This window comes from Populus alba, chromosome 3 (assembly GCF_005239225.2).
Source record: "Populus alba chromosome 3, ASM523922v2, whole genome shotgun sequence".
NCBI classification, from domain to species: domain Eukaryota; kingdom Viridiplantae; phylum Streptophyta; class Magnoliopsida; order Malpighiales; family Salicaceae; genus Populus; species Populus alba.
In genome coordinates this window covers 22,283,836-22,425,288 of record NC_133286.1, presented here as the reverse complement: position 1 = coordinate 22,425,288, position 141,453 = coordinate 22,283,836, and the positions used below count along the sequence as shown (strand labels likewise).

General features: G+C 34.1%; 16 protein-coding genes and 1 non-coding gene across 25 annotated transcripts; 12 read left to right on the top strand and 5 right to left on the bottom strand.

The window, feature by feature from the left end:
• Nucleotides 1–1,162: 1,162 nt before the first annotated feature.
• LOC118028755 (G-type lectin S-receptor-like serine/threonine-protein kinase LECRK3) lies at nucleotides 1,163–6,227 on the top strand. Its single transcript, XM_073408386.1, has 2 exons — nucleotides 1,163–1,235; nucleotides 3,680–6,227. The coding sequence occupies exons 1-2, from the start codon at nucleotides 1,163–1,165 to the stop codon at nucleotides 6,007–6,009; spliced, it is 2,403 nt and encodes an 800-aa protein (XP_073264487.1). The 3' UTR covers nucleotides 6,010–6,227.
• Nucleotides 6,228–9,089: 2,862 nt separating this feature from the next.
• Nucleotides 9,090–12,022, top strand: LOC118028527 (G-type lectin S-receptor-like serine/threonine-protein kinase LECRK3). Its single transcript, XM_035032133.2, has one exon. The coding sequence runs from the start codon at nucleotides 9,190–9,192 to the stop codon at nucleotides 11,617–11,619; it is 2,430 nt and encodes an 809-aa protein (XP_034888024.1). The 5' UTR covers nucleotides 9,090–9,189; the 3' UTR covers nucleotides 11,620–12,022.
• Nucleotides 12,023–15,199: 3,177 nt separating this feature from the next.
• LOC118028517 (G-type lectin S-receptor-like serine/threonine-protein kinase LECRK1) lies at nucleotides 15,200–17,838 on the top strand. Its single transcript, XM_035032122.2, has one exon. It carries the CDS (start codon nucleotides 15,266–15,268, stop codon nucleotides 17,657–17,659), a length of 2,394 nt encoding a protein of 797 aa, XP_034888013.1. The 5' UTR covers nucleotides 15,200–15,265; the 3' UTR covers nucleotides 17,660–17,838.
• A 7,467-nt stretch (nucleotides 17,839–25,305) lies between these two features.
• LOC118028501 (uncharacterized) lies at nucleotides 25,306–27,540 on the top strand. Its single transcript, XM_035032100.2, has 2 exons — nucleotides 25,306–25,662; nucleotides 26,876–27,540. Exon 2 carries the CDS (start codon nucleotides 26,924–26,926, stop codon nucleotides 27,335–27,337), a length of 414 nt encoding a protein of 137 aa, XP_034887991.1. The 5' UTR covers nucleotides 25,306–25,662; nucleotides 26,876–26,923; the 3' UTR covers nucleotides 27,338–27,540.
• Nucleotides 27,541–36,637: 9,097 nt separating this feature from the next.
• LOC118028434 (beta-glucosidase 12) lies at nucleotides 36,638–41,248 on the top strand. The gene is made up of 13 exons (XM_035032003.2): nucleotides 36,638–36,856; nucleotides 37,187–37,256; nucleotides 37,910–37,968; nucleotides 38,243–38,318; nucleotides 38,459–38,536; nucleotides 38,629–38,716; nucleotides 38,801–39,053; nucleotides 39,510–39,625; nucleotides 39,721–39,938; nucleotides 40,051–40,082; nucleotides 40,436–40,538; nucleotides 40,645–40,753; nucleotides 40,870–41,248. Exons 1-13 carry the CDS (start codon nucleotides 36,713–36,715, stop codon nucleotides 41,036–41,038), a joined length of 1,515 nt encoding a protein of 504 aa, XP_034887894.1. The 5' UTR covers nucleotides 36,638–36,712; the 3' UTR covers nucleotides 41,039–41,248.
• A 3,437-nt stretch (nucleotides 41,249–44,685) lies between these two features.
• On the top strand, nucleotides 44,686–53,866 carry LOC118028492 (beta-glucosidase 12). Of its 2 annotated transcripts, XM_073408034.1 has the most exons (13): nucleotides 44,686–44,882; nucleotides 44,994–45,063; nucleotides 46,155–46,213; nucleotides 46,358–46,433; nucleotides 49,996–50,073; nucleotides 50,170–50,257; nucleotides 51,266–51,521; nucleotides 51,648–51,763; nucleotides 52,134–52,351; nucleotides 52,457–52,488; nucleotides 53,066–53,168; nucleotides 53,273–53,381; nucleotides 53,549–53,866. In XM_073408034.1, exons 1-13 carry the CDS (start codon nucleotides 44,721–44,723, stop codon nucleotides 53,715–53,717), a joined length of 1,536 nt encoding a protein of 511 aa, XP_073264135.1. In that variant the 5' UTR covers nucleotides 44,686–44,720; the 3' UTR covers nucleotides 53,718–53,866. The 2 variants fall into 2 exon arrangements, with proteins under 2 accessions (XP_073264135.1, XP_073264134.1); XM_073408033.1 differs by lacking the exons at nucleotides 44,686–44,882; nucleotides 44,994–45,063; nucleotides 46,155–46,213; nucleotides 46,358–46,433 and adding exons at nucleotides 49,173–49,228; nucleotides 49,373–49,448.
• Nucleotides 53,867–54,978: 1,112 nt separating this feature from the next.
• Nucleotides 54,979–60,690, top strand: LOC118028469 (DNA topoisomerase 6 subunit B). Of its 3 annotated transcripts, none has more exons than XM_035032066.2 (19): nucleotides 54,995–55,279; nucleotides 55,370–55,422; nucleotides 55,513–55,626; nucleotides 55,713–55,818; nucleotides 55,927–56,064; nucleotides 56,219–56,270; nucleotides 56,395–56,459; nucleotides 56,888–56,994; nucleotides 57,260–57,362; nucleotides 57,500–57,585; nucleotides 57,707–57,903; nucleotides 57,992–58,107; nucleotides 58,250–58,335; nucleotides 58,504–58,576; nucleotides 59,151–59,242; nucleotides 59,357–59,495; nucleotides 59,581–59,675; nucleotides 59,785–59,959; nucleotides 60,393–60,690. In XM_035032066.2, exons 1-19 carry the CDS (start codon nucleotides 55,217–55,219, stop codon nucleotides 60,537–60,539), a joined length of 2,007 nt encoding a protein of 668 aa, XP_034887957.1. In that variant the 5' UTR covers nucleotides 54,995–55,216; the 3' UTR covers nucleotides 60,540–60,690. The 3 variants fall into 3 exon arrangements, 2 of the variants coding, with proteins under 2 accessions (XP_034887957.1, XP_034887948.1); XM_035032057.2 differs by having other exon boundaries at nucleotides 54,998–55,279; nucleotides 55,529–55,626; XR_004684028.2 differs by lacking the exon at nucleotides 60,393–60,690 and having other exon boundaries at nucleotides 54,979–55,279; nucleotides 55,529–55,626; nucleotides 59,573–59,675; nucleotides 59,785–59,923.
• A 1,075-nt stretch (nucleotides 60,691–61,765) lies between these two features.
• LOC118028443 (dehydrogenase FPY6) lies at nucleotides 61,766–66,527 on the top strand. 2 transcript variants are annotated; one of them, XM_035032023.2, is made up of 12 exons: nucleotides 61,766–61,957; nucleotides 62,030–62,170; nucleotides 62,704–62,752; nucleotides 63,009–63,026; nucleotides 63,888–64,003; nucleotides 64,090–64,203; nucleotides 64,461–64,511; nucleotides 65,032–65,120; nucleotides 65,216–65,276; nucleotides 65,355–65,432; nucleotides 65,619–65,729; nucleotides 66,133–66,527. In XM_035032023.2, exons 1-12 carry the CDS (start codon nucleotides 61,832–61,834, stop codon nucleotides 66,256–66,258), a joined length of 1,080 nt encoding a protein of 359 aa, XP_034887914.1. In that variant the 5' UTR covers nucleotides 61,766–61,831; the 3' UTR covers nucleotides 66,259–66,527. The 2 variants fall into 2 exon arrangements, with proteins under 2 accessions (XP_034887914.1, XP_034887905.1); XM_035032014.2 differs by having other exon boundaries at nucleotides 61,770–61,957; nucleotides 66,130–66,527.
• Nucleotides 66,528–75,517: 8,990 nt separating this feature from the next.
• On the top strand, nucleotides 75,518–79,301 carry LOC118028375 (multiple C2 domain and transmembrane region protein 5). 3 transcript variants are annotated; one of them, XM_035031945.2, is made up of 2 exons: nucleotides 75,518–75,766; nucleotides 76,370–79,301. In XM_035031945.2, exon 2 carries the CDS (start codon nucleotides 76,805–76,807, stop codon nucleotides 79,121–79,123), a length of 2,319 nt encoding a protein of 772 aa, XP_034887836.1. In that variant the 5' UTR covers nucleotides 75,518–75,766; nucleotides 76,370–76,804; the 3' UTR covers nucleotides 79,124–79,301. The 3 variants fall into 3 exon arrangements, with proteins under 3 accessions (XP_034887836.1, XP_034887853.1, XP_034887845.1); XM_035031962.2 differs by lacking the exon at nucleotides 75,518–75,766 and adding an exon at nucleotides 75,898–76,264; XM_035031954.2 differs by lacking the exon at nucleotides 75,518–75,766 and adding an exon at nucleotides 75,898–76,267.
• Nucleotides 79,302–84,815: 5,514 nt separating this feature from the next.
• LOC118028397 (uncharacterized) lies at nucleotides 84,816–95,209 on the top strand. Its single transcript, XM_073408024.1, has 8 exons — nucleotides 84,816–86,620; nucleotides 87,485–87,706; nucleotides 87,803–88,005; nucleotides 88,093–88,540; nucleotides 88,628–88,987; nucleotides 89,077–89,255; nucleotides 89,363–92,323; nucleotides 92,517–95,209. Exons 1-8 carry the CDS (start codon nucleotides 86,545–86,547, stop codon nucleotides 95,088–95,090), a joined length of 7,023 nt encoding a protein of 2,340 aa, XP_073264125.1. The 5' UTR covers nucleotides 84,816–86,544; the 3' UTR covers nucleotides 95,091–95,209.
• Nucleotides 95,210–97,082: 1,873 nt separating this feature from the next.
• Nucleotides 97,083–100,293, top strand: LOC118028410 (ETHYLENE INSENSITIVE 3-like 3 protein). Of its 2 annotated transcripts, none has more exons than XM_035031982.2 (3): nucleotides 97,083–97,390; nucleotides 98,000–99,781; nucleotides 99,871–100,293. In XM_035031982.2, the coding sequence occupies exons 1-2, from the start codon at nucleotides 97,356–97,358 to the stop codon at nucleotides 99,753–99,755; spliced, it is 1,791 nt and encodes a 596-aa protein (XP_034887873.1). In that variant the 5' UTR covers nucleotides 97,083–97,355; the 3' UTR covers nucleotides 99,756–99,781; nucleotides 99,871–100,293. The 2 variants fall into 2 exon arrangements, with proteins under 2 accessions (XP_034887873.1, XP_034887865.1); XM_035031974.2 differs by having other exon boundaries at nucleotides 99,865–100,293.
• Nucleotides 100,294–108,708: 8,415 nt separating this feature from the next.
• On the bottom strand, nucleotides 108,709–110,555 carry LOC118028425 (UDP-glycosyltransferase 92A1). Its single transcript, XM_035031992.2, has one exon. It carries the CDS (start codon nucleotides 110,493–110,495, stop codon nucleotides 108,963–108,965), a length of 1,533 nt encoding a protein of 510 aa, XP_034887883.1. The 5' UTR covers nucleotides 110,496–110,555; the 3' UTR covers nucleotides 108,709–108,962.
• A 3,133-nt stretch (nucleotides 110,556–113,688) lies between these two features.
• Nucleotides 113,689–113,760, top strand: TRNAE-UUC (transfer RNA glutamic acid (anticodon UUC)). The gene has a single exon. It is a non-coding gene; the product is annotated as a tRNA-Glu (tRNA).
• A 381-nt stretch (nucleotides 113,761–114,141) lies between these two features.
• Nucleotides 114,142–116,958, bottom strand: LOC118028455 (IRK-interacting protein). 2 transcript variants are annotated; one of them, XM_035032043.2, is made up of 3 exons: nucleotides 116,475–116,958; nucleotides 114,492–115,995; nucleotides 114,142–114,296 (listed from the first exon to the last, which is right to left on the bottom strand). In XM_035032043.2, exons 1-3 carry the CDS (start codon nucleotides 116,697–116,699, stop codon nucleotides 114,289–114,291), a joined length of 1,737 nt encoding a protein of 578 aa, XP_034887934.1. In that variant the 5' UTR covers nucleotides 116,700–116,958; the 3' UTR covers nucleotides 114,142–114,288. The 2 variants fall into 2 exon arrangements, with proteins under 2 accessions (XP_034887934.1, XP_034887927.1); XM_035032036.2 differs by lacking the exon at nucleotides 114,142–114,296 and having other exon boundaries at nucleotides 114,348–115,995; nucleotides 116,475–116,947.
• Nucleotides 116,959–122,897: 5,939 nt separating this feature from the next.
• On the bottom strand, nucleotides 122,898–123,457 carry LOC118028616 (histone H3.2). The gene has a single exon (XM_035032289.2). The coding sequence runs from the start codon at nucleotides 123,360–123,362 to the stop codon at nucleotides 122,952–122,954; it is 411 nt and encodes a 136-aa protein (XP_034888180.1). The 5' UTR covers nucleotides 123,363–123,457; the 3' UTR covers nucleotides 122,898–122,951.
• A 2,868-nt stretch (nucleotides 123,458–126,325) lies between these two features.
• LOC140955449 (putative UPF0481 protein At3g02645) lies at nucleotides 126,326–128,272 on the bottom strand. The gene is made up of 2 exons (XM_073408385.1): nucleotides 127,346–128,272; nucleotides 126,326–127,198 (listed from the first exon to the last, which is right to left on the bottom strand). The coding sequence occupies exons 1-2, from the start codon at nucleotides 128,270–128,272 to the stop codon at nucleotides 126,326–126,328; spliced, it is 1,800 nt and encodes a 599-aa protein (XP_073264486.1).
• A 3,754-nt stretch (nucleotides 128,273–132,026) lies between these two features.
• Nucleotides 132,027–133,111, bottom strand: LOC118028770 (UPF0481 protein At3g47200-like). Its single transcript, XM_035032482.2, has 2 exons — nucleotides 133,064–133,111; nucleotides 132,027–132,971 (listed from the first exon to the last, which is right to left on the bottom strand). Exons 1-2 carry the CDS (start codon nucleotides 133,109–133,111, stop codon nucleotides 132,027–132,029), a joined length of 993 nt encoding a protein of 330 aa, XP_034888373.1.
• Between the last annotated feature and the right edge of the window lie 8,342 nt (nucleotides 133,112–141,453).

The following is a 141,453-nucleotide window of genomic DNA, read 5'->3' as shown; positions in this document are numbered from 1 at the left end:
CCAGCCCGGCCCATCCCAAAAAAATAACAAAAAAATATAAAATATATAAAATAAAAATGTGTATGCATGAATAAAAATAATGTAAATTTATTGGTTTATTCACTGACGCTAGAGTCAGGAATAAAAATACTTGTTTAAATTTATATTATTTTTATTCGTTGTATTTTATTTTATTTAGATAGAAAAATAAAAAATATGTGCATGTGTAAAAATAAATTTATTTTTATTTATTTATTCACTGGCGCTAGAGTAGGGAATAAAATTTATTTTATAGCTACGTAATATTTACCAACACCAAAGTTGGAGATATTCGTAGTTGAATATTCAGTAACGCCAAAGTCAAAAATATTATAAGCAAATTATCATAGCATAAACTAATAAACATTTAACAATTAATAACAAAGATCAGCAATGCAGCCTGCCTTAGGTAGGACGTTTAAGGGGTGATAATATCTTTCATTTTACGTAACCAGTCTCGGATCATAGAATCTCTGTTGACCAGTTAGGGTTCCTAGTGACCGTAATACTAGGTGGCGACTCCTTAAACAAGACACTTTCTCATTAAAGAACTGGATGCCAGAAATCCGTTCTTTAAAAAATGATTAATTTTTAAGGTCACCGTAATGTCGAGTGCGACAAGAATAAATCTCATCTAATCATTTAGTGGCCAGGAGTTGTAATCATTCTTAATACAACCTATTGATTTAATTTTCTGACCTTAAATGATTTTTAAAATATAAAAAATGAGACAAGAAAAGTGTCACAACCCGATTTCCGGATCCATGACCGGCACATAGGCAAAGTTCCCTTTCAACGTTCCATACATATACGAACCCAAACTTACATACAATCTTATCCTTTAAATAACTCAATTAGAGTTCAACGCAGCACTAATAACAAAACTAACTTCATAATATAATTTAATTGTCTTAATACAAGAGTTAATATAATTTCATAATTTTGAAGCACTAACTAGACATAAAGGAAAAGGTACAAATTACATCAAAAAGCAGGTTCGGAAGATTCAACAAAAGTAACCTGCTATCAAGCTATAAGCCTAAAAAGAATAATAATGAGAAGGTGAGTTCAATAACTCAGTGAGTAGATAATATTCAATATACACACACAAGGTAATACAACAAAGCCATAACAAGAAGATCATATGGTAAAGCTCGTCAGAAAATCAAAATGCAATGAGGATGAGGCTCCATACTGTGGGATGATCATTCGCACAGGTTGGTGACTCTCCCGACCAACTAGAGTTCAGATACAATGTGCACAAAGACTAACACTACCCTGTTAGCATAGGTATTCTAACTGACATACCATAGCTTCATAATCATAATCAAACAAACATATTCATATCTCGAAGCTTAACTCATGACATCAATCAAATGAGGAGCTATCAATTCAGAAATCAATTTCAAAAATATATACCAGTTCATATCAAGAATTCAGATTCAATAATTGATCATGCTTTATTATAAAATAATAATCAACATATATATATTATCAAGAAGCATGATCTAGTTCATATTAACAAATCAAATATTTATAATATTTCTCATGCATATGAAAAATTATCCACTCACCTTACTCGAAAGCAAACAGAAGTCAAAAGCAAACACTGAAGAAAATCCTACTGACGTCCCGCCAGTAGAATATTAGGATTATCTGAATACAAAGGAGACATATTCAAGAACGACTTGAAAGAACACTTAACCTATTTAATACACTTAATTAAGAGTGTATTCCATAACCCTATATGTTTTTGAACTAACTAGTTAATTTTCTTAAAAACCCAAAAATTAACGGTTTTCCCGAAATCTAATCTATAATAAAACAAATAATAAGACTTGATAATAATTCACTAAATAACTCTCATTTATTCATCAAACCAATTTGAAAAGGCTAATATTACAGCTAGGGACCAATCTGGAATTTATCATAATTTTAGGGCCAAATTGTAATTTTCATCTAATTGGAGGACCAAACTAAACATATCATAAATTCATAAATATAGTGGAGTTATGTCCATAATTCATCCTCATTTCTGTCTAGAACCTCTAATTATGCTCTAGGGATCATTCTGGAATTTTTCCAAATTTTTTAAGGTCAAATTGTAATTTTTGTCAAGTGGAGGACCAAACTAAAATTTGTCATAAATCAATGAATATACTGAAATTCAGACCATAATTAATCCTAAATTATTTCCAGAATATCTCATTATGCTCGAAGGACCATTTTGGAAATTTACCAAATTTTTAGGGTCAAATGGTAATTTTTGTCAAATTGGAGGTGTTAAAATTTCATAACTATACAGTAATTCTGCACATAATTCATATTTTATTCTGTTCAGAATCTCGAAATATGCTCCAGGGATCAATTTGTAATTTTCCAAAGTTTGGGGACTTAACTGTAATTTTTGCAAATTGAGGGACCAAATTGAATTTTCATCATCTTCAACCTCAAATCCAGAATTTTCACAGATTACCTACTATTATCCCCTGATTTCTAATACAAATTCACCATTCAAACAAAACCATAACTCAAAATCATTATTTTTATCTAGTCTCTAAAATTCAACTTAACAATCCATTACCCACAATAATCAACCATATAACATTCAAATTAATCCATCAATAAACCCTAAACACAATTCTCAAAACCCTAACATTAATCAAAACCGAAATTTAAAGCTAAAGGAAACATACTATACATATTAAAACATAAATCTTACTCTTTTAACTTATTTTCTTCAATTCCTTTCTATTTCCCTTATCTTACCTTCTTTTCTCTTTTTCTTTTCTTTTTCTTCTCTCTTCACGCCTGTCGACTCTCTCAAGACTTGCAGGTCTCTTCTTTTCTTTTCTTTTTTCTATTTATATTTATCAACTATTGTTCAATTACCACAATACCTCCATTTAATTATACTTACTCTTTAAGCTTTCAAGGGCTTTATTGCTTTTTCCTACTCTTAAATTCAAAACATTACAAAAAGCACAAGCAACAGTTGTAGAGAAGAAGAATCTTCATGGCTAATTGATGATTGTGATGAACTTGAAGAATACATTATACCTTGTTTCTTTTTAAAAAAAAAAACACACAGAGGAATCGAACTACGAATTAAATACTAGTTATAACGGTAAATTTTTTATATAACTTGTTGGGATTTTAGAGATTTTTAATTAAAAAAAAAAAGTTGTAACATAATCTTAGATCCAAGCAGTTAAAACTATGTAATTGGAGTGGTCAAGAGAAAAGGAAGCTTCTTATTAATTTCATTAGTAATATTTATTATACAATAATATAAATTATATCTTAAATTATCATCAATATCTTAAAAATTTTTATTAAACTAGTTATTTGATATAAAACCAAAATTTTATTAGTTAAATTATTATTTTAAATTTTTGCTAATTTCCTTTAGCTTTTAAATTGAATTTATTCTTTCATATCTGTTACTATAAAATAAGTTATTTTTCTCGAGTCCTTTTGCTTCTCCGAGATTTATTAGAATTTCGTGAAAAGAACCACCATATATAACTTTTTAGGAACCAGTTATTTAACGATATTAAGTACGAAAACACTTCATTTTTGCATTTCTTTCTCCAAGTTCTCGTTGAATTTTCTCAGAAAGACCAGGGTTTTAGAGATGTTCAATGAAGAAAATTTGTAGCACATGCAATCCTAAACATATCTTTGGGCTCATCTCTCACTGCTGCAACTGATAACCTTCCTTGGACTTCACCATCCGGGGAATTTGCTTTTGGATTCCAACAAGTCGGTGATGCTGGCTGCCTACTTGCCATATGGTTCAACAAAATACCCGAAAGAACCATAGTCTGGTCAGCTAATAGAAATCATCTAGTTCAGGGGGGATCAAGAGTACAACTTACGGAAGATGGTGAGTTGGTTCTAAATGATCAATCTGGCAGACAAGTATGGATCCGTCCACAATCGGGCGGAAGTGGAACCGCCTATGCAGCCATGCTTGACACGGGAAACTTCGTGGTAGCAAGCCAAGCTGGTGCCAATTTGTGGCAGAGTTTTGATGAACAAACAGACACACTGTTGCCCACACAAAATCTGAATTTAGGTGCTCAACTAATTGCTCCCTACCTGGAAAAGAATTATTCAGATGGAAGATTCACGTTCATTCTACAAACTGACGGGAATCTCATCTTGTACACAACACGCTATCCAACAACTACAGTGAATTATGCTTATTGGTCTACCCAGGATTCTATTGGAAGCGGTTATAGGGTGGTCTTTAACCAGTCTGGCTATATGTACCTCGCAGCCCAAAATGGCACCATGCTTAATTCGGTGTTCTCTAATTCAGTATCAATGCAAGATTTCTACTTGAGGGCTACCATAGACTATGATGGAGTTCTTAGGCAATATGCTTATCCAAAGACTGCTTCCAGTAGCAGAAGATGGCCTCTGGCCTGGACGACTTTGCCAAACTTCATACCCTCAAATATCTGCGTGGTAATTAGGGGACCAGTAGGCAGTGGAGCTTGCGGCTTCAACAGCTATTGCATGTTAGGAGATGACCAAAGACCAAGATGCAAGTGTCCTCCTGGTTACACTTTCTTCGATCCAAATGATGAGAGGAAGGGATGCAAGAAAAACTTTATTTCACAGGATTGTAACCATCCATCGCAAGAAATAGATAACTTTATGATCAGGGATATGCTTAACACAAACTTTCCATATACTGATTATGATGATTTTCTTTCAGTGGACGAGGATTGGTGCAGACAAGCTTGCTTGAGTGACTGCTATTGTGCTGTTGCCACTTATAACAGTGGACACTGTTGGAAGAAGACAGGCCCTCTCTCGAATGGGGTAACAGATCCAAGTATTGGTGATAAAGCCCTGCTGAAAGTAAGGAAAGGCAACTGGGGGACTGCAGGTTCAAGTGCAAAGAAGAGTGATCGATCAACTTTGATCACAACAGGATCGGTGCTCTTAGGTAGCTCCATCTTTCTAATTGTTCTCTCTCTGCTAGGAATCTACGTGTTCTTTACTCGATGGAACCAACAAAAACAAAAGGTGGTACCGCAACTCCATGTCATGCCAGAAATGAATCTGCAGAATTTTACATACAAAGAGCTGGAAACAGCTACAGGAGGATTCAAGGAAGAACTCGGTAGGGGTGCTTTTGGAATTGTTTACAGGGGGGCACTAGCCAACGAAGACAAACCGCTCATCGCAGTAAAGAAATTAGAAAAGATGGCCGGGGAGGGCGACACAGAATTCAATACAGAAGTGAAAGTTATTGGCAGAACAAATCACAAGAATCTGGTTCAACTTGTTGGATTCTGTAACGAAGGGCAACATCGCCTTCTGGTCTACGAGTGCATGAGCAGTGGCTCCTTGTCAAACTACATATTTGGATATTCAAGGCCTAGTTGGCACCGAAGAATGCAAATCGCTTTCGGTGTAGCCAGAGGGCTCCTTTACCTCCATGAAGAATGCAGCTCCCAGATAATCCATTGTGATATCAAGCCTCAAAATATCCTCCTAGACGAATCTCTTAACGCCAGGATTTCAGATTTCGGACTAGCCAAGCTGTTGAAGACGGACCAAACCAAAACTACGACAGCAATCAGGGGGACGAAAGGGTATGTAGCTCTTGAATGGTTCAAGAACCTGCCTGTCACAACCAAAGTAGATACCTACAGCTTTGGCATTCTCTTGCTGGAGCTAGTTTGCTGCAGAAAGAACTTTGAGATTAATGCAATTCAAGAACATCAGATAGTTCTTGCAGACTGGGCATGTGATTGCCTGAAAGAAGGAAAGTTGAACCTTTTAGTAGAAGAAGATGAAGAGGCAATGGAAGACATGAAAAGGGTAGAGAGGTTTGTGATGGTTGCAATTCGGTGCATTCAGGAGGAACCATCTTTAAGACCTGGAATGAAGAAAGTTGTGCAGATTGTAGAAGGAGGTGTTCAAGTCTCTGTTCCTCCTGATCCTTCATCATTTATCAGCACAATCTAAATCCTTTTTGTACACATATATATATCCAGAAACTAAGGCCAATGAATGTTACCTATCTACCCTGCATTGAATAATCTGTAGTTCCTATATTATTTCAGGCATCATGTGTTAGACCTTGCACAATAAGACTTAAACGCATGCTTTCAATTATTATTTTTTCTTTTCATGTTCACGAGTAATAAACAAAATAAAAGATTTAAAATGAATATAAAAGCAAACCGAATATAATTAGATATTTTTTTCTTGATTTACTTTTAGGATGTTATATTATAAAATTCAGGATGTTAAATATAATTTCTCAGCAAAAAAATGAAAATCAATTTTTATTTTAATTATTTTTTCAGATATTTTTAATTAAGAAAAAACTTGTAGCACAATTCTAAATCCTAGAAGTGAAAACATTATATCTTGTGATATCATCTAATATTGAAATGATATAAATAAAAATTTAAAATCTTAAATAATAATTTTTGTTTTTAAATTGAACAATAAATCACTTTTTATGAATTATTTCTTTGTCCGAGATTTAGTAGAATTTTTTCAAAAAAAAAACTGGAATATATATATATATATATATATATTATTTTATTTTGAAAACCTTTCAAATATATATATATATTTTGAAAGGTTTTTTTTCCTCTCCAAGATTTAGTGGAATTTTCTATAAAACAAAATCTAAAATGTATAAATTGTTAGGATTTTAGAGATTTTCAATAAAGAAAACTTTTATAATTGAAGTGGTCAAAAGAAGGAAGCTTCTGATTAATTTCAATGAAGTGGTCATACTATTCTTCTTTTGATGCCACAATCAGACAAAACAAAACCACTAGCACCGACTGATCCTGTGTTGAAATTGCTCTTTGATGCTGCTTTTTTAGGACGAAGTATGGTTCAAGTTAAGCTGCATTATTGGGTGAGGAAATTAAGATAAGATAGGATAAAACAAGGTGAAATCGTACTTATTAATCAATAATATGTTTTTTAAAATTAATCCCTAAATGGATATGATAATTATTGCACGTCACTCGCGTGGTGTTTGTTTACTTGGTTCGTTAGGAGTCACCACCTAATATTTAATTAAAGGCTACTAGAAAACCTGAATGTACTGGTCTTCTCAAATATTCACAGGTAAGGGACTGGAAGTCCAAAGTCCTAACAGTTTATATATAAAACAGAGAGAGGAAGAGGGTTGGAAATGCAATTTCATAGTTAGTTTTTTTCTTTTTTCTTTTTCAAGAAGGAACCATCTTGTTTGTCACAAGCCGTGCACAGAAGAGGAAAAACCGATAACATGTTGGGTATATCAAAAGGGCTAATACAAAAGAAATGGTTTCATGTTGTAGTGAAATGGTTTTTTATTTTATTATGTGATAAAAAATATAAAAACCAATCTCTAGTCAACTCAACACAAAATAATGATAAAGTTTAATAAAAATTCAATATCAAAGAATATAATTGAAAAAAAAACAATAAAAAATTAAAGGGACAAAACAACCAAGAGCGTGAGCTTGAAATAGACAAAACAAAACCACTAGTACCGCTAATAACATGTCTTTTTTGCATGGGTCTATCACACAGTCCTTTCTTCACGTTAACATATATTGGAAGAGTTGACCATTGAAAATTACAATCACCAAATCTTTCATCATTTATCAGCACAATCTAAATCCTATTTGTACACGTATATATCTCCAGAAACTAAGGCCAATGAATGTAACCTATCTACCATGTATTGAATAGTCTGTAGTTCCTCTCATTTCAGGGCAATAAGGCTTAAAACGCATGCTTTCAATTATTATTTTTTCTTTTCATGTTCACGAGTAATAAGTAAAATAAAAGATTTAAAATGAATATAAAGGCAAACCTTATATAATTATTAGATATTTTTTCTTGATTTTCTTTTAGGATGTTATATATTAACGCATGTATAAAATTCAAGATGTTAAATACAATTTCTCAGCAAGAAAGTGAAAATCAATCTTTAAAGGTTTATTTTAAATATTATTGTTTTTAGATATTTTCAATAAAAAAAAACTTGTAGTGCAATCCTAAATCCTAAAAGTGAAAACATTATATCATGTGATATCATCTAATATTTTTTAATAATAATATAAATAAAAATTTAAAATCTTAACTAATAATTATTATTTTTAAATTGAATAATAAGTCACTTTTTACTAGTTATTTCTTTTTCCGTACTTTAATAGAATTTTCTAAAAAAAAAACTAGAATATATATATATATATATATATATATATATATATATATAATTTCTTGGAACAAGCCACCTTTTGAAAGGGTTTTCCTCTCCAAGATTTAGTGGAATTTTCTCCAAACAAAATCTAGATATATATATATATATATATATATATATATATATATATATATATATAATTTCTTGGAACAAGCCACCTTTTGAAAGGGTTTTCCTCTCCAAGATTTAGTGGAATTTTATATATATATAATTTCTTGGAACAAGCCACCTTTTTGAAAGGGTTTTCCTCTCCAAGATTTAGTGGAATTTTCTCCAAACAAAATCTAGAATATATATATATATATATATATATATATATATATATATATATATATATATATATAAATTGTTAGGATTTTAGAGATTTTCAAAAAAAAAAACTTTTATAATTGAAGTGGTCAAAAGAAGGAAGCTTCTGATTAATTTCATAGACATTATCTATTGGTGTAAGGCGTACAGCTAATAAAACGTCTTTTTCGCATGGGTCTATCACAAAGTCCTTTCTTCGCGTTAATATATATTGGAATAGTGGACCATTGAAAATTACAACCACCTAATGTTTGACTCTTTAATGCTGCGATAAGCTTTTTCTGAAGAAGTGAACAGGAAGCTGCTATGTTTTTTCCTCCAGCGAAATGATAATTTATTTCATTTTTTTATATATAGCTTACCGAACGGGATTTAGCGATATAACTTGAGCTAATTCATAAAAAATATTATTTAATTATTTTTAAAAAAATTAAAATAATATTATTTTAATTTTTTCAAATTAAACAAGGTTTTTATATTGTTTAATTGTCAATTGTCATAAAGAAAGTCACGATTGCCATCTTCATTTGATACGTGGATAGTTGGAGACTCGTATTTTCTTCCAACGGCAATACCCAGCATAAATAAAGAAGAGGACCTGTGCCTTAAATCATGCCATGTCTTCAAATATAGTATCTTCACATCTCATGGATTTTCAACTACCATATTGTTTTTTCTTCCTTCTTCTTCTGCTGCTGCCATTTTCTAGCAATGGTCAGGCTCACAGCAACATATCTTTGGGCTCATCTCTCACTGCTGCAACTGATAACCTTTCTTGGACTTCACCATCTGGGGAATTTGCTTTTGGATTCCAACAAGTCGGTGATGCTGGCTACCTACTTGCCATATGGTTCAACAAAATACCCGAAAGAACCATAGTCTGGTCAGCTAATAGAAATCATCTAGTTCCGGGGGGATCAAGAGTACAACTTACGGAAGATGGTGAGTTGGTTCTAAATGATCAATCAGGCGGACAAATATGGAGTAGTAGTCCACAATCGGGTGGAAGTGGAGCCGCCTATGCAGCCATGCTTGACACAGGAAACTTCGTGGTAGCAAGCCAAGCTGGTGCCAATATGTGGCAGAGTTTTGATGAACCAACAGATACACTGTTGCCCACACAAAATCTGAATTTAGGTGCTCAACTAATTGCTCCCTACCTGGAAAAGAATTATTCAGAAGGAAGATACAAGTTCATTCTACAAGCTGACGGGAATCTCCTCCTGTACACCACACACTATCCATTAAATACCTCAAATTCTCCTTATTGGATGCCCGGAAATTCTACAGGTAGCGGTTATCAGGTGATCTTTAACCAGTCTGGCTATATGTACCTTGTAGCTAGAGATGGTACTGTACTTTATCCTGTATTCTCTAATTCAGTATCAATCCAAGATCTCTACTTGAGGGCAACCCTGGACTATGATGGAGTTCTTAGGCAATATGTTTATCCAAAGACTGCTTCCAGTAGCAGAAGCAGGGCTACGGCCTGGACGACTTTGTCAAACTCCATACCATCAAATATCTGCTCGCAAATTACGGAAAAAGTAGGCAGTGGAGCTTGCGGTTTCAACAGCTATTGCAGATTAGGAGATGACCAAAGACCAAGTTGCCACTGTCCTCCTGGTTACACTTTCTTTGATCCAAATGATGAGAGGAAGGGATGCAAGAAAAACTTTATTTCACAGGATTGTGACCATCCATCGCAAGAAATAGATAGCTTTGAGATCGAGGAAATGCCTAACACAAAGTGGCCATTTAATGATTATGAAATGTTTGCTTCAGTGGGCGAGGATTGGTGCAGACAGGCTTGCTTAAGTGACTGTTATTGTGATGTTACCATTTACAACACTGCTGGACAATGTTGGATGAAGAGAGCCCCTCTCTCGAATGGGGTTACAGCTTCAAGTGTTTCTGGAAAAGCCCTGATAAAAGTAAGGAAAGGCATCTCCACTGCAGGTTCAAGTGCAAAGAAGTGTGATAGATCGAATTTGATCACAACAGGCTCGGTGCTTTTAGGTAGCTCCATCTTTCTAATTGTTCTCTCACTGCTAGGGTTCTATGTGTTCTTTTCTCGATGGAACCGACAGCGAAAAAATACGATACCGCAACAGCGTCTCATGCCAGACATGAACATGCAGAATTTCACTTACAGTGAGCTCGAAAGAGCTACAGGAGGATTCAAGGAAGAACTCGGTAGAGGTGCCTTTGGAACTGTTTACAAAGGAGTACTAGCGGAGGAAGACAAACCACTCATTGCAGTGAAGAAGTTAGATAAGATGGCCGGAGAGGGCGACAAAGAATTCAATACAGAAGTGAAAGTTATTGGAAGAACAAATCACAAGAATTTGGTTCAGCTTGTTGGATTCTGTAACGAAGGGGAACATCGCCTTCTGGTCTACGAGTACATGAGCAATGGCTCTTTGGCCAATTTTCTCTTTGGAGATTCAAGGCCTAACTGGTACCGAAGAATGCAAATTGCTTTCGATATAGCCAGAGGGCTCCTTTACCTCCACGAAGAATGCAGCTGCCAGATAATCCATTGTGATATCAAGCCTCAAAATATCCTCCTCGACAAATCTTTTAGGGCAAGGATTTCTGATTTCGGACTAGCCAAGCTGTTGAAGACAGACCAAACTAAAACAACTACAGCAATCAGGGGTACCAAAGGGTATGTAGCTCTTGAATGGTTCAAGAACCTGCCTGTCACCACCAAAGTAGATACCTACAGCTTTGGCATTCTTTTGCTGGAGCTAGTATGCTGTAGAAAGAACTTTGAGATTAATGCTCTGCAAGAGCATCAGGTAGTTCTTGCAGACTGGGCATGTGATTGCCTTAAAGAAGGAAAGTTAGACCTTTTAGTAGAAGAAGATGAAGAGGCAACAGAAGACATGAAAACGGTGGAGAGGTTTGTGATGGTTGCAATTTGGTGCATTCAGGAAGATCCATCTTTAAGACCTGGAATGAAGAAAGTTGTGCAGATGCTAGAAGGAGCTGTTCAAGTCTCTATTCCTCCTGATCTTTCATCATTTATCAGCACAATCTAAATCCTTTTTGTACACACACACACACATATATATATATATATATATATATATATATATATATATATATCCAGAAACTAAGGCCAATGAATGTAACCTATCTACCATGTATTGAATAATCTGTAGTTCCTCTCATTTCAGACATGTCTAGATCATCTTCTGGGTTGTACTCTAAATTTCAAGTCAAATGATGATTTCTTCAACTTGTCCGATTGAGTAGCAGATTGATTGCAAGAACTGAGTGTTTATCAGCTTGGAAAGAAAAACATCTTGTGTTAGTACATGCTCAACAAGGCTTCAAATACTTGCATCCTTTTTCTGTTCCTTTTCCATGCTCAAGAGTAACGAGTAGAATCAAAGAATTATTATTCAAAATATGTCCTTAATAAATAATTAGTGACCGGCCAGTTCTTCAATCTTAAACGGTCTAGCTCTTACAGACTTGGCCCGTGTAAATAGCATGTTTGTCTCCCAAGTTATTTATCATAATGTAGTCCTAATTAAGATCGTATATCGTAGTTATTAAACGCAGCTTAATCTAATTAATTGAGTTAAAACACGACCACCTTGGCTTGATTTTCATAAAAAACTTTATTTATTGTTACTAGATTAACTCAGCCTGATCAATTCACAACCTTAATTTTGTTCTGTTTTTTAAAATATCGTCTTAACTTTTTATTAAAAAAAAATAAAAATAATATTATTTTAAATTAATTTTAAAAAATCTAAATTAACATATTTAATCTGTGGGTCGTGTGCGAGTTCGGGCTTAGTATTTTTTATGCGAACGGTTTGTTTAACATCTCGAGAAATTTAGTAATTACAGACAAAAGTTGACCTGTCCATTATAATAATGAAAGGAAGAAAAGGTTCATTTTGGCGTCAAAGACAATTTTAGACCAATATAAACGACTAGTCGTTGCATTTGTTGTCTTGTTTATGTATGACACGTAGTCGATGACAATGTGACTTTCAAATTGGATTGATTCGTGGGTTAATTGTACCATGCACATTAAAGTTTCATGCAATTATTTCTTCTTGTTTTCCATATTAAAGAGTAACAAGTAAAATCATATATTTATTAGCATTAAGCAAAAGGATTTTATAATTCATTATTCCATATAGTTTAATTTTAAATAATAATAAAAAAATTGAAGGTTTAGTTTAAATGATAGATGAGTTTGTTCCTTAAGATACTATTTAGAATTGAATCTTTAAAAAAACGATTTCTTTTTATGAATTTACAAATTCAGATATAAATGCTCTAATTCAAATCAATATATAGGAGGAATCATTCCAACAATGATCACTTTTAATTCACTTCACAAATTACTCAACAAGATGTTAACTAAATTATTAGCTCACACTATGATACAAATTAGATCAATTTTTTATATATAAAAAAATATATATAGATGTATCTAACTTTTTTTTTTGACAAAAATAATTTAAATTATATGTCAATTGACCTGATATAACTTAGCTAACTTGAGATTAATGATTGTTAAAAACATCTTTTAATTAAAAAAATCTCAAGATAATATTTTTTAAGAAATATATTAGATCGGCTCAGGTCAACCTGAATTAACTTGTCAAATCAACATTCTTGTTATCCATTTTTGGGACGCCATACTAAAAAATTAAAAAAAAAAACATTGAAAAAATAAAATATATATCAATAAGAAGAGCATGAAAAATATCTAGAAAATTTTCAAAGACTAGTTGAGGAAGATCAAAATACCCAAAGTTGAAAAATTAATAGTTCAATTTTGAATGATAAATGACTTATTAACAAGAAAAAATCAATTTGAGAAGAAACAATTAAAATTGAATGTTTAATAACGCAATTGGTATTTTTTTTAGGGTTTAATTCAATTTATTGAAGGTTTAATTGTGAGGAATGTTGGTTTTTTGAATTCAATTTGAGCTTTAATTGGAAAGAATTGAAGTGTTGGGGTTGAATTGCAATTTTAACAAGATAATTTGATCAAATTAATGGCTTAATTGCATAAATATTAAAGTTTGATATGCAATTAGAAACTTGATTGAAGAAACTCAAAATCAAAAACCAAGTCGTAAAAGACGTGGAACTTCAAGGACTTAAATCGACAAAATCAAGGGTCAAATTAAAAAAAAAATAAAAGTTTAATTGAGGGTTAATTTGCATAAATCAACAATCAATGACCTAATTAGAAAAGATGCTAAATTTTAGGGTTGATTATGGAGTTTGACAGGGATAGAATTATATGAAATTAAAAGTTAAGAGACAATTAAAAGAAGTTTAAGTCAAATATATCAAAATCTAAGACCATGTCACAAATATTCAAACAAATTAACTCAAACATGATGTTTTTGCCAAGCTTAGAGATATGCTAGGAGTTATCAAAAATAAGTTTAATAAAGGATGTTGAAAATAAACTTAATTTTTGGGTTTTTTTTATTTTAAATAAAGGAACTAATCAACTAATTGAAACATAGGAACTAATCTACCGGTTGAGAACTGTTCGACTAATTAAATCGGAAAAAACACTTTTTCTTATTATTTTTTGTTTAGTTTAATTTTTTATTTATCTAGGATTTTATATTTATAAATAGACTTATAATTACAAGTATAAGGTAAGTGCAGGAAAGAAAAACACTTAATAAAACATACTTTCCTCTAAAAATTTCTTCTTGTTAAATAGCCTTGCAATTTAGTATTTATCCATATAAGCTACCACACTAATTTTCTTCCAGCAGGGGGCTCCTTCCATGTAGAATGCATCTCGCATTACTATCCAAAGGGTATGTAGTTCTTGAATAGTTCAAGAACTTGGCTGTTACAACCAAGCTTACCTGCAGCTTTGGCATTCTCTTCCTAGAGCTAGTTTGTTGCAGAAAGAACTTTGAGATTAATGCAATGCAAGAACACCAGATAGTTCTTGCAGACTGGGCATGTGATTGCTTTAAAGAAGGAAAGTTGAGACTTTTAGTAGAAGAAAATGAAGAGGCAATGGAAGACATGAAAAGGGTAGAGAGGTTTGTGATGGTTTCAATTCAATTTGGTGCATTCAGGATGATCCATCTTTAAGACCTGGAATGAAGAAAGTTGTGCAGATGCTATAAGGAGCTGTTCAAATCTCTGTTCCTCCTGATCCTTCATCATTTATCAGCACAATCTAAATCCTTTTTGGACACACACACACACACACATGTATCCAGAAACTAAGATCAATGAATGTAACCTATCTACCTTGTATTTTATAATCTGTAGTTGCTATCTAACACATGATGCCTGAAATGATAGCAACTACAGATTATAAAATACAAGGTAGATAGGTAACATTCATTGGCCTTAGTTTCAGGATATATATATGGTCAAAGGAAGTAAGCTTCAGATTGATTTCATTGAAGTGGTCAAAAGAAGGCGTACAGCTAATAACATGTCTTTTTTCTATGGGTCGATCACACATTAATATTGGACAATTTGACAATTGAAAATTACAATCACCTAATGTTTGACTTATTAATGCTGCAATAAGCACTTTCTGAGGAAATAAAAAAGGAAGCTGCTATGTTTGTTCTTCCAACCGCAATACTCTCATAAATAAAGAAGAGGACCTGAGCCCTGAGTCCTGCATTGTCTTGAAGAAAAGTATCTTCACATCTCATGGATTTTCAACTACCATATTGTTTTTGCTTCCTTCTTCTTCCGCTGCTGCCGTTCTCCACCTATGGTCAGACTTACAGAAACATATCTTTGGGGTCATCTCTCACTGCTGGAAGTGATAACCTTTCTTGGACTTCACCATCTGGGGATTTTTCTTTTGGTTTCCAGCAAGTTGGTGATGCTGGCTACATACTTTCCATATGGTTCAACAAAATACCTGAGAGAACCATAGTCTGGTCAGCTAATAGAAATGATCCAGTTCTGGGGGGATCAAGAGTACAACTTACTGCAGATGGTGAGTTGGTTCTAAATGATCAATCAGGCGGACAAATATGGAGTCCAGTTTTTGGTGGAAGTGGAGCCGCCTATGCAGCCATGCTTGACACAGGAAACTTCGTGGTAGCAAGCCAAGCTGGTGCCAATTTGTGGCAGAGTTTTGATGAACCAACAGACACGCTGTTACCCACACAAAATCTGAATTCAGGTGCTCAACTAATTGCTCCCTACCTGGAAAAGAATTATTCAGATGGAAGATTCAAGTTCATTCTACAAGCTGATGGGAATCTCATCTTGTACACCACACACTATCCATTAACTACCTCAAATTTTGCTTATTGGTCAACCCCAAGTTCTATAGGTAGCGGTTATCAGGTGGTCTTTAACCAGTCTGGCTATATGTACCTTGTAGCAACAAATGGTACTGTACTTAATCCTGTATTCTCTAATTCAGTATCAATCCAAGATCTCTACTTGAGGGCAACCCTGGACTATGATGGAGTTCTTAGGCAATATGTTTATCCAAAGACTGCCTCCAGTAGCAGAAGCAGGGCTACGGCCTGGACGACTTTGTCAAACTCCATACCATCAAATATCTGCTCGCAAATTACGGAACAAGTAGGCAGTGGAGCTTGCGGTTTCAACAGCTATTGCAGATTAGGAGATGACCAAAGACCAAGTTGCCACTGTCCTCCTGGTTACACTTTCTTTGATCCAAATGATGAGAGGAAGGGATGCAAGAAAAACTTTATTTCACAGGATTGTGACCATCCATCGCAAGAAATAGATAGCTTTGAGATCGAGGAAATGCCTAACACAAACTGGCCATTTAATGATTATGAAATGTTTGCTTCAGTGGGCGAGGATTGGTGCAGACAGGCTTGCTTAAGTGACTGTTATTGTGATGTTACCATTTATAACACTGCTGGACAATGTTGGATGAAGAGAGCCCCTCTCTCGAATGGGGTAACAGGTCCAAGTGTTGCTGGAAAAGCCCTGATAAAAGTAAGGAAAGGCAACTCCACTGCAGGTTCAAGTGCAAAGAAGTGTGATAGATCGAATTTGATCACAACAGGCTCGGTGCTTTTAGGTAGCTCCATCTTTCTAATTGTTCTCTCACTGCTAGGGTTCTATGTGTTCTTTTCTCGATGGAACCGACAGCGAAAAAATACGATACCGCAACAGCGTCTCATGCCAGACATGAACATGCAGAATTTCACTTACAGTGAGCTCGAAAGAGCTACAGGAGGATTCAAGGAAGAACTCGGTAGAGGTGCCTTTGGAACTGTTTACAAAGGAGTACTAGCGGAGGAAGACAAACCACTCATTGCAGTGAAGAAGTTAGATAAGATGGCCGGAGAGGGCGACAAAGAATTCAATACAGAAGTGAAAGTTAATGGAAGAACAAATCACAAGAATTTGGTTCAGCTTGTTGGATTCTGTAACGAAGGGGAACATCGCCTTCTGGTCTACGAGTACATGAGCAATGGCTCTTTGGCCAATTTTCTCTTTGGAGATTCAAGGCCTAACTGGTACCGAAGAATGCAAATTGCTTTCGATATAGCCAGAGGGCTCCTTTACCTCCACGAAGAATGCAGCTGCCAGATAATCCATTGTGATATCAAGCCTCAAAATATCCTCCTCGACAAATCTTTTAGGGCAAGGATTTCTGATTTCGGACTAGCCAAGCTGTTGAAGACAGACCAAACTAAAACAACTACAGCAATCAGGGGTACCAAAGGGTATGTAGCTCTTGAATGGTTCAAGAACCTGCCTGTCACCACCAAAGTAGATACCTACAGCTTTGGCATTCTTTTGCTGGAGCTAGTATGCTGTAGAAAGAACTTTGAGATTAATGCTCTGCAAGAGCATCAGGTAGTTCTTGCAGACTGGGCATGTGATTGCCTTAAAGAAGGAAAGTTAGGCCTTTTAGTAGAAGAAGATGAAGAGGCAACAGAAGACATGAAAACGGTGGAGAGGTTTGTGATGGTTGCAATTTGGTGCATTCAGGATGATCCATCTTTAAGACCTGGAATGAAGAAAGTTGTGCAGATGCTAGAAGGAGCTGTTCAAGTCTCTATTCCTCCTGATCTTTCATCATTTATCAGCACAATCTAAATCCTTTTTGTACACGTATATATATCCAGAAACTAAGGCCAATGAATGTAACCTATCTACCATGTATTGAATAATCTGTAGTTCATATCATTTCAGACATGTCTAGATCATCTTCTGGGTTGTACTCTAAATTTCAAGTCAAATGATGATTTCTTCAACTTGTCCAATTGAGTAGCAGATTGATTGTAAGGACTGAGTCTCTATCAGCTTGGAAAGAAAAACATCATGTGTTACAACATGCTCAACAAGGCATGGACTAATTATTTAAAATATGTGCTTAATAACTAATTACTAACCAGTAATTCAATCTTAAACGGTGTAACTCTCATAGACTTGGCTGTTGAAGACAGAACAAACTAAAACAACTATAGCAATCAGGGGAACCAAAGGGTATGGAGTACCTAAATGGTTAGTTTGTTGCAGAAAGAACTTTGAGCTTGATGCAAGGGAAGAAGGTCAAATAGCTCTTGCAGACTAGGCAACAACGAAAAAAATAGAATTGCAAATGCTCCAACATAAAAAAATAAGAGTAGATACATTTAATCAAAACAAAATTAAAATATAAACTCTGGAAAAAATAATATTCCAGTAAATCATATGTACAAGTAATAGTTATTAAACTCTAACTAGAAGTTGACCGTGACAAAGGGTGAGATTTTAGGTTCAAAAATAAAGAAGCTGCAAAATAGAATAAAGAAATGCAATCCCATTATTAATAATAGATAGATAGATAGATAGATGCTTCGTTAAAATATGATATATTTAATTATCCTGAAAAGTTTATTTCTTCAGACTTCCATTGATTCATCCATTAAGTATCCTCTGCTCATGAAATCACAACACTGGGAATTCAACGATTAAAGCTGATATAAATTATTCAGGCCTGCAGAGTATATATAATTCCATTTTAGTTGAAAAAATCAGAAAGAAACAAAGCCTTTGCCGGCTTCCAAACTCATTTCGGTCAACTACAACACTCAACATAAGTAGAGAAAGGGTTGTGAGCTTGCTTTGAGCACTGAAATTTCCTGAACAACATAATCTTCACACCATGGGATTTTCACCACCATATTGTTTCTTCTTCTTTCTTCTTCTGCTTCTGCCATCGCTTCCTAATGTTCGACAGCTTTTCCGAACTCGGATCTATCTATGTTGATGTGTTTTCTATAGTTTTATCTATTAATTTTTTTTAATGTATTAAATGAATATAGAAAGCGTGTTTTCAAGATAGTCTGGAAAAGAGAAAAAAACTGTTTTTAATTGGCTTATGAGATGGTTAAAAAATATCTTTTATTATCGGAAAAACACAATATCATGCCAAAATCCATGTACCGTTTCAAAATCCTTCTCAATTAAATCAATATGACAAAATGTCAATATAGTCAAACATAGATTTGCTTACGAGTTGGGCCTGTAACTTTGAATCTTTCAAATTTTATCCCAATCCAAAAACTCAGTAAAATTTCCTCAAGAAAATAGGTACAAAACTAACTTGCAGTTCTATCAGAATTTAGAATACAAGACTCGGTTTAAGTAACATTAATTTTTGCATTTGAAATTGTATTTGAAAAGTGATTCATGGTTTTTTTTAGTATTTAGTTATTTATTTTGATGTGATGATTATTAAAAATAAAATAAATTATTTTAACATATTTTTAAAAAACATCTTACACTAATATCAAACATACAATTAGTATTCACAACGGTAAATGCAATTCTCCATTTACTTACCAAACCATGAAAGATTAGATACAGTAATTTAAAGAGATTCATGGATTAGATACTACACTATTTATAAATATATATGAAATATAAAAAAAAAAAATGTACTGCTTCGTAAACCTATAGTAACTTTCACTCAATGTTCTGAGGTACAAAAGGTAAAAAAATATAGTTGTTGTTTTTTTCAAGTCATGATCAAGTAGGCTTTAAGAAATTTAACACGATTTGTTGGTGACGAATTATTTTAGACAAAATACCTGGGGAAAAGGGAAAGATCGAAAGAGAAATATGGACTGAAAAATGTTCCAACAAAGGAATTTAGCCAAAATATATTATTATACTCTTAACACTCTGCAGCATGAATCTCAAAATGTTATAGTAATATCTTAGGATGTTTATCATTTGCAAGAATATTTATTGTGCTGTGGTTCGTCATATTTATCATTTGCAAGAAAATTATTGCCATCACACCGCTATTGTCTACAGTTAAAGTATTTTTTAAAAAAAAAGTTTGAGAAACCCCATGAGTATTTTATGAATTTAAATGAACGAGTAAAATTTAATTATTCAAAACTCTTATAAAAAATATATATTCTAATTTAAATTCAAAACTTGTAATGAAAATCTCAAGTTTTTTATCATCATGTTACGTTTATTAAAAGCAGTAAATGCATTATGCATGCACAGCTATCAAAACAGTAAAACATCTGCACGCTTTATATGTTCTATGACGATACTGTGGCATTACATCGATATTAATCTTGTAATCATGCCCGTGATTTTATTGGTGAAATATTTAGGTGATTTGACAGAACTCGAAAGAGTAGCAGAGCTATGAGTTGCCGGGAAAGAAGCAAGAAAATGTGTGGTCACTTTTAGAATGGAGAGATCATGTTTCATCAATGTTGGGCTCCAAGGATAGGGCCTAGGGGTCCATATATTAGTGGTTTTCCCTGACCATTTAATAGCATGTGCATTATTTAGTTTTAGTAGTGAGGTCCACAGGCATAAAATGTTACCAAAATTTATCATAGAACTGGGTTTTTTTTTTCCCCTTGGTAGTGAAAAAAGAGAGCCGTTTTTTATGAAAAATAAATTATGGGGATTTTTTTTTAATGGAAAATGTGAATTCATTTTTTTTTATTTAAGAACAAGATAAAAGAAAAGACTCCACCCTTTTTTATGGTATTTCTACTTATTAGCATTTTTTAGAAATAAGAATTGGCAAGATATTAAAAAAAGAATTAGTTATGGAAAAACACCAAATTCAGGATGTTGCTATTCAAAATAATGATATTTAAAAAACAGTAGAAATGAGTTGCACATTAAAAGAGATAAGAGAGAAAAGAGAAATATTAAAAAAAAATGAAGAAAAAGAAAAAGACAAAGGAGGAATATCAAAGTTTTGATATTCAAGTTATAAATGATGATTTTTTTTTATGTTGTTAGATTTATTTTATGAAAAATGTTTTTTATTATATCAATAGTGTAATAATTGGCCTATTTATTTTATAGACTTTTAATCACGAACTTTCTTGATTTTCTTCAAACAAGTATTGTAACTTTCTCTTTGTAACCAATCAAGTACCCAGCATTTATTATTTTCGTTGGAGTATTTCAATTCTTTGATGCTTCTTGTTGGAGTATTCAACTCTCTGTTTTTCGTTCAATCATCTACCAAATTCGATATGAATTAATTGCTTTCAACATATATTGTATATAATTGATTGAAAAAAGTAAATAGTTGATTTAGTCTGTTAATTTTATAATCCGGTCGAACCATACCTAACCTATTTAAAATCCACCCTTAACCCATTATTTTTCTTTTTTGAATCTTTTTATAAAAAACAGAATGTTATGATTATCTTAACAAAATTAATTAAAAAAATCAACATTCTCAACCAATAATCCAAACCTTATCCCGAGTCAATCCACCAATACCCGGACTAGCTAAAACGAAAGTCAAAAGGTTGGGTTCTTAATGTCTTGAAATTATTATGAAATAGAATTATGCATGCACCCTTATACATTGTGAACAAGCTGTCAAGATTAAGACTTTCTTTATCAATCTTTCGACAAATTTGGCTGTCATCCTTTACTTAAAATGTCAAGCTAGGTGCAGACTTTTGTCTGCCAATCACGTCTCAAATTTGTGGCTATTGCTAGATACTATAGGTTTAGACACCTCTCATGTTTGACAAATTAATATTGCCTTTGTGATCGATCAATGAGTTTAATTCTTAATTAAATTTCATATGGGTTTGGACGCCTCTTGATTAATTCATTAATTATTCAAGATTAAGAGAGAATTTACTTGTTGTTTACAATTCCTTGCTTTATTAATTTCATATGGGTTGAGAATTTAATAATAAATCCACAAATCTTCACACGCACTGTTTTTAATCGGGTACCAGAAAAAAAGCTAAATAAATTAGTTGTGTTATATGATCTGTGGGCACAAAATAAAATAAAATAAAAAACCTTTCTATAAAGCGTACATCCTCTTCTCCTATTATGAACTGGTATTGAACCCAGAAATCTTTCTTAAGCTGTTGATTTGTTAAGCTATCCTCTAGCTAGATACAACTTCATAATTATTAATTTTTTTCCTCGCATATATTAAAGAGTAAGGAGAAATCAAAGGGGAGGGGCAAAAGGTGCCTGATTGGGGTAGACTTGTAACTAGAGGATAAATTTATAGTTTTGTAGATATGGCTGTTCCAGCAAGACCACCTCTGTCCCTTTCTCTAGTATGGAAATCTTGAATTTATCCATTTTTTTATTTCTTGTTATATTAGTGAAATTTCATGTTCAGCCAACCAATATCTCTCTGGCCAATCTAATATTTTAAAACACAAAAATTAACTTATAAAATATATATATATAAAAAAAAGAAATTAAATCACAAAATATCTTTTATTTATTATATAACAATAAATTTATTTTTCATTCCTCTCATCCTAATATTATGAGCTTGCATGACTGGATTAAGTTCTTCTCGAGTTGGACATTCACATCCAAATTAGGACACCAACACATCATACCATGACACATTTTTTGGTTCAGCAAAAAATTCAATAAACTTTGGATTGCATAAACTAGAATAGCTTGCCCTATCATAAAATTTTAAAAAAAAAACATATAAGATATGATTTATATTATTTTTTAACATACCCAGCCCCAAGTGAATTTATATCAATTAAAATGAGGTGGTGAGATTCAAACTCGTGATTATTTAATCAACAAGGCTCTAATATTATGTTAAATATTTCTCAAAATTAATAAAACAATTCAAAATTCAAAATACTTATTACATTAAATAAAATCCAATCTTTGAAATAAAAATCTAAACTTGAATGAAAACAGCATAATAGTAGAGCATTTAAAGTATCGAATTATAAAAATAAAAAAAGTCTCACGAAAATAGTAAGGCATACCAACAAATAAAGTAGCAGGAACTCTCAATCAAAGATCAACCTATTAACCAAAGCTAAGAATTTGAAATAATATTAAAATAGAGAGATGAGTTCAACCAACTTAGTGAAAGAATAACAATTAATATATGTCTTAGAAATTAATAGTTTACAAGTCGTACATATCTTGATATAGATTTACTTATTAAACATATTAACATAAGGGAGTAGAATACATGTCAGAGATCAGATAACAACTGAAAGTGATATGTGGGAGGATCAGTTACTAAAGGCTAATGTCTCTCTCACTAGCTAGGTATATAGAATACGCGCGCGTGCTCGAGTATATATATATATATATATATATATATATATATATATATATATATATATATATATATATATATATAGACACACACACAAGAAATAACCACTTGTACTCATCATCTCATCAACATAAATATATTATTTATATTACATGCATATTAAAGATTATCTCACTCATCCCGGGAAATAAAAGCAAAATACAGACGAATATAGAACTGGAGATTACTGAAGATCATTTAAAGAAATATCAGCAAAATCTATAATGAATACGGAAAACACTAAAAAACAATTTAAAGCAAGACAACATAAAAAAGATTAAAACTCTAAATTTAGAGACTAAAATGTAATTATAAAGATAAATTAATTCACTTGATCGATCTCGAATATAACTCAAAATGATCAAATATAATAATTCAATTAAACCCTACTGTTGGGTTAATCAATCGACCAAAATGACCAATTCGATCAATCACTATAACAAGCCAGCTAATTAGCTGATTTAGACCAACTAACCGACTAACAACAACCAGTCAATCGGTCGGCTAGTTTAGCTAACGGATCAACCAATTAATTAGAATTTCCAGAATCCCAATTAGCCAGTCTTAAAATCTGCAATTCCCCAAACAATTAATCTATTCCTTTAGAACCTATAATTCCATTTCCTAATCAGCTCGTTTTAAGTTAAAATTATCATCCCAAACATCAATAAAAACTCTTAAATTGTTTCATCATCAAATAAAAATAAAAAATCTAAAAACTTTTTAAATCCTTTCATAATCAATTTCCTAATAAAAAATAACAAAAAAGAAAGATAATTACTTGTTTCTTCAACTTTACTTAACCAAAACTTAAATTTAGAACTAATTTCCTTGGTATTTTAGGAAAAAGTTAAGGTTGAAAGAAAAAAAAATATGAGAAAAATCTTTTTTAACAACCTTCTCTTTAAATATCTTTGTTAGCTGGGTTGAATTTTGAGCTTGGATTTGATGAGTCAAGAATATGAATTTTATAGTGAGATATTAAAATATAATTTATATTTTTTTCTAACTATAAATAAATACTATATTTGAGACAAACCGTGATAGATAATATGGAGTGATCAATAATAGTTTAAAACATGGCTTACTAAATATTGCTCATAGAATTCTAAGTTATTTGAAGTTGCTTGAATGTAGAGATCGGGGATAGGAATCCTTTTAGTTGCTTAATCTATCAAAAAGCCTTGACAATTATGACAAATTATGACTTCATCTTTAAGCAAATGACAAAAAAGAGTTTAATATTTAAAAAAGGGCATGTTTTCCCTTTTCATTGTCACAATTATCAGTAAACAAATGCTATTTAAAAAAAGTTAGGAGAATTTTCTCAGATACAGATGAAATGTTTAAAACTTTATTAGATTTATTTTTATTGATGGATACACACACACAAATTCTTGGGAGGATGTCATATTTTTTCTCTTTTAAATTTGTTTTGATACTACTAATGTGTTTATACAATAAATTGATTATATACCATCCAAAAAACATTATGTTTTGAGAGATTTCACAGTATTAATGTCGAGATCAAATCTTAAAATATTTTTATGAAGTTAACTCTCGAACAACAAAGGTTATTTTCATTATCATTTAAACCAACCTCTCCAAGATTTCTTTTTTTTATTTTAGTATGACAAATCAGAGAAAATTAAAAGAATCTGGTGGGGGTGTTTTGGATTTTAAGGGAACAAACACATGAAAAGAGATATATAGCATAGAGAAGCATAGTTTTAAAATTCAATTTAAAGATTAATTTAGGATAAAATTCGTGTTATGGGTGATCTCTAAATCTTTCAAACATTAAAAAAAAAAAAGGATATACAGCATAGATAAGCATAGTTTAACCGGATGAACTCATGACACAGAATCTACCCCAAGATTTTAACCGGATGAACTAATATGTTTTTCTAATTTTTTAATCTGAACTAATCTAAGATGGATCGACCTGCCCGCCTGTTCACGTTTTGAAACAAGGGAGACAAGAGCTCCATGTTTTTGAAGTTTGAATAAAACATCAGACAGAAGAAGTTTGAAGTTAATAAAAAGTATGTCCACTAACTAACATAGTAAACACTGGACCCGCATTTACCACAATACCCTTCGAATTCATTTTTCCTTACACTCACCTCCCTACTCACACAGAGAGATTACATCACAGCAAAGCATACAGAGAGTCACACACATAGACTAACCAATCAACGTATATCTATCAACTCTTCTCTCTGTCTCTTCCTCCATCTCTTGGTGTTTCATTTCGGTCATGTTTTGTAGTTGTACTTGGTACTTTTCTTTTTTCAGATTTTGGAATCTCAATGTTTCTTGATCTGGGCATCAAGTGTTTCTTCTTTAGATCATAGTTTAGTGTTGAAAATCTTTGCTTTTGTCACTATAACAGAAAGACCTATCTGGGTTTTGGTCTTTTTGAGTGCCTTTTGCTTTCTTTAACAGATTCAAAGTAATGGGTTTCTTGTTGAAGTTGCAAATAAGGTTTGCTCAATATCAGGTTGGTTTCATTTAGCCGTTCTGTTTTTGAGATATTTTTGATGTTTTGCTGTGTATTTGTATTGGTTTTTTAGTTTTTGGTGTTTGTGGCTTTTGAGGAGCTACTTGGGATTGTTTTTGATGATTAATTTAGCTCTACTATGTCTATATATTGTGAAAGTTGAGATTTTTATGCTTTTCATGGATCTTGCTTTGAACTGGTTTAAGGAGATTTTGTGCGGTTTTTTAAAGTATTGTGAGTCTGGACTCTTTGATTCATCAGTTTTAAGGATATCAAATTAGTGACCCTTAATTTTGAGTTATCGGTATATAGATGTGCCTTTTCTTCTTGATTTCACTTTCACTGCTATTTATGCTATTATGTTTCTAGCTATTGGAAGCTATGTGATATCTGTTTCAATCCTTTTGCCTAAAATACCTCAGGTTCTGTTTGCTTTGATGAGGATATAGAAATGGATGTTCCCTCATTCTGCATTTAGCTGCAGTGGAAATATATGAAAAAAGAGCAAGTCACATGACTTATTGTTAATGGGCATGGAAAACTATGCTTTTATTCCCTTGATTCTGATAAAGTGATGATCTTTTAGAAGTTGAGTATTTTAACTTTCAAGCACACATTTGATAGGAAAAACCTTTGAGATTGTGTTGGTCCTTTGTATTGTATTTGCAACCAAATAGGGGGTAAAGACTATGTTCTTAAACATGAAATGAGTCTTCAGCTTCGTATCTGTAGTTCTGTTCTTGTTTGGGGTTATCGAGCTGAGAAAATGGCATTTGGCCTCTTTGTGTAATCCATTATGCGTGTATAATATAGGTCATTAAAGGGAAGGGAGCTATCGCACTAAGCTATGAATATAAGATAAGTGAAACCGTGTAAGCATTTGGAATCCTATAAATGATGTAATGCATTTATTATTTAAGTATTTGGAAGGTAGTGTGAAGTCATCTTTGAAACATGTCTGGATTCAGACACAAGGTTTTATGTTAATGTCAGCAGTGGAGTTGGGCTGGTTAGTCTTGAAATTATTCACTTTATGAAGCACCACTGATCATAGAATAGAAATCTCTATAAGCTTTGTAATGCATGTTTCTGGTTGGCTGGCATGATACATGAACTCCGCCCAGATGGTTCACTGTTGTGAAACCACAGGTGTGCTTCTTGACATTGAAATTTCTTTATTGAAAGCTTACCTCTTGTTTCTTTGATTTGACAGAAATATTCTTCATCTGCATGAGTTTTTCTTTCGCGGAGTTATAGAATTATGGGTAGAGGCAGAGGAAAAGGAAAGAAGTTGACTGTTAGCAATCATGATGATACTGGAAGTGGCGAGGAAGAGAAAATTCCAGCACAGAAGAGAAGGGGAAGGCCACAAAAACCGCTGAAAGATGACATCGATGAGGAGGAAGTTGAAAAAATTGAAGATGAAGATGTAGAGAAAGGAAAAACTGACATCACAAGCAAAGATTCAAAAAGTCCAACAGCAGCAGAAAATGGAAAGAAGAGGAAGCGATATTCACAGGCAAAGGAGAAACCAGATTCAGTAAAGGAAGAAAATGGTGTTGGAACCAGATCAAGTACTGATGACTCAACCAAGTCTAATGGTTTTCGTCATAATGGAAGTAGGCGGAAAAGCAAGCCTCGTCGGGCTGCTGAAGCAGGTGTGGAATGTAAGTGAAGCCATTGTTGGCTTTTGCAGTGGGTCTCTTCTTTTGATGACTTTCCAGTAAATTATATAGGAATTGAGGCCTAGTAAAATCTCTAGTTTCATTTTGAATTTTTTGGTTTATTATTTTGGTTATCCTTTTGCCGATTTCTTTTCACTTTAATTGGGAGTTTTGTACTGCATGTAATTTTTATAATGCTATTATGTTTCATACCGTCTCTGGGTTCCTCTATCATATGATTTGCATAACATGCTTGGCCCGTTGAAATGTCCTCTTCATTCCTTCCAGATGTCTGTTGTGATTATTTCCTATAATTTTTTCTTCATCATTGCACTTAAAATCTCACAGCTCCTTGTCAAACTCCTTTGAACGGTTGAAACGACAACGTAGTCTGCCTGTTCGTAGAAAATTTATGCCATCTATTCTTAGTTCCTTGCAGTTATGCATGTGATGTGGAAAAACTTTTCAAATTTTCTTTCTTCCTGTCATGGCATTTTGATCCAGCTGGTAGTTGGGGGACTACAATTACCGGGGTAGTGTATTGGGTTGTGGCAAACACCTGAGTTTTACATCTGCCTTCTGCTGTGGACTTGAATGGTAGACTCACGTGCTTTGCGTATGTATTTCTCAATTCTTTCTCTGCCTTGAAAATGCTTGATCAATAGCAGTGCAGTTGTGTTCGCTTACCAGGTCTGGAGCTTCTGAATTACATTTCATAAATTCATTTACCTTGCCTCAGCAAAAGAGATGATGTAGATACGAGTGATGGTCTTTGTCTTGTACGTTTAGAATTTGCTCAAGTTTGTCCTTGGTTGAAGATTCTTATGATCTTGCATTACTTTATTCAAGAGTGTTAGTTAAAGACAAAAGGTTAGAAATTGTGCGTGATAAGCTTATTGACAGTGAAGCTGAGAGGTTTGAATTGATCACTTGAAAACCCTAACATCAGTTTTGAACCTCTTATCAAGTGCCTTTAGTAAGAACACAAGCATCTTGAAGAGTTAACAGCATGATTGAGCAAGCACAAACAATTTTGCTTCATGTTCAGTGAATTCTGGCCTTTTATGGCACAATGCATTGAATGATGTTGGACTTCTGCGGAAGTTTTCGAGTGACGTCCAGAAGATGAAGCCAGAGAAGAACATAGAGGAGAGATCTTCACTAAGAATCTCCTTGATTCGATGCCCTTCTCCTTGAAAAACATACTGCTTTGTGTACGTGGTCAATTGCACTTCAAACTGTAATTAAGAAATGATGTGTTTTTGCGGCAAACTGTGTTTAAATAAACACACGCCGACTCTTGTAGGGTTCATGTCGGGACATTTCTTCTTGTGGTGGAGTGATTCATTACTTTATCTCTTGTTTGTTGAACCAACAAGGTTGTCTGTAGTCGTAATACAATTTGTCCCTCCCTGTCTTTGAGGATTTCATGTTTCATTATAGTCCCTGAAAATGTTAGATCTTCGATATCGTTTTTCCCTTTTCTTCTAGCTTGTACGCATGCAATCTGCAAGAACACCATGCATTATATTCTTTAGGTGGGTGGGCTGCCCTCCCAAGACTTTTTATGCTGGGCAGCTGCCATGATTGCCCACTCCTTTCTTCTTCTTTTTTTACATCAATTAAAACAACTAAGGTACAAAATCACATCAACAGGAGCTATTTGTTCACTGACATTACTGAAAAGCATAGCTGTTGCACTGTCATGAGACGGAATTGGAAAAGCATCTAGTTTATTCTGTTATCATGTCAATATCCTGGGTTAATAGGTCAATTATTTTTATTACTTGATAAAATTTGGATTTATTAAAAATCTTATTGGGTTATTTACTAATCATTATTTTTTTCTGTTTTAACTCAAAATCTAATTCAAATCGGATTAAATTATAATTTTTAAACAATACAAAAATCCCGACAGATATTTTTGAATTGGTGGTTTTAGCCATAGAAATAGCATTAGATGAGAGTTTGCACTGCCATGGAGTAAAAGAGGGGCACAGCAAGCTTGACAGTATGTGCCAAGAAGAGCTAGGTTGTGATGATTATTTTTGAAGTTATTTCAACTCCTTTTGGTCTCAAGTTATTTCTACTGTATAGGTGTACTCCAAAAGTATTGAGAACTTGTCTTTTGCATGAGTCCAGATCTTGCATATTGCTTCACTTTTCCGAGCAGTAGATTTTATTTATTTACAAATACTCTTAAAATGATGGGGAAATATTGTTCTTTCACGCATTGTAGACACACTCATGTATAAATAGATATTTTACATTGCATTATTAAACAAATACTAAGTAAAATTAATGAATGATTTTATAATATATCTTAACATATTTTTTCTAAATTAAAAATTTTTAAATTTAAAATATGTACAATTCATTACTATTTTATGTGTATTTTTTTTTTACTAATAGAAAATAAGAATGGAGAATTTTAAATATGGACGTTTGATAATTAAAGTTATAATATCATATTTTTTATACTACATTTCAAATAAACTTGTTATTAATCTTTTAGCCCATGTCAGTCCATTGATTAGCTTAAGGCCTTACCTCTATTTTACCGAGTTCTTGGTAAAAGTTTGGGCTTGAACCTATATTCGCTTTAACCTGAGGCTGAGAAAAAAACGTTTGAAATTAACATTTACAAAAAAAAAAAAAAAAAAAAAAAAAAAAAAAAAAAAACCGATGCTTTGGACGACATGATGCTTGGTCATTTTTAGACAAAAGACACGACAGCACACTCTAATCCAAAGAAAGAAATGTACGACATCCACTGGCTGACATGCGCAAAGATGTACCTACTGCTTTTTTTAATGATATTTGTGTTTGTTAAGTTACCAAATTGTTCCTAACTGAAAACCGGTAATAATAAAAAAAAACATATAGAAAAGATGAAAATGCCATTGTGACAATAATAATTTTTTTTTTTAACTAATACCAATAATATTTTGTCCTACATTTCTAAAATACAAAAATATTTTTTTTTTAATATATAAGATTATAATCTTATATATAAAATATATTCTTGATATTAAATAAAAAAAAACAGTTCATTTTATTTTTTATATTGACATTAAAACTGTTAAGTTCTTAACATAATAAGATAAGGATTTCTTTAACAAGAAAAGCTTTTCTTAAACCCTAGATAAACCAACGGTTACAAAACATAATATTTTATTAGTTTATACCAAACAAATAAATAATACAACTTACCTCAAGTAAGGCATAGTAAGAGTGTCCATGTCTTCCCTTCAGATAATTAACCCCTTTATTTAGATTTTAAGACCAATTAGGGTTATTTATAGTGATCAAAATATTAGGTAACTATTCTCAAATTTATTTTTTTACTTATATAGAACAAGAATTCATTATCTTTTTCACCTAGATTATTTTCAACAATCTAGATTTAGGAAGATGATTGTTACAATACCGTACATGTGTTGACATAATAATAATTTTACTGGGAATTTATAGATAAAGCTTTTTTTGTTTGTTCTTCTGAGTATTGTATTTGACTTTTTTTTTTTTGGTATATTTTTATGCTTTAATTTAATATATACATATTTTGGTATGTTAGATATGGACTCATATCTTATGTACCATCTGTTTTAATTTTTAAAAAGCACAGACAAACTTACAGATTAATGAAGGAATTAGTGATTTGCCCATTGACAATGTTAAAGCTATCTTTAGAGTGGTGAAAGATGGTGTGAGGGCTGATGGGAACTATGGTTGTGGTTGTTTCTGGTAATTCAGTAGCTAATGGCTATGGACGTGAGACTGTGATTTGGTATGTGTCTTGGTGGTGTGAGAGGCTGGAGTGGGTAGAAGAGAAGCTTGGCTTGATTTATGAAAAATGGTGACTGAGCTTCAGGCGGTTGTCAATGGGTGGATGAGAAAAACTATTTAACTGGGATGTTGAGAGAGGACAGGTCTACGGTGGAGAGGAGGTAAATGGCTGTCGTGGGTTGATGAAAGTGTTGTGATTTGGTGGAGCCGCACTGGCCTATGGTGCTGTGCTATGACTGGTAAGCGTGTTTGCTATTAGTTAGAGATAATGACAAGACGGTGATGCTTTTAGTCAACGATGGGAAGAGGGACGAACAATGATGGTTTCTCATTGCCGGACAGTGGTGAGGTTAATTTGGGTGGTGCTGAGGGAGAGGGATGACCGTGTAGGCTGGTTCATGATTCTATATATATATATATATACACACACACAATCAGTGGCCAAAAGATTTTCTCCCCGCGTGTTCTTTTTTTAATCTTTTCGGGTTTTTTTTTTTTTTTAGTGAAATAGGATTTGCATTTATAATAGAAGAGTTGTACAATTAGAGTTCAAAGAAATAAACTTATCCTTGCCTTTAAAATTTGAAATCAAAATTTAAAAGGATTAGCTAAATAAGAGAGTTGGTTTTATGAAAAAGAAACAAGAATTATGGTCCCTAATCTTTCATATGTTGATAAATCAAACCCTTAATCAAACATCAATCCCTGCTTTTTTCTATTTTTAATTTTAATCCCTCTAAAAATTAAATCAAGAACAAACAGGTCAAAATCTGGTATGGGTTGTTGAAACTCTTGACTTGTAAATATGGCCTTTTGACTTATAAATATGCATTGTTCACATTTATATGCAGGTTTTTGATGGCTTCTTCCTCTGTGCCATGCTTCAAAATTTATATTTATATTATCTTTAAAATAAATTCCATCCTTTAAAAAAAAAAAAAAATCTCAGTCTCAATTTTTTTAACACCCATCTGAGTTGTATTTGGACTAACTAAATTAGTTGGATCATATCAAGACAACTCTTACACGATTTAATTTAAACAAAAGCTAGAAAAAAAGCTGGGTCAAGAGTTCTTTCTTGACAATTTCATTATTTTTTCTCTCAATTTTATTTTTATAATCTTTTACTAATCAACTGAGTTGTTTTTTAACAAACCAAGTCAACTAGGTCACTTCGAGACATTTTCCATATGATTTAATTTTAAACCTAGTCTAAATAAAAAGTCAGGTTGAAAGATTTTTTTTTTTTATCAATTTCACTATTTTTATCTCAACTTCGTTCTCATATTTTTTTTACTGGTTAACCGAGTTATCTTTAAATTAGTTAAGTCAACTATGTCATATTAAAATAACTCCCACACAATTTGATTTTAAGCTCTAGGTCAACTAGGTCACTTCGAGACATTTTTCATATGATTTAATTTTAAACCTAGTCTAAATAAAAAGTCAGGTTGAAAGATTTTTTTTTTTTTTATCAATTTCACTATTTTTATCTCAACTTCGTTCTCATATTTTTTTTTACTGGTTAACCGAGTTATCTTTAAATTAGTTAAGTCAACTAGGTCATATTAAAATAACTCCCACACAATTTGATTTTAAGCTCTAGCTAAGTAAGAAGTTAGATTGAAAAGTTTTAAAATTGATCTATTATGTTAAATTAATTTAATAACAATGCTAAATAATTTTCTATAACCTGAATATTTTTTTTATGTTCAAGTTTTTTTATTAGATGTGTAGCATAACTAGTAAGATTACTAAAACAACGTGGCTAAAATATTATTAGTATTAAATTAATAAATTAGTTCTCTAATATTAGAAACTATTAATTAGATTAGTCCCTTTTTTTTATCAACAAATGTCCTTTGTTCCCTCGAATACTTAAGAATTTATTTTCCAAAAAAATAAATAGTATTTTTTCTCCTTGCTTAATTAACACTTGCATATACATGTGAAGCGCAATACACGATTTTATGTCCATGATAAGAAACACGCCAATACATGAACCCTAAAAAACAATTAGCACCAATACAAGCCATAATTGTCAAAACGAACCCATCTTTATTTGCGGAAATAATACTAGATCTTGAATTATTATTTAAAAAAAAAAAAAAACGAAGAAAAAGAGGTCTTGCCACTAGTGCGGCAGTCCATAAATTAACGAGACTCTTGTAAAACACATTACAACAATCTAAAACATACCAACCTCTAATATTTGCTTTATAACGCAGTGCTCAACTAAAAATGTATTAAGAACTAAAACTGTATTAGGAATTCTTGGGTAGAATGGAATTGCACCGTTAATTTACAAAACTAGCTAGGAATATAAGTTTTTTTCATTAAAAAGATTATTACTTTTCTTTTTTAATTTGTTATATATATTGCTTGATTTTATTTTATTTGACTAAAAAATACATGGACAGTGTTAAGATGAATCTCTAATTTGATTTGACTAAAAAATAAATTAGAGGAAATAATGGAATTTCAACCAATAAAATAAAATTAATGCAGTAATTAAATAGTATGAAAATCTTATATATATTGGACTCTAATGTTAGTGTGTAATAAGCACACGAATATCACACAATTAGCTTACCAAACCTAGTCCACCCTTAGCTTACCAAAATGAAGTCTGTAAAGGCTTTCAATTATTTCTCTTGCTGAATTGACCTAGCACATTCAATTCATTAATGGTCTAGTCAATGTATATAAATGTTGAACTAGCATGATGGTCAGAAAAAAACAAGAAAGAGATAATTAAAAAAAAAATTCAAGGAGGAGATGAATAGTTTTAGGATCTAATGTGATAATTTTCTCTCTCTTTTTTTGTCTTTCTTTCTTTTATGTTGTAAATATTAATGTTAATTACGTACCCACTTCAGTATGATAGAGTTTTTCTTTAATAAATTTGATCCGTGAGACTAATTTATGTAACCAAATAATCTTTTAGTTTTGTAAGAATACAAAACAACAGCATATCCTTGTCTTAATATTGTAATCCCAATAACAAAGTAGCTAAGCTCTGCAGCTAAGTCATTGAAGTCAATAGACTTTGTTTTAAGAATAAATTCATCAAAATGATTTTTCAATTTTAAGAGTTCATACCAGCATCACGAATGGTTGAAATTCTACAAGTCATTTACTCGTCCTTTGATTTGGAAAGTAAACACCGTGTTGTTATCTTTTTTTTCTTAAATGTATAAAAAAAATCAATAGAACAAGGGATGAAACAAAATGGGTGCAAAATCATCAAATCTAGCAGCCGTTAAGACTCAAGACTTGGAAGGAATGTTGTAGAGGACGAGCAATGTCAAACTTCCAAATTTCAATTGTCAACTCAGCTTTTTCAATAAAATGCGGCTCAGCTTATCCATTACCCATAAAAAAAATAAAAAAATAAAAAATAAATTATGATGCCCCCTCCACGCGGAACATGACAAGGTGTGGTGTTTGTAATTTTTCAACAAAAATTATATTAAAAAATAATTGCTATCAAAATTTTCTAAATCAACTTAAAATATTAAATATTAAACTTCTTATGAAATTTCTTCATGATAGCTACTGCCAACTGCCAGCTCTTCAACATTCAAAATTCTTGCTGAATTTATTCAACTAGATTAGCACTTTGGTGGTGGAGGATTTGGTCAAAAGAATCATATAAAAAACACTTGTCTCTTTCATAATATTTTCCGAGCAAATTGTTAACCAACTTAGACTAATTCATAAAAAAATAAATAAAAAACACTCTTTAATATGTTAATTTTCTTCCAAATTAATGGTCGCATTAGCATTAACGCTAATTAATTACTTTTATTTTTATTTTTCTGTGTCCAAGAAATTTATAAAAAATAGATATACATTCAATAACTTATTATTTCCGTGACACGCTTTACCTATCTTATAGATTAAGGTATGATTATGGACCGGGTAGTGATTAAAAGGTCTCAAGAAATTGGATTAGTACGTTGAGAGATTCAACTTATCGTGGCACACAATTAACTAAGAATTTATATATTAATTATCCCTGTTTTTCTTCTAATCTTGAGAATCGGTGTGTGTGTGTGTGTGTATTAATTCAACCGTATGATACTGAACAAGCAGAAGCCCTCCAAAACCACCAGAAAATTAACCAAAAAATCAAGACAATTGTAGAGTCTTTATTTGAGATGTAAATGCAATGCAACATGATCGATGGCGTTTTCTTGGGAGAAATTATTGTCCCAAGAAATGTTTTCCATAGCCAACTCAGCTTTTCCAATAAAATGCGGTTCAACTTGTGATGCCCACTAGACGTACGTGGAACATGACAAGTTGCAAGGTGTCATATATATATATATATAACAATTTTTTTTATTATTATAAATATGGGTGTATGGGTCAGCTTCTGTATATTTCTACTGATCTTACGACCCTGAAGTTAATGACCATGCAAATTTTTATTAGCTCTAAAATTTATGGGACTTGAACTGATAATCTTTAGAAAATAAACCCACCAGTTGAATTATATCTCTATCATATGCTTAAGATCCCTTGACCAAGGAACATATTTATTTATGGTGCAATTAATTTTGATAAATTAATAATTTTAATTATATAGTATTTTTATTCTATCCTAATTTAAATTTAAAGTTTAAATAATATCCAAATTAACTAATTAATGAATTTTAATAATTTTAAATTTATTAATTTATAGAGGTTTGACTGTAGTTTAAAAATATTACAAAATTTCACTTAATGTATTGGTTCTATATGTTATGATAGCCAATCGTACGTCTGATATTAAACAAGTTGGATGAGGTTTTCGTCTCTGACATTAGCTAATTGATAAAAAATTTTACTAGTTAATGTATTGATTATTTCCTTGTTTTTAATTTTTTTTATGCAACTATAGTAAGAGTTTTTTTACATGTTTGATTAAACAATTTCGTTAATTCAAATTATTTTTTAAATCAAGTGCTTTTAAAATTATTTTTTATTCAAAAAAAATATCAAATTATATATATATATATATATATATATATATATATATATATATATATATTTCTGGATTATTTTGATGTTTTAATGTTAAAAACTTATAATAAAATAATCTTAAAAAATATTTTACAAAAATATCCAACACTGTATTATACATCAAACTTAAAGAAAAAAGGAAGAAGTCATCCAAAACGCACATAAAACCAATAACTCAAGAGTACTCGATCGTTTATTTGTGATTAGAGAGTGCAATAAGGAAGTCGCTGTCAATTACAGAAGGCGTAGAGTAGAAAGTTTCTGATTAATTCCATGTTATATAATGGCCAATTAGACGCTCTTTGTTTTGAAATGACCAAGTCCATTAATTTAAGTCATATTATCAATTTTATCAAGTCCCATTACTTTATTCTATCTTTACGCGTATCCCTAACATAAATACATGTATTAAAGTCAATTAAACCTCGTACGTACAAAAACTTGATGAAAGCGCAGTACTCGTTGTTAGCACATGGTTTCCATGGTCGTGCTCGATTTCTATATAAAGGTCTCATGCCTCTCTTTGTAAGCACATCACCTAGCTTGCTATCGGTTCCCATTCTCCTTTACGTACAGAGAAAACAAACATGGCCGCGTTATTCATTCTCATTCTTGGCTTGTTGGCTAGTCATGCTATGGCCACTACCACACCAAACCATAAGATTCGTTCTCTTAATCGTCATAGTTTTCCTCCAGGTTTCATTTTTGGGTCTGCATCTGCAGCTTACCAGGTCATCTAGTGATTTTACTTTGTTTATGATGCATGGGATTTTTTCCCCAACACAGAACCTTACCTTAAAAGACACAACTTTTTTTGCTGTTGGACTGGCTAAAATTTTGATTCTATTTTCAAAGTGATGATTCTATTCAGGGTGTTTCTTAAACTTGGTATTTTTCTTGTGTTGTTACTGTTTATATAAATATTTAAATGCATGTTTGATATCATGATGCGGCATTTATGTTTTTTGGTTTTTTTGTTTTGCGTTCAATTCATATCTCCTTTTGTAATAAAATAAATAAATAAATTTAGACGCTAAACCCTATTATGTACATTTTCTCAGTACGAGGGTGCAGCTTTCGAAGATGACAAAGGACCAAGTATTTGGGACTCATTTACACATAATTTTCCAGGTTTCTTTTTCTTGTCATAATGTTTTATTTAGAGTTCTTCCTTATTTTTGTTTGTGGGATAAACATTAAGATCAACTCATGTAATGCTTTCTTATCTTTCTTCATTTTCGTTAATATGTAATGCATTATTTATTCTGATTGATTGGTTCTTTTGGATCTGGTGCACGCATGGGTGTTGATATGATCGCACCCTATAGTGCATTAATTATTAACCCTGCTGTTTTGCAGCAATTGATCAGATAATTCGTCGTCCATCACTCTTTAACAAGCAATACTATATATATATATATATATATATATATAAACAAGTGGTTTGCTACCCTACCCGTGGCAAAATTGCTAGATCCCCGCTACACACGCACGCACACAAAATGACAACTTAGCACAAGTCCCTTTCTGTCTACCTTTTTCTTTATTCAGCCCTGGTGGACGTGGTTCTGTAGTTCTTCTATCTTATCGATGAGTTTAACATTAGATACGCAGAGCATTTTCTATGATTGATCATGCATGCCTTATACGCATCGAATGTGTCTAAGGGCTACATCTTGACGAACCCTAGCTCGTTGAGTTGTGATATTGGGAGTGAATATTTTGTTTTTGTATATATAGGTGCAAAAATATTAATTGAGAAATATGTGCATGGTGAAATGCAGATAAGATAAGCGATCATAGCAGTGGAGATGTGGCTCTTGATCAATACCATCGTTACAAGGTAATTAATCATGATGAGAGATAGGAAAACGAAGATTATTAAACAGGGTTTTCTAGTATGAATTATGAGTCTCGGGTTAATATTCCACATTTAACCATGTCCATAATATTTCTCTGTAATAAGAACTCAAATACAACTTTGAAAAGGAAAGAAAGAAATTGTTAGGAACATTGAAAATCATAATCAGTCAAAAATAAATATTTTGTAGGGATATATATAACGGGTAATGTTTTTATTTATTTATCTATTTTCCAATACATATTGAATGTCACAGGAGGATGTCAAGATCATGAAAGACTTGGGCTTTGATTCCTACAGATTTTCAATCTCATGGCCAAGAATATTGCCAAGTAAGATGATTCAATTAATTAGATCTGCGTAACACTTGCACCCATCTGTTACTGCCGTCATTTTTTGCAGCAAATTTTAAAACTCAAATGGTTATGTTCTAACATGGAACCTTTTGTTCTTAATCACTAAACACTTTCAGAAGGGAAGCTAAGTGGGGGCGTGAATAAGCAAGGAATCAAATACTACAACAACCTCATCAATGAGCTCCTAGCAAATGGTATTATGGCTACGATTCAATCTTATAATAATTATTGAATTTATACCATGTGGACGAAGTGAATTCATTTTGATCCTTGCTATAATGTTCAGGCTTGAAACCCTTTGTAACTCTCTTCCACTGGGATACTCCTCAAGCCTTAGATGATGGGTATAGCAGTTTCCTAAGTCCTGAGATTGTGTAAGTACTAACATGATTAGTTTTCTTCGTTAGATTTGAGTTATTTCTCCATGATATTGTGATTAACCAAAGCTATAATTACAGGGAAGACTTTGCGGATTATGCAGATATTTGTTTTAGAGAGTTTGGAGATAGAGTTAAGCATTGGATCACATTAAATGAACCAAATATTTTTAGTCAAGGTGGCTATGCCAAAGGAAATGCACCAAATCGGTGTTCGGCTTGGCAAGAGTTAAATTGTACCGCCGGAGATTCATCGACAGAGCCCTATTTGGTGGGACACAATCTGATCAAATCTCATGCTTCTGCTGTAAGATTATACAAGACAAAATATCAGGTATAACTTTCAAAATCCCACGCAACTATATACATATAATTGCCTTAAGAGGCATGTTTGACATTAAAGGGAAACCTTTTTTTACTTCTTTATGCAAATCATAACTTAAGGGTACAAAAAAAAAAAAACAGGGTAATTAGGCATGTGTTGAGAGGCATTGAACATGGAATTTTTGTCTCTTAATGACGTGCACTCATGGCCGCATATAGTGTAGCTTTGAGGGGGCCATCCCCCCACGCAAAAGAATTCAGAAATGCAATATTAGTCCCTAAAGTTTAGCTTTTTTTCCTCTTCAAAGTGGTATGACATTCCTAGCTTCTTGCCCCTCTAAGAAATGTATTCATCCTCTAACCTCAAGGTAAACTTGAATTATAAACCCTAAAGATCAAACAAAATCTTCACAAAAATTAATGGTCTCAAGAGCACGATAAGTTATCGAATGTTTCGTTCTTGCAGGGAACTCAAAAGGGCATAATAGGGATCACAGTAGCATCGCATTGGTTTGAGCCATATTCTGCTTCTATACAGGACCTAGATGCTGCAAAACGATCTCTAGATTTCTTGTACGGATGGTATGTGTCGCAGGTGTTGGGATTTATTTATTCTTCTAATGATTTAAATCAAATGACAACAAATTGCAGAATCATATTTTGCTGTGACTTTGCAGGTACATGGATCCAGTAGTTTATGGCGATTATCCACGCTCAATGAGGTCTATTGTCGGAAGACGATTGCCCAAATTCACGACGGAGGAATCCGAGTCGATAAAGGGATCATTTGATTTCATTGGATTGAATTACTATACTGCTTTCTATTCGGCCCAGTTGCCTGCATCTAATATTACACATCCAAGCTACTTGACGGACAGTCTTGCCACCACTAGGAGTAAGCACGCCGTGAAAAAAATCCAAAGATAATCGAGGATTAATTAATATGTTGATTACCTCATTGGTCAAACGTTAACCCTCTTTTTTTTCCTGTCTTTTTGTGCATATAGGTGACCGTAATGGGGTTCTCATTGGTCCACAGGTGTGTATAATCAACTAAATAAAAACAAATTATTTTTTTAATGATTTATAAGTAGGTGGGGGTGTTTAATTGTAATTAAGGCTTGGGTTATCACAACTAATTACCATTACTAGTTAGGTATAGCCACGTCAAATCATGAGGTCCAGTTTTATATATCGAGTAGTAGACCTGGTCTTAAGGATGACTCGTGACCTAAGATGTGACTTGCTGTTCTGTTATTCATAGTTGACTCAAGATGAAATTTATATTACAATTCAGTTAGTGGTCAGGTTACGACCAAGTCAACGAGTTAGTCAATTTTTCACTAGATTCACAACTTATTAATTTCATAATTGTTTTTAAAAAAAATGCAGACAGGATCACCTTGGCTCCATGTTTATCCGAAGGGGATTCAGAAGCTTTTGCTTTACACCAAGAAGAAATACAAAGATCCAGTTATTTACATCACTGAGAATGGTAATTAAGAGACTTCTATTATCATAATTAACTACGTGATTTACCATTCTAATTTTTTCTAAAAGCCCATTAAATATTTGACATGAAATAAATCCCCTTGTTTTAGGCGTAAGTGAGGTAAATAATGCCAATTTAACGCTTAAGCAAGCCCTACATGACACCATGAGGATCGATTACTACAGTCGCCATCTCTCTTTCTTGAAATTAGCAATCGAGTAAGTACTTCTTAATTAATATTTGTACCTAGCTCATAATTAACATTAAGATATTATTTAATTCTATGATCTTTTGTTTTTTAATAGATATATATTTTTTAATTTTTCTTTGATAGGGCGGGTGTCAAGGTGAGGGGATACTTTGCATGGTCACTATTGGATAATTTTGAATGGAAATCAGGCTACACAGTTAGATTTGGGATCGTTTATATTGATTATAAAGATGGATTAAAGAGATATCCAAAACTCTCAGCTCGTTGGTTTCAAAACTTTCTCAAGAAATAAGGATACATGATCCATTGATTTTTTTTTAGAATAAGCAATAAAATTGTATGTTGGATAGGACAAATCAGAAGCCTTGGTTTCTGGTTTTCCTTTTCCTTTTACTTTTTTCTCCTTTTTGCCCTATTATTTCTCTGCCCAGAGTAAGAATTGTTGGCAGAGCTCTCCAGCTTGTACACTGTATTCTTTTTACTACATCAAATAAATGGCAACATCATTTGTATTCATTTTATTAGAGAGTTAATAAATATAAAAGTTTAATTGTTGTAGTTTTTAAATTGAGATGATTTTTTAATATGTTAGTAGTGTTATGTAAAATTTTAAGATATGATTTATATTATTATTTAATATATCCTCTCAAATATAATTAATTTGGTGTTAAAACTTGCATAGATAAATATTATCTTCTATTATTAATTAATTTCAATTAAAAAATAATAAAGATGATGATATTTAAATTCATGACTTTTTGGTCTATAAGACTCTTGTATCATATCAAATAACTATCTTATTATGAATACTTAAGTTTTTAAGTGAGGTTTTAGTATATAATTTATATTATTTTTAAGCAATTAAGGTTTTAATAATTAAATTAATGGTTATAAAATTCGAATTCTATAATTTTTATTTTTTTTTCTAATAAAAAAGAAATAAATTATACCCAAGATAATGATATTGATTTTGCTCGCATTAAGATTTAGGTTACAATAATTTATTTACATCTCTAGAAAGTCAACTGCAACAATTATAATACTTATGATCTTTTCTAGAATTTTCTATATTCAATGAATAAGATGTGATTTAGTGGATAAAGAAAAGCTAAAATCACTGTACCGAGCATGGGCCCTGGAAGCTCATAAACCAAAAGAGAAGAAAACTAGAAAGGTTTCTCTCTGGTCTCTTTCACCTAACCCGTAAGCCATACGCACTGGGGAAAGCCTTCAAGCACCCGTAAGCCATCCTCTGATTTATTTTTAATTTTATATTATTTATTTATGTATGATTGATGGTTTTAATAAAACAACATCATTTTATTACATTGTTGTCAATTTTTTTTTTTCATTGAAAATATTTACATGGTAAAAAAAAAAAAAACTGGTAAGATTAAGGATGGATCCAATGGAGATGTGGCCATCGATTCATATATATCATCGTTACAAGGTACGTGATAGTGATAATTAGGGAAATGGAAAATAAAGAATAGAAATGTGGTTTCTAGGTTACTAAATTCAATTTATTTTTAATTTCGAAACAATTCAGTATACATATATAATATATTAATCACCACTTATGTTCATGTTTTTTGAGCTACTATTAAAAGAAAAATCAAAGCACAATATTGACACGGGAAGATGTTGCTATTATGAAAAATATGAGCTTCGATGCAAAAGTTCTCAAAACAAAAAAAAAAAAGGAGAAAAAATCTCAAGATTTGGCTAACCCTGTTCCTTAGAACGCAACAGGGACTTCGTGGCTGTGTTTTGCAGGGAAGGTAGCATCTGAGAGAGGTTGGCAGTGGTGGTTATGGGTAAGGATTGCCGGGTTGGAAAAGAAGAGAGGTCGGGTCAATTGGGTTAGATGATGGGTTGATTGCTGGGATTTGTGGTGTTTCAGTCCTCTGTACATATTCCCTCTTCTGTCTAGTGAAAATTCCCCTCTTTTCTGTATATTAGGATTTGTTTTTATAATACAAGATTCCAAAGAAACATGAAAATTTAATCTTTATCTCTTTTGAAATTTAAATTTGAAAAAAAAATTTAAAAAGAAAATAATATAATAAAATTTATCTTGATGATCTGATTTTCCTAGACTTTTAAAAATCTAACACATTAATAATTAAGTATAAAATATACATATATTTTTATTTCTTTTACATTATGTTTTTAATGTGTTTTAAGCTTATTTGAGCTCATTAAAAGTAATTTTATGAATTTAGCATGCCTACAAGGCTTGATGAATTAATTGTTAAAAGATAATAAATTATATATTTTATGTTTCGAATTTTGATTTTTCTGATAGGTTTGACACCAGATTGTAGTTACAGAATATAAAACGTGAATTAATAAAACTTAAACTACACACCCAGCTTTACATCAAAGTATTATATGCCGGATCTCGATTCAGACCTATAAAATTAGACTAGAATTCTACTAACATTAAAATTTAATTTTTATCCCTTTTAAAATTTAAATTTGAAAAGTTATCTTGATGATCTGATTTTTCTAGACTTTATAAAATTTAGACATAATTGGAGAATGCAGTGCAAATTACGTTCCCAAAAAAAATTATTATTTTTTTTGTTAAAATTTAATACGGTTTTTACTTTTTGGATCGTTTTGATGTGCTAATATCAAAAATAATTTTTAAAAAATAAAAAAAAAATATTATTGACATGCATTTCAACATGAAAAGTTATTTAAAAAATAATCGCTACTACACTACCAAAAACGCTCTTAATAGTCATCCCTTTACGAAATCTTATGGTTTGATCAAGTACTCATAGTATTTTTTTCTATTTTCTTTAAACGACACATCACAAAGAAGAAGTACATCACTGAAAATGGTAATAAACGTTTCAAATTAAAAACAATTAACACTGCAATAATTAATCCTTAACGTGAAAGAAGTATAGAAATTATTTTTTTCTTAATCACGACTGGCTTCCGATTTGTTTAGGGGTCGGTGAATTTAATAATGAGTCATGAACTCATCTTTGGCATCAACTATGTACGTAGATTATACAGATGGACTGAAAAGATATCATAAACTGTCAGCCCATTGGTCAAGAGCTCTCTCAAAAAATAGACACACATGCTGTCTTCCTAGAAATAAAAGCAAAATATAAATATAATGATCTAAAATTATTAGCTCCTAATAATTTATTTTAACTTTATTTAATTCCATTTTATATTATTTATTAATTTCATATTGATTTATTATTTTAAGAAATAGAAAGAGTAAAAAAAATAACTTTATTTATTCTAATAAACGCCTTAATTTGTTCTGTTTGCCTTTTCTACTCTAGGTTATCTGGATATTCTTTAGGACCTCACCATTTGGTTAGCCGAATCTCTCGTAGTATTCCCCTCGTTTGATTTTTTCTGACCGTCCGATTTAATTATATGGTTTTTCATTTTTTTTTTGAATAGTATAAATCAGTTAATACAAGTAGCAAAACACAAGCCAAGATGCCGTCTACAATATTCTATAATAAGAAATGATAGAGAAAAAAAATATACAATTTGGACAAAATGCATGTAATTGGATTTTTCTTAAACATGATATTTTTAATTTAATTTAATTTAACTTAATGAATATTTTTGACCACTTTCGCAAAACTTATATTCCTTGAAATCATACTCTTGGAAGAAGCTCAGCCGATTCAAAGCGGGTCCCCATGAACTGGGGTCCACTCGCCTTATTTCAGAAATTGAACCGTTAATTTGTAGCTTTCTTCGGAGCTATCACAACACGTGCACCATTTTCAAAATCGGGAAAATACACGAGAATGACGAGCTAGGGTGTGATATATATATATATATATATATATATATATATATATATATATATATATATATATATATATATATATATATATATATATCATGTTGCATGCTTTTTGGCAAATCCAACTCCTATATGAAGGCCGCAGGTCTCTCTTGTGTAGCTAGCTCAACGACAGGCTATGGCAACCAAAAACTGTTTCTTGCCAGCTCTGCTTCTCGTTCTTGGCACAGTGGCTTCAAATGTAGCGGCTGCTGTACCAAGCCACATTAACGTTGCTTCTCTTAACCGTAGTAGTTTTCCAGGAGGTTTCATCTTTGGGACAGCATCATCAGCTTCCCAGGTTAGGATTATATTATGCATGGTTTGTTTTCTCCTAGGTTTTGAAATCCTGATGAGATGTTGATAGGAAATTAAAGCTGTCTTCTTGATTTTTTGTTCTTGTTTTTTCCAGTATGAAGGTGCAGCAGCTAAAGGAGGCCGAGGACCCAGTATATGGGATTTTTACACCCATAGATATCCAGGTTCTCCTCTCTTAATTTGTAGATTTAGTTTTGTTGATAAGTCCACTTGCTTTTTTGCTATTTAATTCTGCTTTAATTTTACCTCTTGGTAGAATTCAGTGCTTGGACAACAAATTAAACTTACTAGAGAAAACAATTCAACTTGCTATTATTATTATTATTATTATTATTATTATTATTATATGTGAAAAGTTGTTAGATATATTTGATGCTCACTTATTATGAAATATAGAATTTATTATGAAATATCCATTATCCTAACTTCTTTTTTTCTTACTAAATAATTCCTCCTATAATTTTAAGGCACCAACTGTTTGTTTTCTTATTGATTTTTTGCACGTAATAATTAATGCTTATATATAGATTGATTACATCTTAAGTTTTAAGAAATTAATGCTTTATTATTTAATTTTATATTTTCAAATCTTATAGAGTCATCTCCGAAAAACAATTATTAAATTTCTCTGAACAGACCAATATAATAAATGCGCTATTAAGATTGTTAAACAAATTAATATTAGGTGGCATATAAATTGATTTGAAGGTACCATATACTAAAAAAAAAATACATATATTCAACTTCACCTGCATATTGCATATGCCCAATTTAATTAATTTTGATGCCGCAGTCACCCTTGACCAGTAAAAAGTACAAATGCTCACCTATTAATTAAAGAATCTTATAGACTATAGCATCTAAGTGATTATACCAGTTTTTTTTTAAGAAAAAATTATCTACACCAGTTTATAATAATTTGTGAATGGATGAGCAATAATTAAAGCTGTAGTGTTTTGGCCCCAAGGCTTAATTTCTGTTAATACTAGTTTTGAATAATTATCATCTTAAATTATTACCATTATTGTCGATAGTTACATGCATTGGATATATATAAAATTAGTATCCTGTCGTTACTCTTTTTTTTTTTTTTTTTTTCATGTTTTAAGAAGTTGATTATTCTAGTAACTTATTATCGTAAAGGACAAGTGGGAGAGACACGCTTCGCCTTTCCCAAGTTGTCTCTTGTGCTGGACAGATCAAATTTATATTTATTTATTTATTTCATAAAAATACGTGCATGGTGAAATGACAGGTAAGATAAAGGATGGATCCAATGGAGATGTGGCTATTGATTCATATCATCGCTACAAGGTATATAAAATTGTCGATAAGGGACAGAAAACAAAAATAGAAAAAACCCCGTTGATTTCAATGTATTATGGGTTATATACTATCCTTTTCAACTGCTTGTAGATCAAGGGGTTAATGCAATTTTGTTGTCAAATTATTTCACAGGAAGATGTTGGCATAATGAAGGAGATGGATTTGGATGCCTATAGATTTTCAATATCATGGTCTAGAATATTACCAAGTAAGCTTTTTATATATGTTTTGCATTAAATCGCCATAATTTGGTCAAGAAAACAAAATACAAATCTACAAAGACTTCAGTTTAGTAGGGTTACAAAACAAGAAGGGCGACAAGATTAAGTTCTTCTTTCATATTGTGTTTCAAACAAAGATTGGTTAAATTTTGAAATTTTTTTATGTATTTAAATTATTTTAATGTTTTGATATTAAAAATAATTTTTTTAAAAATTCAAAAATATATAATATATTTCAAGTTAAAAATACTTTAAAAAACAACAATTACTATACTTGCAACACTTTAATTATAAATGTCGCACCCGACATCGCGGCGGCCCTAAAAAATAATTCGCTTGAATTATTATGGAAAAAGAACAGATTTCTGGCATCCGGTTTTTTTAAGGAAAAAATGTCTTTCTTAAGGAGTCGCCACCTAGTATTATGGTTACTAGGAACCCTAACTGGTCAACAGAGATTCTATGGTACGGGATTGGTTACGTAAAAGGGAAGATATTATCACCTCTTAAACGTTCTGCCTGAGGCAGACTGCATTGCTGGTTTTGTCTTAAATTGCTAAATATTTATTAGTTTATGCTATGATGATTTGTTTATAATATTCCCGACTCTGGCGGCAGTGAATATTTAACTACGGATACTTCCAACTCTGGCGTTGGTAAATATCACGTAGCTATAAAATAAATTAGATTTAAATCAATATTTTTTTTTATTCCCGACTCTGGCGCCAGTGAATAAAAAATACAATAAATTTATTTTCATGCGTGCACAATATCTTTTTTTATTATTTTTCTAGCTAAATAAAATAAAATACAATAAAAAAATAATATAAATTTAATCCGGTATTTTTATTCAAGACTCTGGCGTCAGTGAATAAACCAATAAATTTATATAATTATTTTTATTTTATTCATGAATACATATTTTTATTTTTTATTTTTTTTAACCTTTTTTTTTTATTTTTTAAAATTTTTATGTTTTGGGCTGGGCCAAGCCCAGCCCAACACAATTTTTTTTTAGGCTGGGCCCAGGCAGCCTGGCCCAGCCCGGCCACTGGCCCAAGCCAGTGGCCCGGCTGGGCAAAAGAAGGAGAAGCACGCGTGAAGCGTGCATGAATAGTGTGAAGGTAATTAAATTACCTTCACGCTGCATTTGAAAGTTTTGCAGAGAATAGAAACTTACCTGTGCAGCTGAGGACGGCGCTGAAGAGGATGGCGCGGTGGCTGGTTCCTTTTGTTTCCCGGTGTGGCTCCACTGTCTTTTGGGTTGTTCTTTTTCTGCAGGCACAAAATTGTTGCCCCTCCGTTTTTCTTGCCTTCTTTGCTCTGTCTCTTTGCCTTTTTTATTTGCTCTTTGTGTTTGGGAAGAAAGCTTTTAGTCTGTGCTTTTGAATTCCCCTGCTCTGGACGGAGATTGTGCTAGTAAGGGTCCTGATGCTGCGGGTTGATTCGATCCACGCTTTCTCTGGTTTTCGCCCCTGCTACCTTTCTCCTCTGTTTTTGTTCGTGGTCTTCCCCCAGTTTCTGTTTTTTCAGTGGTATTCGCCTTCCCCCTCCTTCGGTTTGTTCGGTGCCTCCCTTTTCTGGGTTTATTTCTCTGTTTAATTTCGGTTTTTCATCCCCTTTTCAGTCCATTTCCCCCCCTGTTGGCTGCGACTCCTTCTCCTTTTATAAGGCCAAAATCGGTGGTAACGGCCAGCCTCCTAAATGCCCTGTAACCGGCCCTTTAAGTGCCTTCAATGCTGGAACTTAAGCGTTGGCTGGAAACCGATGAAACGGAGGAAGAAGACAGTGAACAGTTTTGTCCAAGAAACGGCTCCGTTTTCCCATCAAATGCTATTTATGATCTGGTCCTTGAAGTTTTGAAATTTTTGTAAATAAGCCCCTGGATAAACTTTAATTTGATCCTTGCATTTCCGCGCCATTTTCAAGCTGGTCCTTGGATTTTAATGTTTGCAATTTAGACCACAATTAAACCCCAAACTTTGATATTTCTTCAATTAAGTCCCCGGGTTTCATTAATTAAATTAATTTCAAGCCAATTAAGTCCAAAAACTTATCAATTCTCCAATTAAACCCTTGATTGGATTAATTAAATTAATTTTCAAGCTTAATTAAGTCTCAAAACTTATCAATTCTCCAATTAAACCTTTAATTGGATTAATTAATTTAATTTCAAGCTCAATTAAGTCTCAAAACTTATCAATTCTTCCATTAAGCCCTTGATTGGATTAATTCTAAAGTTTGATTAAACCCCAAAACTTCTAACCATGATATAAGTCTCAAAACTTATACCAGTTTTTTTTTAAGAAAAAATTATCTATACCAGTTTATAATAATTTGTGAATGGATGAGCAATAATTAAAGCTGTAGTGTTTTGGCCCCAAGGCTTAATTTCTGTTAATACTAGTTTTGAATAATTATCATCTTAAATTATTACCATTATTGTCGATGGTTACATGCATTGGATATATATAAAATTAGTATCCTGTCGTTACTCTTTTTTTTTTTTTTTTTTTTTTTCATGTTTTAAGAAGTTGATTATTCTAGTAACTTATTATCGTAAAGGACAAGTGGGAGAGACACGCTTCGCCTTTCCCAAGTTGTCTCTTGTGCTGGACAGATCAAATTTAATAACATAGGCATCGATTCTTGCCTTGCGTGCCATGTTGTCTATTATATTTATTTATTTATTTCATAAAAATACGTGCATGGTGAAATGACAGGTAAGATAAAGGATGGATCCAATGGAGATGTGGCTATTGATTCATATCATCGCTACAAGGTATATAAAATTGTCGATAAGGGACAGAAAACAAAAATAGAAAAAACCCCGTTGATTTCAATGTATTATGGGTTATATACTATCCTTTTCAACTGCTTGTAGATCAAGGGGTTAATGCAATTTTGTTGTCAAATTATTTCACAGGAAGATGTTGGCATAATGAAGGAGATGGATTTGGATGCCTATAGATTTTCAATATCATGGTCTAGAATATTACCAAGTAAGCTTTTTATATATGTTTTGCATTAAATCGCCATAATTTGGTCAAGAAAACAAAATACAAATCTACAAAGACTTCAGTTTAGTAGGGTTACAAAACAAGAAGGGCGACAAGATTAAGTTCTTCTTTCATATTGTGTTTCAAACAAAGATTGGTTAAATTTTGAAATTTTTTTATGTATTTAAATTATTTTAATGTTTTGATATTAAAAATAATTTTTTAAAAATTCAAAAAATATATAATATATTTCAAGTTAAAAATACTTTAAAAAACAACAATTACTATACTTGCAACACTTTAATTATAAAAAACAACAACAAAATAACAACATAAAAAATACGAGAATTATTCTTTAAAACTTAATTAGTTTTTTTTTTGTAATTTGGTTTTGTTCACACAACTTAGTTGAACATCATCTCATGATTAAAAGTGCCTTTGATCTTCTTCATTATCAAGTCAAATTAAAAAATATTTATTGACATGTGTGGATAAGTTTTTGCTAATTACATCTTTCGAATCTAATATTTATTTACCTGAATCCTCTCAGATGGAAAGCTAAGTGGAGGTGTTAATAGAGAAGGAATCCAATACTACAACAATCTCATCAATGAGCTACTAGCCAATGGTTATAATTAATCTTATAATTTCTTTTTAATTTTCTTTCAAGAAATCTTGGCATGGGCAAATAACTTATTTCTTTCTTTAATTTTGTCATACACAGGCATACAACCATTCGTAACTCTCTTTCATTGGGATCTCCCCCATACCTTAGAGGATGAGTATGGAGGTTTCTTAAGCCCTAGAATTGTGTAAGTAACTAAGGCTTTGTTTGTTTCAAGGAAAATGAATTCCCGGAATTCATTTTCCTCACTTTCCCATGTTTGGTGACTATCAGGAAAATAAGTCAAAGGAAAACCAATTCCTTCCAATTCCAGTCAACTTAAACTTTCCCTTTCCCCGTAGGAAAGTGTTTTCCTTCTGATAAAGAAAGGAAAACACTTTCCTTAGCGGACGCTGCCAATGAATTTTAATTAACAGCTACAGTAGCATCGCATTTTAATTCACTGCTACAGTAGCAGCGAATTAAAATGCAATGCTGCTGTAGCAGCGACTTATAATTCACTGCTGTAGCATTGAATTATAATTCGCTGCTACTGTAGCAGTTAATTAAAATGCAAAGAGTTGTTTATTTTATTTAAATAATGGGTTTTTGATTAAATCAAAGTTTAATTAAGTCTTCAAACTCAATTAAATTCTTGATTTCATTAATTAAAATAATCTAAAATTTAATTAAATTAATTCTCCAATTAAACCCTTGATTTAATTAATTAAACTAGTCAAAAGTTTAATTAAATCTTTAAACTTCCAATCATGTTGCCCTTAACCTAAATTTTAATTCATCCTTCATTTATTTTATTTTTATTTTTCATCATCTTTTTTTTTAAATAATAAAAAATAAAAAGATCAAAATTGGGTTATGACAATTGTAAGTGATTAAATATTTTATATTAAATATTTTATATATATTAGATAAACTTGAAAAAAAAATTAATTCATTAATAAATTATTTTCCAGTTCATTTTCCATAACACAACCAAACACTGGAAAGTGTTTTCCAGTTCATTTTCCATAACACTACCAAACATCGGAAAATACTTTCTCGGAATTCACTTTCCAGGAATTCATTTTCCCCGGAATTCACTTTCCAAAAGGAAACCACTTTCCTGCAAACAAACGGAGCCTAAACTAAAGTCCTCAATATATCTTTTTTTTTAATAATTGAGTGTGTTGATTAAATACCATTTGTTTAATCACAGGAAGGATTATGAGGACTATGCAGAGATTTGTTTCAAAGAATTTGGCGATAGAGTGAAGTACTGGATCACTTTGAATGAACCATGGACCTATAGCATGGGTGGTTATGCTGCAGGTTTGCTGGCACCAGGCCGGTGTTCAGATTGGCAAGGACTCAATTGTGCTGGTGGCGATTCAGCAACAGAGCCATATTTGGCAGCACATTATCAGCTTCTTGCCCATGCCAGAGCTGTGCATTTGTACAAGAAGAAATATCAGGTTCAATACATTACATGAGCTGTATTTTTGTTGTTATCTATGATTAGTTTCAGCCTAAACATTGCAAAAAAGACATTCAATTACTTCTTTTATTTATTTATTTATTTTTGTTTTGAACTTCTGCAGAAAACTCAAAAGGGAGTGATAGGGATCACATTAATTTCTCAATGGTTCGTGCCATTTTCTGACGCCAAACATGACCAGAATGCTGCCAAGCGGGCACTGGATTTCATGTTGGGATGGTATGTATTTAGCTTGTGATGGTATGTATTTGTTAGATAATATTATAAACCGTATTCTAAGACCTTATAACAGCTTAAGTTATTGAGTTGAATGGGTTTTTTAACATGGTATCAGGATCTTAATGACCAAGCGATCACGAGTTCGAATCTCACTATCCCTATTTGTTTGATAAAAATTAAGCACAAGCTAATATAATCATATGCAAATTTTAAGTTTAAAGGGTTTTTACTTGAGGAGGTGTGTTAGAGAATAATATAAATCATATCTTGAGATCTTATTCTTATTTAACTGTTTAAGCTATTAGGTTGAATTGATTCTTTAACACTCATTCAGTCGTAACTTGAAAATTTTTTATTTATATATTTGTAGGTTCATGGATCCATTGACAAATGGTGATTATCCGCACACAATGCGATCTCTTGTTGGAGACCGATTGCCTAAATTCTCTCGAGAGCAATCCGAAATGATAAAAGGATCATTTGATTTTCTTGGGTTGAATTACTATACTACTAATTATGCAGCTTATACGCCCCATTCTAATTCTCGGAATGCAAGCTATTTAACAGATTCTCGTGCTAATCTTTCAAGTAAGCATGATCAGAAAATTTTACCAACAATTTCGAGTGTTTATTCGTAAGTAAACTCATCATAATCAATATCATATAATTCTTTTTTCATGTTTTTATATGTAGCTGAGCGGCATGGTGTTTTGATAGGTCCAAAGGTACGTATCAACTATATAAAGTTTCAATTAAAAATTTAAATTTTTAGATCGACATATTTTTTATATAGTATCATTAAATGGTCGGAAGTTCAAAATATTGATATAAATTTCTGGCTCCTATGACCTAGGGCTATATATGGGAATGGAATGGGCGTGGCAGGCCTCTCTCATGTAGTATAATGCCTTTGAGATGTAGGCCAGACTAGGCCTAAGAGGTTCAAAACCCATTAATCAAATCGACCCATTTATTATAGTTCCATGGCCATATATAGATTTATACTGTCAAAAAAGTCAGTGAGCTAGTCGCAGGATCATGCAGCTAACTCACTAGACCTGCGCCACTACTCAACCGTAGGGTTCCTTTCCCTTTAGTATATGACTGTGAGTTACCATTGAGTTGAACACGCTCTGCATATATATATATACGCCATGGCTTCCTGTCCATGTTTTTGCAAGTGTCAGCTGTACTGATAGTTTAAGTTTCAAGTCCACCAGGGTTCATCGTAGATTTTATTTTCTCAGCCCTTATCTTCCTCCTCGCCACATTGTTGTGTTTTCTTGAAATGAAATATCGCAGGCAGCTTCAGATTGGCTTTACATCTATCCAAGAGGAATTCGAGACCTTTTGCTCTATGTGAAGAGAGAGTACAGAAATCCACTCATTTACATCACTGAAAATGGTAAATACTTTCTCATTAAAGCCAGGATTATTTCGAAGCAAAACATAAGATGCAAAAACGCCAATTTCAAACGAAATATCCTTTTTTGTTTCTTTTTCATTTAGGTGTTGATGAATTTAATAATGGTTCGTTGACTCTTAAAGAGGCCCTTGTTGACACCATGAGGGTTGATTACTATTATCATCATCTTGACTTCCTTCGAAGATCAATCAAGTAAGCGCTATTTATTGACTGGAATTTTCATTTTCCTGCTTGATTTCTTTGTCCTCTCCCTAAGAAAAGAGAGTGATCAGTCTTAACATTTCTTTCTTAATATATATATATATTATATATATATATATATATAATCGATTCATTCGTAACATTTGCTCCTTTTGCAGGGATGGTGTAAATGTGAAAGGATACTTTGCATGGTCGTTATTGGATAACTTTGAATGGTATGCAGGTTACACCGTGCGATTTGGCATCAACTATGTAGATTATAAAGATGGATTGAAGAGATATCCTAAACTTTCAGCTCACTGGTTTAAGAGCTTCCTCAAAAAATAGACATCTATGTCTCTTCTTGTAATAAATTCAAATTTTCTTGAAAATTACCATGATGAACAGTATTTTTTAGTGTCAAGGATCGCACACAGAATAGTCATATGTATTTCAGAGCATTAATTCTTGTAGTTAAAAGGACAGCAACATTTTCAGCTTTTTTTTTAACTGGGAAAATTTTGTTTTTTATTGACAGTAGGAATTTTTGACATTACCAAGTAAGAATGATGATACTTTTCATCATTATTTTTTACTTAAGAACAAGTAAAAATTTACAGTTTAGTTGTCTCATTGAAAATATTTCTTATATTATGTAACGCTAACTATATTTGAACCCTACAAAAATAAAGCTATTGAATCTGTGTGGTAATTTAACTAGTTAGGTTTTGAGTTTGTTTTTTTAATAATTACGAGTTTGAGTTTTTTTAGAGTCATTACAAATTTATATAATCGTTAACTTCAAGACTCATAAGATTAATCGAAATATACGCAAACTGACCCGAATATCTATATTAATAAAAAAATAATAATAAATAAAGCCATAGTAAAGGGATTACTTGAATTTCTAGTTATAAAATCTACATGAATGTAGTAGGTTAATCTAGGATTTGGTTGATCAAGAATTAAATCAATTCAAATTAAAAAAAAAAAAATTGATTTCATCTACCTTGATCAATAACTAAGGTTGACTTGCGCCCATGACTTGGAGTGATATAAATTTAAAGAAAATAAAGAAAAAAATTGACTTTATCTACCTCAGTTAATAGTTAGGATCGACTCATAACTTAATCAATTATATTAAAAAAAAAAAATGAAAACTTATCAATTATATTAAAAAAAAAATAAAACTCATTGAATTATTATAAAAAAATATATTAAAATGATATTGTCTTAATTAATTTTTTTTATAAAAAATTAGAATTAACTTGAATTTACCCTCCCAATTTATAATTTAAGCCAAATCAACTCAGTAAAATTTTTAAACTATGCTAGAATTCTTTGGTTTAAGTACATGCTATAATCCATTTTTATGATTTTTCTCGTAAAACATCAATTGTTTTTCCCCTTCTTTGCTTCTTAATTATGTCTTTTTAGCATTAATCCTCTCCATTTCCAAGATAAAACGTCTTGATTATTGGCGGGAAAATATTTTTACAGTTAAGTATTTAGCTGCAGAACTCACACATAAGCTTCTTATACTCTTTAGCCCTAACACCACCCTTCCATAAACTCCCTTCCAATCTGAACCGTCAACCAACTCAAATCAGAAGTACACTTAATCACAACCGTAGAGCATAACACACACACATTTTCCCCCCACATCTCACCACACTGCATGACATTAGGTTTGTGCATTTCTCCTTCTGAAAAAGAAAAAATTAATTCAATCACAAAATCAACAATTTTTTTTTTCAAAAAACCAATTTTAGTTAGACCCGCTTGGATTTAGAGTCTGATATTGCGGATTTTTCGAATGGAAATTGGAGGAAGAAGTGAAAGCCAAAATGAAACAAAGAAAGGCAAATCAAAGACTCCAAGGAAACCCAAAGAAAGCCTTCTCAAACAAAGTCAGTGTTTCTCTCTATGGATTCATTATAAAAATCCCATTTTGGTTAGACCCTTTTGTTTTTTGAGTTTGATTTTTTTTTTTTTTGCAGAATCTCCAGCTGAGTTTTTCGCAGAGAACAAGAACATTGCCGGGTTTGATAATGTAAGTTTCAGTTCTTGATAATGTAAGATTCATTGTGATTGTTTTGATAGTTAGTGGTTTTTTTAAATTTTTTTTTTGATTGGGTGAAAGTTATTGTGAATTTCAGCCAGGGAAATCTCTTTATACTACAGTGAGAGAACTTGTAGAAAATTCGCTTGATTCGGCGGAAGCGATATCCGAACTTCCTGTCGTAGAAATTACGATGTCAGTTTTTTAGTTTATGATTTTTTTTGTGTATGTGAATGTGTGAATTATTAAGCTTGGTCAAATTTTTATCTGGTTTGTTGCAGTGAGGAGATAGGGAAAAGTAAGTTTAATTCAATGATTGGTCTTGTTGATCGAGAGCGTGTTGATGCGCAACTTTATGATGATTACGAGACAGCTAAGGCTCGTGAGGTGTGTGTGTGTGTGTGTGTGTGTGTTGGGTTCTATTCTGAATTCTGATATTGGGTTTTGGCAGTTTGTTGAAATTAAGCTGTTTGTGGTGTGTTTTGAGTTGCGCAGAAAAGATTGGCGAAGGAAGCTCGTGCTCAAGAAGCGCAGTCGAAGAATGCTGCTCTTGGGAAGAAAGTAAAAGATCAATCGACTATGAAGGGCATGAAGGGTCGAGGTGAGGCCTCATTTTACAGAGTAACATGCAAGGTGTGATTTACTTTACACTCAATGTTTTATCTAGTATTTGTTGTTTCATACGTGTTTCTTAATTTTGTGGTGGTGTTAATGTGTTTCTCAGTTATTGCCAAAATTCTCTTTGAAGGTGTGAATTCTAATGACTCTTGACTGATTTTATATGCAGGACAATGGAAAAGGAATGCCACATGATGATATCCCAAATATGTTCGGACGAGGTTGGTTGTCACTTGGCAACTTATGTTTGTGCATGCAGATTTGAATAGTTACTTAAATATGAACAAATATCTGAAACTACCATAATTTTTACGAGCTTGATTTTGAGTGTACTTATGTATGCAGTTTTGTCCGGGACAAAGTATGGTCTCAAGCAGACTCGTGGCAAGTTTGGTCTTGGTGCCAAAATGGTAATGAATTTCTCTGCAGTTTGCTGCATGCATGACTATGCATCTTTGTTACTGCCATTTGGAATAAGTTATCACGCTAATGTTGATGCTACATCATCATTATATTTGCTTTTTTCCTCCCCCAGCTCCTGTGCTGGGATATATCCTTGACTCTGTCCAACCACCTTATGGAAATTGGATAACAAAATATCAGTTAAATTGCATCTTATGATCATGGATTGGCCATTTTGATGCTGCCTTAAATGAATATGGTCCATATTATGATTGTTGGCAAATGATTAAAGTTAAGGGAAGCTTTTTTAGCTACAATGCTTCACATTGTCTCAGTTCAGAAGCTTATTTGATTGATTTGGTCCACATTTTTTACACTTAATTATCATGTTATAGATTAGAAGTTAATGTTAATTTACTGTGTTTTACTTATGCAGGCATTGATATGGTCTAAAATGAGTACAGGGCTTCCTATAGAGATCTCATCATCAATGAAGGCCCAAAGCTATATTTCATTCTGCAGGCTGGATATAGATATTCATCGGTATGCCTCAAATTTAGGAATACACAGAATGCACAATGTTTTCAAGGATCGTCTTATAAACATGGATGTTGCATATTTCATAAGTGATGGTATTTTTCTATATTTTAGGTTGTTTATGTGTTTGTTGTTACATATCCACATGCGTATTGTGCTGAGTTTCATATTTAGTTCCAAGAATATATGGCAACTTTTTAATTCTATGGAAAAAATGCTTGAGGTTATAGCTTCTATCAGACTATTAATGGTGCTTCTTTTAAATAACCAGGAACATTCCTCACATTCATTTACATGAAAAACGGAACAATGATGATTGGTGGCATGGAGCTGAAATTCAAGTTGTTATTGAGGGAAATTGGACAACTTATCGTGTATGTAGACCATAATTTGCCTATGTTAACATTTCGTTGTACACTTTGAATTTATGCAATGCATTGCAGTTGTGTTCAGCAAAGTTGTTTGGTCTGTTTTAAGTTTTTAATAGTGGTGTTTTGTCCTGTATGTGCAGTCCAAGATATTGCATTACATGCGGCAAATGGCTGTTATCACTCCTTATGCCCAATTTCTTTTCAGATTTATATCAGATGCACCAGAGTATGCTCTCCCTCTCCCTCCCTCTCTCTCTCTCTGTCTCTCTCTCTCTCGTGTACACACTCATGCTTCTATTCTTGTGCATCATCATTCTATTAAGCACATGCTACTTCCATTTTTGCAGTAAGAATGTTACTATAAAATTTGCACGGAGAACTGATGTGATGCCTCCAGTTCCTCTTGAGACAAAACACCATCCATCATCTGTTGATTTACTGCTGATCAAACGCCTCATTGCAGAAACTTCAAAACAGAATCTTTTGCAGTTTCTACAGCATGAATTTGTAAACATAGGAAAGTCACTTGCTGAACGATTAATTGGTGAGAAAATTAATATCTACATTCTATCAGTATGCAATTCAACAATAAAATTCTGTGGTTGTAACAATAATCCTTCCCAATTTTTTAGGGGAAATGGGTCCAGAATTTAGCCCAAAAATGGTTGTAAAGTCTCTGACTGATCAGCAGATAGTTCGCATCAATCAGTTGTTTCGCCAAGCCAAGTTTGACGACCCTACTGGTGATGTAAGATGATTTTAGGCTTTGAATGTAATTTATTTGCCATTGATTTTACTGATGTGATTTGTCCTCACTTCATACTGTGTGGTACTCTACTTGTATAATACAACTTTTATAGCTTAGCACATTACTGATAAGCCATTTTCAGTGTCTTAGTCCTGCAGGGGAATACAATCTTCGTCTTGGAATTATAAAGGAGCTGCATCCAGATATGGTTGCAACTTATTCAGGCAGGTTGTCTTCGAATCTCTGTTTGCTATGTCTATTTCTTTTAACTAAAGCCAACCTGCATGGTAAAATAGTTATTGGTATCGTAACCAAAAAAATATTACTAATTTTTTTTTCTGCTAATGGATAAACAATGTTCTAAATGTGGCCTTTCTTTACTGCCATTATATGCAGTGCTCAAGTATTTGAGGGTCACCCATTTATTGTAGAAGCCGGTGTCAGTGTGGGTGGAAAGGATGTTAAGCAAGTAAGTGTGTCTCTTTTAATATTGTGATTGTGATGAAACAAATCAGGCTAGCTTAGGAAATATGTGTAGGTTTTGATCAAATCCAGCACCTTAAGACCAGGAATTTAAGGACTTTTATGATTCACAAGCCAGCACCATTGAAAGTGCTTGCTTGTGTTGCTTTCGGGACACTTGGACCTTGTTTGTACATCCCAGTTTGATAAGGAATGCTTTGTGAAATTGAATAGACTGGCGTTTCTATTTATTGGGTTGGTTTATGAGCTTAAACATACACATTTTACTTTCTTTCTTGTTTTTTTTGGTAAAATAAAATAAATTAAGGAATTACTATTCCATCTATGGAAGTAAAAGCATCAGGCACTGGTTTGCCAGTTAGCTTCTTAAAAGCAATATGATGTTAATTGCATGCGCATGATACTTGATCGTGGGTTTCTAAAGGCAACTCTGCAAATTCTGTGATGGTGTATTTAATGCCCTTGGTCTGATGTATTTCTTGCTTTATGCTAATTAAATTTCTTTCTGATTTTCTATCCTAGCTGATATTATCCTGTAAAACTATTTCTCTAAACTGCAGGGCTTGAATATATTTCGATTTGCAAACCGCATTCCACTTCTATTTGAGCAAGGTGCAGATGTTGTCACTAGGACTGCACTTAAGAGAATCAAGTAAGATATAACAGTACAGCCATTTCTTTTGATAATTTTGGGGTGGGTGTGGGAGGCAGATGGAATGTTCTCACAGTTAATGCAACAAAATGGTTTATTAAAATGTCCTTTCAGTTGGGGGAGTTACAAGATTAACCAGACGCAGGATAAAATTGGTGTCTTTGTCAGTGTCGTGAGCACAAAAATCCCCTTTAAAGGGACTGGCAAGGAGTATATTGGAGATGATATTAACGAGATAGCTACAGCTGTGAAGGTGGTTTTTTTTTTATTCCCATTTTCTGTCATCTTGATCTCAGCAGTAGAAATTTACAAGTTAGCTAATAAAACCAGCCTTCCAGTCTGCCATTCAGCAATGCTGCATCCAGCTAAAATCCAAAATTATAAAGAAAATGCTGGCCCGTGAGCAACAGGAGAGAAAACGAAATCTAAGCAGGTACTTCCTATTGACCTGACCTGTTCTCTCAAGAGTTGCCCAAAATGTCCTATTCTTTTTCCTATTTGCATGTACTGAAGTCTGAAACCAAATTTTAATGCACTGGCAGGTATATTCCTGATGCTACCAATGCTGTATATGATGTTTTGAAACACATGTCACAGTCACATGCATCAAAGAAGAAGCGTTACAGCGGTGAGGAAGCAGAAATACTTAGCAACATAACAGCTAATTTGATAACAAAAGAGACAATCAAGGAAAAGCTTGCTGAGCATGTTGAAAAGGTGAGGTCTAATTGAAACTTGTGGATCCTCCATCACTGACAATTTTGAATGGCCTTTTGGTGTATCCTATCTATGATTTCGATGGCTGTTGCATTAATAATGGGGGATTGGAGACTATAAGATTCTCCTATTGCCAAACCAAGTTCGAACTCTTTGGTAAAAACATGCCAAACTAATCAAGCAATATGGGATTCTAATCAAAAGATGTAAAGATGTTGCTACGTATTGAAAACTGGCATTAGAAACATCAAGGAAAAGATTTTATCTGTCTTTCAATTTTCCGGCAAAGCTGGTTCTCTGGCAGGCTTATAACAGCCCAATGTTTCGATTTCAAGTCAAATTTCCTAGCTATTACGGTCCTCTCCCTCGCTTATTTTCTTTCCCGTGCATGTAAATTTTATATTTCCTTGACATGCATGAATTTTATTTGCAGGTGGACCATGAAATGGCATTGGAATACGCGACACAAAGTGGAGTGACCGAAGAACCTAGAGAAGATGTATTCATCCAAACCCTTGATCCTGAAAATAAGTTCATCGAATTCCAAAGTCCCATCTTTGTTTTCAGACTAGTATGTTAGGAATGCGTCCGGATTACCACGAATACCTTCATCCTTGCCTGCTTGCTATAGATTCAAAACTCTGGTTACACAGTCGATTTCATTGTTTACTTGTATCTGATTAAACTGCAGCCTTAAAATCAAATGTTATTGTATGAATTATCTGTTAAAACTGCTGTTGTATTTACAATTTGAAGCATGATAGATATTGTAACAGAAGAAACTGTGTGCTGCTGTGAAAGAGCTTAATACACGGTTGGGATTTAATAGAGTCAGGCCCAGGTAGATTAGATTAGCAGATCAACTTGGCAAATCAATAAGTTTTTTCTTTCTTATATTTTGTCTTCAACCCAAATCTGTATAAACCCTTGGTCGGCAGGTCCCAAGGCGATCTGCCATGCCATGACACTACAGATTTTACAACTACGCCTGCAATGACGAATTCATCTAGCTCAATCCTTAGCTTAATTATAGGGGTGTTGTTTAATTATTTAAATTTTAAATTTATTTGTTTAAAATTATTAATTTTATAAATTTTAAGTTTATATAGTTATTAATTTCAGGATTCATAAAATGATTAACTTTAACATTTCTAAAATTAATTAAAATTAACATAAATTAATCCAAACATTCTCAATAATTAAAAAAGAATTCAACTAACTCACGTAATAATATAGTCAAATATTTTGTCAATCTATCTCTCGATCAAAGGCCTAACATCAAGAATTTTCTTCCCTTGCGTAACCACATCCAAATTTTCTTCCCTTGCGTAACCACATCCAAATTTTCTTCCCTTGCGTAACCACATCGAAAACGTCAACATTTCATGTGCCAAATTTCCACAATTTTTTTTTAGCATACGTAGTTAGTTTGATCTCTATAGCATCAAAGATGATTAAATAATTTTTTTACTAGTATTTATCAATCTCAGCATTTTTTTTCAAAATTGTCTGTTTTCTCTCATCTAATTACTTTGTCCATATTTACCAAAATAAAAAAAGTAAAAATAAATAAATTGAAAAGGATATAAAATTGATAAAAGTATTATGCTATATTATATTTAAAATACAAGTTAACGAGACTATGTTATTTTTTTAACAAAAACAATATTATCTTGAGTAAAAATATCTAGTGTAATATTAAATTTAGTCAAGATTTAAATTAATAAATTATTGAATTGATTTCCTAGAACGACAAATATGATTAAATTAACACATCTTAAAATCTATTTCATTTTTTGTGCTTCTCTTTTCCTTTATATATTCATTATAATATCACTCTCATAAAGAACCCATTTCCAAGATTTTCAAGAAATGGCAAACCAACTTCCCCAGATATCCGTTCTTGGAGCTGGCATCTTTGTCAAGACTCAATACATTCCAAGACTAGCTGAGATCTCTCATCTTTTTGTTCTTAAATCCATCTGGAGTCGCTCTGAGGTGATTCATTGCCCATTACTCATTTCATTTCTTGATTATCTTTCTTGCTTATATATTTATTTACATGTTCAGGAATCTGCAAGAGAAGCAGTGGAGGTAGCAAAGGAGCATTTTCCTGGTGTGGAATGCAAGTGGGGTGATAAGGGTCTTGATGAGATCATTCAAGATGAGTCAATTCTTGGTGTTGCTGTGGTTCTTGCTGCACAATATCAGGTGTGTCATCAGTTTTGTTTCTTTATTCAAATGTTGATTATTTTATGGTGATAAGGATTACAATCTTTCTTGATATGGCTGCCACTAAGTGATCTTAGATTTTTCTTAACAATTTTAACAAGAAACTGTAAAATCATAGCTACCATGGTGCTCTTGTTTGTTGCATTTCCATGCGTTGGTTGCTGAATTTTCTAGTTCTGAATCAAGAATCTGACTCTTAATGATCGAATTCATTGCTGGTTATAAATAATTTCGAGAAGGAGCCTATCTGTTAGTCATTTTGTCAGTATAAGCTTAGTGCAAAGCTAAAATGTAATTCAGAAATTGGGCAGGCAACATGGCAAATGATAAATGTATGTACTGGAGTCTGGCGATGAGCTTTGGCCGTGTTTAGAGAAATTTTCTCAACAGACTATCCTGTGATTTCAGTTTGGATGTCATCTTATATGTTCCATCTCTTTTAAGGAATTTGCTTTGCTTTGACATGTTATGTTTTCAGTAAATTTTTCACTTACATAAACTAATTCATGCAGGTTGATATGTCACTAAAGCTACTGAAGGCAGGGAAGCATGTCCTCCAAGGTAATATACGCTCTTAGTCGCAAAATGAAGGCATTTGTTAGTTCAGATTGATGTGGGTTGTTTCCTAAGACATTCCCAAATTTTAACCAAAAACAATCTAAAAAAAGTTGAATAATAAATAAAGATGGATAATTTACTGGTGAATTTTTTGTTGATATTGCTGTTGTATTTATATTTGTCATTTGTGCAATGTTCTTAATCTTCTTTTATTTTGGCATGTCATCTGCAATTCTTGAATAACTTGGATGATCTGAAGAGAAACCAGCGGCATCTTGTAAGTAAACTACAACGTTTTCTGGTTGTTTGTAGCCTCTCCTTGATATTTAGGAATAGAAATCATCCCACTAGATTAAATTTATGTGGAATTTTTGCAGGTTTAAAAACTCTTGCACATATAGATTCTCTTGCATAGAAACTCTTTTCATGCTATTGAATTTAATTTACATATTACAAATTGATATAGTGGCACTAGGAATAGTTCTTCATTTTTTTAGTCAGTAGTGAAACAGTACGAAGAAAAGATAAAATGTAACTGTGAATTTTGCAATAAGGAGTAGGTGATAAAAGAGATATGAAGTCATTTATTGTTGAGATTGATGTGTGAGTCTGATCATACCAATAATCGATCAGATTATTGTGTTATTTTTTTATAAGAATATATACAGGGGCCATCCTTGCTTCAAACCACAAAGGCCAATCATGTCTTGAGAGCAGAGTTCACACAAATAGATTTGTCCAAACAGTCATTATTTGATTATATTCAGTTTGGCAGGATCATAACTGGATAGTGGCATTGTTTTGGACAAGAAAATATGCTTCTATTATTAATGTGACTCTCTTTTCCTTCTGAACTATACATAATTAGTATCTTATCTGCCCACCATAGATTGATGAGGAAGACTGCTAGAACTTTTGTTTGCAAGAAAGTTAACTCCAGTCAAACAAAGTCCCATATTCACCCATCGCACTAGGATTGCTTGCATCTATCAGTAGTAAGCTTTTCCACTGTTGAAAGAAATCTCCGACCCAAAACATACTCATTAGCAGTCCCTGTTCAAGATGAACACTTTTATGCATACAATATGCTCATGAAGTTTGAGTTTGTGTGCATTCGGATAATGGTTGGACAATGCAGCTATTAGTGAAATAGAAACCAGCCTGTCAAGCTACAAATCTATCTGTGCAAATTCACCTGGCTATCCAATTTGGGCTGTGGCAGAGAACTATAGGTTTGAACCTGCACTTGTAGAGGTAATTGTTTCAAATATCTGATTTGAGTTGATGTTCAAGATAGTAAGATACTGTACGTTCCAATATACTTGCTATTGCTTTCACAGAGCAAGAAATTATTGGCTGATATTGGGAAAATGATGAGCGTCCAACTTATAATTGAAGCATCAATGAATAGTGCAAACCCTTACTTCTCAAGCTCTTGGCGGCGGAATTACACGGTTTGTGCTGATAATATAACTGAGTTATATTACTCAGAATTTTTTACTGATTCTTAAAAGCATTTGTTAATTTGCATATGTTTTCAGCTTCTATGGCCCAAGCTACTTATCTATATTATAATCGAGAAATATACCCTGAAATATGAGAGGAGTAGTTTTATCTTTCTAGATATGAGATGCTCGTTTACTAGTTGATTTACCATACTTGAGCCATTTACCGTTGCTATTATTGACCAGTGCATCTTCTGTTTTGGCAGGGGGGTTTCATTCTAGATATGGGAGTGCACTTCATTGCAGGACTGAGAATGGTAATCTCTCATTTTAAATATACCTCAGTGTATATTTTTTATAAAATATCACAGACTTCATACGGTCTTCTGAATTTTGCGCTAGCAATGTATAACACTACAGTTTTATTGTTAATGGCACTTCTCCTTCCACTTCTTTATCTCTAACTTCTCATTCCTCCATTTTAACACTGTTGCAGTTAATTTTGTCCTAGAGTTAAGTCATTCACACAATTATAGTTTTCCAAAATCTTGTTCCTATATCAAGAATAAGTTCTTATATCCTTTGCATGCTTTTAATTCTGGACACACCACAAATGTTATATCAGTAGTATTTCTCTGTGTAAATAGAGCTTGTATAATTGAGGCCACCTAAGCCTTGTTAAACGGGTATTAGGCTTGCATGTTAATCAGAACTTGTATAATTGAGGCCACCTAAGCTTTTTAAAATGGGTATTAGGCTTGCATGTTAATCACTATTTATTGCCCTCTGAGATCCAGCTTTGACCTCTAAATTATGCATTTCTATTCTATTGAACAGCTTGTTGGATGTGAGGTGACATCAGTGTCAGCTATGACCTCTCATGTGGATACAACTTTGCCTCCGCCCGATAACATATCCTCAGTTTTGTAAGTTTCTTATGCATGAAGTTGATTTTCAACCAAATCATTTCCTGATACTGTTGGAAGCATAAAAGTCACTGCATGAACTTTTCCTATTTTAGTCACCTGGAGAATGGATGTTCTGGAGTTTTTGCAATGGTTGTATCCTCCAAATCACCCAAGGCAAGTGGTAAATTGATAGTTTTACTTCAAACTTCTTGATAAATAAGTTATTCTTTCTCATTTCTTTTAATCGTTTAGATATTATGGAGAATTGTTGGCATAAACGGAACAGTGGAAATTGGGCGTGGAAACCAAGATGGACAGCATGGTTACACGGTATGCCAAAACCCAATATGTTGTAGTCAATTAGATCTTCATCGGCTGCAAAAGTCTTGGAATCTTAGTTTGTTTGAGCTATCTACCTAAATTTTAAATTTCAAAATAATTGATTTCTTACCTTTAACTTGTAGCATTTATATTTGAGAAGTAACCTTCATTTGATATCTTACAATGCTGTGGCAGATTTCTTTTTATGGAGCTGGTGGACACTGTAAAAGCAACTTCTACCCATTTAGTGGAGTGACCGCTGAACTGAAGGCATTTTTACATGACATTTCACAGGCCAACCTTAAGGTAATATAAGATGACAAGCTCCTGCGTGCATTGTCACGGTTCGCTTCAGACATAAACCATAAGCATGGTAGCCTTCACATTTAGCTTTTTATTATTAGTCTTAATGTGCTTTGAGTGGAGATTACCTTCAGTTCGGTTGTTTTGTTCGACATTAGAGGAATTTGACTCATTTGATTGACAAAAAAACATTCTGTTAGTTGGAAATTCAGAGCTTACTGTTCATTTATTAACCCTTGTTGCCTTCTTTCGTCAACAACAGCCTGATCTCTCGGGTAACTGTTGTTAGATTACTAAAACTTCCATTTCTTTAACTAAACAGGAATTAAAATTTAATGATTCTGCTAGAATGCTACTTGCTTTAACTGATGCATTCAATTAAATACCTTTTTATCTGTCACAGAAGGGAAGTAGCTACGAAGTTGAGCCTCGACTCTCTTTTATTGAAGGAGCCAGAGATGTTGCAGTTTTAGACGCAATGCTTGAATCTGGAAACAAGAATGGAGCACTAGTTCAGGTGAAAAAGTTTTAAGGACCAATTTCATCATGTTTCACGCAGCTAAAAACACTTCTGAGACCTAGCAAACAGAAGGGCAGGGAAAGGAGATATTGTTGAAATGCTATGGAGAAATTTACAGTTTTTAAGATGAATGTATCCTTATTATGATAGTACATATTTCTTAAGAATAATCAGTGCGTATGCTAGAGAGGGGAAAATTGCATGAGTTCTGTTTAAACTGATGTATTGAATCAAAATAATGCTGCAGACTCGTTTACATATGTATTTGGGAGCTTCCCTCAGATTAGGCTACGAGTGGGTTTGCTCTTTACTTTATCAACTAGGGTTCAAATCTAAAATGAGGCCTCGAGAAAGAAATTTACTGTAAAATGCACTAGTATGAGCATGGATAGCATGTCTAGAACCTTATTGGGAAGAGACTTGTCTCAGTATGCGAAGATTAATCCGAAGATGCTAAGACTTCAACCGAGAAAGAAGATAGTTTCTATCATGGTGTGGAAGCTGAATCCCCCCAGCTGCACTCTGTAGCGTTTTTTTTGTCTTCTATCAGTCTTTTGACAGACAACCTTCAGTTACTGAACTAATAACTAGGGGAACCACAACCACATTGAATTGGTGTCTAGCGTTTTCTACCTTGAGTTACACCTTTATGGTATCTATTTATAGTATAGTTGTAAAACCTAGTCTGACCCGGCGAGTTGATTTGAAAAACTCAAAGCTTAGAGCCCCGCTCAAGCCGGGTTTCTAGTTGATCTGTTGACCTGTCCAAACCAAGCCAGATTACCGCTGTTTTAATAAAAGTAGTTTATCTAGTGACCTAACAACACAAACCCTTTTCCAGGTCAGTTCTTGAATAGGATTAGAACAAATAATGACATGTTAGCACACTGGCCATGTCTATAGCATTGAATTGTTAGATGGCTTCTCAGAGGTGGTAGCAGCAATTCATTATTGCAATTCTGTAACTGCACAAAGTGCAAGTTGCCAGACAGCGACTTAGCCTAGCTCTAGTGTCCAGTGCAAGAGAGATTATAAGAAGAGAAGGGAAAAAAAAAACAAGTGATATTTTTTGTCTGGTCTTTTTTTTCATGAAGGAAATCATATATTAATGGCAAAGAAAGGGTTACATTATGAATGGAATTTTTGCTTAATAGTAGCAGTATTCATATCTACAAAGCTAGGAAAAGACAAAATGCTTCTGAATTCAGTCTTTGCCCAGTTGCCCTAGCCACCACAACAACAACAGCTACTAAGAAGAGAGAGGGTAACATCAAACTTCAAGATTTGTATTTTGTTCTTTGTATCATGATTAAATTCTTTTTTGATTGGATTTTAGAATTTTAAACAATGAAAGATAAATCCTTTTCAATTCTAAACCATCCTTTCCCCCAATCTCCACCTAATGGAAATCCAGATTTGACATCCCCAAGTGTCAAGATCAAAACATTCAAGATTAAGTTGCAAACCCTAATCAACTCAACTTCTTGGCAAGTTTTTTCCTTTTTGGTCATCATAGAACAGTTTGTTCAACTAAACCTGGGGATCGAATCATTTTCACAGAACTCTTAATATATACAAACATATAAAGTCTCACAAGTTTTGTGAAATTGTAATCTTCAACGTCAGAGTTCCTGCTTTTTCCAGTATAGGTGAGTAGCAAAACCTAACATGACGGCAACGAGCTAGAGGCCATATTGGGTTGAATGTGCAGATAATACAGAGATAGGAAGGCATGCAGCTCAGCTCCCTTTTCAAAACCAACTTCACCTAACTCCATTTCTTTCTCATTATTTTCTCAACTGTGAATGAAAAAGATTGGACATACCATTTCCCATCTTCTTATCATAATCATGCACAAGACATTGATGACATTGGGTACAATAGGTTACAGGTTACTGTCAGGAATTCAATTCTGGCCCCATGAAGCTAGCCTATCATAGAAATGGTAATTTTGGGTATGGACAATCTACAAGGTGACAACACAAACTCGATTCCCTCTTCTGCTTCCAGCTCTTGCATCATAATTGCTGTCCTCCATGTAATCTGAAGGTCCCCTTCTTGGCTGGAAAATCTAATCATGTGTCTCAACTAATTATATTGCTTATGGACTAACCTTTTTTCATATTTTGTGAGGAAATAGATACATAAAACTTGGGTTAAAATAACTTCCACTGTCTAGGAAACAGTTTTTTAACAATGTTAATAATCTTGAATTCGGTGATCCAAAACTTAGTTCAATTTGGATGGGAGTTGATCCAATCGAATGTGGTAGATTTGATAAATTCACTTGTAATCTTAGTTAATCCAGTTGAAACCTGGTTTGCTTCTTTTTAATATATTTTTTTAAAACCATGTTGTTTTAGATTTAGTTTTATTATATATAAAAAATTGTATCTTAATTGCTAAAATTAGAAAACAAAAAACTCATGAAATAATAACCATGTTGAATTTCATACACTTGATTACACCATAAACCTTAGCCTTAGTTAGAGCTTATAAATTAATCTAATATTATAAATTTTACCTCAAATACTAAACCTCTTTTTTTTCAATGATCAACATCTAGCATCCTAGACTACAAAAAAGAAGAAGAAAAGGAAGCAAATATAAAAAGGATAAAATATATTTTATTGGGGGAGATAAAAGTGATAAGCAAGATGAAGCTGATGCAATCTCTCTGTATATTATTTTTCGCATTCTTAGCAGTCACAGGAGAGCCACTATTTATACATGCATTACATTGCTTAATGTTAACAACAGCTGGTGTAACTGAAAGGCAGTTACGTGTGCCAGCTGTTGTAACTGAATATCTGTTATAACTGTTATAACAGATATTCAGTTATAACTGATTCTATTCATCTACTGCTACTCTACTGCTAACGATGGAGAACAGATTCAAGGCTGATGACCTGGCTTATCATCCCCCCTCAAGTGAAAAGGTCTGGGAATGATACACAGCTGAGTTTTGAGAGATAAGAACTTTGAACTTGTAAGATGCTTTGTCAGGAGATCAGCCGGTTGTTCTGCAGTAGGAACAAATTGCAACTGAAGCTTACCCTGAGTGACTTGATCACGGATGAAATGAACATCAATTTCGATGTGCTTGGTTCTAGCATGAAACACGAGATTTTTGGCCAGATGATAAGCACTGAGGTTATCATACCAAAGAAGAGGAATAACAGGAAGATGAACACATAGTTCTTTCAGCAGAGCTTGCATCCAAATGATTTCAGCAGTAGCAAAAGCAAGACCACGATATCCAGACTCTGCACTGCTTCGTGATACCACTTTTTGTTTAGAAGAAGACCAGGAGACTAGGTTGCCACCTAGATAAACCAGATAGCCACTGGTACTGCGTCGATCATCCGGCTGGCCTCCCCAATCAGCATCACTGAAACCTTCTAATGTCAAGTGACTGGAGGGATTCAATAGTAAGCCATCATGCAAAGTACCCTTAAGGTAACGAAGGATTCTTTTAACAGAAAACCAGTGAGCAGAAGTGGGCTGTTGCATGAATTGACATGCCTTGTTAACAGCAAAGGCAATGTCAGGCCTGGTCATGGTTAGGTACTGAAGAGCACCTACAACACTGCGATAGTGAGTAGCATCAGGTAGAGGAGCACCATCAAATTTGGATAAGTTCTTCCCAACCGCACCAGGTGTGGGTGCTGGCTTGGTATCGAACATGGCAGTGCGATGAAGAAGATCAACAACATATTTGCTCTGACTGAGGGTGATGGAGTCATTATGATAAGTAACCTCAAGCCCAAGAAAATAGGATAGCTTGCCTAAATCTCTTAATGCAAACACAGAATTGAGTTTAGCAATGAGTGAGGAGATCTGTGTGGATGAACTGCCAGTGATGATGATATCATCTACATAGATAAGAACAATGAGAGTGGAGGAATGGCCAAAGTGAATGAACATGGAACTGTCAGTTCTGGAACTGTGGAAACCCCATTGGAGAAGAGTAGAACTGAGGCGTTGAAACCATGCCCGTGGGGCTTGTTTCAGGCCATAGATGGCTTTGTTCAACCTACACACTTTGTGAGGAAAGTTAATGTCAACATAACCAGGAGGCTGAACCATGAACACCTGCTCCTGAAGATCACCATTGAGAAATGCATTTTGCACATCAAGTTGACGCAGCTCCCACTTGAAACTGAGAGCAAGAGTCAGAATAATTCGAATAGTCGCAGATTTAACAACAGGGCTAAAAGTTTCAAAGTAATCAAGACCATGAGTTTGATTATACCCTTTAGCCACAAGCCTGGCTTTATACCTGTCTATGCTCCCATCAGACTTGTGTTTGAGCTTGTATACCCACTTACAACCAATGATATTAACATCTAAAGGCTGTGGAACAAGATCCCATGTGTGATTGTGATGTAATGCAGCCATTTCCAGATCCATAGCTTGAGTCCAGTGTGGATTAGTGAGAGCTTGTTTAAGAGTAGTCGGTTCTGAGACTTTTACAGCAGAGAGATCAAAAATAGGCTTCTTCCTGGTGATACCACGCATTAGTCTTGTGGTCATGCGGGGAATTGGAGAAGAAGTAGAAGAAGGAGTAGTATCAAGCAACTCAGGAGAAATACTAGAAGTAGGAGTAGGTGCAGAACTGCTTGTGGAATTGGAACTGGGATTAATGTCTGGCAAAATAGAAGGTGTGAGTGGAGGAATGTCTGGAATTGGAGTGTTTATGATGGCTGGGGAAAAAACTTCATCTGAGACATCAGGTGCTGAGAAAGAAGATTGAGCCAGAGGAAATTTGTGTTCATCAAACACAACATGAGGAGTAATATATACCCGGCCAGTGGTAGCATCAAGGCATAAATAGCCTTTGTGAGTGAGACTATAGCCAAGAAAAGTGCACTGGACAGATCTATACTGCAATTTGTGGTGATTGTATGGTCGAATGAATGGATAACACAAACAACCAAATACTTTAAGAAGTTTATAATCTGGTTCTTTGTGAAATAGAGTAAAAAATGGTGAGGCATGACTGAGTACCTGGCTAGGCATTCGATTGATGAGAAAAGTAGCTGTCTGGAAAGCATATTGCCAAAAGGACATTGGTAAAGCTGCATGAGCCAACAATGCTAACCCAGTCTCGACCACATGCCTATGCTTTCGCTCAACTCTGCCATTTTGTGCTGAGTTGTAGGGACAAGAGAAACGATGGAGAATGCCAGACTGTTGAAGGAAAGTCACGAAACACTTGAACTCACCACCATTATCAGACTGTATGCACTTGATTCTAGTCTCAAATTGATTCTCAACTTGCAGTTTAAACTGCTTAAATGTAGGCAGGGCTTGATCCTTTGTGTGTAAAGGGTAGAACCAAGTATATCTGGAGTAGTCATCTAGGAACAAGATGAAATATTTAGCACCAGATGTGGCTTTGACAGAAGCAGGTCCCCAGATGTCCGTGTGAACAAGTTCCAGTGGTTTGGATGCTCGAGAAAATGAGAGATTAGTGGGCAATCTATGGCTTTTAGCAAGTTGACAGGGAGAACACACAGTAGCTTTATTTCTTCCACAAGAAATATTACAACGTTGCAGAACTTTAGTTACAATCTCAGTAGTAACATGTCCTAGTCTGTGATGCCATAACACCACCTTATTATCCACTGGACGAGAATGAAATGAATGAAAAGCAGAAGGCTTATGAACACCAACATAAGCTAATTTCTTGTTCTTCAATACTGGAAATCGATAAAGGCCATTCTCAAGTCTGCCGCGAGCAAGCACCTCCATTGTATGTAGATCCTTCACAAAGAAGCTATTAGACCGAAACTCAATTAATGCATTATTGTCTGAGCAGAACTTAGCAACACTGATTAAGTTGGCTGAGATAAATGGGACATGATAAACTTTCTTGAGTTGAAAATCATGAGAATTTGTAAGTAGACATGTGGAGCCAGTGTTGGAAATGGTGAGATGCTTACCATTTCCAACTGTAATCTTATCTTTCCCATTGTAAGCTGAGGAATCAATGAGATTCTCTTCATTCTGAGTTAGGTGATGACTGGCGCCAGAGTCAAGGTACCAAGGATCATCTGCAACATTATTAGAAGAGGCTACCATAGCAGGAATAGAGGTTTGATTACCAGGGATGGGAGAAGAATTTCCACTGTTCTGAGGACTTTGATAGGAGATATCAAATCTGTGATAACAGGCCTGAGCTGTATGCCCAAACTTTCCACATAGCTGGCATTGTGGTTTCTCAGAATTGTTCGAACTATACCTTCCAATTTTAGAATTGTTCGAACTATACCTTCCAATTTGTCGATATCTTCCTCCTCTATTGCGACCTCTGTAGTTATTGGTGTTAGGAGTGTAATGCTGGCCTCGATTTACAGTGTATGTTCTGCCATTGCTTCTGTTGCCAGAGGAGGATGCATAATTGGCAGTTATGTTCGAAATTTGTTCTATTGAGCTTTGTTGCTCAAGACGTTGTTCGAAGGCTAGAAGCATGCTATGAACAGCTTCAATAGAGATTTTGTCATCTCTAATGTTAATTGCAGTGACTACTGCATTGTAGTCTGATCCAAGACCTCCAAGGAGATTCATAACTTGATCCTGCTCAGAAACTGGTTCTCCAATGGCAGCTAGGCTATCTGCAGCTGCCTTAACTTTCATGATATAATCTATCATAGTCATAGATCCTTTCTTCATGGACTGTAGTTCCAGTCTTAATTGCATTATCCTAGCTCTTGAGGATGATGAGAAGGTCTTCTCCAATGCCTTCCATGCACAGTGAGAAGAATTGTGACCTATGATCTGTGCCATGATTGGTGGAGTGAGCGAGGAGTATATCCAGCTAAGGATTGTGCGATCCTGTCGCCTCCATGCAATGAAAGCTGGATTAAGCACCCCTGGACTTAGTTCCTTCTCTGGACAGATAGACATTCCATCTATAAAGTCTTCAAAACCATTGGCAAAGATCACATTGTCAACTTGTGAACGCCAAAGAATGTAGTTGGTGCGATCAAGTTTCACAGGAAGTGAGTGATTCATCATTTGATAAGAAGGTATGGGCATTGTTGTTGTGGTTTGTGCAGAAGGAAGAGATGCAGCAGATGAAGACTGGGTGGGAAGCGATGCCATTTCTGGATCTTTTGGAAGCTCTGATACCAAGATAAAAGTGATAAGCAAGATGAAGCTGATGCAATCTCTCTGTATATTATTTTTCGCATTCTTAGCAGTCACAGGAGAGCCACTATTTATACATGCATTACATTGCTTAATGTTAACAACAGCTGGTGTAACTGAAAGGCAGTTACGTGTGCCAGCTGTTGTAACTGAATATCTGTTATAACTGTTATAACAGATATTCAGTTATAACTGTTATAACAGATATTCAGTTATAACTGATTCTATTCATCTACTGCTACTCTACTGCTAACGATGGAGAACAGATTCAAGGCTGATGACCTGGCTTATCAGGGGGTACAGAGACGGAAGTATAATAATAAAAATGTTTACAAAATAAATTTTTATCATTTCAAAATATAAAAACAATTAAATATATCCATTTTTATCTTAACTATCTGTCTTTTTATCCGAAATATTAACCAAATATTACTAGAATGAAAATGATTTCAATATTATGATTTCATACACAATTACTATTTTTCTTATGGGCTCTATTAATGATATTATTATTATTATATATATATAAATGTACACTCACAAAAAGCATGCAAGGTGTTCGGGTAAAATATTCCAGGTATCCATTTCGCGCGTGTTTATGGCTGAGAAGAAACGACACTACAAACACACGGTAAAGGTTGGAAATCCTGCAACTGACCACACTCATCCTTCCAGGTGTCAAAATATTATGAGAGACCGATTTTCATATGATTTTTTTTATGATCGATTTTCATTAAATAAAGTACACAAATAAAAAATAAGTTATATTTATCATTTTAGATAATAAATTACACACACATCAAATCAAATAATTTCATTCTCAAAAAATTATCTTAATCCAAAAATTTAAATTTTTAGATGAGATCTCAAGATATAATTTATATTATTCTTTAATATATCCTCTCAAATAAAAGTCTTTTGAATTTAAAAACTTGTACTATAAACTCACATTACCTTATGTTTAATTTTTTTTCAAATAAATAGGGATGGTAAGATTCGAACTCGTGACCACTTAGTTATCAAAGCTCTAATATTATGTTAAATAACCATCTTAACTCAAAAATTTAAGTTTTTAGATAAGATTTTAAGATATAATTTATATTATTTTTTAACAATTATCTCCACCTCTATACTCAAATAAATCGAGTATTTTAACATGTTCTTTTTAAGTAAATAAAAGTAGACTTTGATAAAAAACATATATAATTGATTTTAAAATATGAAAAATATTAAAAAAATATATAAAAAATTAATTTCAATGACTAGATAAAAAAAAAATAATGACAAGTTTAGTGTCACATCAACTAAGCAATGACTAGAAAAATAATGATGTACTTCTCATGTTCTTGACTTGCAAAAACTCTAATTAATTTCACCGAATTACACGCCAAAGACTTACATGTTTTGCCACAAAATGATATGCAACTTGCACCAATGCCTGCCTTTCAAGGATAGATTTAAAAGTGCGATTGAAAGCGTTGTGATTTTTTTTTTTATATGTTTTAAGAATATATTTTATTTGAAAAAAATATCATATTGGTTTTTTATACATCATATCATATATGGATGCTATTTTTATCAAATCCCACATGAAATCTCAATTATGCCCCCCTACAATTTAATCTACTCGACCAAATCTTATTTTACAAGTAGCTTTTATTCTCAAAAACTAATTTTTAAGTGTTTTTAATATGAAAAACATTAAAATAATGATTGTTTTATGTGATTTTAAATGATTTTGATACTAGAGAGTTAAAATTATAGAAAAAAATTTAAAAAATAATATAAATAAAAAAATACTTTAAAAAATCAATGTCAATCACATTACTGATCACAGGTCACAGATTATTACGATCTTAAAATACACAGAATGCGTACATTGAAGCAGTAAATCTAATGAGAAAACTAAGAAAAAGAAAAGAAGAGTTTTTCCCATCTCCTAAGTCCAAGAAATAAACAACAATTCCAACCCCAAGTAGTCCTTCATGTGCCTAAACCGACCATGCTCTTCGCCTGTGCTCTATTAAGATTTCCTAGTTCATGTGCGAATTTTATAACTATGCACACAATTGCTCTTAGCAATAAATTATGTAATAAGTACGAATCTTTTTTCTTGAGTAATAAAATATGAATGAAGAAAGGATAAAAACTATAGTAAAAAATTAAGGTTTAAAGAAAGTTGGTAGTGAGTAGGTTCAATCTTTTCCCTGTCTTTTTCTCAGTTGATTCAGTCTTTGATAGATATCACCACACATGCTCAATATTTCTACATTAGTTCGCTCCCTCTTCAACCCATCTTAGCTCCATTATTGTTCTCTTAAGAAGGGTTCTTGGCTTCAACAGTAGCTAGTGGCTGACCACTAAGGTACTGCACTTCTCTACTTTCTTGTTTTCTTGATAATGCAATGTGGACACTCGAAGGGTGGTGTAATTTGAAGTTGGTTGGAGTAGTTGTTGAGACTCTAAGCTGTTTTTGTTCACTCCTTTAAGTAATGGGAATGGTGGGTGCATATTATGCTTACATGTGTTTCTTGTAGCTAAGGGAAAAGTTGGTGTGTTGTAGTGCTTGTTTGCTTAAGGTTGCCTGTTGTATTTGGTTACTTAGGTTGCCCAACTATTGAAGTAGATCTGTTGTGTTAATGTTACTAACTCCACTTTCTTTATTACTGAGAGTCTAACAATGCCACGGTGGTTAATGTGTGATTTATACTGTTTGATTGTTGTGAAAATGTGAAAGGAACTTTCGTTTTGGGCCTTTTGAAGCTTGAAGTATGCATCAATGGGTCTTAATCGAGTAAAATGTTTACTTTGAGGCTGAATGAAAGAGTATTTTAATTTCGTTTCCCATATCATGACACCCCATGTGGTATTGCGATGCCATTTTCTTTGATTTTCTTTCATTTTCTTAGCAGTTGAAGTTGTTCTGAGTGTAAATGTTGACCCGGTGGTTTTCTTGCTGCTTTTGCAGATATTCGTGGTTTCTGGTCTAGAGCTTCCAATTAAAGTGCCTAGTGTTGCTCTGTAACTGTGTCATGGATGAGGAATTATAAGGTTCTTTATTCTTTTGTTTCCCTGCCTTCATCTTTACCCTTTTAGAGGAAGAATTCAACGAAGTCCATTACTGAGAGAAGTGGTGATCTCGTAATTGTGGTCAAAATAACCCTCAGATTTCTTGTGTTCCACCATCAACTTTAGTGAATCAAATTTGTCCAAATAGCCTTGAAATCACTAGAACAAAGTTGGTTTCTTACCATTTGAATCCTATTCGTTTCCTGAATTTCCGTTCACCTCTGTTGAATCTTTACCCTGTTTCAATATCCTTAGTTTGGAAGCCTCCTTGTCTTCCTGTGTGATTGTTGAGTGCTCCTTGCATAACTCTGGTTTGTCAGTGTAAACTAAAAAAATGCAGAAGCCACCACAATCAATCGACTTTGCTCTAAAGGAGACCTCACCAAACATTGGTGCGGGATCTGTCACAGGAGATAAGCTTTCCTGCACCTATGACCTTGTTGAGCAAATGCAATATCTTTATGTTCGTGTGGTGAAAGCCAAAGATTTGCCTCCCAAAGATATTACTGGTAGTTGTGATCCCTATGTTGAAGTAAAGCTTGGAAATTACAAGGGTGTTACTAAACATTTTGAGAAGAAAAGCAACCCAGAATGGAATCAGGTTTTTGCTTTCTCAAAAGATAGAATTCAAGCTTCAGTTTTGGAGGTGTTTGTGAAGGATAAGGATGTTGTCTTAGATGATTTGATTGGTAGGATGATGTTTGATCTCAATGAAGTGCCAAAACGTGTTCCGCCGGATAGTCCTTTGGCACCACAGTGGTATAGACTGGAAGATAGGAAGGGAGAGAAGATTAAGGCTGGGGAGCTGATGCTGGCTGTTTGGATGGGAACTCAAGCAGATGAGGCATTCCCAGACGCTTGGCATTCAGATGCAGCCAGCGTTGGTCCTGATGGTGTTAACAAAATCCGATCCAAGGTATATATTTCACCCAAGCTTTGGTACGTTAGGGTCAATGTGATTGAAGCTCAGGACTTGGTGCCTAGTGACAAAAGTCGGTTCCCAGAAGTGTTTGTGAGGGGCACCCTTGGAAATCAAGTGTTGAGAACTAGGACATCTCAAACCAAGACTGTCAATCCAATGTGGAATGAGGACTTGATATTTGTAGTTGCTGAACCTTTCGAGGAGCCTTTGATTTTGACCGCCGAAGATAGATTGGGAGCAAATAAAGATGAAGTTCTGGGGAAGTGCGTGATCCATTTGCACCTTGTGCAGAGGAGGCTAGACCACAAGCCAGTTAACACTAGGTGGTTTAATCTTGAGAAGCATGTAGTTGTAGATGGAGAACAAAAGAAAGAAACCAAGTTTGCCAGCAGGATTCATTTGAGGATCTGTTTAGATGGAGGGTATCATGTTTTGGATGAATCAACTCACTACAGCAGTGACCTTAGGCCAACAGCAAAGCAGTTATGGAGGTCTAGCATTGGGATCTTGGAACTTGGGGTTCTAAGTGCTGTAGGGCTGATGCCAATGAAGAAAGTGGATGACCGAGGGACGACAGATGCCTACTGTGTAGCTAAATACGGGCAGAAATGGATCCGGACAAGGACAATTGTCGACAGCTTCAACCCAAGGTGGAATGAGCAGTACACATGGGAGGTTTTCGACCCGTGTACTGTCATTACAATTGGGGTTTTTGATAATGGTCACATACACGGTGGTGGAGGGGGGAAAGACTCCAGAATTGGGAAAGTCAGAATTCGTCTATCCACTCTCGAAACTGACAGAGTTTATACACACTCCTATCCTCTTCTGGCCATACAGTCTTCCGGGGTGAGGAAAACAGGTGAAGTTCAGTTAGCTGTGAGGTTCACATGCTCATCTCTGGTCAACATGTTGCACATGTATTCGCATCCATTGTTACCAAAAATGCACTACGTCCATCCATTGTCAGTAATGCAGCTTGATAGCTTGAGGCACCAAGCTATGCAGATTGTGTCCATGAGGCTGAGCAGGTCCGAGCCACCTTTGAGGAAAGAGGTTGTGGAATATATGCTAGATGTAGATTCACATATGTGGAGCATGAGGAGGAGCAAGGCCAACTTTTTCAGAATTATGGCTGTTCTAAGTGGCTTGATTGCTGTTGGGAAATGGTTTGATCAAATCTGCAACTGGAAGAACTCTCTTACCACCATTTTAATTCACATCCTCTTCATAATCTTGGTCCTTTATCCAGAGCTAATACTTCCCACAATTTTCCTCTACCTTTTCCTGATCGGACTCTGGAACTATCGGCGGAGACCAAGACACCCTCCTCACATGGACACCCGACTCTCTCATGCTGATGCTGCTCATCCTGATGAACTTGATGAAGAATTCGATTCATTCCCTACTTCCAGACCATCGGATATCGTCAGAATGCGATACGATCGTCTAAGAAGTATCGCGGGGAGGGTTCAGACTGTGGTCGGTGACCTTGCAACTCAAGGGGAAAGATTTCAGTCTCTGATAAGCTGGAGAGACCCGAGGGCTACCACCTTGTTTGTGACATTCTGTTTAATTGCTGCCATAGTTCTCTATGTCACTCCTTTCCAGGTTCTAGCCCTTCTCATTGGCCTTTATGTCTTGAGACATCCAAGGTTCCGCCACAAGCTCCCTTCCGTCCCCCTCAACTTCTTTAGGAGGTTGCCTGCAAGGTCTGACAGCATGCTATAAGCTCAGTTCTGCCCCCAGCTTAGCTCCTACCAGCCATATTTTCTTATGATATATATCATGTCTTCCTGTTATTTTCTTCTTCGTGTAACTGGACCCTCTTGTGCACAACTATAAAGTGTAAAGCCCAACATGGCAACAGCTTTCAGCATTTTTTTATTTAAGTATTTTTCATGAGTTAGCTATAACTTAGTCCCCATAAGTTGGCAAAAATAATTAATTAGTCCTCTTTGTTTTATGAACTATTATAATTAATCTCTATGTTATTAAATTCATTTATAACTTGATCCTTATATTCCATTTCATGTTCTTTTTCATTTTTTTTATTTTTTTTTGTTGTTTTAAGAAATAGAAAAGGAAGGAAAAAAAGAGTAGAATGGATCAAAATATTCATGAGAAAAAATCACTTTTTGAAACAAAAATTTATCTCTGTTAGCATGGAGTTATTGACAATTATATCAATATCAAGACATAATAAATACTCGTGTAATTATCAAAGCAAACAAATGTTATATCAAATAGAATTTAAACAAAATGCAAGTGTAAATTTCAAAATTAGATGAATACTGAATACTCATATAATAAAGCAATATATATATATATATATATATATATATATATATATTCATTCAAGAATTAATCAATTGTACTTATCATATAATCAATATATATATATTATTTAAATTACATGCAAATTAAAGATTATCCCATTCACTCGAAAAACAAAAGTAACAGATAAAAAGATGCAGAACTGGAGACTAGTGAAGATCTTTAGAAGGAACGTGAATAGAACCTATAATGGATATAAAAAACACTAAAAAATGACTCAAAGCAAAAATAACATAAAATATTAAAATGCTAAGCTTAGAGATAAAAAAAAATGTAATAATAAAGCTGAACTGATTCATCCAATTATTCTCGAACATAACTTAAATTAATCGAACTTAATAGATCTAATTAACCTCTACTACAAGGTCAACTGGTCGATCAATTCAGACCAACCGATTGATTAGGATATCTAGAATCCTGAACTGTCAGTTTCTCAATCTATAAATCCTAAAAACAATTGACTTGTTCTTCTAAAACCTATAATCTAGTCTTCTGATTAGTTAGTTTAAGCCCACCAAAAATCCTAATACATCAATTAAAACTACTAAATCATTAAATCAAAATAAAAAATCCTAAACTCTTCTTTAATTATTAACTATCAATTCTTTGAAAACAATAAGAAGAGAGATATTTACTTGTTTAAAAACTTAAGTTTAAAACTGAAATTCTTTGTACACAAGAAAGAAAAGTCATTAAGAAGAGAGGTAAAGAAAAAAGAAATCAATCATATGATCACATTCTTTTTAAATATACAGGGCTGGGTTTTGACTGAACTTTGAGCTTAGGTTTGAATAGCCAAGAATATCAATTACATATATATTTACAAAAAAAAAAAAAAAAACATTTAAAGCAAATACAAGGTAAATGAAAGTTAAATATGAAGTTGTTTACTAGTTTAAGGAAAACTAAGAAACCTAATCTAACAATTCTAAGATAAAAATGTTGATTATATCAATTGGGATGGTAAAAATTACTCAATAATATGCTACTTTATTTCTATAAAGGAAGCTTGTAATTTTATATCTTTTTAATAATTTGTTCAAGTGAATTAATGTCTCAAGATTGAGATAATAACATAATATAAATTTATCTTTATAATAATTTTAGATTAAATTTATATATTTTTAAATAAAAAAACACAGAAAAACATGTATCTTCTATTTTTACCCGTCTTTTTTGTCATGGAGTAACCAAACTATATGAAAATCAAGTGAATTTTAATTAATGTGGGCTTAAAGCCTGTTCAAATTTAATCAAATCAATTTTGGGTTATAAACACTCACGCATACGTCCCTAAATTAACAAGTTCTATGGCATTGGTACCGAGCTCTCCTTTTCTCCCTAGTGGACCTCAAGCCCAGAATTAAAGCAAAGTGACCCCAGAGAAGAAACACCGAAGAAAAAAAAAATCGAAGGCCGAAATGAGAAAGCACCACCAAAATCACCACAATTGATTCTTGATTAACACCTTTTACATATAATCAAAAGATAATAAATGATAAGTTACAATATATATATATATATATATATATATATATATATAGAGAGAGAGAGAGAGAGAGAGAGATATAGATATAAAGAGTGATTGACTAACATTATCTCCGTCCATACCTCTTCCCAAAAAATCCAAGAAAAAAAAAAAACTCTCACACTACCATGTTTTTAAAGAAGAAACTTACCATGAACTAATAAATTTAGTTAAAGTCTCGATTCACAATGTCATTTTAATAATAATAAAAAATTTGATATACATTATCCAGTTAATTTGCAAGTTGACTTCATTATTATTGTTATAATTCAATTTTGATTCATTTGCTCTTTAATCTAATTTTAAGGGGTTAAAATTTGAAATTAAAAGATCAGGGGCTTGAATGAACATTTGGAAACTTTAAGGACCAAATTGAGAAATGTTCGTCCCCAGCCATAAATGGCGTCGTTTTGTCATTTCCATTCTTCGTCTTCTTCCTTTGAAAACAGAGGAGACCACCTGCGAAAGAAATATAGAATGACAGCACCCAGACAAGCAACTCACACCACCAGACACATTGCAATGCCCATGACTTCCATCACCAGCTTCGCAGTTCGTTTCCATGTCCTTCACCGCCATAACAAGCCGTTGAGAAGTGGAGGAAACCACCACCAACAGTCCAGCAATGGCGGGATTGTTGGTGTCCCAATCCAACCAAAACGCGGAGTCTCAAATTCTATCTCCCCATGAAGATCAGCGTCCGGGGAAGACAAGGATTAGCCTTGCGCGAGAAAAGCCTTAAAAACAGTTCATGCACGCTTGCAAGTAAATAAAAACAAAAGGGAAAGAAAATGGAGCCGGGTTACTGCTCTGAACCAGTAGCCTGGGTCTGGCCTAGACTATAAAAAAACAGAGAGAAACAGGCCGAATTTTAACCTCCAGCCCTGCCACCTCAAATTATGTTGGTTAAGGGTGTGTTTGGCAAAGCACACCATTATACATTGTTCATATATTTTATTCTTTTTTATTTTGATATGTAGTCAAATAAACCCCGTTTTGATATTAGAAAATTCTGAAAATATTTGGGGATCTTTATTGATTTATTCATGGGTCCATCACATTTTGTTGTAATTGTTTTCCTTACATTTTATGTTTGTTCTGCTATGTGCTCAATCTATGGATCATTGATGTTAAATGCAAATATGTTGCGCAATGCTTTTTTTTTATTATTCTTTTTTTAGAAAAATAAATAATAAAAAAAAGAAAAAAGGCATGGAAAATTTGTTTCTACTTCATTAAAAATTTAAAATTTTGCGAACTTTTTTGAGTTTGTGCAATATTTATCAACCCTAGAATTGAAAATATTCATAGGTAATGTTCACTGACGTTAGAGTCAGTAACATAATAGGAAGAACAAAGAAAAAAAAAGGAAGAACAAATTCCTAACAATTTTAGACAAAACTAGCAATACAGTTTGCCTCAAGTAGGATGATTAAGTGGTGATAATATTTTTTCTTTCGCATAACTTGTCCGTACTATAGAATCTCTGTTGGCCAGTTAGGATTTCTAGTGACCATAATACTAAGTGATGACTCCTTAAACAAGACTTTTTCTTCTAAAAAACAAGATAATATATATCTATTTTTTTTAAAATTAATTTTTAATCAGTCGTCACGATGTCTGGATGTTACAACTATATAAAAAGAAATTAATTCACAAGTTAACACAGCAATTCTGTACTTGGAACCTTTAATTAACCTCAGCATTATTTAGCTAAATAAACACTGTGCCTTCTCTTTGATGATAAAAGTGCAAAGCCAAGGAAGAAAACACCATACAATTAGTTAACTAAGCAAGCATGAGGCCACGAGTTGATGCAGCTTTGACAATGATGCATCAATTTAAAAGCTACTGTTATGGCCTGTGGTGTCTGTGAATAGTTTTCTTAGCCATGCAAGCGCCTCAAACAAGTGTGCTGGGCTTTTCAAGTCATCCATGACATAGCTTCCTGCACCTTTGCTTGATGTTTTTGGATGCGAGAAATATCACCAAAAACGAAACGAAGTTAGTTTCTTCATGAAAAATTTAGTCGTCAGTCTGACCCTAAAACACATCAGCAGCACCAGTTATGGTCAGCAAGAATTGCTACGCCTCTAAGAAATGCTAATCTATTAGAAACTTCTTAATTTTATGTTAATTTAAACAAAGAGACTCTATGTTACAACATCATCATTATCATCATCATTTTTAAATTGCTGGAAGATCCCTCTGTGATACTCATAGATAGTTTAATTATATAGTATTTTCTTTTGTTTCTATCATCACATTTTTAAATTGCTGGAAGATCCCTCTTTGATACTCATAGATAGTTTAATTATATAGTATTTTCTTTTGTTTCTATCATCACATTTTTAAATTGCTGGAAGATCCCTCTGTGATACTCATAGATAGTTTAATTATATAGTATTTTCTTTTGTTTCTATCATCACATTTTTAAATTGATGGAAGATCCCTCTGTGATACTCATAGATAGTTTAATTATATAGTATTTTCTTTTGTTTCTATCATCACATTATTAGTTATTTTTTAAAGTTTTGATTATTCAACGAACATGTAATATAAGTGCCGTACCCTCATGTGAGTACTATATCATGACGACTCTTCTTGGCCGGATCTAGAAATCTTTGATTATTAATAAAACCCTAACTAATTTTTAAGAGATTCTAGGCAAGAAATTAGTTATATAAAAAAAATATATTTTTTTTTGAAAGAATATCTTACTTAGATAGAAAAGTGTGGTAAAAATTTGGCAAGTTAACTCAGAAATTAATTACTCTCAGAAATTAAGTACTTACAACCTTTAATTAATCGAATCAAATTAACCCCAAGTATGATCTCAGAATTATTTAGCTAAATAAACACTGTGCCTTCTCTTTGATGATAAAAGTGCAAAGCCAAGGAAGAAAACACAATACAATTAGTTTAATAAGCAAGCATGAGGCTACGAGTTGATCCAGCTTTTACAATCATACATCAATTTAAAAGCTACTGTTACAGCCTCTGCTATCTGTTGTAAAGGTTTTATAAACCAGTAATTATAAACCACCGCAATTGCATATGGCATTGGAGTGTTATATAGAAAAGCTTTACAACAATGGAGAATAAAGAAGTAGTTGTTACAGGCTATACAAGGAATTATATCCATACATTTTATAATTAGAATTAATCAACTTCTAAACAAACGTAGCACGTAGCACAATCAACTGTAATGCCATGATTTTTTCCTTAATGCTTGGATTGATTGTCTGCAGGAAATGAGTCTGTGTTAGCGCCAATATCTGTGAATAGATTTCTTAGCCAGGCGCCTCAAACAAGTGTGCTGGGCTTTTCAAGTCATCCATGACATAGCTTCCTGCAACTTTGCTTGATGTTTTTGGATGCGAGAAATATCACCAAAAAGGAATCGAAGTTAGTTTCTTCATGAAAAATTTAGTCGTCAGTCTGACCCTAAAACACATCAGCAGCACCAGTTATGGTTAGCAAGAATTTTGCATCCTTACAAGAACATTTGCATGGTTTACGTGGGGGGGGGGGGTTTCTTTTCAGGCATGTCGACTAAGCAATTGCTACGCCTCTAAGAAATGCTAATCTATTAGAAACTTCTTAATTTCATGTTGAAATAATTTAAACAAAGAGATTCTATGTTATATCATCATCATCATCATCATTAGTAAATTGATGGAAGGTCTCTCTGTGATCATGAACTCATAGATAGTTTAATTAATCATTTTCTTCTCAAAAATAAAAAAAAAAACGATCTCTATTGTTTTCGTTAGTTTTATAGTTTTATATATTCGATTAAAAAGTTTTATTGTTTGATAGCATATTGAAAGCATTGCTTTTAACGGAATCAAAAGTAAAACGGATTCATCGATCTGAGATTGATATGAGAGGCTGACAACTGGACTTTTTCCGCATGCTATTAGAAAGAACAAAAATTAAAAGTCATAAGCTTTAAGCTTTTATTTTGCATCAATATGGATTCAACAGTGAAATAATTATTTTCTTTTGTTTCTATTATCACATGTGATTTCATACTTTTAGATTTGATAAAATTGTTTAAAACCTCGAAAAGATCATAGTTTTTTTTAGGTTGTTATGAGCTGAAAGCTGGGCTTGGGAATTGGAATACCTGTAAAATAAAATTCTTTTGTGGGTTTAGGGACTTTTTAACATTGATGGTGGAGGAAAAAAGTCTTAAAGAGGCTATTGTGTATGTTTGTGGATCAAAACGTAGAGAGGAAGAAGATGAAGTTTTCTTATTAAAGAGTAGATTGCTTACCTTAGGGTTAAAGCTGTTTATATAGCCTTGACCAATGAAGGTGTATTTATACAAGAGAAGGAATATCAATGTACTTGCATTATCAGAATTTTGCATTTTATCGATATATATAATTTACCATTTCTGTTGCTATTTAAACACTGATTCCGTCTGAAATGCAATGAAGGATGACTTGTTGATAGGCAGGAATTTAACTCACTAATGCTACTCTTTTAGCTCTTCTATTATATATAAAAGCTATATAAATCCTGCCTGGGTGAATGATTTCAAAATATTACTGTTCTTAGTTTGAAGAAAGTGACATGAAAGGCCTCCTTCATTGTATTTGGGAAAAGTTTTTTGCTTGATCCAGGCCTGATGGTCTACCTAATTAATGGAAGGAATATAATATCATATTTCCATCTCAAAATCCATTTCTCTATTGCTGTGTGTAGATGTATATTGTGATGACGTTATTATCAATGTTATAAAAAATTTGGAGCAAGATTCAACAACATTGTAGCGTCATCAACTTTAATATATATTGGAGCTATGACGTTTTCTATTATATGCAAGGGAAAAAAAGGCCAGTAGACTTGTATATATACTCCATATGACAAAAGTTCCTAACGGTTTATAACGGTCACATTTCCCTCCCGCGCAGTTTCTCTCATAAATCCCCCAAAATAGGAAAACAATTAAGAAAATAAATATTGTGGTGAATAGGCTTCGAGAACTTTTTTGGTTGTGTTCTGCTGTTTAATCTTGACACTTGGCAGTGAACTCAACACCCTTTTGCCCATTTCAACTCTAAGGTGAGTTACTGTACTGTGCTTGTATTGAACATTTCACATTTGCATTATTTTTTTCGTTTCTTTTAGTAGAGAAAACAAAAGGGTTTGAGAGTGGGAGAGAGTACGACGTTTTCTTGTCTTTGTTTTGTGAGAATGCATGTATGGATGTGTTTGTGATCATGTTGAGGATGAACAAAATGTGAGAAGTACTTGTATTTAGTTTTGGCATGTGATGTTTGTTAACAAACTGTGGTGGCAATGGCATTACAGGGAGTGCATTGATTTCCTGCCTTGGTTTTGGCTCCAAGGTTTGTTTCTCTTGACTACTTTTTTCTTGAAGCAACTATATTTGGTGTTCTATGTTTTCCTTGTCCATATCGTCACTTCTTCCCTGCCAATCCTAGCTACTCATGTATTTCACCTGAAGTGGTTAGCTTGTTGGGTGGATTGGTTCATATTCCTGTATTAGTCCTTCAATGTCTTCCTAGGGTTCGAAGCCTTGGCCTTCTGTAAGTCTTTAGGCCATTCTGTTAAACTTCAGTTTAGGGACATGATGATATATGCTTTTAGGGCAGCTATATTGCTAAACATTTGATTTTGAAAAAACACATCTATATATAGGCCATTCTGTCTTCAATGTCTATGGATTGAAACATGGAGAACGTGGATCATTTGTGAGAGGAAATGGTTGCTGTTGGAAGCCTGTTGTCCACTTGAGCAACACTCCTTGTAGTCTTCTTGAAGAATTTTTGTTTTAGTCTTGTTTGATTCAAAATATGATCGCACAATGAAAACGAAGGGTTTCAAGAGTGATTTAATTACTAATGAAAGAAAGAATTTTGGTCACATATGGATACAGAAGGAATTTTTCTTCACCTCAGGTTTTGTTACATATATATGTGTCGGTACCAGGAACCAGCTAAATGGTTAGAAGCTTTGTTTTGAACGTCAGAAGAAAATGATGACTAAATATGTATTTTTCTGTCTTAAAGGGGAAGAAGTTGAAAGGGTTTAAACTCTTATTTCTAAAAAAAGCATACAAGAAGACATGGAAAAGATGCCCTAAATCCAGAATCCTGGATTGTCCATAGATACCTTTGAGCAGTGGTTTCTAAAACTGTAGAGTTATAATTAGGTAGAAGTTGGACTCACTTCATTGCCCTTTTCAGCAGGCATTGCAAGTACTGAAAAGATGGACCCATTAGCATCAATTGAGGATCAATTTGTCAAGCTACATCCATGCCTGCCTGTGAACACAAGAATTGGAATAGTAGGAGGTGGTCCAAGTGGCATATCTGCTGCTTATGCATTGGCAAAGCTTGGTTATCAGAATGTCACAGTGTTAGAGAAGCATCACACTGTGGGTGGCATGTGTGAATCAGTAGACATTGAAGGTACATGATGAAGAGACAAGAAGAAAAAAAAGTGTTTTCTGTTAATTTAGGTTCACTAAGTATAATGATTATATCTGTTCTGCAATATACATGCAGGAAGGATTTATGATCTTGGTGGTCAGGTTTTGGCTAAAAACAGTGCACCTGTCATTTTTCACTTGGCAAAAGAAGTTGGATCAGAACTAGAAGAAATGGATTCCCATAAGCTTGCTCATATTGACAGCTCTACAGGGAAGTATCAGGACATTAAAGTTGCAGATGATTATGTAGCTGTGATCTCACTGACCTTAGAACTGCAGGTTGGTTTCAATTTTCAGTGCAGCCATAGTTTTTTGCTTATTTTGCAGGAATGATATCAATTTAAAGTGTCATTTCATTGTTTACAGGATAAGGCAAAGGATTCTGGTCGAATTGGAGTCCATGCTGTGAGTGAATTAGCTGCAGACTTGACTCCTACGTATCTCGAGAGTCGTGGATTCAAATCTGTTCCCAAATCTGTGGCTTATGGATATACTGCTTCTGGTTATGGATTTGTTCAAGACATGCCTTATGCATACATTCATGAGTTCACCCGGACTTCCATGGCTGGAAAGATTCGGCGTTTCAAAGGTGGATACACTAGTCTTTGGCAGAAGATCAGTGAATCACTTCCAATTGAGGTTAATTGCAAAACTGATGTGCTGGCCATCAGGCGCAGTTCCGACAGTGTTAGAGTTGATGTTAAAAGAAACAATGGGGAAATTCAAGAAATGGAGTTTGATAAGATAATTATCTCTGGTTCATTTCCTTTCAGAAATGGAAATACTTACAGATTTCCAGCAGAAAAATCTACAGGTTTCTTGAACTTCATACCTCTAGATTTCCACCTTTTAAATTCCTCTCTCCTTTCAGGAAATGGCTAACAAGGTATTCTTGTTGCAGAATCTGAGACTGAAGTGATGGATCTCAGTGAAGTTGAAAGATATTTCTTCAGAAAAGTTCAGACAATCGACTACTACACCACTGTTTTAAAGATCAAAGGGCTAGAAGACATGCCAGTTGGATTTTATTACTTTGGTGAATATATGGAAGATCCTGCAACAATTGGACATCCCGTTGCGATGCAGAAATTCTATGCTGACACAGACATTTTCTTATTTTGGTCCTATGGGAACTCTTTCGATATAAAGGGACCAACAGTCGCTGAGCTAGCCAAGAAGGTAGTCATGTCCATGGGGGCAAAAGTTGAGGAAGAAGTTCTCCAGAGAAGATTCAAGTACTTCCCCCATGTTGGTAGCCAAGGTATGCTTGACGAACTGTTCCTACACCATTGAACCAAACCAGATAGGCATCCAAATTCATTCATTATTTTTATTTAAATTTCAAAACAGAAATGAAGGATGGATTCTATGACAAACTGGAGTCTGAACTTCAAGGCCAGAGGAACACTTACTATGTTGGTGGGCTCATGGCATTTGAACTCACGGAGAGAAATTCATCTTATGCCATGGATCTTATCTGCAAGCATTTTGCAAATAACAACCCAGTAGCTATGTTTCCATATGTTAAGGTAATTTGACTTTGACAAGTTTTTAGTGATAAATGGATAAGAGGATCAAATGATGCTTGAATTTAATACTTTGAAACAACACTTGCTTGTTGATTGTGATATCGCAGAGTTTGTTTTCTTTGAAATCGGATTGCTGGGATAGAAATCCAAAAGAACTAGGTGAAGGACTGGAGTTTCCTGATCTTTCTACACTTGATGGTTACTTGAAACACTGGGGAACTGAAAGTATGACGAAGGACAAAACACTCTATACCTGGATTGGTGAAGATGGGGCAGTAGTATGTCAAAGAACTTATGCAGAACTTCATGCCAAAGCTTCCTGCATTGCTCGTAAACTCTTGACCAGCCGAAAACCCGTTATCAAGCCCGGTGACCGGGTCCTCTTAGTCTATGTACCAGGGCTGGACTTTATTGATGCCTTTTTTGGGTGCTTAAGAGCCAAGGTCCTACCAGTCCCAGTCCTCCCACCAGATCCTCTGCAAAGAGGTGGGCAAGCACTATTGAAGATTGGAAGCATTGCTAAATCTTGCAATGCAGTTGCAATTCTGTCAACCCTTCTTTATCACTCAGCAGTTCGGGCAGGTTCTGTGAAGAATCTAATCTCATTAGCAGGGAAAAATGGGAAATGGCCGAACCTTCCATGGATGCATACAGATTCTTGGCTAAAGGACTCCAAAGTCCTGGCTCCAGAAAACATAGCATATGAATCTGAATCTCAGCCGGATGATTTGTGTTTTCTGCAGTTCACTTCAGGGTCAACTGGTGATGCTAAAGGTGTAATGATAACTCATGGTGGTCTTATTCACAATGTGAAGTTGATGAAGAGGAGGTATAAGAGCACCTCAAAGACAGTACTAGTCAGCTGGCTTCCGCAATACCATGACATGGGGCTAATTGGTGGACTTTTTACTGCTCTAGTTAGTGGTGGATCAGCAATTTTGTTTTCTCCAATGACTTTTATCAAGAACCCTCTTCTATGGCTTCAGATCATGAGCAAATACCATGCTACTCATAGTGCCGGTCCCAACTTCGCCTTTGAACTGCTAATCCGAAGATTGGAGTATGCTGACAAGGATAAGGTTCGAAACTTTGACCTCTCTTCTTTGATTTTCCTCATGGTTGCTGCTGAACCAGTGAGGCAGAGAACTTTGAAAAGATTTGTTGAGCTCACTAGGCCTTTTGGTCTTTCGCAAGAAGTAATGGCTCCTGGTTATGGATTGGCCGAGAATTGTGTGTTCGTCACCTGTGCATATGGAGAAGGTAAGCCCATATTGGTAGACTGGCAAGGAAGAGTCTGTTGCGGGTATGTGGAACCAAATGGTGAAGATATTGACATCCGAATAGTCGATCCAGAGTCCAATGAGGAGCTTAGAGAATCTGGAAGGGAAGGAGAGATATGGATTAGTAGTCCGAGTGCTGGAATTGGGTACTGGGGAAGGGAGGAACTCAGCCAAAGTACTTTCAGAAATGTGCTTCAAAATCATCCAGGAAGAAAATATACAAGAACTGGAGACTTGGGACGGATTATTGATGGAAAGGTGTTCATCACGGGAAGAATCAAGGATCTGATTATAGTAGCCGGAAGGAATATTTACTCTACAGATGTAGAGAAAACAGTTGAGAGTGCATCCGAACTTCTACGCCCAGGTTGCTGTGCTGTCATAGGTGTTCCTGAGGAAGTCTTGTCATCAAAAGGGATTTCACTTCCTGATTGTTCTGACCAGGTTGGCTTGGTTGTAATTGCCGAGGTTAGAGATGCTAAGCATGTTGAAAAGGATGTGGTGGAGAACATAAGGAGTCGTGTCGCGGAAGAACATGGGGTGACACTGGCTTCTATCAAGCTGATCAAGCCCAGGACTATCAGCAAAACAACATCAGGTAAAATCAAGAGGTTCGAATGCCTCAAACATTTTACTGATGGAACTCTAAACATAGTGCCAGACCCATTTTTTGCAAAACGAAAATTGCTTCGTTCATTTACCACCGGGACATCTAAAGAGGGATTAACTCCTCGATCTCGGCTTGCAACATCTCCTACACCAACTGCCAAATTGATGAATAAAGAAATAGTAGAATTTCTGAAGGGGCTTGTTTCTGAGCAAACAGGAATTCCTATCAAGAATATCTCTGCCACCGAGAGTCTTGTTTCATATGGAATTGACTCGATTGGTGTGGTCAGAGCGGCTCAAAAACTTTCAGATTTCCTCGGTGTGCCAGTTGGTGCAGTAGATATCTTCACTGCCACCTGCATTGCAGACTTGGCAAGCTTCTCAGAGAATCTGGCGATGAAGTCTCAACCTCAGCTCATGAACTCTCAATCCTATCAACCAGAACCTGATATTGATTCTGCTGCGTTTGACACAGAAGTTTCCACGACTCGCCTAATCAGTGTCTGGTTTTTCCAACTTCTTGCCCTTGTTTATGTCTGTGCCATGCTGAGCTTCCCTGCTTATTTTTCAGTTTCGGCTTTCACAAGTTTGCTTTCAGCAAGTCATATGCTAAATGAGGAATTTCCCTGGTGGAATTACTTGATTCCCTTGGCATTGGCTCCTCTTGCTTGGATCCTTGGCATCATTTCTACTTGTATTAGCATTGCTTTCTTGGGGAATTCTTTCTTGAAACCTAACTATGCCCTGACCCCTGAAGTATCTATCTGGTCTATTCACTTTGTCAAGTGGTGGGCACTGTACAAGGCCCAAGAAATCTCTTCAAAAGTTTTTGCAGAGCATTTGAGAGGAACAGTGTTCCTTAATTATTGGTTTGAGATGCTCGGTGCTAAGATCGGATCTTCAGTTTTGCTTGATACAGTTGACATTACAGATCCATCTCTAGTTTCAATTGGAGATGGAGCTGTAATTGCAGAAGGGGCGTTGCTCCAAAGCCATGAGGTAAGGAATGGAATCTTGAGCTTCAAAGCCATTAGAATCGGCCGAAATTCTTCAGTTGGTCCTTACGCTGTAATCCAGAAAGGAAGTACATTGGGAGAAGAAGCAGATGTGCAGCCCTTGCAGAAGACAGAAGGTGGAAAAGCTGTACTCAAATCTAGCAAGGCTCACAATGTTCAGAAGGTAATTTTTTATATATTTTTCAATTTATTTTATCTTACCCATAACTGCATAGGTTATAGGTTTCTTCCCCCATTTTCTCATCTTACACTAATTCGATTCTTTCCAATTATTGCAAAAATGTGTGGAGAAAGTTTTTTTACATAATTGAAACAAGAACTGATCATACTCGTTATAATTTATACAATGGTTTCAGGGTGCAATGCTGTCTGATAAGGCCACGTACCACTTCATGGGCATCTACATGGTTGGTCTCATCAGCACTCTCTCAGCAGCCATTATTTACTTCCTTTACATTTGGCTATCTCAAAAGCCTGCCTCCCTTCAACACTTCTCATTTCTCTGCATCTCTGGAGCCTTTCACTGGACTCCATTCACCATCATTGCTTATGCTACAATGATTGCTAATGTCCCATCAAACCCAGCCACCTTTGCAATCTCAGTTGCTATTGTTCACTTGGCTCATGGCCTGATACTCAGCCTCCTCACATGCACTTTGACCCATTTTCTTGCTGAAAAACAAGAGAAAAGGGAATCCCACATGAAAGCTTGGCTCCGGCATAGAATTACTATTGCCTGCCACCTTAGATTTGCCAAACTCCTGTCAGGAACAGAAGCATTCTGCATTTATTTGCGCCTTTTGGGTGCAAGTGTCGGTGAGCATTGTTCCATCAGGGCTGTCAATCCTGTATCAGACCCAGAGCTCATTACAATTGGTGATGGTGTGCACCTTGGTGACTTCAGTCGGATGATTGCTGGCTTCTATTCATCCAGTGGGTTTACTCAAGGAAAAATTGAAGTGCAGGACAATTCGGTTGTCGGGAGTCAAAGCCTCATCCTCCCTGGTTCGGTTGTTCAAAAGGATGTCATTCTTGGTGCTCTTTCAGTGGCTCCTGCAAATTCAGTTCTTCGACAAGGCGGCGTCTATATTGGATCTCAAACTCCAGTCATGATCAAGAACACCATGCATGCCTTGGATGAGAGGATAGAAGAGATGGATTTCAAATACAAGAAGATAGTTGGCAATTTAGCTGCAAATTTGGCTGCCAATACTCTGAAGGTTAAAGCAAGGTATTTCCATCGAATTGGTGTTGGTGGGAAGGGATACCTGAAGATTTATGACAACCTGAAAGGATTTCCAGACCACAAGATATTCCAGGCTGGGAAGAGCTATCCTATTGTAGTCAGGCATAGCAACGGCATGAGTGCTGATGATGATGCAAGAATCGATGTACGTGGAGCAGCAATAAGAATACTTTCAGAAGACAATAGAAGCAACTCTTCTTCGCTTCTTGATCTAACATTGAAGACAGGCAAGGCATTATCTGCACGCACTATTGCTGATTTTGCAACATGGTTAATTTGTGGACTTCCTGCAAGGGAGCAGCAAGTGAAGCGAGCCCCACATATCCGTGATGCAGTTTGGATGTCTCTGCGCAATGCGAATTCTTTTGCTGAGCTACACTACTACTCAAATATCTGCAGGCTCTTCAGGTTTTCGGACGGACAGGAAATGTATGTGAAATTCAAATTGCGGCCTGGTGACGAAAACATAAGTGAGGATTCAGGTAAAGTTGAGCCTATGGGAATTCTCCCACCAGAAACAGGTGCAATTCCACGGGATGAAAAGGATACTCGTCCCTTACTTTTCCTAGCCGAAGATTTCCAAAGCCGTGTAAGTTCTCCAGGAGGCGTTCGCTACATTTTCCAGCTGCAAATCCGACCTGTTCCACATGATGATGCCACTTGTGAGATTGCACTTGACTGCACCAAACCATGGGATGAGTCTGAATTCCCTTATATTGATATAGGGGAAATTCACATTGATCAAAATCTCACCGGTGCAGAATCAGAAGCACTAGAGTTTAATCCTTATATTCGATGCCATGAGGTGGATGTGATCCGTGCCACTTCATCCTCCCAAAGTGCTTCAATTGATCATGGTCGTTCATTGATATATGAAATTTGTCAGCATTTGAGGAATGGAGAACCACTTCCAGAAGCTTGGAGGATCTTCATAGAGCAAAGTGATGTTAAAGTGGACCTTTCAGGCTGTCCAATGGCAGCAGCATTGGAGAAAAAGGACTCGGGAAAAGTTACACTAGCAAGGACATGGTATCAGACCTTATGGGTCATTTTTGCTCAACCATTGCTGCAAACATTTCTTCCATACTTCCTGATGGGGTTGCTCATCTTTGCTCCACTGAACTGGATTCTTCTCTTGAAGGAAAGCAAGAAAGTCGCAATGCATTGGTTGCTTCCTTTGGTTTGGGTTTCTTCAGGAGTTCTAGCAGCATTAGCATGTGTTGTGGCCAAGTGGATTCTTGTGGGGAAAAAGAAAGAAGGCCAAACAGTACACATTTGGAGCATGGGAGTCTTCATGGACACTGTGTGGCAAGCTTTCAGAACTGTAGTAGGGGACTACTTCATGGAAATGACTAGAGGGTCTATCTTATTTTTGCTATGGCTAAAGCTCATGGGTTCAGACATTGATTTGGACCAAGGAGCCTATGTAGATAGCATGGGAGCAGCATTGAATCCAGAAATGGTGGAGATTGAGAGAGGTGGTTGTGTAGGAAGAGAAGCTTTACTGTTTGGACATATATATGAAGGTGACGGAGGGAAAGTTAAGTTTGGCAGGATAAGAGTTGGAGAAGGTGGATTTGTAGGGAGTAGAGCAATTGCCATGCCTGGTGTTAGAGTAGAGATAGGAGGCAATCTTAGTGCTCTTTCTCTTGCCATGAAAGAAGAAATTGTTAGGTCTAGGTGAATTAATGGTTCGTGCCTGCTGCTGAAATAGCAGCTGCGCAACCCATCTCCTTTTGCACTAAGAATAAAGCTGGTCTCCCCAATAAATTACCAGTATTTTATAAATGGAAAAGTATATTTATGGAATGTGTTATGGTTCCTGCCTCTCTCTGTCATGATCTTTTTTTTTTATGGCTAGAAGTCTTAAGCATAGGTGAAAGCCAAAAAACCCGTTTCAGTCCAGTTCAAGATATAAATCACAAAGTAAATTAATTAGATCGATTCCAAATATATATTATTTCATTTGAAAAACAAATTACATTGTTATGCCAAAAAAAAAAAACTTAATCAACTCATTAGCCAAAGATAGAAAACCTCTTCAAATTTCAATTGGGATTTTTATACTAGTATATTTGTTTACGTTATGTAACAAGTTAATAACAATTTTTTAAAAAATATTAAAAATATTTTAAACGTTTTGAGTCTAGTAATTATACCAAACTCAAATATAATTATCAGATTCAAAATGTTTGAACTTAGCGTGGTCACCAAACTTAAAGTACTTGGGTCTGGAATGATTGTTAAATCTAAAACACTTGTGAGTCTAGTATTTTAGCGTCAAGCTCAAATACCTTAAATCTTGTGTGGCAACGGCAATCAAGTCAAGCCTAAAGTGGTAAAGTAGCAAAGAAAAAATAATAAAAGAAGAAAATAAAAGCTAAAAATATGTCCATTAAATAAATAAAATTATTATTATAATTCATAGTAAAAAAAACCTATTGATCTACAATGATTTTATCATATTATTTAGTTTTTGTTATAATAATTGCAAGAGATTTATGTTATCATAGCATATATAGAATGTAAAATAAGATTATCTAAAATGGGGATGACTACCAGCTAAAGTGAGTGTCTTTACTCTTCAGCATCGCAATTCACTTGAGACATACCAAAGAAGTATGGAAATAATTTTTTTTATTTGAAATATATATATATATTTATTTGAAATATATATATATATATATATATATATATATATATATATATATAATATATATATATGTATTCCTTTCTTTTCGACATCGCATTCCCTTATTCCCGCGAGTCAACTACATATACATCTATAACTTAATTGAAAGAAAAATCATATTCTAATAATCTGAAAAAATTTTAAATTCTCATGCTATAACTATGGGATACTTATAACATGAAAAAAAAATACAAAAAAAAGTGATAAACAAGAGAGAGGATTTTTTTAATAAATGAGAAATTCTTATCATTTTTATATGGGATCGGATGTGATTTTTTTTTTAATTATTCGGTAAATATATTTTAATTACAGTGTAAGTACAATAAAAAATTTTCTAATAATTTATTAATTTATCACATCTCAAAACCATAAAAAAGCCTTTCCATATTTTCCATTAGAAGACAACATTAGCCTGGCATACAAGGATAGGACATATCATTCTTCTATGAATTCAACATAAATTTTAAAAATATATATATAAGAAATTTAATTCATCAATTAATTTTTCTTGGATTTTTAGCAATTAATTATATTTTCTTATGTTGAATTCCAAAATTGTTAAACTTTTAAAAAACCTTTAAGCTTTAATTTTCTAAAACAAAAAATGTAGTTATGAAACTTGAATTTGTTAGGTAGATTAATCCAAAATCTAGTCCGGCCTGAATTAAAAGAATTAAAAAAAACTACCCTAACTTGATCTAGTTAAAAATTTAAGTTGTCTCATAATTTAATCTAGTCAATTGTGTGAAATCCAATTAATAACTTGTTGGATTTTTTTATTAAAATAATATTTTTTAAACTTTTTTAATGAATTGATTCTCGACTTGTGATAAAAAAAAACTTGCAATTAGATTTTTAAAACTATGCTTTTTACTATTATAAAAAAATCATAAAAAAGCCAATAAATTAAAGATTGCTCAAAATTCATTTTCAATGGAAAATAAATAATCTTCGTTGGATATAAATACAGGTAATAATCCTCAGAAAATGAGAAAAAATTAAGGCTGCCACTCCAAAACATCATCATCTCTCTCTTTTCTTTCTCTCTCTAAAATCTAAATAGATACACAAAAAAGCGCCCTTTATTGGGTCTATTTCGTTTTGCAGCTTGTCTTTTCTGGGTTCATATCTATCTCTCATTTAGGACTCCGCCCTCCCTTCCTCTGTCTTCTTTTCTAACCCCCGAAAGTAAAAGGTTTGGTTTATTTGCTTGTTTGGTTTATTTGAGGTTTAAAGTTTGGTTTTTGATCAAGTTTGATGGGTGAATTGGAAGAGATTGGGGCTGATATTTGGTAAGTTTTTCAAAGTTTTAATCTTTGTGCTTTTCGCATCAAAATCTTTGATTTTCGTTCGTGGTGTTAATTGATGGCTTTTTTTTGTTGAATTTGATTTTTGGGGTCTCTTTGATTTGATTGTAAATGCAGGAAATTTGAGTTGGTTTGAGGTTTTTTATGGTTTTGGGAAGTGGGTAGTTTTGGGAATGCATAATAGGATAGTATAAAAACTACAGAGTGGAAAGGGAAGGCTGGTATTTGGCAGAATGGTAATGTTATAAAAAGTGGAAAGGGAAGACTGATTTTTGGCAGAATAATAATGATTTTTAAGTTTTGTGATTTCTTACCTTTTGTTTGGTTCCTGAGAGACGAAATTGTGTATGGAATAGAATCCGGCTGTTGAGGATTATATTTTTAGTTATTTGGTATTGCTTAAGATAAATCCTTACCTTTGCCTTAGCCTAATATGACTATTTTTCTTAGATGAGTTGACAATAATTTATCTTTGTTTTGAGACTTTAACATGCTACAGTGATGTTCAAAAGTGTGGTTGGTGTCTTTCTTAGTGGTTCTCTTGGTAAAACATTGGAGCACTGCCTGATGTTTGATGACTGATTTGTCGTACAGCTCGGACATTGAAGTTGATGATATAAGGTGTGGGAATATCGCAGAGAAAGATGTCAGTGATGAAGAAATTGAAGCAGAAGCTTTGGAGAGACGAATGTGGAAGGATCATGTCAAACTCAAAAGGATTAAAGAAAAACAGAAGCTTGCAGCGCAACAAGCTGCGGAGAAGCAGAAGCCTAAGCAGACAACTGATCAGGCTCGGAGGAAGAAAATGGCGAGAGCCCAAGATGGGATTCTTAAGTATATGTTGAAGCTAATGGAAGTTTGCAAAGCACGTGGATTTGTGTATGGCATCATTCCTGAGAAGGGTAAGCCTGTAAGTGGTGCATCTGATAACATAAGAGCTTGGTGGAAAGAAAAGGTGAAGTTCGATAAGAATGGGCCAGCAGCCATAGCAAAGTATGAAGCGGAATGTTTGGCCATAGGTGAGGCAGAAAACAGTAGAAATGGGAACTCTCAAAGTGTTCTTCAAGATCTTCAAGATGCAACTTTAGGGTCACTTTTGTCTTCTTTGATGCAACACTGTGACCCCCCTCAAAGGAAGTACCCATTGGAGAAGGGAGTTCCGCCGCCTTGGTGGCCAACGGGAAATGAAGATTGGTGGCTAAAATTAGGACTATCCCTAGGTCAGAGCCCTCTTTATAAGAAACCACATGATCTGAAGAAGATGTGGAAAGTTGGTGTATTAACTGCTGTAATAAAGCACATGACACCTGATATTGCAAAAATTAGAAGGCATGTCCGTCAATCAAAATGCTTACAGGATAAAATGACGGCAAAGGAGAGTGCAATCTGGCTAGGGGTGTTGAGTCGAGAGGAATCTCTTATTCAGCAACCTAGCATTGATAATGGAGCATCTGGTGTAACTGAATCTCCTCAAGGTGGACGTGGCCAAAAGAAGAAACCTGCCATTAGCAGTGACAGTGATTACGATGTCGATGGTGTTGATGATGGTGTGGGTTCTGTTTCATCTAAAGATAATAGGAGAAATCAACCAATGGATGTGGAACCATTAAGCAGTAGAAATGATATTACCATTCCTGTCCAAGACAAGGACCTGGGGGAAAAGCGACGAAGGAGAAAAAGGCCCCGTGAGAAGTCAAGTCATGCTGATCAACAGTCCCCACCACCTGTGAATGATGAATGTTTTGGCGTTGAGCAGACAAATACTTTGCCTGATATAAACCACACTGATTTACAGCCAGTTGAATATCAGATGCACAATACTCATCCTGAGAATTTTACCTCTTCAGCTGTAATGCCTATGGAGAAAGGTCTTGTGGGTGAATCCAGTCCACCCCAATCTGACTTTAACTACTATTCTGGTGTTCCTTCAACCAATGTCAATTCTACGGAGAGAATTTTTGTGGACAGAGGGGCTGCCATCTATCCATTGGGCCAAAATTCAGAGCTGCACCATGAGACTACTTATAGTAATATCTATAATCCATCACTTGATTATGGGACCAATCATGATGGAAAGCATTCTCAGATGGCAATGAACGTGAGGCCAGAGGATGACAGATTCCTTATACCAGCTTTGCATGGAAATGGAAATGACTTGACCGGAGGAGAACCGCATCATCTTGCCAAAGATACTTTACCCACTGAGCAAGATACAGCTGTTGATAGGCATTTTGAATTTGACTTGCCAGATTTTGCAATTAACAGCCCATTCCTTGAAATGAGTTCGTTTTCTTTAGATAACCTATTTGTTGATCCTGATGATGATTTGATCCAATGCTTTGGTGCATAATTTCAGAAAGCGGATCCTTTTATACTGTAAGTGTTGTATCTCTAATTTACTGGCCAAATTTTATTTTTCTTGCATTTAACTAAGTCTTCTCAATCGTATTCTGATCCAGGGACAGCTTGAAGGCCCAAAACTGCAGCAACCATTTCCGACCCGGTTAAAGGACCACCTCTATCAATTAGAGGTGCTGCCTGTACAGGTGTTGTATTATATGTGCATTTCAACACAGCAAGTTATACACCTGATCATTATCACAACTCAATGTTTTAACAAGAAAAATGAGGGGAGGCAGTTTTTCTTTCTTTCTTTTCATATGGCCGTGCACAGTTTTCCTCTATGAGAATAACTATAGAGGACTTAATGTAAATGATTCTTTGTTAGATGGGACAATTAACAAAATTGCTGTTACCTTCCATCAGGATCACTTCCTAGTAGCAGATATGCTAATTGCATCTTCCCTTTCCCATGCCTGTATATTCTTTACTCCTGTTTTATATCTCTCTTTATCTTATGATGCTACTCCTTTGGATGAATTATTCTATTGGGAAATTTTTTTGTATATTTTGCTATTGTTAAGCTGAAGCTGTGTTTGCTTCAGCTATACTGTGTTGGATAGGGTCATTTTCTTTAACTGATAATAACGAGTATTTGAATGGAAAAGCAAATAAATTCAAATTATTGGCACTCTTGAAAGAGCCAGGCAAATAATGATGATTAGATTGAACATTGAAAAGCATAATGAGTATTAAAAGTGTTTGATTAATCAATATATAGCATACTTGCATGAGTTCTATTGAAAATTCTTTTGAAATTTTAGGTACGAGAAAGTTATAAATTCAATCTTTACCTAAACTTATTTTTTTTTTTAAACCGTGAAAGCTATGTAAGTGTAGTAGATTCCAGGTTTACCATTGCATGGAAGGCCACAATAATGAACTGTTAGAGCTGGCAAGATATCTGTAGCGCATGCCAGCATGTTGAATCCTGCTTGTGTGTGGTTTGGTTGCTTTAAATTTTGAGGAAAGAGACATGGTGAGTCCTCCTAGTGTCTGGTGTGGTTGTATTAAGGTCCGAGGGAAGCGACATGGTGGGAAGCGAAAGGCACTGCCGGGAGGATGACTTAAATCATTTTCTTTTTCGTTCTGAGCTCTGTTGAAACACTTAAATTTCATATAAATCAGATTTAATTTAAAAAATAGAGTAAAAAATCAGAGTTCATAGCAAATCTTTATATGAAAGTCTTAATGAAAATTATGTGAAAGGCGCCGTGCTGTTAGCACAGGAAAATTGCTTGGAAAATAACCTTGTTGATGTAAGACATCGTTTGGCATTGCGTTCCAAACGGTATTTTGCCCAAATTCATTTTTTTTTTTTTTTTTTGCTAAAATTAAGTTTGGTTTGTATTTTTTGGATCGTTTTGATGTGCTAATATCAAAAATGATTTTTAAAAAATAAAAAAATATCATTGACATGCTTTTTCGCACAAAAAGCTATTTAAAAAGCAACCGTTACCTGCAAACACACTCGTAATTTGCATCGATCATCTGGCTCCTCCCCTCTCAAAGCCACCATATCATGCCACGTGGCGTCCAGTTTCCGCGCCGCCAATTCCCGTACTAGGATGTCTGTCTTGAGAAGTGCCCACTCTGAACCTACGAAGTGGTCCTGAATCATCCTTGCAATGATGACTTAAATTTATTGACAATTATACCCTTGCATCTTTCCTCCTCTAGCAGCTGTTCATTAGTAAATTTCGTACTCCTTTTAAGGTTATTAAAGTCCATAGATGATAAAACCCAGGTTTTGAAATATCATAAAATGCCATTTACACCATGTAAAATCTCTATATAGGAGGATGATTTTGATAAAAATAAATAAATAAATAAATAATCCTGCTTTGATGTACAGTCAGGATTAGTACTCCAATGATATATTAATCCAGAACCTAAATAAGGTAATCTTTTATTGGGTTTTACGAAAACAGAGATGGCATTTGGAGATGGTCTCTCAAGGTTTTCATCAATCTCCATTGTTATGGTAATTTTTATTATGGGTTTGGCGCCATCAGTCCATTCCTCTTGTTCCTGGAAGTTTAAAAATCATTAATTTTAGGAACATAAAATTAATTGAAATGAATGCAAATGGACTGAACAATTATATTAATAATAATAAAAATCATTCATTTCTCTCATTCTCTTTCCCAAGTTTGTATTTTTACGTAACATGTTCCAGCAGTTAACTATGGCATGTCATGTCATCAGGTTTGCAATGTCATGAAACAACAGTAGCAGCAGGAAATCAAGCCAGAGCTAAAGCACAGGCAACTATGCTGATGATTTTTTATTTGAACAAGAAGAAGAAATAAAATGTGTATCTTATTTTACCGAGTGAGAGATTATGGTCCTGCTCAGTGTTTTAAAACTCGTACCGGCCTGATAGGCTGACCCGGGACCCGGCCGACCCGGGCATGGGACCGGTCCGGGTGGAGGCCAAAACCCGCTTGGGAATTGGCCCGGGCAAACCCAGTCCACCCGGCCAAACCCAGATGAGACCCGGTCAATTTTTTTTTTATTTTCCCTATCATTAAACGACGTCGTTTAATGACATCTAAAATCCTAAAACACTGAGCACTGAAGACAGAAGAAGAACAGAGCACTTAACCTAATTATGTTACTCTGTCTTTGAAAATTGAACGGAGCAGAAGAAGAACGAAGCAATTGACCATTGATCTTTGCGAAAAAGGTTTGAATTTACTTCTTTCACTCTCTGTTTTGTTTATTCTTGGCCGTTTTCTCATTTCTGGCATCAATTTCAGCTTCAAGTTTCAACCAGATTCAAGTTCATCCTTCTTTCACTCGCTGCCATCGATTTCTCTAGACCGATTTCTGCATCAATTTCGCTAACCCAGTCACCTCAGCCCTCAGGTATGTTTCTTCAATTCGATTGCTGCTACAGTTTCTATATTTTCTTCTACCAGTGACCTCTGTTTCTATAGCCCGATTTCAATAGAACTGTGTTGTTTGTTTGCATGATGAACTCTAGAATGCTGTTACCATGATTTTGTTTGATGAACTCTCTGCCGATTCATTGTTCGTTGATTTGTTTGATGCTGTGATGGACTTATGGTGTTACTAATGGTTTGGCAGTGAATGATGTTATGGTGTTACTAATGTTTTGATGCTGTTATCTCTGTTTTGAATTATTCACTCTCGGATTGTTGAACTAAGAAATGAGAATAATTGGCAATTAGAAGGAACAAATGACTATTAGAATACTCTCGGATTGTAGGATTAGAAATGAACTGAGAAATGAGAATAATTGGCAATTAGAATACTCTCGGATTGTAGGATTCAAGGGACATGCTAATTATTAGAAACTTATGCAATTCTATTGCATTAAGATACCATTGCAGTGTAGGAACAAATGACTGGAGGATTCCCTCTTTTTTTGACATTGCACAACATGTTCATTCCCTTTCTTTTTTTTTTTGAAAGGGGGTGATTTAAATTATGTCAGGTCTGAAAATGTCTTCACATGATAGTAGTACTCCAAGTAGTGATCCTTCAACGGCCCAATCATCTCAACCTTCAATTTCCATGTCAAGTGGTAGTAGAGGAAGAACGGATTTAGCATGGGGTCATTGTAGAGAAGCTCATAAACTTAGTGTTGGATGTAAAAAAAACTAAATTAGTTTGTTTATATTGTGCTAAAGTATTTGCGAGTGGCGATATTAATCGATTTAAGCAACATTTAGCTGGAGCTAAAGGAGAAGTTGAATAATGTCGCAAATGTCCTTCTGATGTTCGACATCAAATGCTTTTGAACCTTAAAGGAAATGTTGAAACGAAAAAAAGAATTAGAGAAATGCAAGCAGATTTCAATCCCTTTAATGCACAACAAAGGGAGCATGAAGAGATGATGATTAGGCAATTAGAAGATGATGGTGATGATGAGGAGGATGAGGAGGAGGATGAGGATGTCAATACTAAAAAACATATGTTACCACCGAAGGTTGCAAAAAAGAAAAAGATTCAAAGCACCGACACTGTAAAACAATCAACTACAAGCTATGGAAAGTAGAAGAAATCTGCAACATTAGGGACATATTTCATGCCGGGAACAACTCCTGATGCTCAAAAGTCTCTTCAGAATTATTGGCAAAGGAAAGAAGCAGTTAGACGGTATGATCTTGCTTTAACAAAGTGGATGTTTGATGCATGTGTGCCATTTAATGTTGTTAACTCTGTGTATTATCAGCATGCCATAGATGATGTAACAGCCATGGGTTCTGGTTATAAAGGACTAAACTTGCATGCTATCCATGGTTATTACTTGGCAAAAGCGGTTGATGAAGTGAAGATTTATGTTGAGAGTTATCGAGAGATTTGGAAGAAGACTGGTTGCACATTAATGGCTAATGAATGGACAGATCAGAAGAGGAGGACTTTAATTAACTTCTTAGTATATTGTCCTAAAGGAATAATTTTTTTGAAAATGGTGGATGTATCAGATGTCTCAAATACTGCTAGATTGTTGTATTAGTTGTTTAGAGAGGTTGTTTTGTATGTTAGGGTAGAAAAAATTGTGCATATGGTGACTAATAATGCTGCAAATTATGTTGTTGTTGGCAGGTTATTGATGGAAGAATTTCCTTCAATATTTTGGTCTCCTTGTGCTGCTCATTACATCAACCTGATACTCTAGGACAATGGTAAATTGCAGTCAGTTTGTTGTGTTGTTGAGCATGCTTCTGGTATCACAAAGTACATTTTATAATCATTGTTATCCATTGTATTTGATGAGGAAGTTCATTGGAGGAAATGAAATACTTCGTCCAGCTCCTACTCGTCTTGCCACCAATTTCATTGCATTGCAAAGCATTTTAGCTCATAAAGATGAGTTGAGAGCTATGGTGACATCTAGGGAATGGGTCTCATCTGCTTATACTAAAGATATCAAAGGAAAAAAGTTTGTTGAGAGAGTGCTAGACTCTTTGTTTTGGGAAGAATGTGCAATAATTGTGCGAATGAGTGAACCTTTAGTTCGAGTTCTATGATTGGTTGATGGTGATGATAAACCTTTGATGGGATATTTGTATGATGCTATTCATCATGAAAAAGAATAAATGATGAGGAGATTTCAAAAGAGAAAGCCTAGAGTGAAACCTTTCATAGACATTATTAATAATCGATGGGATTCACAACTTTATAGAAATCTTTATGCAGCGGCATTTTGGTTGAATCCTTGATTTCAATATGATGCATATATAATGGATAAACATATGAGCAGCATTTCTGGACTTCTAGATGTTCTTGAGAAGTATACACATGGAAATCTACCATTGCAAAGTAAGATTACAAGTGAGATGAAGTTTTTTAGGAATGTTGAACACGACTTTGGCCGAGCGTCCGCAATAAATAATCGCACCCTTATGCCTCCAGGTATATAATTTTTATATTTAAAAATATTATTTGACATAGTCTTACACTTTTACTTATTATTTTTTTGTATAGATGAATGGTGGATGACATATGGAATCAACGCTCCAAATCTACAACATTTGGCTATACAGGTGTTAAGTCAAACTTGTAGTTCTTCGGGATGTGAGAGAAATTGAAGTATGTTTGAACATATTCATTCCAAGAAGAGAAATAGATTGGAGCATCAAAGGCTTAATGACCTTGTTTACGTCCACTGCAATCTAAGATTGAAACAAAAGCATTTTTCTTTTCTCTAATTCCTTAAATATTATTTTATCTTGTTTTGTTTCAATTTTAATACTTATATTGTGTTTACCTTCACTTTTAATATATATGAATTATTGGAAAGGACGGAATTATGATCCAATTAATGTTGAGACAATCTATGACATTGAAAATTGGGTAGTAGAAGATAACCCGTCAATCTTGACAACGGAAGAAGTAGAGAGTTTTCACCAAGCTCTATCAACTATGATCATACAAGGTACTTTAGATGATGATAATTAATGATTAATTATTTAGTGATAAATATTATTTAAAATAAAATTTTGTTTAACACATAATATTTATTTATTAATTGTGTTTGAAATGTAGATGTCATAAATGTTAATGATATTGAAGATGATTGTGACGATGAAGTTTCAAAGGAGTATGCTGATGATTTATTAGGCGTTAACGAGATTGACTCCATTCCGTCGACATTTGATTCAAATTTTGCTCCTATAGACACTGAAGAACTTAATGTGTTAATTCAACAAAAGTGAATGTGTTGTTGATTTAGAATTTATGTTGTTGAATGTTTTGTTTTAAATATTTTAGAATTTATGTGGTTGGATGTTTTGTTTTAAATATTTTAGAATTCATCTTTGGTTTGTGTTTTGGATATTGAATTAAATTTAAGTTGTTGGTTTATAATTTAAATTAGGTTTATGTAAGTGTTGCATTGTAATTAATTATGTGTTTTTTTTTATAAGTGTTTTTTTTTATTGACCCGGGTCAACCTATTTGACTCGTGACCCGATTACTTGACTGGGTCGATGACCGGGTCGAGTTTCAAAATTATGGTCATGCTTCTTCTACTGGGACCCAGTACACGTCACAAACTAGCTGCAACCCACGGGAGGGAATAATTAATCTCTCTCCCTTTCTATACCGGAAGCTAACTGTGCTTGTTTCTGTGTCCCCCTCCTCCCTCTTGTAAGTTCCGTGACCGTGACTCGAGTTTCTCACCCGCGGATCAACTGATACCAGCCGTTGGATTGAGAGAATCAACAGTCAAGATATGGCGCGCTGATCAACATGAAAGACCAAGCCTTTTCTTTTTTGTTCGGTGCTGCCAGCTCGGACTTGTTCGTTGGTATCCACGTCAGATTTAGATCCAACGGTTAATGAAGTGTGTTCCCCTGGCTAATGACAATCCTACGCGTTGATTTTACGATTTTTTATTGCTGCCACATGGGTCCCACATGTTCTTTTAACGGAAATATACTGTATGAGTTAGTCTCAACCATAATAATTTATTAAAATGTAGAAATAACGAAACGTGGGATCCGAAATATAATGAATTTGACCGGTTGGAGCGGTATTTTCTGCAGCCACCTAGATTCCATGTGATCGTCATGCTGCTTTTACCAAGGTCAGTATAACCGGTTTTAGGCAGTAGCCAGTCAGGACATCTCTTTGGGAAATTCAAGGGGAGTGGGGCCTCTCAATTTTGATCGTGTGATTCGTGGGCAACACTGTTTTCTCACTCTTCAAACATTGAATTAATTAATTAATTTAATCATTAATTAGTTTTATAATAATATTTTTTCATTGCAGTAAAATAAAATAATACCACATTAGGGGTAAGTGGGTGAACATGGAAGCTTGAGAATGAAGAAAGAAACAAGGCCGACACGTGGAATCGCCATGCAATGAAAAAGTTTAGAGTTGATTTTTTTTTAAGCGTTTTTAAACATTTGTTATCCTTTAAAATTAATTTTTTATAATTTTAAATTATTTCCATGTACTAATATATGATTTATTAATATATATATATATATATATATATATATTTTAAAAAATATTTTAAAGAGTAGCAACAATCTTCAACACTACCCAAGTGGTCACAGTAAATTAGGGCATTTAGCAATGAGGACCTTGGCTTGAAGATGGGAGGAGCTTGTCTCATTCTGCTGCTCCTAAGTTCGAGTCCTCATGTGCATGTCTGTCACTCCCACGAAGTCTTACATGTCTATTGGATTTGCAGGGTGTTCAGTGGACCGTGGGATTAGTCGTGGTGCGCACAAGCTAACCCGGACACCCACATAAATAAATAAATAAAAAATTAGGGCATTTAAGGGAAGGATTTGGCGTGTTGGTGAAAGCCAATCACAACCACAGGTTGTGTCGTGTAATCGATGGTTAGATCTAACCATGTAATACACCGAAAAATCGTGGCCGTCAACTAGGGCCTGGAGTGAGTTTCTCTGAAAGTGACGAGAACATGAAAGAAAAGAGAGAGAGAGTATTTTTAGAGAGAGAGAGAGAGAGAAGGGTGGCTGGGCTAGGAGAGAAGAAGATAAAAGTGGAAAGCTAAGATCTTTCAACACTGAGAATTTTCTATCTTTGACTTTCAAAAGAACAGAAATATTCGTTCTGTAAAACACGTCTCTGTATTTCATAAAAACAAAATCCAGCGAGCCAGAGTCAATTTTTTTAGTTATTATTTTTTATTTAATAACTAAAAAAAATTATATTAAATATTACAACTTTACTTTATATATAAAAAGAGAGAGAAGATAGCCATCACCGTTAACTTCCCAACCCTAACTCTAAATTACCAAATAATTGCTTGAAGAAGCATAAATGATAAATAATAATCAGGTCTTCCAAAGGATTATCTCCTTCTAGTACAGCCATATCTTTTTTTTTTTTATTATTAATATAAATATTTAAATTAATTTACATTCATTTCAACTAATCTTATAAATTTTAAAATTAATAATAATATAAATCTTTAATAAATCTAAAATTTATAAAACTTAGATTAAAAATTAAAAAAAAAATTAAAATATTAAACTGTATCTTTTAGAGTTCACAGCCGTATCTTCTTGATTTGCTCTCTGACTCCTCCACTAATTCAGCCACGAGCTCAAGTATCGAGTTTTTAGTCAAAAGGAAGACTTGATGCCAAGAGATTCACACGAGGCACGGGTCCGATTGGCTCTTGAAACTTGAAAGAGGTGTACCTGTTGTTAATGGTGTTTTTGGTACTGCGTGCCGTATCCATCTAGATAAAGCCTTTGATATGGCTCGCTGCTCTCCTTGCTTCAATTTTTTTAATTAAAATATTTTTGAGTTTAAAAATTATATAATATATTTAATTTTTATCAAATAAATAAAAATTATGAGATTTAAATTTTTAATTAAAATTATATAATATTATTAATTTATATTATTTTCTTTAAAAAATAACACTGAGAGCCAAAAATTGCCTATCTTTTCTTTCGTTACTATCCTATAATGTGTGCGTATATTTTCTTTAATTAAATGTTATTTTCATCTTTATGTATTATGTTGAGACTTAAAAAAAAAAAAAAAAGAATTTTAACCAGCTCAATTCTTTTCCCCGTTCTAAATTAGAAAAGAAAATGAACTTGTAGTAATTATTGGAGGAAGATCAACACACATGTAATGTCGATCCAAGGACGACTCATACAGAAAGATATTTTCTACTACGTAGACTTTAGACCCCACGATCGGCCGCCCATTTATTCCCTTCTCGCATCAGCGAGGCAGCATCCAGGAACTCATCCATGGCTTTGACAGAGGAACCCTTATGATCATTCTCATATTGAACAGCATCAAGAATCATATCCCTAACCTCACGAGCTTTCCTTCTCATTGCATTACCCTTCTCCGTCTCATCCATTACCAGCATGATCTTTTTCACTATATCTTCTTGCCGGACCTCGCAGCTTTTCCCTCTAGCCACCTCCAAACAAACTCCGATGTGTTCTTCTAAGAGCTTGACATTGTAGAACTGTTCTGCTGCCAATGGCCACCCAACCAGCGGCACACCATTGCTTAAAGATTCAAGAACCGAGTTCCAGCCACAATGACTCAAAAATGCTGATACGGATTTGTGAGACAAGATTTCCACCTGGGGTGCCCATTTGCGCACTAACAGCCCTCTTTTTGAATGTTCCATTCTTTCTTCAAATCCTTCAGGCAACCACTCTTTTGCTTTGAATTCCATGTTGATGTCAAAGCCGACAGGTGGCCTGACAACCCAGATAAAATGTTTGCCACAAGCCTCCAATGCCATTGCCAATTCCATCATCTGTGATGCAGATATTACGTTCTGTGAACCAAATGATATGTATAGAACTGAGCCCGCAGGTTTTGTATCAAGCCAGTGTTTACATAGGTCAGGTGTAATTGCAGCTTGATCTTGGCTCCTATTGGAGAGGAGAACTGGCCCAATTGGCCAAACTGGCTTGCCAGTTTTACGTCGAAAATATCCCAACCCAACTCTGTCAAGCTCCTCCACCGTGTTCAGCAAAATCCCATCAGCATTCGTGCATTCAGGAAGCATGCTCTGCAGACACACACTGAAGAGATCTCTACCATTGGCCTCTTTCAGATTCTCTGCCAATTGTGTAACATGAATTGTAGAAGCTTCAGGGAAATCTGGTAGAGTGAATTCATCGGAGAGATTGTTCTGATGAGGCAGATTCAACCACAGAGAGTAGTAGCAAGCAAAACCAAAACCTCCACATCCACTAAATATAGCGTGAAACGCCCCAAACTCATGTGCAATCTCTGCACACCAGCCAAAGAACATGTCTGTGATTACACAGAATGGTGGATGGCCCTTTTGTTCCTCAACATGATCAGAAATGATTTTCCTGAAAGCAGGTTTGAGAGACAAGGATGCTTCGAGAAAGTTGGCTATAAGATGGTAAGGAAGAGAGTCGGTGTTTTCAGTGCCTGGAGGCAGGCCATAGACGGAGCTATCAAAAGGTATTTCAAGAAGGTGAATGGAAGAGTTTGCAGGGATTGATGGTCTTAGTTTCTTGATGTTAAGAGAAGTGTTCACAAAGGTTATGGTATACTTCTTCGTTTGATCTAGTTGAAGGGCTAATGCTAAGAAAGGTATGATATGGCCTTGTGCCATGAATGGGAGCATCACTATACTCTCTTTCCTCTGTGACATTTCTTTTGAAAGATCAGAGAGAGATGAAGCCGAGGAGAGAAAGAAGTGGTGTGTTAACATAGGATGTGAATTGTGAGCTTCTATTTAAGTATTACATAATTCGCATATCAAGATCACAATTTTTTAATTTTTTATTTACTAACTCGTGCTACACAGAGAATTTCCAGAATGTGGTTTTAAAAATTTTAAAACTCGTGCTTCACACCGCAGGTAGAATTTCCAATAAGAAGAAGAAGATAGCAGCATAATACGTGTATTTTCGACTATCATAGCTTTTTTAAAATTGTAAAGCGAAAAGATATTATTTATGCTAAATTAAATACATTAAACAATAAATTGTAAAAAAAATTATTAATACTAATTAAATACTAAAACGAAAACCAACTTTTTAAAGTAAAAATACATTCAATACAAATATTTAATTTTGTTTTTTTAAAACACAAATAATTGATATTTAATTTATTTCATCGCAATATTTCTCTGCTTTTTGTATGTGAAAAAAAAATTAAAAACAAATATCAACTTTGTTAAAAGTTATGATAATGTAATTTGAAATGAAGAAATTATAATTATAAAAAATTGTTTTAGTAGATTTTATTTTAAATTCGCACAATGCCTAAATTTATTTGGAGAAATAACACAATAAAAAATTTATTTAAGAAAATAACATATTTAAGTTTATAGCAGCAGGTCACTAGCATAACAAGGACAATTTTTTTTATTATTTACGTGGGTGTCCGGGCCAGCTTGCGCGCACCACGATTAATCCCACGGTCCACTGAATACCCTGCAAACCTAGTGGACATGTAAGACATCACAAGGATAACAAATATACACATAAATACTCGAACTCAAGAACAACAGAAGAAAACAAGCTACTCCCACCACCAAGCCAAGGACAATTTTAACTTGCCACGCCGTTGTCATTGTCGTGCAATAACTATGGCATTGAATTTAAAGCTCGTACGTCAACAAATTAAATTTTAAGCTCCTCTGTGAGGGGAAAAAAATCTCAATTGGTTGGACCCTTCCTCTTACTTCATTTTGTATTTTAAAAATATATTTTTAAAAATTTATTTTATTTTATTTTAAAATAATAATTTTTTGGTGTTTTTAAATTATTTTAATATGCTGATATCAAAAATAATTTTTTAAAAATATAAAAAAATTATTTTAATATATATATATATATAATTAAAAAAAAATTAAAAAATAATTACAAACATATTTTCAACAGCTATAATTATTAAATTTTTCAGCTATAGTTTGCACGGTCCCTCTTTGCCTGTGGTTTTATTGCGTGGTCCCCCGGTGGCCCGTGCAACAAACCTACATTTGTTTTTAACAATTTTTGAAATTAATAACTTCAGCGACATTTGTGAGACTATAATTTTTAGAAATTAAACTAAAAAAAATGAAAATAATCTTGAAAAAAGGCTGTGGTTGTTGCGGGCAGTGTCAGTGCCATATAGATTTTCTATTTCAACCAGATTGCTGTTCCTTTCAACAACGTATTATTACTCCCTCTTTTGTGTCAGAGGACAACCAGGTGGCAGTGTGAGCCACCTGTCGTGTTTAGATATTTTTAGAAATTTCTGTGACTTATTTCAGTAATATTGTTTTAATTGAAGCTTTGATATGTTTTTAGATTTTTTTTTTTTTTTTATTATTATAATTTATACAGCTCATTTTATAGTTTTTTTAAAATATAAAGTCAAGAAATGAATGTCATGTTTTTTTAATCTCGATGTATAAAAAGTGTATTAATTTAATAATTTTTTAAAAAACTGTATTATGTTGCTAATTTTAAAAAAACATAAGTGCTAATTTTATTTTTTTAATAAAATCTATTTGAAGCCAGATAGTTTAACCTGCCCAAGGTTTTTATAGGCATGTAATGGAATAGGTAGATTTAGTGATGGGAACATTATGCATAGCCAGTTGAGAAAATCTGGTTTTGTGTTTCGTGTTGCTGCTGCTAGCTTGGTGGGCCTTTATGCAAAGTGCAATTCTTTTTGGGGTTTGGTTTTTTGTTGGCACTGCACTTGTGGATATGCACGGGAAATGTGCTTGCTCGGAGATGGCTAAAGTGGTTTCTGAGCAGCTGCTAAGAAAAACTGTGGTTGCCTGGTATTCTTTGACTGCAGGGTATGGATTGGAAGGTGGTAGCAGAGAATGCTTGAAGCGTTTTAGGAGGATGAGCATGGAAGACAGACACTAACCTAACTTTAACTACTTTAAGTACTGGCATGGTTGTGTCTTATTGAAGATCTGCGCAGCTTCGATCTGGGGAATGATCCGTTCATGAACACATGATGAGAAACGGAGTGGAGGGTGATGTGATTGTTAACAGTGGTTCACAATCAGATGATCATACCATATAATCAAACCCAGTATTGAACATTACTCGTTCTTGATCGATCTGCTGGAAGATTGAAAGAAGCTTATCGTGTTCTCCCAAAACAATACAGAAACTAGAGAGGGTATTTTCTGCATGTTGTTTGCACAAAGATTCAGAACTGGGAAAGGAAATCGTGAAGTTGCTTATCGAGAAGGATCCTATGATCCATATATACACTCATATTGCTTTATAAAAGATCTCTCCTCTGCTAGGAATTGGGGCAGGGTAAGATTAAAGATGAAAGAGACAGGACTCAAGAAAAACCCTCTCGTTGTAGCTGCAATGAGATTGACAGCAGCATTCAACCATTATTCACAGAGGATAGGTCACATCCAAGCAATGAACGAGCGTGCCTTATCACTATCAAACCCGCGATATATGTCGACTCGGTGCAAGTTTTATATTATGGATTAGATGGGTTATTCTAAGTCAGTAAACAAATTAATATAATGTTTTTCTAAAAATAAATAAATAAAACATTAGCTTATAACCTAGTTACAAGTTAATATATAAAATCAATTATAGGTTAACTCTTTTTTACCTGATTAAAAATAAATTAATTAAATTTCGAATTAACCTACCTACCATATCAAACCAGTCATATTTAATAATAAAGCTTGTAATTCTAATCAAAGTGTAAAAACTTATATAATAAAATCTGGAATTGGTGAGAAAAGAAAAACCTCTAACTGAGCAGAATTGAAGCCAAAAATTTAAAATTTTAATTAAACCGAAAGTTAAAAAAATGTACGATACATTACTTATTTCCATATTAATTTCAGATTTAAAAAAAAGGAAAAAACTCTATTATATACGTTAACTAATTTATAAGCAAGAAGAAGTCAATTAAAATCCGTTGTCGTCCAGCGGTTAGGATATCTGGCTTTCACCCAGGAGACCCGGGTTCGATTCCCGGCAACGGAATTTTGCTTTTTATTTATTTTGTGATTTATTCATAATAATAAAGAATGCCACGTTATTTACTTTATAAACATTCCCCCACCAATGAATAGTTTTTTGCCACGTCACAGAACAAATTAAAGAACAAATTAAAGTGAGGATGAGGAGTGTACTGTGTTTGTATTGGAGCAAACAAAGTATGATCATGGAGAGGAAAACAATTGCTGTGAAGTGTGTTTATAGCGATGTTTTGCAATATAAAATTACTGCTATCACATCTCACAAATATCAAATTAATCATATAATAAGATATAAATAATTCATTTAATTAACCTTTCAAAACTATACATAATTATCAAATTAATCATATATTTGTCTAATATATTTATAAGAATTTAATCAGCTTTGACTTCTTCTGATATTGATCTTGAGATTTAAACTCAAAAAATCAAGAAAAAAACATATCTCCATAGCAGTCATATCAACTCTTAAAGCCATCCCATCGTCTCTAGCTCATTAAAACTTGTTGCGAACTCAGAAACATTTCTCCATTTACAAGGCTGAGAGGAAAAGAAAACAAATCACCAAAAATATGAATAATTTGTGAGATCTAAGGAGGAAGTCCATTTGAATGATTTATTAACACATAAATTTCTTGCTTACAAAGCCCTACCAAATGAGAGAAAAAACCTTAAAACCACACTGAAAGTTGAGGAAAAATCAAGGTACAGACTTGTGCCTGCAAAGAACCTTACATCTTAGAACCCTGTCCTGGACATAAAACCCTGGCATCACCATGATCTTAACCCGGCTCGGACCGAGTGATCTTTGTCTGTCCATGAACATGTCCTCCATGAAATGTGAATCAAAGCTTCTATTCTCTTCAACCCTTAAAATTCCCAGTGGCGGATTGAATGAAAAGGCAAGCAAATGAAGCAACCATATGCATTTAGCAGCAACAAAAAATGCTTGAAGAAGTTGTTCAGGCCATGGTCTGGTCCAATTCATTGCTGTAATAATACTACTCATCTTCTGATCACAGAACTTGCTAAACTCTTCACTGTAATACTTTGTCCCTTTCCTTAAAACCTCACTCCAGCTTAGGTTTCTCAGCGCAACGAATGACGAAAACTGTGCTTGGCGATCTTGGTTTGGGTCTAGATTCTTTGGTGAACCATTCTTTTGGAAAACAGAGTTCTCGAAATCTTGGTAGAGTGATTGGTTTATAACGGCTTCCAAATGGTATAATACTGCCTTTGAGTACCTAGAGTTTAGGGACAGTTTGTGTGGTTGAAGAAGCAAGTTCAGGTTGTCCATGAGAGTACTATCAGTTTCCTCAATCTGTCCTACCAGTGTCTTGCAGAACTGCTTCACCGAAAGTCTTGCTTCCGATACTATCTGCAAGAAACCTTCCACCATTGCATCTTCACTTACTGGCATCAAGTTTTCTCCATTTCCATCAGTGGATTTCACTCTATTCGGAAAGTTTCCCAGCTTTTCGACAACTAGTGAGTCCTTTGCTGGTGTTGTCTGCCTTAAAGCTTTCTTTAACTCTTCACAGTAACTCTCCAAGTACTCAAGCTTGTGCCTTAAGTCCCCCAAAGAAGATTTCATCTCAGCAACCTCCATTAAAGCTGCATCTCTATGCTCGTTTGCTTCCATCAATTCTCTCTTCAATGTTTCAATTGACAACATCCCCAAGTCCTTTAAAATCTGTGAAACTTCCTCAGATTCTGTTCGGTTTGGCGAACTCTCATTCTTATGCTTCTTCTTTAACTTAGGAAACAACCATGACATCACCCCTCGATTTTTCGGTTGTGATTGAAGGGATGAGTGAGAATCTGTCAATGGCACAACAATATTAGAATGCTTGCTATTCCTGGTAACTTTTTCAGACTCGGTAGTTATAGTAGCCGGCTTGCATTTATTGCATGATGATATGGTTTTGAAGTCTCCCAGGCTATTTCTCCTACAAGACTTGTGGCATTCTGCTCCAGGCGATGCGCGAAGCACTGTGATGTTGTTTGCAGAAGAACTAGTGACAGATTTTAGATCTTCAGCTGGACAAATATTTGACTCCAAATTGGACATACCAGAAGGAATTCCTTTCCTTGAAGACGAATCCTCCTTCTTATAGTCTGACAAAACACTTTCAAGGCCACTTCCTGCCTCTAGGCCAAACTCATCCCAACTTCCTGATAGTGTTCTTGATTTTGTCAGAATCTGATGATGTCCTGGAAACGGTTCATCTTCATAACTCTATAGAAAAAAATAATAGAATCCATTACCATAGGTTAAAAGCAGCAACTATCCAAGCATTAAAATGTTTTCTTTCAATTATCATTAATGAAATCAAAGCTAACAGCCATAAATGTAAGGAATTATGTTTTAGATTTTCTTGGACTGTGAAAATGATCAAATTGCTCTATGAAAACAACATCTAAAAGCTAGGAAAAATTTATAAAGGAATTTATCAAGCATTAAATAATTAATCCACACAATAAGATTATAACAACTAATGTCACAATCATAATAAATAGTGCATTAAATCTATGTTGTTTTTTTAGTTCAATCATAAACCTGAAAACTCTCCTATTTGATGTTGAAGCAAAATATAGCAAGAAAAACAATGTAGCGATGTTACTTTAATGAAAAAATATCCCTCTTGAAGCAATGCTAAGATATGATTTACAAAGAAATTAAACAGTGAGGAAATTTCAGAACAAGCAGAAACTTACAGGAGTAAAAACAGGGTAATCTTGAGCGGAGAAGTACGGAACAGAGCGTGAAACAGGGGAAGAAGATGGGAATCTGAGATTGGCAGGGCTGTTTCCTAGCATTAAAGCAGCATGTAAAGCTCTAAGCTCCACTGCTTTAGCAATGGCTGCTTGTATTTCTTGTCTACCAACTTCCTGGTTGGTGTTGTCATGGTTTTGTAAGCTTTGAACAGCAGCAGCAGCCATGAAAAACAGAGCATATAAACCAAAGAAAAGAACAAAATTCGACCAATTCTGTGAAGATAGAAAGGGAACAGAATGGGATTTCAGAACTGAGTGTCTAATGGCTGGATTTGATTTCAGATATGCAGATGATGTTGTACCTAATGAAGTTAGAACCAGAAATATAGCAGGAGAGATAGAGGAGGGAAGGTATCTAAAATCCAAGGTGCTTTTGTCTTTGTTCAAAATAGAATGTGAGCATGTGAAGAAGCTAGAGATATGGGAAGTTGTAGTGGTTTTTACTCAACAAGTAGGCATGGCATGGGTAGTCTTGTAAGTTTACAGAAATACCCATGATTTTCTATGATAAAAATAAAAAATTACTTATGAGCGATGAATGGTGGTACCAATATAAGGATGATTGCATTTAGTACTATCATCACTATCATATATACAAGTTGTTTTAAGTGGTGGTATTTTTCAAATTCTTGCTTCAAAATTGCTATTATACTTGAGCAATCATAGCAATTAATCATTCAAGTTGTTTGTCTACTTAGAATGTGATTAGAGTCTTACACCTACTTTGATTAGACAATAAACATTGTACTCTTTTGTAAGCATTTATGAGAGAGAATTTCAATTTTGTTCTCCAACAACGTTAATAATTTTAAGATTGTTGTTCATTCTATTATTTTAGAAGAATGGTTTTTGTTGTAAAAAAAGAAAAGTAGGTGATGGATGGATATAATACTATGCAAAGAATCATGTATTATCATCATGCGTGGATCTAGCATAAAAAATAGTGTTATCAAACTCGATCTAACAACTCAACTCAATGATTTGGTGATTTGATATTTAATCTAGACCATATTTCAAATTAAATCAAATGAGAAATGATTTGGTGTGACTTAATCGACCTAGTAAATTAACATATAACCTGGTTTACCCAATTAAAACCTGGTTTGATTTTAAAAAAAAATCTTAAAATGATATATTTTTTAATTAACTTGGGTTAACCCATCCAATTTATAATCTAGACTTCAAACAGAAAGATGTACCAAACCAAATTATCAACCATCCCAGGTTTAATCACTTTCATGACAAGTCCTTTTAGATCAATAATGTAGTTTGGCAGAGGAAAAAACAACCCATTGAGTGTTGCTGAAGAAAGCAGAGGGAATCATTTCTTGAAAGGGAAATCATCTGGTATTGTTACTTTCCTTTGTTTGCAAAACCTGTAGAGTTACAAAAGCAAAATGAGGCTAAATTTGACAATGACAAAATAATACAAGCAAATAACACTAGGGTTGTTTTCCTCTTGATGGCACTATGGTAATTCAGTACATGTAATGTTCTGAGCTGTCCAGATGGTGTTTTTGGCCACAGGCTCATGTGGGGGACAGAGATATCCAATACCTTCCAAACACTTCTTGCCCCTCTTCTTGTGAAGCATGGTGGCGCCACCTTGGGGACCAAAATGAGCCCTCTCTACTGCTTGTCAAATCTCAAAAACACCCATCACAAAACATGAAATCCCCTATTTTCAGCAGGAGAAACTAGGGACCTAGCAGTAATATCTCAGGGAATCAAGGGTGTTCTGGAAAAGATCAAAGGGTTGCTAGAGTAGTTTACCTTGATGGGATTTTTTTATGTTTTGCGTGTCTTTGTTTATTTGGAAATGGAATTCCAAGTAGGATTGTGGCATAATTTAATATTGAGTTCTCCTTTCCCATAACCACTTTGAATATTAAAATCTTTAGATTATTGAAATTAACTTTTGTGAGCCAACCACCCCATCAAAAAGCTAGCAAGGTTTTTCAACCTCCACATGCCCAAAAAAAAAAAAAAGGTGTCTTCTTGTTTAAGCAAGACCGCCATAAGTCCATGGCTTCGTTTCTCTAGTTTAAATGAGATTTATTGAGTACAAAAAATTGAATTGGGTTATAAAAAAATTAAATTAGAGTTTATCCTATACAAATTTTTTAAAATCTAGTTTAACTTTTTAGAGGAAAAATAAATGAAGGCAGTAAGAATTTTTACTCGTTAATGTGGACACGGTACACTCATGTTTTGTCAGGCACATTCTTCGCCTGGAATTAATTTACTTGAGAATTTGTCCACCGCCCTTATCAAGATTTTGGAGTCTTGCCTTCATGGTCCAAGTCAAGTCCTTTTTGCTGACAATTCGGGCTCCCCATTTTTGTTCTTGTCTGCAATCAAAATCATGCAAGTCGCATCAAAACAAATTAGTTTAGGAAAATATATATACACACACACACACACACGTACAAACAATTATGAAAAAAATCTTACAATTACCTATAGTTTAACTCAAAATAAATAATAATAATAATAATAATTTGTTTCTGAAAAGTTTTACAAAATCGTGTGTTCTGTTAATTTTAGTTTTATTAATAAGTTTATGTCTCTTGTTAATTTCAAGTCTTTGTTGATGCTAATCTAATTTCTGAGAAACTAATTAGGTCAAATTATAAATTATTTGTACTAAAAGATAAATATAATGGAGTGTTCTTAATAATATTGTTTAAGAAAATATTTAATTTTGGTAGATGTAATAAAAATAGTATAAAGTTATGCATTATCATTATTAAAGAAAAGTAAAATATATCTTCTTTTAATAGTAATATCTTATGTATACGGTGCATATGATGATCTTTGCTCCTCCCTGTTAAGACATGTTCGAGCACATGATGATCACTCACTCTGAAGAGCATGGATTAGGGTTCAATACATCATTTTCTTGCATCAAGAACATATAAATATAAGCAATGGCAACCTTATACTTAAAGAAAAATAATATAGTCACGTAAGAGGGTAGCCAGCCTGTCTCATAAATCTCATAAGTCACTCCTAACTGAAATTGAAAAGGGTGATTTAATGCTTGAAATCTAGAATTCAAAACCTAATTTAAACTAGTTTAATTTCTAGTTGATTTAAATAAGATATTGACTCTTTAAATTCGTTGATCTTATATATCTTTTTAATAAGCAAATTATCTCAGTTTAAAGCTAATTAGATAAACATTAAAAAAAATCTTAAAATGTATAATTTAACTGGTGAGGTATTGAGTTTATTCTTCAGAAGTCTCACAAATTTAAATCCAAATATTTATATTAATAAAAAATAATAATTGAAGAATCTATCCAATGACTCCATCGGTGATTTTTCAAACTGTTTTAGGGTTAGATATCAAATAAAAAATGAAAAAATAAAACAAGAAAATTGTAAAAGGGATACAATCAAGTGCGTGAACAGCAATATGCAGGAAGCATGCTTTCTTTTTCATTATGAGATGACCACAAAAATCCATCACTGTGTGTGGTACAATATTATTCGAAAATGTTGAGTAATACTCGGTGAAAGTAGAAAAAGGTAATGTATTTTTTTGCTTGCTTTCCTCGTATACTGTTTTGTTTTTGTCCTCTATTGCTTGTTCTGTCTTTGTAAAAGTAGATTCCAATTCTGATGCGTTGCGGTGTTTGTGGATTGCATTACATTATCTTTTAAAAAAATATTTTTTAGAATATATTAAAAAAAATTTCTTAAATTTTTTTTATTTTTGACATAAACATTAAACACATAAAAAAAACCACAAAATATTAATTTAATATTTTTTAAAATCATACACACTTTTAAAAAATACTTCAAAAAAATTCAAAAATTTTACCAAAACACCAATCTACTAAACCAAATTAATTACAATACTATTTGTGTTTAATGGGTTAAAAAATTCTATTTCTAATCTATATGTTCTTATAAAATCAAAATATTTATGATTAATTAGTTTATTTATAAAATAAATTTTAAAATTCAAAGTAGCTCGAGACGTGAGAGTTTGGATTGGTTCAGGTTAAAAAAATAAAAATAAAAAAATCTAGTTGATTTAATTTAAAAACCGGTTTAACCTGGTGACCTAATTAATCTAAGTCTGACCTGATTAAAACCCGGTCATCAATTCGTTCACTTTGTTTTTAATTCTTTTTAATTAAACAACATTATTTTAATTTTTGTTAAAAAAAATAAAGACATCATGTTTTGAAACTCTAAATATATTAAAAAATAAATCAGGATTGTTGTTATTATTGTGTCTTATAATCCCAAGCTCATAATTACGCCTTTTATCAAATCAAGATGTATCAAATTAAAAGACAATCTATTCAATAATTTGAGGAATCATTCTAATCCTAGATGGTACGTAGAGGGTAGACAATACACAAACCCGTGAATTAGGCATCAATTATTCTTTGAAAGGTTCATAATAATATCCAGACAAATTTGCTTGTGTTTTCTTCCATTAATTAAACACCTAATACTTGGTCCCTAAATAATGTGAAGAATCCGTCACATATTGCTATAGCATATTTTAATCTAAGGTGAGGCCTAGGGAGAGCATGATCGTCTTCTTCTTCTTCTATAATATACCATCTATACAATGCTCGAGTGATAAAGTGTGTCCAGTTCCTCCATTGCAGTATCGTTGCCAGAGATTAACGCCATAACATACAGCTAGGGTTGTTAGATGTTTCTCAAGTGGCTAATTATGTGTTTGGCTGCGTGATTGAGTGAGAGTTTTTCTTAACATAAAAAAATTCGTTGATTTGATTATTTTCAAGTGATTTTAGTGATTTTTATATCGTTGTAGCAAAACCATCTAATAAATTTAAAAATACATCAATTTGATGTATTTTTAGACAAAATATAAACAAATCGATGACCATGTTTAATTAATTTTTAGCCTTTCTTCTCAAGCCTGCATGTTCTCTTCCTTTTCTTTTTCGATTCACCAGCTCTTAACATTGTTCTTGACCATTCATAAATGTGGAGGGGATTATATATAAATGTTCGATATTATTGTGGTGGAAACATATTGTTTTCTTCCAAAAATCTTTCTGTAATTAGATTTGAAATTTCTTGTTCAAATATTTTTAATTTAAATTCTAGAAAAAAAAAATGGCTGAAAAGATAAGGTTTTTGGAGAAAAAAAAGGGTTGACTTCTATCATAGTGAATTGGTTTAATTTCTATATGTTTTTTAATAATTAACATCAATTTAAGATTATTGAGTTGAGGTTTTCTCGTTTTTTGTCAATCATTAGAACATATTTAGACAAATCTTTTTCGTATAAAATTTGCTCATATATTTTTTTTCTAAAATTGTGTTATGGCTCGAATTAGTATAAAATCCTAAAGATTTGAGATATAATTACTTCTTCTTGTATAACCTAAAACTTGTTGCTATGTATGGATATGTAGTGTACGTATGTTTATTGCTGGCAATATTACGGAGAGTGTTTTGCAATGATTTATAACTTGGGTTTTTGTTAAAAAAAAATTCAAATTATTTTGTTTGTTATTTTAAAATCATTTTAATATATTGATATTCAAAATAAATAAATAAAATATTATTTTAATATAGTTTTAAATAAAAATTATTTTTAACAATAACTATTATTATATTTCTAAACACGTAAATGCATCTAATGACAAATAAATTAATTCCAACGACCATTAAGTTGTCAATATACATTTCATGGTGATAGTGATATGGTGGCGTTATTTGCTGGTTTGCTGTCTTTCCATGATCGCATACGTGGCTTATTTTTATGCCTTCATTTCCTTCATCATATGCCACGGATAATTCTTTCATGCACGACAACCCTGAGTTCTTTTTTTTATTTATTTTTAATTCATTCAAATCTAGTTTTTTTATCTAATTTTATTTTTATTTATTTTCACTATTAGTTCTTTTAGTTTCATCTCTTGCTTTTCAAAGATTTATCTCCTTTGAATAAAAAATTTAATATTACATTTTTTTATAATAATTTTGATAAGACGAGATCTTTCATCAATAATATGAACTTGGTGATAATTTTAGGATAATGTTTTTTTAAAAAAGCTTTTAATAAAAATCCAAAAATCTAATTTGATATTCATAAATAAGAGTGATTTAAAAGATCATTTATCATCATTGTTAGTTGTCTGGTTTAAATTGTTCTTTTTCCTATTTTATTTTTATTGACAAATTGGTCCTTATTTGAGATTTCATGTTCTTATATTACATTTTAGTCCTTCAAATCAAGGGTTTTGGACAATTAGGTCTCTATGAACCATGGAGCATGATAATTACACTGCATAAGATGCTCTATCATTTCCATTTGGGAACAAGATTGATTAGAGAGAGATTTAAAGACAAATCATCAAGTAGAATCCAAATTAAGCAATGCAATTTCTCATTTAATCTGGGAAAGTTTTACAATTAAGCCCTCTCTCCTCTAATCCTTCGGGCCAATTGGATATCCTTGGGCATAATGGTGACCCTCTTAGCATGAATAGCACACAAGTTGGTATCCTCAAACAACCCAACAAGATATGCCTCTGCCGCCTCCTGGAGGGCAGCCACTGCGCTGCTTTGGAACCTCAAATCCGTCTTGAAATCTTGGGCTATTTCCCTCACCAGCCTTTGAAATGGAAGTTTCCTTATCAACAGCTCAGTGCTCTTCTGGTACTTCCTGATTTCTCTCAACGCCACTGTTCCCGGCCTGAAACGGTGGGGCTTCTTCACTCCTCCGGTGGCTGGAGCTGACTTCCTGGCTGCCTTCGTGGCTAGTTGCTTCCTTGGGGCTTTCCCTCCAGTGGACTTTCTTGCTGTTTGCTTTGTGCGAGCCATTGAAATGAGTGAAGTGGTAATTGGGATTTTGGGTTTCTGCTTGTTTCTCAAGAAAACAAGGAAAAGTTAGGGCTTTTGTTGCGTAGAGATACGAGGTTCTTACACTTTTTATAGGGTAAAGTGAGCGGGAGAAGGAAAGAATGAAATAGATTTCAGAACGTTGATTTGTAAAGTCATGAACGGTGGAGATGGCGATCAGTGTGCGTGTGATGTGACCAATAGGATTCTTTTGACTGGCGGGCTCAGATTTTTAAACCTTTTGGCTCTTTTAAAATTTGGAGACCCTCCTCTCCTTTTGGGGAAGATTTGTGGCCAGCGGATTTTGAAGAAATCGACGGTTGTGAATGTCTGGAGAAGTGTTAGCGGGATCGCGATCCGCGTGCTTTGTTAAGTAGCCAGTGGAAATGCTTTATTTGCGCGGGAACGTGATGGATTTTGTGTTTTTTTTATTTTTTTTAGTTTGTAAAATTTGGGACAAATTTATCAGAATCAACCGGGTTGGCCGGTTGACCGAGTGACATGTTAATTCATAATTTAGTCTACGCTAAGTTTATTTTTAAATTGGGTCGGGATTTGAGTCACTCAAACACGACTTATTTAGTAATTTGTTTACTAATACAAATTAAATCCGAGTAATCTAACTAAATTAAATTGAGTGATTAACCAAAAAATTAATTATATTGTTAACCTAATGAAAGAGAAGTTTACATAATCCAGTTTACATCAAGAACTTTTAGATTTGGGACAAATTTACTGGAATCATTTTAATTTAAAATTTAAAATTATTAAATGAAACTTAAAAATATAATTTTTAGAATTATTATCTTCGAGTGACAATAACATTTTCTGCGGCCATGGTAAGTTCTACAAAAGATTTATCTAATAAGCCATGGAACATCTCAAGGTTTTCCTTCGGTTTCAGCTGTTCTGTGATAAAAATTATTGCCTAACATGGAGGAGGAACAATGCATCCTCAAAATTAAATTACACTACTTTCTATGTAGAAAGTAATCAATGAAATTCATTTTGAGGGGGGGCTTCAGCCCAAATTATTTACGTAGAGGGAAGAGGAAACATAATATTTAACAAAAAACTTTAAACTGTTTGGGAGTTTCACTGTACGTAGTACTAAATGTTATTTATCATGAATTGCTATAATGGAATTATTATTTTGTTCTTAAATTAGGAAAATTAAGCCTTAAAGCTAGGGTTTTTGGTCTTTTTCACTAGCTAAGTGGTCATTAAAAAATTATTTATAGGTTTATGTGTTTTTTTCATTTTTTTACACAATAAAAATACTTTTCTATTCTAAAATCAACAAATTTTAAAACTATTGACCGAGAGTTTTCATGACTTTTCACGAGTTTTTTAACAATAAAAATATTTTTTAGCCCCTAGGATCAAAAAATTATTGAGTTGTGGGACAAGGGTTTTCAGGTTTTTCCATTATCCATGTAAAACGAAAGCACATTTTTAACTTAAGAAAAGATAGAAAAAAAATAAGCTTTTGCATTTGGGGTGTTTTTATATTTCCACACGAGTATTTTGTGTAATTAAAATGATCATAAAGGTGTTTTTGTATTTTCATGTTTTCGTTTGAATTTTTTAATCAAAAAAGCTTCTAGCACATGCACACGCGCCAACAAGTGAGTTGCATACGCACCATTCAAAGGGTGCATGTCCTTATTTGCATAGTGTGGCACGTGTAGGTGTATGATAGTCGTTTGTTTTGTCTTTTTCTTTCTCTCCTCTAACATATGAAGTATATCATTGTCCTTTTTTTTTTTTTCAATTTCAGTTCTCATTCTTTTAATTTTTTATTTCGTTTTTATTCCTTTTATAGAATTGTTTTTTCAATTTAGTCCTTTAATTACAATATCTCATATGTTTTGTTTTTAATTCCAGTCCTCATTTTTTAATCTTATTCTTATTTTTATATATAGTTTCAGTCCTTTTTCCTTTTATTTCCTATTTTGTTCCTATTCCTTTTATAGACATATTTTTTTAAAATTTAGTTCTTCAATTATAATTTCTCGTATGTTTTGTTTTTAATTTATGTCATTATTCTTTATTTTTAATATTTTTTTCTTTGTCATTTTATTGATTTTGTTTTGCTTTCAATTTAATCTTTTAATAAAAAATTTTGTCGTTTTATTTTTTGTAGTTAAACCCTCATTATTTTGTTTTTTTTCCTTTGTTAAAGATATTTCTAATTCAATTTAACCCTCCAATTAAAATTTTTTATTTTCCCTCTAATTAATGTTTTTTTTTTCATCCTTATTTTTTAAGATCCTTTTGTGTAATTATTTTTTTCTGGTTTTATTTTTTGATATTTAATTTTCCGTGTGATCTAATCGTTCTACATTAGTTTTTTTTTAATATATAAAATATTTTTTTTGTAATCACCTTTAATTTCTTTTCTTTGAGTTTATCCCAATCTCATAACGTAAATCACTGGTTTTGTATACCATTTTTAGAATTGTTTTGTTTGTGTTTAATTTTTCAAGATATTATTCCAATTTCTCTGTATTTTTTTTGTTTTATACGAGTTAACTTTATTTTTCAAAATAAAAAATAAATTATTTTTAAAGAATATTGTTGATTTGTTAGGTCTTACATAATATTTTTTTAGGGCGTGAGTTTATTCAATCAATTTTATTTATATTTATTTTTTAAATCTTGAGGTTTTTAGATTATAAATTTATTTTTTATTGATTTAAATAAATAAACTAGTATATCTCATGCTAAGCATGCCTGTAAAAACTAAAAAGCATAGAATATAATAAAATAATTTCAGTTTCCAAGAGACAATCAGAACAAATTATACAGTCTTCATTGCTTGGAATTTCTACTGAAACAAATATGTCATTTAGAAGAACAAAACAAAGAAGAGAACAAGGATTATGGGTACGATTAATGCAACATGCGGATTAATTCATATGAAAGAATTGAAATTGCAGAAGCTAAACTACCTGAAGTATAGAGCAGACGGATTGGATGACAGTCAGAATGAGACCAATAACAGCTCCTGAAAAAGAGATTGCTGCCCATGGGGTTTTGAAATATTTTGCCCTCCACTTGTTCCATGGCCTTTCGCAGAATGCATTCAGATCTTTAATGAGACCTTCAAAGAGAAAATCTTCTCGCGACACAAAATTTCCTATGTTGAGATTGTAAAAGAGCTGTACCACTTCCTCATTAGACGGTAGCCAGTTATCTATAATACGATTTTCAACAAGCATTTCCACATCCTTACTGGCACTGACAAAGAGACCCATCAAGAAGATATAGTCACCAACATAACCATCTTTCAGGCCATGGCACTGCTCAAAGGCTTGCATATTCCTGAGCATGATTTCTGTTCTGCCTTGTAACTGTAATCGTGGGATTTCTAGTATCCCTTTGTTTCTATCGAATTTTATGTCAAGAAGATGTTTGCTTGAACTCAACACAAACTTGACCCCCGCTTGGTGGAGCTCCTTTACACTGGGTGCGGTTAGAACCTCAAGTTCCCCAAACTGTTGCTGTTCAGTTGGCCGATGATAAATTGTAAGAAAGTCAACCAAATGTTTCACTTCGGAGAAATCTACTCTCCCCAAATATTCCCCTACTGCCCATGAACCCCATTCATTTGAAAAGAACCAATGAGTAAGCCCAATCAGTGTAGGTTTTGGAGGATTGCCGAATATAGGGGATAGGCCACACAACTCCTCGAGGATGAAGAACGGGAGCTGATTTTCAAGCAAACAGATATCAATCTTTACATCTTCAATCTTGTATGGAGGATAGAAAATGCTGTCTCTTCTTCTTCTGAAGTTACTGCAATTGTACTCGTACTTCAGCAGAAACATAATGACGAAGGCAGCATCCATTAATATCATTTTTATGAAGCATTAGCTATCAAACTCAATGGTTTCGGCATAGCAATTACGCAGACGTTTTTCGTTCTTCTTGATCAATTCAATAAAACCCTTCACACTTACCTTGGTCCTGGCAATGAATTCTTTCAGGTACATTCTTTTGTGGTCTTCCATGGCTTTTAGCTTCTCATTACCATGGTGAATTGGGCCTATGGAGACTACACGAGGTGTGCATGCCTTTTCGTTCAGCTCCTTGACCCCCGCTTGGTGGAGCTCCTTTACACTGGGTACGGTTATTACTTCGAGTTCCCCATACTGTTCCTGTTCAGTTGGCCGATGATAAATTGTAAGAAAGTCAACCAAATGTTTCACTTCGGAGAAATCTACTCTCCCCAAAATGTCCCCTACTGCCCATGAGTCGAATGCAGTTGTAAAGAAGCTATGAGTAAGCTCAATCAGTGTAGGTTTTGGAGAATTGCCGTATATAGGGGATAGTCCACACAACTCCTCGAGGATGAAGAACGGGAGCTGATTTTCAAGCAAACAGATATCATTCCCTACTTCTAACCTCTTGTATGGAGGATAGAAAATGCTGTCTCTGCTTCCTCTGAAGTCTCTGTACTTGTACTTCAGCAAAAACATAATGACGAAGGCAGCATCCATTAATATCATTTTTATGAAGTATTCGCTACTAAACCCATTGGTCTCCGCATAGCAATTACGCAATCTTGTTTCCTTCTCCTTGATCAATTCAATAAAACGCTCTACACTTACCTCGCTCTGGGCAAGGAATTGTTTCAGGTACATTCTTTTGTGGTCTTCCATGGCTTTTAGCTTCTCATTACCATGGTGAATTGGGCCTATGGAGACTAATCGAGGTGTGCAGGCCTTTTCGTTCACCGCGCGTAATCGCTCAGGAACTTTATATATACAACATGTGTCGGAGAAAGGATTTGAGATTTCCAGCTCGTCCTTCACAGATTTGGCTAATTTCTCGATATCAAGCGAAACTTGATGACTCGGCTCATCAGTAGTGCTTGATGTTCCCATCCTGTGACAGAATTGAGATGATAGCTAGTATTAGAACAAAACAACAGAGAAAACACATGCATTTACAAAACTAAAAAAAGATTGCCTTCTCTAGCAACAAATCAACCTTCAATATATATATATATATGGGCCCACATAAGTGATACAAATTAAGTGATATATTAAAATTTCTTTAATTAAAATTATTAATAACGTGCCTTGTCTGTTCCACATAATTTGTATCAAATGATATAAATTAATTATTAAAATAAATAATTATTTTATATTGTTTCATATGAAATTTGCTTAATAAGTTGTATATATATTTGTGAAAAGAATTCTAGGAGTTTGTCGTTAGAAAAAATGATATTTTATCATGACAAAAAAAGTATGATAAAGGAATGTGCAAATAATGTTGATAATTCTTTTCTCTTGAGAAAATTATTTTTCACACAATATTATTTAGAACAAAAAAAAAACATAATGTCAATCATAAAAAGCCTGTTGGATAGAAACTTACATACCTAAAAGCTCTCGACAACCGGCGGTTTAAGAAGTTATGCTCTGCCTCTAGTGTCCAAAAATTAGATGTCCCAAGAATGGTAGGCTCTCCCTCTTTAATATACATTCCAAAATGGTTTATTTCTCCAATGACAAGCAAAGGATCCTCTTTTTATAATAATTATGATGTAGCCGTGTTTGTAGAGATTTGAGATTAATTATGATTAGTTATATAGAAATTTGCCCCAAACAAAATGTGAATAATATGATAAACTGGAGGGACAAATATAAATCTAAAATGATATCTGATTATGCGAGATTAGAATAACGATGATGTTAATTGGAGACTTATTATTGAATTAACCTTAAATTTTTACAAGAAATTCTACATGTTGGTTTCCAATTAAAAAGATTATACAAGAAATTCTCCAATTAAAAACCACTTTGTTACTTGTCAGACAGTTGGATCTCCTGTAATATTCAAACTAGTTTCAGCGATCCACAAAATGAAGATCAATAGACCAGGCTATGTAATCCGAGGGAGAGGAAAGCTCTCTGTTTTACTTGTAGTTAATTAAAAGCATACAAAGCCATAATTGTTGATTTCGCCCGCCATATTTCTTTGAGGAATATTCAGCACTGGGAGGGTTAGAAACTTAGAATATAATATATATTCTCAAACCTCGTTTCAAGTATAGCATAAAGCAAAAGCATCAAAGGTGGAAGCATTTTCTACAGTGGTTTGCACGTTAACAATATTCTATTATAAACCTCCTTTATAGTATAAAGTATAGCATAAAGCAAGCAATCATGGTAGAGCATGGCTAGATCCGTGGCTCGTGTTGCATGGCAATTCAGATCATTTTTTTTACGTGAATTTTGTTATGTGAAATAGCCACGCCTCTTTTTTCTTTTCTTTTTTAAATTTATAAAAAAATTTGTGATGTTTTGCCATCAAGAAATACAGCAGGTAAATTTAAGAAGCTAACAATGACTAAACAACTGAGATAGTAGACCTGAACAACTTGAATGATAGAGCACACAGCTTGTACCACAGTGAGCAAGAGGAGAATAGCAGCAGCGATAGCAGATATTATGGCCCATGGATTACGGAAATAATTTTGTTTCAAGCCTGCCTTCCATTTGTGCCTCGGCTTTCTACAGTATTTATTCAGATCTTCAACAATTTCAGAAAAGTAGAAATTTTGCTATTGAACTTACCTGGATGTCGTCATGGATTAATCTATATGATAAACCATAATTATTAAATCGATATGATAAAACAAGTTTAGTGGGTTGATTTGAAAATTTTGAGATTTAGGGCTTTTTTCTTAATTAAAATTTGATTGATATTATCATATTTTTAGCAATTTAATTAAACTGATGAAACTCAATTAAATCAACAACTAGCTAAATTTTTTTTTATAAAAATATGATAGAAGCTCATGGAGTCTCTGTATACTACTCCTAATTGGACTATGTTCTCTGGTTCAATCTATCATCTTCACTGTGCTTCTTCCTTGACATTTCCTATAAAGAAAATATACAAGTCAAGAATTTCCTTTGATTTCATTTACATATATAGGTTTTGATTAGAAATTTCAGAATGAAGTGCTACAATTTTAGAAACTGATGAAATTTCTGTGATTAGTTTTTTTCATTAGATTTGAATGTCTTTTTCATTTGTTTACACAATAAAAATATTTTTTTAACCAAAAGTCAACAACATTTAAAACTGTTGATTAAAAGCTTTTATGACTTTTTGCAAGTTTTTTACAATAAAAATATTTATTTGCCTTTAGGATCAAAAAAATTATTGAGACGTGAGACAATGATTTTCAGGTTTTTTCATTATTCATGTATAGTGAAAGCACGTTTTTAACCTTAGAAAAGATATAAAAAAAATAAGCTTTGTATTTAGGGTGTTTTTATATTTTCACACGAGTATTTTGTTTAATTAAAATGATAATAGAGGTGTTTTGATATTTTCACGTTTTTGTTTGAATTTTTTAATAAAAAAACTTTCGGCACATGCACATGCGCCAATAAGTGGGTTGCATCCACACCGTTCAAAGAGTGTATGCCCTCAATTACATGGTGAGGCACGTGTAGTTGTATGATAGTTGTTTGTTTTGTTTTTTCTCTCTCTAATGAAAAATAAAGTATATCATTGTCCTTTTTTTTTCAACTTCAATTCTCGTTCTTTTAAATTTTTTATTTTGTTCTTATTTCTTTTATAAAAGTTTTTTTTTTAATTTAGTCCTTCAATTATAATGTCTCACATGTTTTGTTTTTAAATTCAGTCCTCATTTTTTTAATTTCTTATTTCAGTCCTTTTCCTTTTTATAGTTTCAGTCCTTATTCCTTTTATTTCTTATTTTGTTCCTATTTCTTTTATAGAGATATTTGTTTTAAAATTTAGTTCTTCAATTATAATTTCTTGTATGTTTTCTTTTTAATTTCAGTCCTTTTTTTAATATTTTTTCTTTGCCATTTTATTGAATTTATTTTTTGCTTTAAATTTCATCTTTTAATCAAAGTTTTTGTTGTTTTATTTTTTATAGTTAAACCCTCATTTTTTTTATTTTTTTTCCTTTTGTTAAAGATATTTCTAATACAATTTAACTCTCAAATTAAAATTTTTTATTTTCCCTCTAATTAATGTTCTTTTGTCACCCTTATTTTTTTAGATCCTTTTGTGTAATTATTTTTTTGTTTTATTTTTTGACATTTAATTTGTCGTGTGATCTTATCGTTCTATATTTGTTTTTTTTTTTTTATAAAAAAATATTGGTTTTGTAATTACCTTTAATTTCTTTTCTTTGAGTTTATCCCGATCTCATGACGTAGATCACTAATTTCGCATGCCATTTTTAGAATTGTTTTGTTTGCATTTGATTTTTCAAGATATTATTCCAATTCATCTGTAATTATTTTTTGTTTTATCAATTTAACATTATTTTTCAAAATAAAAAATATTTATTTTTAAATAATATTGTTGATTTTTTGGGTCTTGCATAATATTTTTTAGGGTGTGAGTTTATTCAGTCAATTTTATTTATATTTATTTTTAAATTATATATATTTTTATTGATTTAAATAAATAAATTCAGTAAATCTCATGTTAAGCATGCCTGTAAAAAGCATAGAATATAATAAAACAATTTCAGTTTCTAAGATAAAATCAGAACAAATTATAGAGTCTTCATTGCCTGGAATTTCCATTGCAACAACCTTTTCATTTAGAAGAAAAGTTCAAGGAAGAAAACAGAAGCTAAACTACTTCAAGTATAGAGCAGACGGATTGTAGGACAGTCAGGATGAGAAGAATAACAGCTCCTGAGACAGAGAGTGCTGCCCATGGGGTATTGAAATAATCTTGCTTTAAAGTTGCCTTCCACTTGTTCCATGGCCTTTCGCAGAATGCATTCAGATCTTTAATGAGACCTTTAAAGAGAAAATCATCTCGCGACAGTAAATTTCCTATGTTGAGATTGTAAAATAGTTTTACCACTTCCTCATTAGACAGTAGCCAGTTTTCTACAATACGATTTTCAACAAGTATTTCCACATCCTTACTGGCACGGAGAAAGACACCCATCAAGAAGATATAGGCACTAACATAACCATGTTTCAGGCGATGGCACTGCTCAAAGGCTTGCAAATTCCTGATTATGATTTCTGAGTTGTCAACTAACTGTAATCGTGGGATTTCTAGTCTCCCTTTCTTTCTATCGAATTTTATGTCAAGAAGATGTTTGCTTGAACTCAACACAAACTTGACCCCCGCTTGGTGGAGCTCCTTTATACTGGGTGCGGTTATAACCCCAGGTTCCGCATACTGTTGCTGTTCAGTTGGCCGATGATAAATTGAAAGAAAGTCAACCAAATGTTTCACTTCGGAGGAATCTACTTTCCCCAAAATGTCCTCTGGTGCCCAAAAATCCCATTGACATGAAAAGAACCAATGACTAAGCTCAATCGGTGTAGGTTTTCGAGAATTGCCGAATATAGTGGATAGTCTATACAACTCCTCGAGGATGAAGAACGGGAGCTGATTTTCAAGCAAACAAATATCAAGCCTTGTGAAGATATCAACGATCCTAATGCTGCCAAGTGTCAGAAGATTAGGAATTAATATTGTTACAAAGTTGTTAGCATTATTTGTTAAAGGAGAATCTGTTAGCATGCATATTTCTCCGTATAGTATCTTCTTATGCTGCATATATAAACAGAGAATAATGAATGTAATAGTTAAGCAAAAGCAAATATACAACAGTGCAAGAATTCGTCTTCTGCTTCTATACTAACAGTTTGATTCTCTGTTCTTCTTCCTATATACTCTTTGCTCTTCTTCATTTCTATTACATTTCTATATAAATTGATAATTCCTTCATGGTATCAGAGCTGTGTAACTCTTGATCTTGTGGCCATTGACGTCCGAATTCTTCTGGCTTTATTCTCATCCTCTTCATAAAACAACTTGTGTACTTATTGATGTGCCCATCAGGTATTTGATATATTGCCTAAAACAGATTCTCTTCTTCTAGAAAAACTCCAGTTTTTTTTTCTATTACTTCACCGAACATTATATTCTTCAACTTTCTATTTCTCCTACATTCTACATTCAAAAATGGTGACTAGCTCTCAACTTCATATTATTCAATCTCCTATCACTTCTCTGCTTCCTGCAATCTCTACTGCTATAACAGTAAAACTTGATGATACAAACTATCTCGTCTGGCAATTTCAAATGAAAATTCTTCTTGAGAGTCATGGAATTCTAGGATTTGTTGATGGTACCAGAAAATGTCCAAATCGATTTGATACAGATTCCGATATTGAGGGTGTTGAATCTGATGATCATCAGATTTGGAAAATGCATGACAGAGCACTTATGCAGCTACTTATTGCTACTCTTTCTTCTACTGCCATTTCTTATATCATTGGCTGCATCAGCTCTCAGGATATGTGGATTCAATTGCAGGATCGTTTTTCTACAGTAACCAAGGCACGTATCTTTCAGATGAAAAGTGAACTTCAAACTATCAAGAAAGGTTCAGAACCGGTGTCTCAGTATCTGCAGAAAATCAAAGATGCCCGTGATCATCTCTCTGCTGCAGGAGTTTATTTTGAAGACGAGGATATTGTGATCCTGGCTCTCAATGGCCTCTCCTCTGACTATAACACCTTTCGATGTATGGTTCGAGGCAGAGATAATGTGTTATCTCTTAAAGATTTTCGGTCTCAGTTGCTTGCTGAAGAAGCTGCTATTGAGCAGACTCATTCATCTTCTTCATTTGTCTCTGCTATGCATGTTCAGAATCAAGTCTCTCAAGGCAAGGCACTGGTTCTTGATGAAGGGAATTCTAATCCTCTTTCTTCCACCTTCAAGTCAGCTCCTACTTCTCAATTTTCCTCTGGCTTCAATGGAGGTTTTAATGGCTATCCGAATGGTTTTAACAGTCATAACACTGGTGGTTATTTTCATCACCGAGGCTCTCAGTTTCGTGGTCGCGGTAGAGGCCGCCATACTTTCCCATCTGGTCAACGATATTATCCTGCTCAACACAATCCTGCTCCACCAAGCTCTAATCCTGATATCCTTGGTTCTGGAACTGATATTACTACTTGCCAAATCTGTGGTAAGAGAGGTCATGTTGCTGCCGATTGTTATCAACGTCACAACCAAACCTCAGCCCCAACCTCCTCTGTTCAATGTCAAATCTGCTGGAAGTTTGGACATTCTGCCATTCAATGTTATCATCGAGGCAACTTCTCCTATCAAGGTCGTCCTCCTTCCAACAATCTTAGTGCTATGGCTGCCACCTTTCCTCCACCTCCTGAACCATTTTGGGTGGCTGATACTGGCGCCACAGCTCACATGACATCTGATTTCTCTCAACTTCAGGAGGCTACTCCTTACTCTGGTCCTGATGCTATAACCACTGCTGGAGGTTCAGGTTTGAGCATCTCTAGTACTGGCTCTTCTGTTTTGCCTATTCCGCAATGCTCATTACAATTACACCAAGTGTTGCATGTTCCTAAGCTGTCTCAGCATCTACTGTCAGTTTATAGACTGTGTAAAGATAATCATTGTCGATTTATTTGTGATGACTTTGGTTTTTGGATTCAGGACAAATTCACGGGGAATGTCCTCCTCAAGGGACTGTGTAGTCACGGTTTATATCCTATTCCTTTTTCTGTTTCCTCTAGTTCCCACACACCTTTTCAACTTGCCTCTGCTTCCCATCATAAACAGTCTTGCTATCTTGGTCAACAGGTTCAAACAGGTCTTTGGCACAAGAGATTTGGTCATCCCTCTAATAGCATCACGTCCACTCTTCTCACTCAGTCTCAGATTCCCTTCACTACAGATCCTACCACGTCAGTTTGCACCACTTGTTTAGAGGGCAAAATTACCAAGCTTCCTTTTCCATATCCAGCAGTTAAGTCACTTCACCCTTTAGAAATCATACATAGTGATGTTTGGGGTCCTGCACCCGTAATGTCTATTGATGGCTTTAGATATTATGTTAGTTTTGTTGATGAATGTACACAGTACACTTGGATTTTTCCAATGATCAATAAAGGAGAGGTTTATTCTATTTTTGTCCATTTCCATACATTTTTAGTTGCTCAATTTTCTGCCACACTTCGGGTCTTCCAAAGTGATGGAGGTGGTGAATATATTAGCACCAACTTCAAAAACTATCTTCTTACCAAGGGCATTGTTCATCAAATGTCATGTCCCTATACCCCTGAACAAAATGGTCTCGCTGAAAGAAAGCATCGCCATATTGTGGAAACTGCCATCACTTTGTTACAAACTGCCCATCTCCCTCTTAAATTTTGGTTTCATGCTTGTGCTACTTCCATCTACTTGATTAATAGATTGCCTTGTAAAATTCTCCAGCTGCAATCTCCTTTTTTCTTGCTGTATGGTTCCTCTCCTGTCATCCATCACTTGCGTATCTTTGGTTGTGCTTGTTTCCCTTTACTTCGGCCTTATAACACTCATAAACTACAGCCCAAAACTTTCACATGCATCTTTTTAGGCTATGCCGGCCAATATAAAGGTTACATTTGTTTTTCTCTTCATACCAATCGCATCTTTGTCTCTCGCCATGTACTCTTTGATGAATCAGTATTTCCTTATATTTCTGTGCCTCTGCCAGCAGTATCTCCCTCTCTGCATATGCCTGTTGTCTCTCCTTCTTCCCCAACTGTATCTCTTACTAACTCTGTTTTGCCTCTTGTTTCTCCTCATTCTGCATCCTTACCTTCTTCATCCACTGGTATGTCTCCACAGCCCTCATCTTACTTGCCCTCCCCTGCCCTTTCTCCTCTTCCCTTGGATCCAGACTTCTACCCTGAGCGACTGTGTGTTGTTCTGCCTCTATCCCCTATTAATATTCATCCCATGACTACAAGGTCTAAGAATGGCATTTCCAAGAAAAAGGCATATTCTGCCACTGTTCAGTCTCTTGATCTTTCGCAGGTTGAACCTCGATCATTCAAAATTGCTTCTGCCACTATTGCATGGCAATCAGCCATGCAGGAAGAAATTGAGGCCCTTCATGCCCAAGGTACTTGGGACCTTGTTGCTTTGCCACCTGACAGAAATCTTGTTGGCTGTAAATGGGTCTACCGACTGAAGAAACATGCTGATGGTTCTATTGCTCGTCATAAGGCTCGGTTAGTGGCTAAGGGGTTTAGTCAAGAGGAGGGTATTGACTATGGAGAAACCTTCAGCCCTGTGGTGAAACCCACCACTGTTCGCCTGGTTCTTGCCCTTGCAGCTCACTTTCATTGGTCCTTGCGGCAGCTTGATGTGAAGAATGCATTCTTGCATGGCATTCTTCATGAGGAGGTTTATATGACACAACCTCAGGGCTTTGTTAGTAAGGCTCATCCCTCTGATTTTGTTTGCCGGCTGAAGAAGTCTTTGTATGGTCTTAAGCAGGCTCCTCGTGCCTGGAATGAGCGCTTCACAAGTTTTTTGCCCAGCTTGGGGTTTCAAGCATCTCTTGCTGATTCCTCTTTGTTTGTTCAGCACTCTTCTCATGGCACTCTGCTCTTACTCCTCTATGTTGACGATATCATTCTAACTGGCAGCCATTCCTCCCTTATTTCATCTGTTATTACTGCTCTGTCTCACGAATTTGACCTCACAGACTTGGGTCCCTTGCATCACTTTTTGGGGCTGCAGATTTCCTATCTGCCTACTGGTTTATTTGTATCTCAAACCAGCTATGTCATTGACTTACTTGCCAGGGTTGATTTGCAGAATTCCAAGTCTTGTGCTACTCCTTGTCTTCCTCATCATCACTTGCTCAAAGATGATGGCCAGCCCTATTCTAATCCGCAGCAATACAGGAGCATTGTGGGAGCCTTGCAATATCTCACTTTCACCAGGCCTGATATTGCCTTTTCAGTGAATCAAGCTTGCCAGTTCATGCATAATCCGATGGTTTCTCATGTTGTCGCCGTCAAACGTATTTTACGATATCTCAAAGGTACCCTACATCTTGGCCTTCACTTTCGTCCTGGTCCTCTTCATTTGCAGGCCTACAGTGATGCCGACTGGGCTGGAGATCCTAATGACCGTCGGTCTATCTCTGGTTCTCTTGTGTATTTTGGTTCCAGCCCTATTTCTTGGGCTTCTAAGAAACAACATACTGTTTCTCGTTCGTCAACGGAGGCTGAATATCGCGCTCTCGCAATCACTGCTGCTGAACTTGCCTGGATTCGTCAGCTCCTATGTGACATTCATATTCCTTTACTTCTTCCACCTTTAATTCATTGTGATAATATTTCTGCTATCTCCCTTGCTTCCAATCCAGTGTTCCATTCCAGGATGAAGCATCTTCAGATTGATTATCATTTTGTGAGAGAGCGGGTTATCATGGGTGATTTACTGGTTCAACATGTCTCCTCTTGTGATCAGTTTGCTGATATCCTCACCAAAGGCCTTTCCATTTCTCTATTTCAGCATCATTGTTCCAATCTCATGCTTGGTTCCTCCCAGCATGTGATTGAGGGAGCATGTGAAGATATCAACGATCCTAATGCTGCCAAGTGTCAGAAGATTAGGAATTAATATTGTTACAAAGTTGTTAGCATTATTTGTTAAAGGAGAATCTGTTAGCATGCATATTTCTCCGTATAGTATCTTCTTATGCTGCATATATAAACAGAGAATAATGAATGTAATAGTTAAGCAAAAGCAAATATACAACAGTGCAAGAATTCGTCTTCTGCTTCTATACTAACAGTTTGATTCTCTGTTCTTCTTCCTATATACTCTTTGCTCTTCTTCATTTCTATTACATTTCTATATAAATTGATAATTCCTTCAAGCCTTACATGTATTTTCTTGTATGGAGGATGGAAAATGCTGTCTCTGCTTTCACTGAGATCTGCGAAAGTCGACTTCAGCAAAAACATAATGACGAAGGCAGCATCCATTAATATCATTCTTATGAAGTATTCACTACTAAACCCATTGGTCTCCGCATAGCAATTACGCAATCTTGTTTCCTTCTCCTTGATCAATTCAATAAAACCCTCTACACTTGCCTCGCTACGGGCAATGAATTCTTTCAGGTACATTCTTTTGTGGTCTTCCATGGCTTTTAGCTTCTCTTTACCATGGTGAATTGGGCCTATGGAGACCATTCGAGGTGTGTAGGCCTTTTCGTTCACCTCGCGCAATGGCTCAGGAACTTTATATATACAACATATGTCGGAGAAAGCATGTGAGATTTCCAGCTCGTCCTTCACAGCTTTGGCTAATTTCTCGATATCATGCGAAACTTGGTGACTCGGCTCATCAGTAGTGCTTGATGTTCCCATCCTGTGACAGAATTGAGATGATAGCTAGTATTAGAACAAAACAACAGAGAAAACACATTCATTTACAAAACTCAAAAAAGATTGCCTTCTCTAGCAACAAATCAACCTTCAATATTATATATATATATATATATATGGGCCCACATAAGTGATACATATTAAGTGATATATTAAAATTTCTTTAATTAAAATTATTAATAATGTGCCTTGTCTGTTCCACATAATTTGTATCAAATGAAATAAATTAATTATTAAAATAAATAATTATTTTATATTGTTTCATATAAAATTTCTTAATAAGTTGTATATATATTTGTGAAAAGAATTCTAAGAGTTTGTCGTTAGAAAAAAATGATATTTTATCATGACAAAAAAAGTATGATAAAGAAATGTGCAAATAATGTTGATAATTCTTTTCTCTTGAGAAAATTATTTTTCAAACAATATTATTTAGAACAAAAAAAAAACATAATATCAATCATAAAAAGCCTGTTGGATAGAAACTTACATACCTAAAAGCTCTCGACAACCGGCAGTTTTAGAAGTTTTGCTCCGCCTCTAGTGTCCAAAAAGATGTCCCAAGGTTGGTAGGCTCTCCCTCTTTTTATTATAATTATGATGTAGCCGTGTTTATAGAGATTTGGGATTAATTATGATATAGCACTGGGAGGGTTAGAATATAATATATATTCTCAAACCTTTTTTTTTTTTTTTGGCAAGCATAAAGCAAATGCTTCAAAGGTGGAAGCATTTTCTACAATGGCTTCAAGGCATTCCAATATTTATAATGGTTTGCACGCTAACAATATTCTATTATAAACCTCCTTTGAAGTATAAAGTATAGCATAAAGCAAACAATATTCTATCATGGTAGAGCATGGCTAGATCCCTGGCTCGTGTTGCATGGCAATTCAGATCATTTTTTTTACGTGAATTTTGTTATGTGAAATAGCCACGCCTCTTTTTTTCTTTTTCTTTTTGTTAATTTATTAAAAAATTTGTGATGTTTTGCCATCAAGAAATACAGCAGGTAAATTTAAGAAGCTAACAATGACTAAACAACTGAGATAGTAGACATAAACAACTTGAATGAGAGAGCACACAGTTTGTATTACGGCCCATGGATTACGGAAATAATTTTGTTTCAAGCTTGCCTTCCATTTGTGCCTCCGCTTTCTACAGCATTTATTCAGATCTTCAACAATTTCAGAAAAGTAGAAATTGTCGAGGAAGATAAGATTTTCTTTGTCAACAATTTCAAATAGCGTCATTACCACGCAGCCAGTTTTCTATAATTCCTTTCCGAACAAGTATTTCCACATCCCTGGTACTATAGACAAGCAAATTGATCATGGTAATATAGTTAGTCACATATTTGTCACTGCAATTGCATTGCTCAAATGCCTAAAGATTTCTGAATAAGATCTGTCTGGTCATTTACTAGTAATCGTGGAATTTCCAGCCTCTCTCCACTTTTATTGAATTTTACGTCAAATAGATTCTTGCTCGACCTCAGCTTAAACTTGACTCCAGCTTGACGGAGCTCTGCTGCACTCGGCATGCTTAGAGTTTTGAGTTTCCTTGGCTGAGGAAGCTTTGTTGGCTGCTGACAGATTCTTAGAAAGTCTACAAAATGTTGCACTTCTGAGGAATTGATAGCATTTAATATGTCATCTGTCACCATGGTCATTAAGAAAAAAGAATGGAAGCTGATTTTCAAGCAAGATCATGTCAAACCTTATATCATGAATCATCCATGGTCTACTGAAAATACGATCGTTGCTGCTCTGGAAATCTAGAAAAGAGTTTTTCAGCATGATCATAATGATGAAGGCTGCATCTAGCAGCATCATCTTCACAAAAAACATCACTACTGAGTTCAATTGCTTCCGCATAACAATTACGAAGCCTTGTCTCTTCCATCTCAGTAACTCCAATCAAATTCTCCAAGCTTAATTCACTCTACGCAAGAAAATCTTTCAGATACCTTCTTTTGTACTCTTCCATTGCTTTCAATTCTTCCCTGCCATGATGAAGTGGGCCGATAGAGACAACTTGTGGTGTGTAGGCCTTTTCATTTAACACTCGCAACCGCTTAGGGACTCTGTAAATGCAACAGTCATCAAGTAAAGGATGCAAGATCTCCAACTCCTCTCTCATAGTCTTCCCTAACTTGTAAATATCAATCGAAACTTGATCGCCTGTCTTCATCTTCTCGCTTGATGTCCCAATCATCTCCATTCTGCGGCCCACGATGATTGCTAGCTTTAGCATCAGCAAATCACAAATTACAACACTTTCTAATTTTTCTTTAAATCTTTCATCAAATAAAAAAGGAACTAAAGTGCTAGATCAATCCTACTGAAAAAGATAAGAAGAATCATAGAAAACAGAACTGAAATTACAAGAGATCCCAGTTACTACAAGCTTAAGTTAAGCTAGCATTAGAAATAGCTTTCTGAAGGATCAGGGCATTCTGAAGTCTGTACTTAGCACTGCATAATCCAACTAGAAAAATCATTCATGTTTATGCTTTCATTCGAGTAAACTCTCCTAGTTCTTGAAAGCCTTTGAACTAAGTCCAAGGACCAATATCACACATCTAAAGCGATCGAATATACTGATGTATTTCAGCCCGATATATCAATCAGAACACAAAATATAGCATAAAACAATCACATAGTTAAGTTCCAGGCCATCAAAAATATCTTAACAATATAAAAAATAATATAGTAAAAACAATAAAGATAGCACCCCATATCACAAATTAACCTCCTTGACCCAGTAAATTCAATCAATTAAATAACATAGTAAAAACAATAAAGATCTGAGCATGTCTATTA

Coding starts and splice junctions, on each gene's coding strand:
- LOC118028755 (XM_073408386.1), top strand. CDS start 1,163: ATGGTAAAGCTCGTCAGAAAATCAAAATGCAATGAGGATGAGGCTCCA. Junction 1,236..3,679: donor TGGGATGATCATTCGCACAG/GTTGGTGACTCT, acceptor GAAAATTTGTAG/CACATGCAATCCTAAACATA.
- LOC118028527 (XM_035032133.2), top strand. CDS start 9,190: ATGTCTTCAAATATAGTATCTTCACATCTCATGGATTTTCAACTACCA.
- LOC118028517 (XM_035032122.2), top strand. CDS start 15,266: ATGGATTTTCAACTACCATATTGTTTTTGCTTCCTTCTTCTTCCGCTG.
- LOC118028501 (XM_035032100.2), top strand. CDS start 26,924: ATGGGTAGAGGCAGAGGAAAAGGAAAGAAGTTGACTGTTAGCAATCAT.
- LOC118028434 (XM_035032003.2), top strand. CDS start 36,713: ATGGCCGCGTTATTCATTCTCATTCTTGGCTTGTTGGCTAGTCATGCT. Junction 37,969..38,242: donor ATCAATACCATCGTTACAAG/GTAATTAATCAT, acceptor TGAATGTCACAG/GAGGATGTCAAGATCATGAA. Junction 39,626..39,720: donor CTAGATTTCTTGTACGGATG/GTATGTGTCGCA, acceptor GTGACTTTGCAG/GTACATGGATCCAGTAGTTT.
- LOC118028492 (XM_073408034.1), top strand. CDS start 44,721: ATGGCAACCAAAAACTGTTTCTTGCCAGCTCTGCTTCTCGTTCTTGGC. Junction 45,064..46,154: donor TTACACCCATAGATATCCAG/GTTCTCCTCTCT, acceptor GTGAAATGACAG/GTAAGATAAAGGATGGATCC. Junction 51,764..52,133: donor CTGGATTTCATGTTGGGATG/GTATGTATTTAG, acceptor ATATATTTGTAG/GTTCATGGATCCATTGACAA.
- LOC118028469 (XM_035032057.2), top strand. CDS start 55,186: ATGGAAATTGGAGGAAGAAGTGAAAGCCAAAATGAAACAAAGAAAGGC. Junction 57,904..57,991: donor ACTTGCTGAACGATTAATTG/GTGAGAAAATTA, acceptor CCAATTTTTTAG/GGGAAATGGGTCCAGAATTT. Junction 59,496..59,580: donor AGATAGCTACAGCTGTGAAG/GTGGTTTTTTTT, acceptor CCAGCCTTCCAG/TCTGCCATTCAGCAATGCTG.
- LOC118028443 (XM_035032014.2), top strand. CDS start 61,832: ATGGCAAACCAACTTCCCCAGATATCCGTTCTTGGAGCTGGCATCTTT. Junction 64,004..64,089: donor TTGAACCTGCACTTGTAGAG/GTAATTGTTTCA, acceptor TTGCTTTCACAG/AGCAAGAAATTATTGGCTGA. Junction 65,121..65,215: donor GATAACATATCCTCAGTTTT/GTAAGTTTCTTA, acceptor TTCCTATTTTAG/TCACCTGGAGAATGGATGTT.
- LOC118028375 (XM_035031945.2), top strand. CDS start 76,805: ATGCAGAAGCCACCACAATCAATCGACTTTGCTCTAAAGGAGACCTCA.
- LOC118028397 (XM_073408024.1), top strand. CDS start 86,545: ATGTTTGTTAACAAACTGTGGTGGCAATGGCATTACAGGGAGTGCATT. Junction 86,621..87,484: donor GCCTTGGTTTTGGCTCCAAG/GTTTGTTTCTCT, acceptor CCTTTTCAGCAG/GCATTGCAAGTACTGAAAAG. Junction 89,256..89,362: donor CTATGTTTCCATATGTTAAG/GTAATTTGACTT, acceptor GTGATATCGCAG/AGTTTGTTTTCTTTGAAATC.
- LOC118028410 (XM_035031982.2), top strand. CDS start 97,356: ATGGGTGAATTGGAAGAGATTGGGGCTGATATTTG. Junction 97,391..97,999: donor GAGATTGGGGCTGATATTTG/GTAAGTTTTTCA, acceptor TTTGTCGTACAG/CTCGGACATTGAAGTTGATG.
- LOC118028425 (XM_035031992.2), bottom strand. CDS start 110,495: ATGTTAACACACCACTTCTTTCTCTCCTCGGCTTCATCTCTCTCTGAT.
- LOC118028455 (XM_035032036.2), bottom strand. CDS start 116,699: ATGGCTGCTGCTGCTGTTCAAAGCTTACAAAACCATGACAACACCAAC. Junction 115,996..116,474: donor ATTACCCTGTTTTTACTCCT/GTAAGTTTCTGC, acceptor TTTTTTCTATAG/AGTTATGAAGATGAACCGTT.
- LOC118028616 (XM_035032289.2), bottom strand. CDS start 123,362: ATGGCTCGCACAAAGCAAACAGCAAGAAAGTCCACTGGAGGGAAAGCC.
- LOC140955449 (XM_073408385.1), bottom strand. CDS start 128,272: ATGGGAACATCAAGCACTACTGATGAGCCGAGTCATCAAGTTTCGCTT. Junction 127,199..127,345: donor AATTCATTGCCAGGACCAAG/GTAAGTGTGAAG, acceptor TTTCTGCTGAAG/TACGAGTACAATTGCAGTAA.
- LOC118028770 (XM_035032482.2), bottom strand. CDS start 133,111: ATGAAGAAGAGCAAAGAGTATATAGGAAGAAGAACAGAGAATCAAACT. Junction 132,972..133,063: donor GAAGAACAGAGAATCAAACT/GTTAGTATAGAA, acceptor TTATATATGCAG/CATAAGAAGATACTATACGG.